The sequence below is a fragment of the Leopardus geoffroyi genome, chromosome D1 (assembly GCF_018350155.1).
Source record: "Leopardus geoffroyi isolate Oge1 chromosome D1, O.geoffroyi_Oge1_pat1.0, whole genome shotgun sequence".
NCBI lineage: Eukaryota > Metazoa > Chordata > Mammalia > Carnivora > Felidae > Leopardus > Leopardus geoffroyi.
In genome coordinates, this window is record NC_059329.1 from 89,112,609 (window position 1) to 89,250,752 (window position 138,144).

The window sequence follows — 138,144 nt, forward strand, 5'->3', positions numbered from 1 at the left end:
CAGGCGTCAGAGCAGTAACACGTGTCATCTACCTGCGAGCCTATTAGGCCTCACTGCCTACTCTCTCCCGTTCTCACAAGAGCCAACAGTGGTGTTTTTCCCCATGATCAGAGGCTTCAGGAAGGAATGCCCAGGGCAAGACCTGAGGAGGTGGCACCTCCCTGGACTAGTTCTCTTTTTTCTTAGGTAAGCCCTGCTGGTTACTGCTTTCCCTCTGTGAATGGCCTGGGAAGGTTGGTTGGCCTTATTACTGTCCCTTCTCGCTCTCCTGGGGCCTCCTTGGCCGTCAGTAGCCTGTCCACTGGGTTTAGGGTGGAGTCGCTCTGAAGAGCCCTTTGAGAAGCGAGGCCTGGCCTTGCCCCCCACACCCCACACCCCCACTTCCGCTTTCCCTTCATTCCCTCCCAGGAAGAAGGTTTCCCTCTTCCTGCCCAGTCCTGGCAGCCATGGCTTCAATGTCAGATGCCACAAGGAAATTTTATGCTTCCCCCATGGACCTACGCCTGGGTGCTAGGCTTGGTACCATGCTGGGTCCTCAAGGAGGCTCATGAAGGTGGCTGTGTGGACCGGGTGTTCTGGGCTGTGTCTTTCCACCAGTGTTTCTGCTGCCAGCAACGGTCTTTATGTCTTTTTCCTCTCTCCCCTTGACCATGAGATCCTTACGCCCTCCAGGTCTCAGACGGCACCTGGCACTCAGCAGGCCCTCAATAGGTATTGGGTGAATCAAGGACACATTATGGCGCAGAGGTTATAGAAGCGTGTGGAAAAAGCCTTTGCCACAATCTTGAGGTCACTTATGCTAAAGTAGCTGCCGGGTGGGAGAGAAATGGCCCATGGGTAGGTCACGTGTGTTGAGCACTTAACATACGCCAGGCACTATTCCAGGCTTCTCTGCGTGCGTTACCCCAGCGGGTGTTCACAATAACCCTAGGAGATAGGCGCTCGCCCCGGTTTGCTCATTAGGTAACAGAGGCGCAGAAAAGCGACATGCCCACGGCCCCACAGCCAGGAGGCGGTGGAGGGATTCTGGCGGTGGAGCTCGAGCCACTGACCCTTTACCACGCACGCTGCATCTTTAGGCGCCCGCTCGCGCCCTCCCTGCTGCACAAGAGCCTGTATGTAGCATGGGCAAGATATCCTCATGTGAATCAATCCGACAAAAAGGCAAGACACAGCCTGCCCCAGCCCTTCACACTCAATCCGTGTCCAAGTGCTAACGTGGGGTGAGAGGCGGGAAGAAGCACTGAGAAGTGGAGCAGGGGAAGGGCCTGGAAAGCCTTCCGCAGAAAAGGTGTGTCCTTATCCAGCCTGGGAGGGCCCAGGAGGGCAGGCCCAGCACTCCCAGCTGACGCACATGGGCGGTCCCTGAGCCATCTTTCCAAGACGTGGCAAGGAGCAGCGGCTGGTGGAGACCCAAAGCCAAGGTGGGAGAGTGGCCTCCAACTTCCAACCCCTGGAGGAGCAAGGTGATTCCTGTTCATCAATCAAGGGTCGACGGAGATCAGGTCTTAATAAGACACCGCTTTGCCTTTTGGAGCAGGGCGGTCGTTTGTCTCCTACTCCAAGAGAGCTAGGAAACAGGAACCGTCTACATAGGGCTTGCCGTCACCCGCAAATGTCACCCCTCCATTCCGGCACTGCCACGTGCTCTGACACCATCAGGGAGAGATCTGGAAATGTTATCCCTTCCTCTTCTTCAAGATTAAAAGAGTTGACACAGCCATAGAGCTTGACAGGCGGCTAAAAGCGTGTGAGGTCCCTCATCGCAAGTCAGAGCTCCCGGTCCGCCTGGGAAGCACGAGGGACCCTGTAAGTCGTTGTTCAAGTGCCTGAGTGATGAGGCTGTTGGAATCCCACCTCTGACCAGCTGTGAAGCCCTAGGCAACTCGACCTCCAGTTGCCTCAGCTTTATTTGCTCATAAGTGGGGTGATGACAGCACTCCTCTCATAGGACTGTTAGGATTGAAGACGTAACTAACGTGATTAGAACCATGCCTGGCCTGTAAGTGTTATGCTGATCCCATGTTACAGGGATCTGAGGGAAACTGAGGCTTGGAGAGAAGAAGGGCTCTTCCCCAGGCCCCACAGCCAGCTGGTGGCAGAATTGAAGATCTGATCTCTGTGACATGATCTTCCAGCTTTGAGGAGCCCGATGAGCCCCAGCGAGGAGGGACCCTCCTCCTTCCCCATCTTCCCCGAACAGTGATGCTCCTTGCCCTTTGGACAGGACAAACAGGTACCTGGAAGAGAGGAGAAAAAAGAAGATGATGCGAAAAGAGATCAAGGCTTGTTAACACTCTGGCATGCACCAGACTGTCAGACTGGGACTCGGCAAACATTTCTGTAAAGAGCCAGCTAGTAACAGTTGAGTCCTTGGGGGCCCTCTGGTCTCTGTCGCGACCACTCACCTCCACAGGGGCAGCCACAGGGAATATATAAATAAAAGGGCATGGCTGTGTTCCAATAAACTTTATTTCTGGACTCTGAAATTTGAATTTCGTATAATTTCCGTGTAATGTGAGATAGCACTCTTTTTATTTTTTACAGCCATTTAGAAATATTTTTTAAAAATCCTTTATAGCTGAAGGGCTGTATAAAGAAAAGCGGCAGGCCAGGCACCTGAGGGCAGTAGCCTGCTGACCCCAGATCTAGAGGTTAGAGTCAATCTACCCTGACCACAGCTTCGAGATTCATGTTACACACGAGGAAACTGAAGCCTGGAGGGGGATGGGGTGCAGGGGGTCACTGGCCCAGGTGACAGGGGAGTGGAGAGCAGAGCTGGGATTCAGGTCCTCTGCTCTGTCCCTCTGCTCCATGATGCCCTCGGAGGTGGTGGCTTGGGTTCCCTCTGCATTTTGTCACCACCATATGAAGACATTGTAAGACCCACCCTTCTGGGACATGAGAAGCTGTCCTAATGGAGGTGCCTATGTGATGGCCCTTTGGGGAAGCAGCATCTACCAGCCAATGTTTAGACAGGTTCAGCCAGGGCACCAGGCAGGTGCCATAGTCCTGACTTTGTATGTGGCATGGGACAATGCTTCTGTCTAAATAAACTCTCTCTGGGTGCTTGGGTGCCTCAGTCGGTTAAGTGTCCAGCTTCAGCTCAGGTCGTGATCTCTCAGTCCATGAGTTCAAGCCCCGTGTCGGGCTCTGTGCTGACAGCTCAGAGCTTGGAGCCTGCTTCGGATTCTGTGTCTCCCTCTCTCTCTCTCTCTCTCTCTCTCTCTGCCCCTCCTCTACTTGAGCTCTCTCTCCCTCTCTCAAAAATAAATAAACATTAAAAAAATTTTTTTAAACAAACCCTCTCTGAGCTCTGTGGCCCTGGTGATGAGGCTCACTGTTTCAGGGCTCACTGTTCTCACTGTACAAGAAAGACGGGAGGTCCACATTGTGGGTAGACATTATGGAATAATCCAGAAAAGTGGTTAGGGCTTCGGGACATCAGAGTGGGCAAGTGGCAGAGAACATGAGTGAGATGTGCGTGTCTAAAAGGTGAAAACTGAACCAGGAGGTTTCCTGGAGGGTGTGGCCCGGGACGGGGAGAGTCCCCAGAGGGCCACCTGGCCTTTGTCTTGCTCTTCCCCATTCTCCACATGGCAGACCCCAGGCTGGCCTCTGCCTCATACCTCCAGACACGCTCGGCTGAGCCAGCTGTGAGGCTGGGGTCAGGCGTCGCCCCCTCCCCTCGGGGCACACCGGAGACCCAGGAGTGCCCCGAACCCACACTGCTGCTCCCAGACTGCAGCAAAACCGCAGCTGGGACCGCCTGTCCTCAGGTCTGAGCTTGTCGAGGATTCACCGGAAAGGAAAATGCCACACCTTGTGCGATGGGTGCAGACTGTTTGGGAGCCTCTGCTAAGCCCGGCCGAGGGAGGGCGACCGGGGACCCCGGTGCCTGTCTGTTTATTTTATGTCTTTTTAAAATTGTTGTTACGGAAATAAACCCTCTCAAAGTGGAAAGTTTAGAAAATACAAGTAAGACCAAAGAAGGGACAAATGCAAACCACCCATAACCATGCCCTCCCAGAAGTTTGTTTTACTTCTCCTTCTGGTCTTTTCCGCGTACACATGTGTGTGCGAGCTCCTTATCCTGATGGTATCGTAGGAGAAATTCTGCTGGGAGACTCTGTTTCTTCTTCGTTTCATACTGTAGGGTGAGCACGTTTCCACGCAAATACATTTTTCGTTTTCGTCATTTTTGCCCGACGTCTGTTTTTGGCAACTCCCCTTTCGAAGGTGGATAAGCCCATGGATTGGGGTCGCAGGTCCCAACCGGATCACAAGATCCAGCCCTTTTTAGGGAAGAATGCTGGGGCTGGGCTCTGTGGTTTTGAGTAATGGAAAAGCCCCAGGCTCACGATTCACAGCAAGAGCTCCTGCCCCAGCCCCACCCTGACTCATAGAACTGTCTTCGACTAGTCACTTCACCCCTCTGGGCCTCAGTTTCTTTACCCATAAAACGGGACGGTTGGATTAAGGGCTTGGCCAGCTCTAATGCTCCATGACTAAGCACTTGTAGACTCACAGGATTCCAGAAGCCTCTGAAAAATGTTAGCTGCTGAGAGGAAGTTGCTTCTCCCCTAGCCCTCGGCTAGCCAAGTGGAGGGTCATGGCCCGGAAGATCTGAAAACCCCCTGTGGAGTAGCCAGGGACTACGGGTGCCAGGGTCTCCGGGGGCTGCTGGGCTCTGTCCACCTTCCTGCCTCCCCCTCCCCAGTGTGGAGAGGGCAGCGGCTGCTCCAGGGCCGGCACTGACCCCACAGCCCCACTGCTCCGAGGTCACGGTAGGAAAAGCCAGAACCAGTGGCGGCCAGCTGTCTGTTACATTTGGAAACACAAACGATGTGGCTGGGCAAAAAGCACGGCCAGAGCTGGAGCCACCCTTGGAGCTGGTGGGATCTGGGAAGAGCCTAGGAGAAGCCTCCTGGGGTGGGCAGCCCTTCTCCACCCCCTCGTCCTATCACCCACCCCCGCCCCCCTGGCCCTTCTCCTGGCCCTCCTCTGCTCCTGGAGCAGCCACTGGCTTTGGTCCATCTGGTTTGGAGAGAGCCTGCCGTGAAAGTTGGAAGTCAAGGCGGCGGCTATGTGGAGGCTTCAAAGGGGCAAGAACGTTATGAAATATAAGCGGCAGAATCCCTCCTCCCGGAGGCGCGGACTTGTTTCCTTCCACATTCTCTTGCAGAAGTCATCGTCCTAACAACAATCATAGCAACGCCGCTACGGGGTAATACGTATTGCTAGATGCTAGGCACTGAGCCCCATGTTTCACGAGCTTGCGTCCTCTTCAGTCCCCACGAGACAGCTCCCCGGGGTGAGGTCCAGCTATTATTGTCCCCATTTTACAGATGAGGACAGGGAAGCTCAGAGGTTAAGCACTTTGCCCAAGGCGCCCCCCCCCCCCCCCCCCAGGGGCCTAATGAGTTACAGGACTGCAACCAGACTCAGGACTCTCTGCACTTGAACTTGTTCGGTTAATAATACTCCACCCTTCCACCTCCTCCAATTTCCTGCCCCCGTTGGTCGGGCCCCTCCTGGAGCAATTTCAGCTTGTTCAATATGCAGCCATTCCCGGAGACCTCAAATTCTATTGGTCCCCGCATCACGTGCCAGGTCCCCACCAGGCGTGTGCCCCAAACGTGTCAGGCTTGGTCCCCAGGCCGGAAGTGTACCGTTTCCTCGATGAGACAAGGGATATAGATCCTGTGCTCCTAGGGTGCATGTGTCTTTCCCATGGAGTCCTGGAAAGAGTGCATGCTTTTGAGCTATGTGCCCACTGCAGTTTGAATGCTGCCTCTGCCATTTACCAGCTGTGTGACTCTGGGCAAGTCTCTTACCCTTTCTGTGCTTCGGGTTGCTCATCTGTACAACAGGGATAATACTATCCCTTTTATATGTTGACTCTTAAGGATTAAAGGGAATGTTTATAAAGTACTGTCACAAAGTATGATGCTTAATAAATGTTAGCTACTGATTTGATGACTGAAAGCACACGGTCCCGAGTTAGGTGGTCTGGGTCTGATCCCACCTTATCCCCTTATCAGTTATGTATGTGACCTTGGGTTGTTTAGTTTTACCGTTCCGAGCCTCAGTTTCCTCCTCTGCAAAATGGGGATAATTTGGGGATCATTGTAAGGAATAAGTGAATACACACATATATCAGAGCAACAAATACTAAATCTCTACTATGTGCCTGATATATATTAATTGTCCGATATATACTAAATTTACTATTAACTATCATCATTTTGTCACTATAAGCATCATTTTCTTACTATTATCATTGCTATTAGTCATGCATCTGATTTATGGATTCAAAATTATCTCACTGCCTCTCCTAGATGATCATATTTCTATTCATGGCACTACATGTTTAAGTCATTAATTCACAACGTCAGAATCATTTTTAATTTTTCTTTCCCCATCTACAATCATCCTGTCTTGTCTGGAATGTGTCTTCCATTAAAATTCTCTTTTCTGTTCCCACTGGCATCATACCTTATCAGTTATTTATACCTGATGTGAATGATTGTGGCAGCTTCATTCTTGGGAGTCATTTTTGATGTGTAGAGAAGGAAAAGATATGATGGCAGTGAACACCTTCTCTTCCACATCTGCTCTCCTCTGTTTTATTATTTCTGATAGAAACATCTAAATAATTTCACCTTGAACTCAGTTCTGTTTACTCCCCTGCAGAAAAACATTCAATAGCTCCCATGCCTTTTATTATGCACACAGATTTTTGAGGCCAAGATTCACGGCTTTTCAGTCTGACCCAAGCCTACTAGGGGAACCATCGTGGCTGACTTCCTCCTACCTTGCACTTGGCTCAAGCAATTATTTTTATTCCATTCATGGTAGTTCTCTTGTCACTGACTGGTTTCAGGAATGGGCAGTCCTAATCCATTTTACATCAATGAGATCTGAGAAGAGGTTTGCTCAGGTCAAACAATTTTTTTTTTCTTTCTGTCTTTCAACATGAACAACCTATGCCCTGGATGTTGCTGGCAGACATCTTGCAACCATGAGGATGGCCACCATGAGGGCAGCATGAACACAGAGCAAAGCAGACCCAAGAGAAGAACAGAGAAACAGACACGGAGCCCTGATCAAACGGCTCTTGGAGTTCCCCTGCCTCTCTGGACCTCCAGCTATGAAATATAGTTTCTTACTACCACACCTGTTTGAGACATACTTTTATTACTTGGCAGCTCAAAGAATCCTAACTGATTCTCACCTTTGCAGCTTTATCTCCAGCCATACAGAATAACCTGCCTGTTGTGAAATTTTCCAACACCTTGGTGACTTTGCCCATTCTTGTCTTCCCCTGGAACGCACTCCCAGACTCTACTTGTTAGGGTCTTTTGCACTCTTCAAAGTCCGAATTCAAATGCACCAGTGCATCCTCACTCACATTCAGGAAGACGGCTCTCCCATCTGAATCTCCAAGACGTTTTGTATTTGCCTGCAAGCTCCAGAACACTCAGATTTACAGAAAGTTCATTTGCCTTCTTCACTGGGCTGCAGATTCCAGGAAGGCTGTTTCCCTTTTATTATCTCCGAATCCTTTAGTCCGGAACCCGGTATGCTTAGTTGATAATTGTTGCACGAAGATGTGGAGTTCAATACAAATGACAACCAAATCTCAAATGATAGTAACAAAAAGAATCAGTGTTTTGTAAGGCAGAAAGGGATAGGATCTCTATGGGCTGAGTAGTAAGGAAAGGAATCTTAGGTCCTGAGATATGTGTGCCCCCAGTGGACGGGTAGAATTTGAACAGGCAGGGCTGGCAGGAATTCCTCCTTGGAAAGGGCCAAGCAGGTGCAAATGATCGGTTTTTCAGTTCCTCCAGTCACTGCAGTATGTTGTTGTTGTTTTTTAAATATAATTTACTGTATGGGGCGCCTGGGTGGCGCAGTCGGTTAAGCGTCCGACTTCAGCCAGGTCACGATCTCGCAGTCCGTGAGTTCGAGCCCCACGTCGGGCTCTGGGCTGATGGCTCAGAGCCTGGAGCCTGCTTCCCATTCTGTGTCTCCCTCTCTCTCTGCCCCTCCCCCGTTCATGCTCTGTCTCTCTCTGTCCCAAAAATAAATAAACGTTGAAAAAAAAATTTTTAAAAAAAATAAATAAATATAATTTACTGTCAAATTGGTTTCCATACAACACCCAGTGCTCATCCCAACAAGTGCCCTCCTCCATGCCCATCACCCACTCTCTCTTCTCCCCCACGCCCCCATCAACCCTCAGTCTGTTCTCAGTCCTTAAGAGTCTCTCATGATTTGACAGGCTCTCGGTACCTGTTGGGAAATGCGGTCTCAGTAATGAAATTCCTGTAGGTGGAAGAAGAGGAAAATAGGTTTTGTTCGAGTAGAAATGACATCTTCACTTTTTTATGATTAAAAGTGTCAGTTGGGAATGGGCTGCGAGTATCTTGAAATGGCTCTTTGGGGCGCCTGGGTGGCGCAGTCGGTTAAGCGTCCGACTTCAGCCAGGTCACGATCTCGCGGTCCGTGAGTTCGAGCCCCGCGTCGGGCTCTGGGCTGATGGCTCAGAGCCTGGAGCCTGTTTCCGATTCTGTGTGTCCCTCTCTCTCTGCCCCTCCCCTGTTCATGCTCTGTCTCTCTCTGTCCCAAAAATAAATAAACGTTGAAAAAAAAAAAAAAAAAAAAGAAATGGCTCTTTATTAGCGCAACCCAGTACGGGGGTGCTGGGAACAGCGAAGGGATGTTTCATCTATCACCAGCCTTCCTTCGGGTGTGCAGGCCCTCCCTCTGTTTCAGTGGGCTTAAGTGTTCTAGGCTGTTATAAGAGGGGTTGTCTTCATAAGGTACTATGACAGACACATTGGTGTGTATGTGCCAACTAGCTTGTTTTCTTTTCGGCCACACAAGACCATAGAGACCATCTGCGGACTTGTTGCATCCAAGTGTTGCCGTGTGACGGTGCCTTGCCAGTGGGACGCGGGTGGCGCTGATGGATGCCACTTCCAAGCCTGGATCCTAAAACAGCCCATGCCATTTCCCTGCTCTCTCTCCGCTTGCCATCTGGCCGAACGCAGAGCCCCCGCTCCAGGAGAAGACTCTGACGAGGGCTTAGGGCACGGCAAAGCCACCAGATGGAAGAAACCCAGATCCCTGAGTCACAGCTTGGAGGAGAACTGCACGGGGTTGCTGATCAGCCAAAAACACCCTCATTGAACCTTGTATAAAAAAAAAAAAAAAAAAAAGAGGGGCGCCTGGGTGGCGCAGTCGGTTAAGCGTCCGACTTCAGCCAGGTCACGATCTCGCGGTCCGTGAGTTCGAGCCCCGCGTCGGGCTCTGGGCTGATGGCTCAGAGCCTGGAGCCTGTTTCCGATTCTGTGTCTCCCTCTCTCTCTGCCCCTCCCCCGTTCATGCTCTGTCTCTCTCTGTCCCAAAAATAAATAACCGTTGAAAAAAAAAATTAAAAAAAAAAAGAAAGAAAGAAAGAAAGAAAGCTCTACTGTGTTAAGCCACTAAAATATTGGGGTTTTTTTTTTGCTGGTTCGCCAACCTCGCCTAACATGGATGGCGGAGAGAGGCGTTAGCGAAATCTCTGGGCATAGGCAATGGCAGTTCCACCAAGATGACCAGTAAGGAACCGGAAGGAGGCCTTTACCGGTGGCCAGGAGGAAGACAGCTAATAGAGGCCCTCACTACCAGAAAGGTTCAGTGTTCACTCAACTGGCAAGGGGTGGTTTGTCCAGCTTCCTAAGGTTGGCTGCAGATGGTCCTTGCTGGGCAGAGGCTGGGCAGTCTCTGGAGGCAGACTCAGCTCCTACTCTTGGGGTCCAGTTACATGATGACCCTTCATTCAGGCCCCATGAACCTCCTCCTTGATAATATCCCTCCCACTCTCCTCCCTCTTCTGCCTTTAACTGCGGTAGATATTACCAAACCGCCATCCACAAAAAATAAGGCCATTTGAAGTCCCATCAACTGTTTAAAAGGTGGGGGTAAGTGCTGATATCTCTATGTACTATTCAGCCCTGCATATTATCAACCCAGAGGAGGGCACTTGTTGGCATGAGCACTGGGTGTTGTATGGAAACCAATTTGACAATAAATTATATTTAAAACAATTTCTTTTTTCATTTTTTATTGGGGCGCCTGAGTGGCTCAGTCGGTTAAGCGTCTGACTTTGGTTCAGGTCATATTCTTGTGGTTCATGGGTTTGAGCCCCACACTGAGCTCTGTGCTGACAGCTCGGAGCCTGGAACCCGCTTCACATTCTGTGTCTCCCTCTCTCTGTCCCTCCCCTGCTCATGCTCTCTCTCTCTCTCAAAAATAAATAAACATTTAAAAAATGTGTTTAAATAGAAAAATTTTATTGTGGTAAAAAAATGCATAACACAAATTTTGCCATCTTAACCATTTCTAAGTATATGTGGTACAGGGGCATTAAACGCGTACACGTTGGCGTGCAACCGATCTCTAGAAGTTTTCTTTCTTGCAAAACTTAAATTCTTACCCACTGAACAACCCCCCATTTCTCCTACCCCACCAACCCCCATTGTCCTTTCTGTTTCTATGAATTTGACGAGTCTAGATACCTCACCTAGGTGGAATATTACAGTGCCTGTCTTCCTGTGACTAGCTTATTTCGCTTAGCATGATGTCCTCCAGGTTCATTCATGTTGTAGCATGTGTCAGCTTTCCTTTCTTTTGAGGACTGAATGATGCTACATTGTGCGCCTTCATCTATTTGTCCACGAAAATGTGTGTTGCTTCCGCCTTTTAGCTCTTGTAAATGATGCCGCTGTGAACGTGGGTGCGCAAATCTCTCTTCAAAATTCTGCTTTCAATTCTTTGGTCTAGACACGCACAAGTGAGATGGCTAGCTCAGGTGGCAATTCCATTTTGAATTTCTGGAGGAACCACCATACTGTTTTCCATAATGGCTGCACCGTTTCACCTTCCCACCCCCAGGGCACAAGGATTAGAGCGTCTCCACACCCTTGCAGGCGTTTGAGATAGTAGCCATCCTAAGGGGTGTGAGGTGACATTTCGCTGGAGTTTTTAATTTGTGTTTCCCTAATGATGAGTGGCATTGAGCATCTTTTCATGTTTGTTGGTTCAATCTGCTTTTTGGAGGTCAAAGAGGAACTCTTACCACCATGACGAGATGTTTCCACTCTCCAGGCTCGCAAGGACGAGATCCCAGCTTTGCAAACAACAGTTGAAGTCGGGAAGGAGTTGCACCCCAGGGGTGGTAGGAGAGACTCACGTTCCGCTCACCATGCTCGTCGCATGCCAGGTTTACACAGCACTCTCTAAAGTCGCACACGCCGTTTCAATCATCACAGCAGCCTTGCAAGGTGCAGAAGGCAGAGGAGGAAATTGAGGTTCAGACATGAGAACGCAGAAATAGAAGGAGACTGGTTCTTTAAAATCTCAACCACTGAAACAGATGCCTAGTGATGCGCAGTAGACATAGCTGGCTGCCCGCCTGACATCTGTTGTCCCCTTTCCCTTGTGTCAGAGCCCCGGGTTTCTCAGTGTGTCCACCCTCTCTAGCTATGAACAGGGCTAAGACAATAATGGGGGCTTCATCCTCTCGCGTAGAGATTGGTTTAGTAAGGGCCGGTGCAGTGTGAGGAGTATTTTAGGGAAGAGCTCCTCATTTAAAACGGTACAACAAAGATGGCATGGTCCCTTTTCTTTTTCTGGATGAGGTAATTCCTGGATGGGATGCCTAGGTACAGCATGTACCAGAGGACCACGAGCAGGACCAGTGTTAGGAGGAAGTCAAGGGGCAGCAGGCAGAGCAGAAAAAGGGAAAGAACCTGAGTTCGATATCACTGAGTAATATTGCTAACACCACCTTCTTGTGATGGGAAATAATAAATCTCTATTGCCTGAGCCAATGTGAACTGGGATTTTTGCTTTTTGTTTGGGAGTTTTTGTTGCTGCTGTTGTTGTTACTGACGTAATCCTATTACGTGATGGATGGAATTATAAATTGACAGAAAAGCAATGTGACAATATGATTCAAGAGCCATCAATGCCAGGGGCATGTGGATGGCTCAGTCGGTTAAGTGTCTGACTCTTGGTATAGGCTCAGGTCGTAGTCTCACGGTTCGTGGGTTTAAGCCCCAAGTCGGGCTCTGTGTCAATGGCGTGGAGCCTGCTTGGGAGTCTCTCTCTGTCTGCCCCTCCCCTGCTTGCACTCTCTGTCTCTCAAAACAAATAAATAAACATTAAAAAAAAAAAATTTAAAGAGCCGTCAAGGTCAGAGCTCCACCCCTATCTCGGGGGTGCCAGCTGTGGGTCAACACTGTCCTAGGGATAAAGACTATTCTGGGGGATCATGGGGAAGGTGAAGAGAGGAGTAGGGAAAGAGTGGGTGTAACTGTAGCTGTGAGAGGTCCAAATGGTAAGACTGGATCTGTCATCATCATGTGCCGCGAGCCAGTATGGGATCACATATTGGGTCCAAAAAGAAACCTACTGTTCCCTGGCCTGACATTTCCATGCCGAGACACTGCAGCTAAAAACACCCCTGGCCTCTCTGACCATCCTTTGCACTCTCTTTTCTGACAGTGAGTTTGGAAAAAGACCAAATGTTCTCCATGGGACTCCTCCCCCTCCATCATTTTCAGATGCACCTGCCTGCAGCGGGGTCCCTTCTAGGCCCATCAGCTCCCTGGCAAGTGCCAGAAGCCTGAAGGCTATTTTGAGGGGGGAAATGCTTCACGTTCATTTATGTGGCTGCCTATTTAGGCCTTATTCTTTTCTTTAGCTGCTCCTGCGAATAAAGCTGTTATCATCACCTCCATCTACCTGACTCCTGAGTGTACTTCCTCTTTGATTCTGAACTCAGGAAGGAAGGCGAAAGGCACCATTCATTGGACCCCTACACCTTGACCCCAAACACAAAATTAACAAGTAGTTAACTCAATACAAAAGCTCACATCACCTCTACTAGTCTCCTGCTCCCATATAATTATACGTCCTGCAGGATGGGGAAGGGGTCGTTTTAACATACCTGCGGTCATCTGGGACCAGGGTCCGAAAAAGGCTTTGGAAGAGCCTTGGAAGAGATCAAGTTAGGGCTGAGATTTGACCAAAGTCTCAGACTCAGGACGGACACATTTGTGAAGGGAGCAAGGGGCACATTGAGAGGTATCAGTAAAGCAAGAAGATCTGAAGTAGTTTGACCCGTCGGGTTATGGGGCAAACCGGTTTGAGTTTGCCTCTAGAAACATTTTCACTTTCAGCCACATGGGGTTGAGTCAGCTCAGTCTAAAGGAACAGAAAAACAGCGTGAGTGCGAGGATAGTAACAGCAGCCATGGGATGCGTCCTAGTAACAGCCCAAATGTACGGAATCTACGGTGTTTTATTTAATTCAGTCCTCACTGCGACCACACGGATTAGGGACTCTATTTGCCTTCTTTCACTTTGGAGGAAATTGAGACTTAGAAAGACAGTTGGTCCAAGGTTACACAGCTAGCAAGTGCCAAACCTGTGTTTTCAACCCTACGGGGACTCTATGCTTCATACTAACTCCATATTGCGATCAAACTATCCCAACCATTTTCATTTCTGATGACTTTTTGAGGCAATAATTCAAGAAAAGCAAAACATTACGTGCATAAACATTTCCACTAAAATGTTCTATAGAACTGTGACCAGAGGAAGCAACTGAAATGTATATCAGCAAGGAAATATTTTAATATATTACACTGTATCCAGTCAATGAAATGCTGGACATCATTTTATTTGCCTTTTTTTTTTTTTAAAGTTTATTTATTTTTGAAAGAGAGACCAGGGGAGGGGCAGAGAGAGAGAGAGAGAGAGAATCCCAAGCAGGCTCCTACATGGAGCTCAAACTCATGAACTGGGAGATTGCGACCTGAGCCGAAATCAAGAGCCAGACGCTTAACCGACGGAGCCACCCAGGCGTCCCTGGACATAATTTTAAAATAGTAATTCTGGAATTTACGTTGAAAAATGAGCATGACAGAATAAACAGTAAGGGAGCAAAGCAGGAGGGAAAAGCAGGAGGGAAAACGCTGCACCCACCATTCATGGCAATAGTTAGAAAAAAACTCAACCTGGCCATCCATGATCCAAAACTGAAAGGAAAACAGGCAAGAGCCAAATAACTTTTAATAGTGAGTGGAGTCTAGGTTGATTTCTCCCTCTTCTTTCTTCTTTCTTCTTTCTTCCTTCTTCCTACTTCCTTCTTCTTCTTCTTCTTCTTCTTCTTCTTCTTCTTCTTCTTCTTAGTATTTTCAACACTGTAGAGGCCCTACCATGTCAAGAAACACAGAACAGATCTGCATGGGACACTGTAGGTAGAAGCATGTGTTTGCATACCAGCTAGCTCGCTGGTGGGGAGAGGGGTTACTGGGCATACTGGCGGGAGCTTAATGTGTGGCTCGGCCTCCATCAACCTGCAGATATCTCTCTGACCTTGAGAAGACTGTATCTGGATTCTCCTCCTCTCCTGCCCTAGGTCCCCTTTACCTTGAAGCAGACCCTGAGGTCACGAGTGCAGGTTTCTATAAGCATCTCACAAGGGTAGGAAACTTTGGCCCTGACTCCAGACAGCTTGAATCCCGAAGCTCCACAGAGTGGGGAGGTTCTCTGGAATTTTCCCGCGGTGCTGGTGACGTCACCAAGACGTGGGCAGAGAAGTGTGCGGGCCGGGACAGGCGGGGAAGCGAAGGGGAGTACACCGTAAACTTTTCTAGAGGAAATGAGATGCAAATTAGTAGAGAGAGAAACAAATGCTGAGGTGCTAGATGATGGGGAGAGACCTTCTCAGATGGTTAAGACAGGAAAAAGCAGTCCATGGCAACCCTCTGTACAATAGAATGAACAAGGGCTTTGACATGAGGCCAGGCTCCATCGATGGCTCCACTGCTGTGTGACTGTGGGCAAACCACCTAACCTCTCTGATCCTCAGATTTTCTATCTGTAAGTGACTGTAGCCATTCCAAAAACACAGAGTTCTGGGAGAGGTCCTGAATGAGCCCTTCTCCTGATAACATAACTGGTACTTCCCTCGTTCTCTGTAGATATGGGGCTCTGTAACCACTGAGACAGCAAAACATGCCCTGTGCCCTCCACGCCCATCCCATGCAATAGCTTCTTGTCATTCTGTCTTTCTCTCAAATAAGGGACCAGAGAAGCCTGTCACTGCTTCGTTAGAGGAAGAGAAAGGGGTGTGAAACAAAGATGTCCTGGGGGCTGCACCCCAGAGCCCTCCTTCTGCTCTGAGGGTGAGTTTCCAGATTGCGTGTGATGAGAATGGAAACATGAGAGGTCTAAGTCAGGCCACTAGGGACTGACACTCCGTGGGTGGGGACGAAAGAGGGACAAACCCCGGCTAGAGGGGGTGGCAGATGGGCAGACCAACGTGAGGGGAGAGAGCGCAAAGTTGTAAGGAAGAGAGTATTTGTGGCTGGCGGGAGGGGAAGCCAGTCGAGAGACAGGGATGAGGGGAAGCTGGGGAGGCTGAGCCTTGTGAGGAGGGCAGGGGGGAAGAGAAAGGAGACACATCAGGAGGAAAACGTAAAGCAGGTAGAGGGGGTGCCTGGCTGGATCAGTTGGTCGAGCGACTGACTCTTGGTTTCAGCTCAGGTCATGATCTTGCAGTTTGTGGGATCTAGCCCCACATCTGGCTTTGCACTAACAGAGCTCTCTCTCTCTGCCCTTCCCTTACTTGCGCCTCTCTCACTCTCAAAATAAATAAACTCCAAAAAAAAAAAAAAAGGAAAGTATAGAGAATAGGAGCTGAGAGAGACCAAAAGCATCTGAGAAACTGATAGAATTCCCATCACCCCTCTGCATCCTGCCCACATCACCCCCCGCACCCCCGCACAGCACTGGTGACTCTGAACACAACCTTAAGGGGAGCAGCCATCAGCCACTGGACATGGGGCTATTTCTCCGCAAGATGAGGCAACAGAAGTGCCATTGTTGGCTGACTTATCTCTGGAGAAACATGACCTCCGTCTTGGGGGGGGTCCCTCTGCCCCACAAGCCTGGGCCAGAATAAATACAGTTCTCCATCCTTGAACAAGGCAAGCCATGGCTTGAACATGCCATCGCTGGTGTAGCCCCATCTGGGCTGGGAAAGGGGACTGCTTCTGAGAAGGCCAGCTTAGGTACAATTGGGATGAAAGCCAAATATGTCTTAGGTACATCCTCTCGTTCTGGGGTTTCCCTCTGGCCTTTCCGGAGTGCTCAGAGTTTCCATGCCTTTGCTTACATCTTTGGTCACTGGGCCAAACTCGCTGGTGAGGAATGGTCTTCTAGATATTGACCCAGGGGCTAAAGTGACCAAGAAGACTTCAACAGGAGCCTCAGCTGCGTGGCAGAAGGGGGGACTGATCGAAACTTCTCCGGATGATGTCGTATGGTAGCCCTGCCTCCTGCTGCCCAGATTTTGTCATCCTCCCCCACATCACTTTTCAGAGGCCACCTGACAGAGCCACTTATAGCACTTGTAAGACCAGGCCAGATCCCCCCTCAGTCCCATTTCCCACAGGACTGGGGTACGTGAGGGTGGGCGGGACTTCCTTTCCAATTCTACTGCAGGGAGAACGGGTCCACCCAGTGTGTGGTGGAGACTGCCCTCAGGACCAGGGTGTTTCTTTGGAGATGATGTCACAGCTACTCAGCATGCGTGTGTGTGTGCGTGCACGTGTGTGCACATGCACCTGAATACCCATTTATGTTTATTGCATCTTAATATATTTTTAAAATAAGATTATTTGGGGACGCCTGGGTGGCTCAGTAGGTTAAGCGGCCGACTTCGGCTCAGGTCATGATCTCGTGGTCCGTGAGTTCGAGCCCCGCATCAGGCTCTGTGCTGACAGCTCAGAGCCTGGAGCCTGTTTCAGATTCTGGGTCTCCCTCTCTCTGACCCTCTCCTGTTCATGCTCTGTCTCTCCCTGTCTCAAAAGTAAATAAAACGTTAAAAAAATTTTTTTAATATAATAAAATAAGATTATTTGATTCAAAAGTGTGAATATATATATATTATATATGTATGTGTTTTATATATATATCATTATTGCTGATTTTGAATTTTCTCCATTAGTGGTTTATATATATTAAAATTTTATAATATATAATATATTATAAAATATAGATATATTTTTTAATATATATAAACCACTAGTGGAGAAAATTCAAAATCACCAATAATGTAATGACAGTATTGTGGTTTATGTTATTTCAAAGAGCCCTTATCTTTTAGAGACACATAATGAGCGATCTACCGATAAAAAGAAACGATGTCTGGTATTTGTTTCAAAATAATCAGGTGGTGAGGAAGGAAGTAGGAGGTGCAGATAGGTAGAATGGGCCATGAGTTGGTAATTGTTGAAACCGGGTGATGGGTATGTGGGAATTTATCATACTCCTTTTTTTTTTTTTAAAAGGGAGGTGTCTGTGGTCAAATAGTATTGGGGAAAACTGCGTACTATGGCCCCCTCTTGGAAACTTACAGTGCATCTTGGTGCCATATTTTATATTGCTGGAGAATAGGGACCATATGAGTGTGTTGAGAACCCATCCACAGAGCCTCGCATGGTGTCTGATGCTACCAAACACTTAAGAAATGGTTGATGCGTGAAAAAAAAAACCAAGGAAGGGTGCTTAGAGTAGGGACACCTGTTCACCTCTTTTAACCTAGTGTTTCCCAAATGTATTTGTTTATGAAAAGTCTGTGATTGAAGAGCACCTTTATATTAAAATCCTTTGAAATTAGTATTTGGGGACATGATCTCAGAGCAGGTTATAAATAATATTAAAACTGGGCTCCCAAGGTTCCAGTGAGTTGGTAAAGAATGCCACCGGTTTATAGTCCAGGACTACATGGGCCATTTCCCACCCATAAACTGTGTTCAAGTTCCCAGATGGCTGGTCTTGGAATCAAACCCATGCTGGCAGTCCATTCTCTTTCTTTTTGCCCCAAACCTTCTCCCGATGTCTTCAATTGGACTAACCCAGTATTCAAGTGGAAAACAAGAAGAAAAGTGAACAGGACACTTGGAAGGTGTAGGAATGCTCAATGAGTGAAGCCAGTCTCCTTTCTCGTGGTTGTGGCATCGTAGGCGAAGTAAGCCCAGGGGAAAAGTGAAGAAACAGATAAAAACCTGGACATCTCCTTGAGGAGGTCTAAATCAGGAGAAGGAATGCAGGAAAGGATTCAGCAGCAGAGCCAGGGATGGATTCACCTCCACTTTCACCCCCTTTCCATTGGACTCACAGATGGACTCCATTGCCCAGGGATGGCTAGAACCCATTCAATGAGACATGGATGAAACTGATGGTCCCATACCAGGCCTGGCTCATAACCACCCCACCACTACCACCAGCAGACAGTGCTCCTACATGCTCCTTTTCCTTCCACTGATTGAAAGGGAATGGCCCCAGCAGCGTTGAGAAGTGCAGAGCCTCCATTAACATGAATCTTCCATCGTCCCCAACATCTTACCTATCCAAAAACCCTCGTAAGTGTTAGATGACTCAAAAATAAACCTCTATGTATTTGAGCCGTTATATATATTGCTGAGTTAATTCATCACTAGCTAAAATTAGGCCACAAAATATGGAAAGAGAAAGCCATCTGAAAGGTAGAATGAAAAATGGGCTAGGGCAGTACCTATAAAGCCAAGAAAGGACAGAATTTAAAGGAAAGGTATAATCGTAACTACATCTGGTAGAACTTGAGACATGAGGAGGTTGGCTGGGGGATGATGAGCTTTTGAGGATAATTTTTCTCCTTGATGAAAGGAGAGAACCATATGATGAAAGATCCTTTTCTTCTTGCCTACCTCCTTTCTTCATCTTTGGACACCGTCAAATGAGGACTTAATGCCGGGATCTTCAGTAACTATTTTGTGACACGAGGCAAACCGCATTGAGAATGGAAGCTGGCATGTTAACAGTGGTACAGAAAGATGGACAGATTTTATGTCTATCACACTATCGTTGAGCCACCGAACGAACTCTGGAACTACTTTTTTCTGTACTTTTTGTTAATAAAAAAATAATAAAGGCTTTCTTTTTAAAAAAAATAACGGTAACTACAATTTTTTGGACGCTGCTCTATGTTAAGCTAAATAGATGCATTGTTACACTGTGTGCTTTAATTTTCACAATAATAATATACAGCATTAAATGAGTAACTTAAGCTCTAAGAGGTTGAGTAAATTGTCCAAGGTTACATAGCAAATATGATATTGCGTCCAAAGTAATAAGTTAAACAAGCCAGACAAATGCAAAGACCCTATTGCAAACTGGTGGATGGGGTTGGACCAGGAAAAGAAAAGGATTTAGTGGGTTTGGAGAGGGTACAATGGAGCTGGAGGGTGACTTTCTAACAAGACCATCTATCAAGATCACTCAGGTACCCTTATCTATAGAGCTTTTTGGGAATATACCTGGTCAATGTCACTCCTTTCTGAAGTCCTTTTTTATTTACTACTCCTCAGCCAGTTCATTACAAAAATGCATCGGAGGGTGACTAGACTTTCTTTAAAGTGGACTTACATGTTAGATTTTTACTGCTTACTTAGATTCTCCTCCACATATAGGCACATGGGAGAATTACCCTCTCTCAGCTCGCTTACAATTAGATGGGGTCATGTGACTAGTTTTAGCCAATGGGGTGTAAGCAGAAACGGCATGAATTATTTCTGAGCCAAAGCATTTAGTCACTGGTAAGAGATCCTTTACGGTTCTGTTTCCCTGATGCAGCCATTCTGTTAAAATGCAGGTGCCATAAAATCAAACCACACAGAATCACTGAGCTACCGCATGGAAGACAGCCGCTTTGAAGAATTTTCTGGACCTACAGTAGACTTAGCATGACAAGAAGTCACTTGGGCGATCGCCTTAATCCACTGAGATTTTAGTGATGTGGCCACGGCAGCATAACCTGGGATGTAATCTGACTAATGCAACTTAATATTCCATCCTTCTCAGAGATGGTAAATATTGATCACGAGTGTTACCATTGCCTCATCTATTCTATATATTCTTAAGCTATCACTGAACTCTTCCCCACTGAGCTGTAAGGCTTCTGAATCTTTCTCATCACAGTGACCTAAGAAGTCACTACTAGTTCACCAGAGCTGGAGAGTCAAGGAAAACCCACCCAAATCCTTCTGAAATCAGCACAAAATCCTGACTTCCTACTGTGGCCTGCAAGGCCACCTAAGAGCTAAAGCTGACCCTCCTTCACTTTCTCGCTCGCTCGCTCAGCTCCAGCCCCACTGGCCTTTTCTGTTCTTCAAACATACCAAGAATATTCTCATCTCAAACCTTTACATTTGCTCTGCCTTCTTTTTCGGAAGTGCTTCTCTAATGTTTTATACGGCTCAAATGTTACCTCTTCAGACAGACTTTCCCTTCTACCTTGTTAAATTTACCCTGCACCCTCCCCCAACGTCCTCAATAATAACAAAACAGTGGTCTCTGTCTCTGTCTCTGTCTCTCTCTCTCTCTTTTCTGCTGTATTCCCAGTAATTAGAGTAGTACTTGATGCAAATAAGTGATTGGCCAACCCTGATCTAGACCATAATCATTTTGGGGAGAGAGGGTGGGTCTAGTTCCCCTTTGGTTTTTCCTTGGTGCTGAATCCATGTAATACGTACTGGAGATGTCCATTAAATTCCTGGCTGATGGTTAGAAGACTTTCATTTCCCTTCCTATCATGGTGGGCTCATGTCCGTGCCCTTTTGTCCTCCCTCTACCACTCACACACTCTCCTTCCCCTTCCCTCACCACAACCTCCCCCAATTAAGTACAAGTTTCTTTCTCACCCACACAACGTCCTCTACAGTCACAGTCTACTGTGGCTGAGAAACAGTATCCAGCAATAAAACGGGTTTTGGCCTGGCCTCACATCCAAGTTCACTACCTATAACCTTTTCTGCAGGAGTTAACACCGAGACCCATCCAGACTTGGCTAGAGTGTTAGGCCTGTGCATTGGAGCCCAGAAGTTTTACCCGCTGGGTGTTTTGAAGAGAAGCAGCTGTTACCATTTGCCAGCTGAAAGGTTTTGCTTTTGAAATAGTCTATGAGGCATGTTCAGGCAGAAAGGAGCGTTCTGGAGAAGGCCTGGGAAGGCCTGCCACTCATTTGGAGTGCCACACAACTGTGGGCAAACCATCAGGGATGTCTGGTTTCAGTAACAGTGCAGGAGAAAGCATTGCATTCTTTGGGTATAATTGGATGCTAAGGGGGAGGGTTTGTAGGTGAGCTTAGGTAGTGACAAAGAACATGGAATGCAGAATCACAGCACCTGAGATTAGAGCCAGAAGTCCTGAGTAAGAATGAGTAGTCTCTACCCTCCACCTTAGCAACCTTCCCTCCACCACCCCTACTCTAACAACAGTTTCTAAAGGCATCTTCCATCTAAAAAGACATTTATTGGAATAAAACTCAGTGAAAACGAGTTCAAACTCCAATTGGCTTAGCATTGTTGCTAGATCCAGAATCAGAAAGGGGTCGAGATTTTCTGTCCCTGCATCTTGTAATGGCAAGAAAGATCTCCCTCAAGTAAAATAAAGAGGCTTGGGACAAGTCACCCAACCTTTCCAAGCCTCAGTTACCTCATCGGTAAAGGAGGAGTGAACTTTCTATAGGGTCGTTGCAGTAATTAAATAACATTGGCATACGTACTAAGTGCTGGTGGTAGTGACCATGGTGGTAATTGTGGTGATGATGGCGGGGGTTCTGGCGGTGGTGGTGATGGTGGCAGTGACAATGGCATTGGGGGCGGTGACAATGGCATCGGTGGCATTGGTGGCGATAGCAACAGCAGAGGAGTGATGAGAATGAGTTATGACAGAACGAAGAATGTTTAAATTGTGCTCAGCACACAGTAGTCACATAGTGAAGGAATAAAGGGACCAATTTTCAGGCAACCCAGGGACATTAGTCACCGTTTATACGCCAACTATCAATACGGCCAGCACGAGTCATACTTAGATGTTCATCAATGCCATTCCCTTCCAGCCTTCCAGTAGACGTTTAGCTACCAATTCGTATGAAACGGAAAGAAAATGAATAAAGATTTTAGTTACCCTATGAACTTAAAAGGAATACAATTGCATTTCTCTTAAATAATAATAGCGCAGACAGTAGAGACTCTCTTACTTCTCTCACTTCAGTCTCTCACTTCCCCCCAGCTAGCCTTCCGCATAAAGCCACACACCATTAATTCAAATTTCACCTTCAAAAATTCACATTTCTAAATTAACTACCATTGAACTGTGGGCTTTGACCTATCGGCATACTGCTTTAACTTTCAAAGGTCTGCATCACAGCTGCAACTGACATGGATGTATCCGGAATCAAGAGGCATCCGGTCCCCTTGGCATTTCTAGGGCGCGGTGGCCACATCGGCTATTTTATTTACCGTCCTTTGAAAGCCTTAGTAATGCTAAAAGCTCAGCACTGTAATCATACTTGGTTAGCTCGAGACTAATTAGTCATTCGATGCCATTTATTTGTCATGAAGATTGCTTTCCAAATTACCAGTTTATTTAGCCTTCACTAATAATTATTTCACAAGGGCTTTTTCACCACTGTTCATTTGCATGTGTAGAATTTACTCATTGAGAATGAACTAAAGATGGAATTTTTTTTTTTTTTTTAGTTGAAGTTGAACTGGAATGGTGTTTGATTTACTCTGCCAGATCGCTCCTTCTGTGGTAAGCAGCCCCATGTAGGAATTCAATGTTGTCCCTTTAAAAGCGTCTGGTGGCCTGCTGTGTTTATAATCCTCAAATCCCATGATTCAGTCCCACCTCCCCGCCTTGCTCCACACACTCCTGCTCACATTTGGTTTAGATTTGACTTTTTCTTTGCTTAGGAAGAACAAGATTTTTTACTAGTCAGAAGCCAGCAGGCCCCCAAATTCAGGAAAAATAAACATACGAATCCTAGTCTGCTAGAGTGAACCACGCTCAAATTCCACCAGGTCTGAAAACGGTCACCCAGATCGGACGCCACGGCTTGCGTTTGTCTAGAAAGCGTCAGCTTGTCCAAATGCTGCTATCTATTGGCTCCTGTAATTCCCAAAGTCACCCTGTAAAGTGTCTCGGGAGGAAAAAGAACAAGCCATTCTTTATTGGGAAAGGTATATATGTCAGAGACAGGGAATAGTCAGGAACTGAGAGTCTCGTAATGGCAGCGTATAAGACAGACATGACGCCTGTCCTCAGGTAGCTTAGCGGTTGGTGGATCGCTGAGCCCTACCAGGCGGCCAGCCCCCCAGTAAAGAGTCCTGACGCCTTCTTTCACTTACTATTCACAACAGACTGTGAGAAAGGTCTTATGACCCTCATGTGGTAGATGAAATAACCCAAACTCCCAGAGGTTAAGTGACCCAAGTAAACTCACCGGGCTGATAAGGAGGTGAGCCACTGCTCAGACCTGGGCTTCCTCGGTCCAAGGCTGCCAGTCGTGTCCTGGCCCCTGACCTAGTAGTGTAACCTCATGTTAAGTCAGATCAATTCAAGCTCTCTCTTCCAGTTTCCCACATCCCCTGGTTTCACTTAGAAAGGCAATTGGTGCAACACACAACAGATACTGAACATCTAAAATCAGTAACTTTAAGGACCTAAGCGTTATACAGTCTCAAAAAAGAGCATGGGAATGTCTTTGTGAGACCGTGGTAGGGCCAGTGTAGGGGGGAGGGGCGGGGGGCGGGGAGCGTGGGGTGGAAAGACGGTGAGAGGGTTAGCGCACACAGAGGTGATCCAGGAATTCCCAAAGGTTGGTCCTGACTCAGTGAATTGTCAGGTCAGTTTGAAATGACTCACTTGTGGCATGGGGCAGACAACCTCAGTCAGTCCCTCACTAAACTGTCGGGAAGCAGGCAGGCAAAATATTTCCTTCTGGAAGAATTTGCATGGCCCCCTAACCTTTGTGAGGCACCTTCCCACTCGGTGCTTCACCTGCCGATTGTTACAACTCGCCCATATGCAGCAGGGAACCAGGCTTCGTTGGAGATGGCCTCGTTGAGCAGTTTTTATATAACTTTTTCAAAGTAAAATCCTTTGTGGAAATGAAGCCTCCCACAGTCCTCTAAGGTTATCAAACTGATAAGCTTGGAACTTTTGCGCTTGGAATGGGGTCAGGGTGGGGGGAGGCACAGCCCCCGCTTAAGCCTTTGCTTCGATCTCTGTGTCTGTCTCTGAGGGTCTCCAGGAACTTGCAAGTTCTATGAAACGCGGTAAGACAATGTAAACACATCGTTGCAGTGAATACCATCCCATTTCACTCCCCTCTTGCAACAAGGCCCTGGAAGTAATGGGAGATCTGCGAGGTCACTCCTGGGCCAGTGCCCTTTCCAGGGAACTCACTAGGCCTGGCTTCTCAGGTGATTAAAGTCTGAAGATCTTCTTGGGAGGGGGGGGGAGCAGCCTGCCCCCATGTGTTTCAGGAAGGCGGTGCCTCTTGGGGACAGACAACTCTGCCACTACGGGCAGCATTTTTCAAAGCGCCTGCTTTTCCGATAGGGGTCAGAGGCACCGTTCTCTTTCCAGCTGGCACCCCCCCCGCCCTCCCCCGCCCCCCTCCCCCCTGAATCTTGAAACTGGCCACTGGTGGCTGGGGAGCAGGTCCCTGAGAATGCAGGAGGAGCAGCCTACACTCAAGCAGGCTCTCCCCAACTCGAACCCTTACACTGAACTGGAAAGCCTTTGTTATTGGCTGCGTGTTTGTCTCCCCCAAATTCATATTTTGGACTCTTAACCCCCAGTGTGATGGTATTTGGGGGTGGGGACTTTGGGAGGTAATTAGGTCAGGAGGGTGGAGCCCTTATGAAAGGGATTAGTGCCTTGATAAGAAGGACCCACCAGCAAGCTTGGTCCCTCCCCCACCCCATCTCAGTCTCCCTCTCTGTTTCTCTCTCCCTCTCCCTGCCTCTCTCCCTCCCTTCTCCTCCCTCCCTCTCCCTCTCCTTTCCTTCTTCTCTCTCCCTTCCTCTCTCTCTGTCTGTCTCTCTCCCTCCCTATCTGTCTGCCTCCTTCTCTGTCTCTGTCTCTCTCCCCCCTTTCATGTAAGGATAGAAGACAGCCCTCTGCAAACCCAGAAGACTGTTCTCAGCAGAACCCAGCCATGCTGGCGCCCTGATGTGGGACTTCCCAGCCTCCTGAACTGTGACAAATAAATCTCTGCTGCGTAAGTCATCCAGCCTGTGATGCTCAGTTCTGGCAGCCCAAGCTGACCAAGACGGTGGTGATAGCCACACAATTCTGTGAATGTGCTGAGGGCCACTGTATGGCTGCAATGGTAAATGTTAGGATATGTGTATTTTAGCACAATAATAACAACAACAATAACAGCAGCAAGAACAACAATAATAATGAAAGTTCTATGGCTCACTATTTCCTAGGGGTCAAGTTCAAACTTCCGGGCGTAGTCTATGACCTGAGCTGGAGGGGGGCGGGGGAGGTTGGGAAGGGGGGTCCTGTTTACCTCTCTGGCCTCCCTTCTTGCTGTCCTCCCTCGATATCTTCATCTAATCGAACATGCAAGCCGCTCTATGACATTGCCTGAACAAGTCATGTGCTTTCACTTTTCCCTGCTTAGTCACAATTTTGCTTTTAGTCATGATAGCAAACACATTTACGGAGCTTACTATATGCATATATATATATATACATATAGTGCTTAATATATGCAGGACTTTTGAGTCATTTACTGCTCACCAATTCTACGGAAAGGACACTGATATTAACCCCATGTTAGATGTGAGAAAAACCGAGGCCTAGAGGCTAATTTACTTGCTTAAGGTTGCACAACGCAATGTACGAGGCCAGGCGTCCTGGTTCCTAAATCCTTGCAATTAATCACTACAGAGTAATGCTGTTGCTGGATGTCTTGTGCCCCTGCCCTTTCTTCTGAAGAATCCCTCCTCCTCCTTCAAGACCTCAAATATCACCTCCCTTGTGAAGGCCCCCTGGTCTGGTGTTCCCCAGGAAAGGGTGCAGTGCTCTGTGGGCTCTCTCCTCTCAGATGGATAGCAAGATGGCTATCCATAGCGATCTTCTGCCGTGGATATTGTCACACATATTTCACAGCACATTTCTTATTGTGTGGTGACAGCCGGCTTGTGAGTCTGATTCCCCGCCAGAGTGTGAGGCCCCTGAAGATAGATAGGGCAGATCCTTTCCATCTTGATACTCTTGAGCGCTCGCTACATGCTTGATGAATAAGGAAAGCTGCATGCACTTTCTCTCAATTTTTCAATTTCTTTCAATAAGTAACAAAATCAAAAGGGAATTCCTTTGGCTCGGGAATGCTGGCCTGGCGAGAATTCAGTCCCACGGTCCCGGACAGCCATTACCATTTTCTATGTACCCCACCAGGCAAGAAGCCCATTCAGATACACTTTCAGTGGTCCACATGAACAATAAACACTGCTTTTGCTTTTCAAATGTCAAATCACTGGATGTTACAGGTAGATATGAGATTATAATGCAAAGTATGATTTTTCTTTGTTTTTAATTTTTTAAATGTTTTATTTATTTTTGACACAGAGAGAGATAGAGCATGAGTGGGGGAGGGGCAGAGAAAGAGAGGGAGACCCAGAATCCGAAGCAGGCTCCAGGCTCTGAGCTGTCAGCGCAGAGCCCGACGCGGGGCTCGAACCCACGAACTGTGAGATCATGACCTGAGCCGAAGTCGGACGCTCAACCGACTGAGCCACCCAGGCGCCCCTCAAAGTATGATTTTTCTAACTCGAAATCCCTCCGGGGACCATCTTCCTCCCCTTTCTGAGATGTATTGGGGAGGACAGATAGGGGCAAGTGGATTAATGTTTGCTTAGCTAGGAGTATAAATAGGAGCAAGAGAGAGTGGGTGGGTATTTGGTGGATGAGAGGGTGGATAAAATGGCAAATGGAGATGTGGATGACGGACACTGGATAGATACACCGAAGAACAAATGTGGCTGGCTGGCTGGCTGGCTGGCTGGCTGGCTGGCGAGGAGGACAGTATACAGACGGATGGATGTAGGGTTATGAAGAGGTGTGGAAAAGTGTATGGGAAGGTGGAGGAGAAGTTGTATGGGAGGGTCGTTGGAAGAATAAGTGGGAGATGGATGGCTAGAAGAAAGGATGTGCCGTTGGACAAGTGGATGGAAGGGGGTGGGAAAGATGCAACAGCCCTGTAGGATGTGAGCAAAGATGGGTAGAAGATGAATGGGCAGGTGGAACGATGTTTGGGAGGATGAATGAATACAGGTGACTGGATGGATGAATGAGTGGATGGGTCCAGGTGCCAGCCTGGGACTGGAAGATGACACATGGGTTGGAGGAGGGAAAGAGCAGCCCCCTGGCTGGCCATCCGTAGCTTCCTCTGAGCCGCCCTGGTAAGAAGCAAAACTCCACTTCGCTTCTCTTTCAGGGGAACAAGAGTGCGCTCGTCCTCTTCCCCTGGGAAGAATCACAAGCTCCCCACCCCTCCTTGCCACCGTGACCGGGGGAGCACCACTACCCAGTGCCGGACCTCGCCCCCATCCCATCTCCCGTCCCAGAATATCCAGCCGCCGGCGAAATCCGAGAGATCACTCTCCAGCCCCATTCACAGAGAAACCTAGCGGAGAGGAGGGGTCGGAGGCTCAACCCAACCGGGCTAAGGTTTCAGGACGGGCCATCCCCTGGCCCGTCCAGAGGCCGCCCTTCCAGCGGGCCGGGAGAGGAAACCGGTGCGTCCCGGGGCTCACGGGCACCCCCGGGGCCCCCGCGGCGCCCGTTAAGGCCGCCCGCGTTTACGGTCTCTGCGCGGCTCGGGGCGCGGGGCGGGGGCGGAAGGGCCAGCGCAGGGGAGGGCTGCTGCGTCTTTAAACCTCTGCGGGCTGCTTAGTCACAGCCCCCTCGCTTGGGTGTGTCCTGCCCTCGCTCCCTCCCTCCCTCTTAGGTCACTCTTTCAGCCCTTGAATAAAAACTGCACCCAACTTCCCAGGCGCCCTCATTGCCCAGCCGGACCCCAGCCCCCGATAGGCTCGGGCCGCCCAGCTCGCCCCGTGCTCCGCCGGCCCCCGCCCAGCGCACCGGACCCCACCCCCGGCGCCCCGCGCTCGTCCCGTCGGTTCGCTCTCACCATGGACAAGTTTTGGTGGCGCCTAGCCTGGGGACTGTGCCTCTCGCAGTTGAGCCTGGCGCAGATCGGTGAGTGCCTCGGGGGCAGCGGGAGGGAGTGGCCCGGGCGGCCGGGACGGACCCTGCAGCCACCTGGCTGAGTGGGCCCCCGGGGACGGGAGGCCAGCGGGCGGCCAGCGGCGCGGACTTGGTGAAGGAGAGCGGGGCGAGGATTTGCGCTAAGCTCTCGGAGTGTGGGTTGGTGCGAAGCACCGTTTGGTTGAAAGGAAAAGAGAAAGAGCGAAGAAAGTTGGCCGGGCCGGCTGCCGGCGCGCAGTTTTGGGTGAGGTCGCGGGTGCCGGAGCACAAGGCAGAAAGTAACTGTACTCCAGGGTGCGCGCCGCCGGTGTCTGGACCAACGGGCTCCTGTGCCCAAGGGCGCTGGAAGCCTGGCTGGGCTGTCCCCGGGCAGGGCAGGGCTAGGCGGGGCAGGGGCCGGGGCTACTGACCAGGTGGCCACAGAGGTGTTGGTGTGAGAGCTGGTGGCAATGAGCCTTCCAGAAAGGGGTGCCGGCGCCCTGCGGCTCCCCACCCCGCCTGGGTTCCAAAGCTCTTACAGTTGGCTCCAGTCACTGACTAGCGCTTGTGGGAACTTGAACCAGCTCTGTGAGGTTCTGGGTTTCCACGAGGTGCCAGCCTGGGGCAGGGAGTGTGAGGTGGAAAAGCAATGACTGAACCAGCTACTCAAACCTCCTGCTCCTGCCAATCAGTTAGGGGAAATCCAGACAGTAAGGTGGCTCATATTCCCAGCCTGGCAGCCTCAGAGCAGGGAGGGGGGTGGGGGGGGAGGTGGGGGGAAGCCTGGGCATCAGGGTCGTGTTAGGGACCCTGGACCTGGGGCTGCTGATACCCCCATCCAAACAGGGGCTGTATCTTTCAGTGGCTGTGGAGTGGGTGTCGGCATGTGAGGTAGTCTGGTGAGACCGAACTCCAAGCGTTCCTTCCCTTTGTCTGTATATGTACAGATAATTACATGGCTGATTTGCTTATTGCTAGCAAAATTAATTCTTCTTTTAAGAAGTGCCAGCTGGGTCATTAAGACAGCTCAGCCTATGGTTAATTCTGCTCGGCAAGTATTTATTAAACCCAGTTCTGGGGGGTACCAAGAAAGTAAAGATACAGTCTTACCTGGATCCTGCAGACTGGGAATAAGTGGGGATCAAAGATCCAGATTCCTGAAACACAAAGAATAATAATGATAATAATCATAATAATAGAAGAAATGACAGCACCAGCCAGCATTTTACTGCACGCTTTCACTGTGCCGGGCACTGTGCTCAGTGTTTACAAGTGTTGCCTAATTTTGCCCTCACGGTGGCCCAGCGAGAAGCGTCCTGTTACTAGCCCGGCTTCAGGAGGGAAACAAACCGAGACTCAGAGAGGTTAAGTAACTTGCCAGTTCTCACACAGCCAGAAGGATTGGTGCGCATGTGAACCCAGGTCCATTAGTCTGTGTTTAGTGGGAGTACGTTAGACTGTATGTATGGCACGGGCATACTTGGAAAGAGTCTGGGGATGGAGAGTTGAGGTGGACCCGAGGCCATCGGAGACTTCCAAGGCGACCTGAGCTCCAACAAGTCACTGAAAGGCAAAAACACTTGGGACGCCAGAGAAGAGAAAATCTGGAGTGCAGGAAGAGCCCTGGCCTTCTCTGAGACCTCCAGGGAACTTTATTTGTACATTACCTTCTGGTGATGTCTTCTGCTTTGTTTCTGAGGATTCTGACTCTTGACTCCTTCCAACCTGCCTCCCTGATTCTTCTTAAGGGTCGCATCCCCAAATGTTTGACACCATCCTGACCCAGAGACCAGAGGGTTCACTCCTGCCCCACGTTTTCATGCTCCTTTTGGGAAGCGTCATTTGGAGGAAGCACAAAAAAGTGCCAGTGGCAGTAACTGCCTGGGCCTTGGCTTTCATGTGCTTGTAACGTTGTTTGGAAGGAACTGAGACTTGGAAGGGAGATGCGACTTCACAGCAGCTTGGCTGGGCAGGCAGAGAGGGGAAGGCGGCAGAGGAGGGGGAGGAGAGGCAGTGCTTTTGCCCCAGGATCCCAGTTGGGGGTGGGGGACCTCCAGAAGACAATGAGGAAACTTTGGAAAGGAGCAAGGCTTTGGGGAGGAAGAAAGGGTCCATCCTTCATATCCGGAAGCAAAAAGTAGAGAAATGGCCAGATGAACTTAAGCAACACTGGACAAGAAATTAAGTTGGAGGACACTGAATTAGGTGTCATATGCAGGAAGTAGAAAGTGGCCCTGGGTAGAGGACAAGTGGGATGAGCCCTCCCACGTCTCGTGTCTCTTTTCCCCTGTGGGCCAGAGGTCACTGCTGGGGAGTTGCGCCCCTGGTGTTGAGAAAGAGGGGTACATCAGAGAGCTCTTGGGGGTGACAAATGCCCTTCTGCTCCCTGGGAGTATTAGAGACCCCTCTTCCTGGGAGTTAGGGCTTTGGCTGTGTTTTCCCAGGTGGAGAAGCAAGAAATCCATCACTACTGAGGTTAGCATCAATTAATTCAGTTATTCCCCAGCTACACATTGGACATCTCATTTCCTGCCCAGGCGCCGTGCCAAGTAGGTGTGTGTGAGGCTGGCGGCCAGTAAGAAATGGTTCCATTTTCTTCCAAATTGCCCCACGCAGAAGCAGCATGGGCAGCATGGAATTCTTAAGTTATGACAGATCCCCATCCATTCATTCAACAAGTATTTCTTGACTCATTGTCATAGACTCACCAATGGGGACTCCAAGGACCATTTAGAAAAAACCCTTCTTTTTCCCATGGAGGAAGCAGACCCTGAATAGGAGGGAGGAGTGACTTTCTCTCTCGCAGCAGACTTAGGGCTGGACATCTTCCATCCACGGGGCTCTGAAATACCCCCATCACCAAGGACTCCACCTCTGTCGCCGGGGTGAGCCTAACACTGGTTTCACACCCTAAATGCTACCTTCCACATTCACTACAATTTTTTATTTTCCTCTATAATATACACGGTTTAAGCTTAAGATAAAGAATAATGGTATATATTTCTCACCACAAAACAAAAGTGCTTCTCGAGGAAGAGGCTCTGTACTGTCCTAGGGCCTCTAGAGCCTCCTTGGAGGATGGCTAAATCCCTCAGAGGTAAGAGCATCCCTGTTGTAAAAGCCTGATGCTCCTATTGCAAAGTAGGGTTCTAAGTCCCAGGAAATGCATTTACTGAGCACTGGCTTTGTGCTAGGCATTCCGCCAGGGGGGTTGAATAGATTATTCTATGGAAGCCTCATGACGTGCTAAATAGGTTTAGTTAACCCCATTTTCTAGATCAAGAAACTGAGACTCAGGGAGGTGTTATGACTTGCCCAAGGACACACAGCTAGTAAATGGTGGAGCTGGGATTTCCCATTGTCTAACACCCCCCCCCCCCATCCCCCGTGTTGGACTCCAATGCTAACGCCCCTTTGATTCACTGCTTTGGAAATTGCATGCGTATGTCGTTCCCACATCCTCCCCATCCCTTGTGACCAGCTAACGTGAAGCCTGGTGTGAATGGCTTTCTCGCTCCGCCTGGCAGGCTGTGGACTCCCGGCTGCTCTACCCTGCCCTACCCTGGACTGTCTCTCCCTAGGCTTGGCCACAGCTGTCAAGAGATGCCAACCTAGTTATTTGTTACTAAAATAAGTCAATTCCCTTATCAGCGTCCAGCTGCCCTTCTAGACATGCTCTCATTTGCAGGCTTGGAAAAAAGGGAGAGGCTGTTCCTTGTCTAAGAGACAAGTTAGGGCAATGTCCTCTGCCTGAAAATGAAGAAAGAGGGCCTGCCTGCGGAAGCCCTCACCCCAACTCTGCCAGCATTTTGGATGCGTTGACCCAGAAAGCCCCTCCTCACATGCTCACTGGAAACCTTCAGTGTTTGTTTAGCAGACTGTACGTGCCCCAGAGAAGGAAAGTCTTGAGGACCCGGGTGGCAGGCTGACATGGGTTTCTACAAAAGTCAAGGATCTTGAACTGAAAGGCAGAGTGGAGCAGTCTCCCAGGTGGGATTTGAGATCAGTCTGCCGTGTCCAGGCTGATGGTTCCAAGCTGGGGTTCCCTGACAGAGTGGAGGTGGGCTGGTGCTGTATCTCCCCATCACTAGGTCCTGGCTGGGGCTGGGCTGGGGCTGGGGCTGGGCTGGGGCTGGGGCTGGGGCTGGGGCTGGGGCTGAGGCTGGGCTGGGTCTGGGGCTAGGGCTGGGGCTGGGCTGGGTGGGCTGGGGTTGGGGCTGTGCTGAGGCTGAGGGCTGGGCTGGGGCTGAGGCTGGGCTGGGGCTGGGGCTGGGGCTGGGGCTGGGGCTACGGCTGGGTCTGGGCTGTGCTGGGGCTGAGTCTGGGTCTGGGCTGGGTCTGGGCTGGGGTTGGGGCTGTGCTGAGGCTGAGGGCTGGGCTGGGGCTGAAGCTGGATTGGGCCTGGGGCTCAGCTAGGGCTGAGCTGTGTTTCCCCAGCACCTCTGTTTCAGCCAACTCCACCCAGAGTCTAAAAAGGAAGTGACTCTTGTGAAAGAAGAGATGAAGCAGGTGGCAGATGCTGACAGACAAAGCCTGTTTCTCAAAGGGGATCTTTTTTGCTTCAGAAAGAAATTCTGGGGGATTGCACAGTGAGAAGCAGATGAGTCAATTTCCTTTGTGTCCCTGCTTGAATGGGAAGCACACTAGTGTTCTTTAGAATCATAAGGGTAGACTAGTGCCTCCTACCTTAAATTCAAACCCCACTTTTCACACGCTGAGCAAGTTGAGATATTTTCTTTAAAAAATGTGCTCCCCCAGGGGCACCTGGGTGGCTCATTCGACTAAGCGTCTGACTTCGGCTCAGGTCACGATCTCGCAGTTTGTGGGTTCAAGCCCTGCATCGGGCTCTGTGCTGACACCTCGGAGCCTGGAGCCTGCTTCGGATTCTGTGTCTCCCTCTCTCTCTGCCCCTCCCCTGCTCATGCTCTGACTCTGTCTTTCAATAATAAATAAACGTAAAATAATTTTTTTAAGTGTACTCCCCAAAAGCTGGCCATCAAGGGTTTGGGAAGCCAGACCAATCCGGCAGAGTTAGGAAGGGGTGTTTCCTAGTCTGTGGTTGTGGAATCTGGCTTGGCGTGGATAAAGTGATGGCGCATGCCAAATTTTCTAGGACAGTCAGAATTTCCAATGTGCAAATGTTCTACCAGTTAACGCATGGTATATATTTTGACGAAGTGTCTATATACTTTTCTACCAATAAATGTATAGCTTCATGTGATTAGAAGTCAAAAACTTCACAAGCATCTTACATAAATGAATTCACATCCTTACAACTTCTTAATCGAGTGCCTGATTACATTGATGTCTGTTTCCGAAAATGTGTGCTTTGGAGAGAAATATTTAATATTCCTCTGCTCTCCACTTCTTGATCTCTCCAATATGTGAAGTCCCAAGACGAGCTATGTATTTGACCCTTGCTTGCTAGATGTGGGCATGCATCCATTGTGGGTGTGCTTCTAAGTATGTATGTGTCGGAGCCCATGTGTCTACACGTAATGTGAATATTGCTGGTCAGTCCTTAAGAATTTATCAGGTGTCTTCTGTGGGCCCCACACTGTGCTGGGTACTACAGAGGAATTACGTGTCTGAGGTTAGCACTTACAGCCAAGAACCTTGGGGTGCTACAGAAAAAGCATGTAGCACTGATCGATAGCCGGGCCATTTTAGACTGTGAGGCTAACAGCATTTCTGAGCTGAGACAGAAATGCTGAGCTGAGCAAAGGAAACTGGAGGAATCCATGGAGGAGAGGAAGTGGCAATAGGGACAAGATAGGATTTGAATACGTGAAAAAAACAGAATGAAAAAGGTGTGTGTATTTCTGTTACCCTGCTGTTAATTTACCCGCTCTCTAATATGTTAGTCAACTAGACAGTGTATTCAACAAACATTTACCCCGTGCCTCCTCGGTGCATCAGGTAGTTTGGGCACTGGGGGGCCCATTGTCAGAAGGCCACAGTTCCTCACCCCTGACTAGCTAGCTCACGGTGTATGTAGTATTATATGGTTTCCTAGCTAATGGGCGACCATGTATCTCTGGCTTCCACATACTGGATTCTGGTAGTGCACCTGCCCTCCCGGAGTTGTGGCAACCAAAAATGCCTCCAGGCTTTGCCAGATCGGTGGTGGTGGTGGGTAAAGCCACCCCACATCGAGAATCTGGTATCATAAGATGGCGGCCATTCCAGTAACCTCACCTCTGACTAATGTGGTATCCGGTCCTCATAGGGCCCCAGTTAATTAGCCTTAAAACCCCACCGTAAAACCATGCAGGGAGGCCTTTTTATCTTTTGGGGCCACACTTCTAAAAAAGGGGAAAGCCCAAAACCATCATATCTTCTATTATCCGTCCCCTTCAGCACTGTGGGAGCCCTCTGACATCAGGGATTGTATAACATTCTTTTTCTTTCTTTCTTTCTTTCTTTCTTTCTTTCTTTCTTTCTTTCTTTCTTTCTTTCTTTCTTTCTTTCTTTCTTTCTTTCTTTCTTTCTTTCTTTCTTTCTTTCTTTCTTTCTTTCTCTTTCTTTCTTTCTTTCTTTCTTTCTTTCTTTCTTTCTTTCTTTTTTTTTGGTGGTCCCAGATCCGAGGGTTGGTCCTAGCTACTGGTAACTGTTGAACTGAAATGAATATCCACATATAGAAATAACTTTGTCTTGTGTACAGAAGCATGCTGGACAACATGCATAGGATGCAAATACATCTGTGTGTTTATGTTCACAGTGGAGATGGCTGTTTTGCTCAGGGCAGGGCGGAGAAGGGCACTTGGCCGGTCAGCTGCCCACCACGGGGTTCTTATTTGGTCTGCCCCAAACAGGGAGATCACCCGTCTGTTTGTGGTTTTGGTGGCTGCTTGCTGTGGCTGGGTACGTCTGTCTGAGGACAGGGTTACTAGCTTCTTGGGCCAAGAAGGGAGTGGGAGCCAGGCAGATGATGACTCCAACCCCTAAATTTAAGCCTCAAAATAAAACACTCCCCAGCAGCGGCCCACTTGGAGGTCCGGTTATTTTGGAGATGCTGCTCCGAGGTTGGATTCCTTGAGCACCCTCCTGACCCCCCTGCTTCTGGAAGGTGAAGGTGGTGGCAGCTGGGAGAGAAGCTGAAGAGCTTCACAGAAGATTCTTGCCTTCTCTGTGGGTCTCCTGCAGCCCCTGAAGGGGCAAGCCTTCTGATGGGGAAGCCCGATGTCTGATGGGAAAGCCACACTGGAAATAGCAAACCGTGCCTCCTCGCCATAGAGCTCGCCAAGTCTGGAGTTGCCCACACCTGGGACAGGTCCTGCCTACCCAGGGATCGTCTGCCCAGTGAGACTCAGACACGGGGGAGGCAAGCGAGGAACGAGGGGAGGGTGTCGTGGGAGAAAAGAACATCCCGAAGCCAGACCTTCCCGAGTGCTGTGCACTGGCTGCCTGGGTGTGTCCACCCAAGGCAAGTGGCCCTCCTAAGTGCAAGTGTGGGCAGACAGGTCCTAGGTGGGTGGGGAGGGCTGAGTCACCGAGGAGGTGATTTGCAAAACTCAGGCCCCAAAACTCTTCCTCGAATCTGCAGCTTTTGAGAGTATAGGTTAACTGCAAAACTCCAGCCGGGAGAGACTATTCCCATTTGCTCTGGTGTCATTGCCAGGGTCCTTTGGAGGTGCCTCTAAGTTCGTCTTTCTTCCCCACAACCTTTCTTGACAGTTAGAGAGAGCTCTTGTACCTTCTGCACGGGTTTCTTTGCAGTGCGTTGTATAGTTCTGAGATAACGATCACCACAGTTAGTAACAATAGTAAATACGAACTGAGCGCTAGCCATGTGCCCACACTGGGACCTTCTGTTTCCTATATACTCACCTCGTTTAATCCATACGCCAACCTTATGAAGTGGTGCTGGTATTATCCCTCTTTTAAGCCATAGGGAATTTGAGTAACGTGTCCAAGGCTACAGAGCTGGTAAGTGATGGAGCTCAGATTCGAACGTAGGGGGTCTGGCTACTGGGCCCAAGCTCTCAGTCGCTGCATTACTGCGCTTCTCTTAGTACATGAAAATGTCAGGGCCCCCAGAAACCCGGATGGCGATAACTGGTAGTACTCTGGTTGTTTTCATAAATTCCATTCGGGAGTCAGGTGTGGGTTGGGCCACAGCGTCCACACAGCTAGCTTTGCCCTCCCCTTTGTATACATGATATCGGAAGAAGGGGCTGCAATTGCAAATACGAAGGAGAAAGAAGTGGCCGTGGAAAGTTCTCCCCATTCGTACTCTGAGGGACTCGTTCATTCCAATTCCTGCATAGAAGTTCTTCTCTCCTCTATATGGTGGGGACTTAGGGAGGGGATAGGATTGACAGGGATGGTGGGTTGAGTTATTTGTTCATTATCACTTCATTACGTGTCCCCTGGATGAAAGGCAAAGGTTGCTTCTTGGTGCTTCTCCACCGTCTAGGACTTTGGCTCCCGAAGGGACAAAGCTGGTAAAGGAGTCAGTCGAATAACAGGAACGTGTTTGCCCTCAGTGCAAGGGTCCTGGGCCCGGGGCCTTCTCTCTACCAGCTAGCATTGATGAGGGAGGGAGGCAGCTCAGAGAGGAATCAGGAATCAGGCTGCACTCACCCTGGCATAAGGAAAGAAACAAGAACTAGAAGTAGATGCAGCCCTCCCTCCCAGCCCTAGCCTACACCTAAAAATGGCCTGGCTTCTGTGTGTCCCAGCAGGTGACCCTTGCATGGGGAGGTGGGGGAGAGGGGCAGGGTTTCCTCTGGGTGCTTCACCTGAGAAACAAGCCACCCAAAGAAAGCTGGAGGCAAAGCCCCCTGGGGACATCCGACGCGGTCTGTAAGAAGGGACCTGTGCGTTCGGCCTGAGCTCGGAGGTTCATCAGATTCCTTACTTGTTTGAATGTCACTTGAGCAGGTCTGCAATGCCTTCCATGACACCAGTCGTGGATCTGGGCAGCATCTTTTTCCACCTCCTCTCTCAGAGAGCACCTGCCGAGCCATCGGGGTGATGACAGTAAAGCGTCTTCCCCAGTGTTCATCATTGTGCAACTTGAGATGCCCGGGAGAAACCAACACTTCCATGTGACCAGTACCTGGTCTCCTGCCTCCGATCTAGAAGGTGGTTTCTGCCCAGGCCCCTGCCCCCAGTCTTCACACACTCCAAAAGTAATAAACGAGGAACTGCCATCTGCCAGTCACAAATGCTGGCATTGCTGAGCGTGAGGTTCGAGAAGCAGAGTCCAGAAGAGCTGCACACTATCTTACAGCCTGCAGGGGACCGGTGGATGTCACTGAGTCAGGCCCACAGCCACCGGCTTGCCGCACGGTCACGTTTTCCTGCAAAAGGAAGGCACGGGTTCGGGTACCTACAAGAGTGCCGTTCGCACAGAGGTAGACCAGACTTGAAGAGGGAATCGGCACTGCCATAGAAGTCTTTTGTCCAGAAGTTCATCTTTGAGTGGATCTTCTGTCGAGGACAAGTTGTCTTCCTAGCGTCAGCCTTGGAGGTCAGGTACATCCCTCCAGACTTCCCAGAGTGACTTTTACTCTTCTCTGTTGTCTTGTTCCTCCATGATAATTCACAAAAACCCCACAAGCGTTATCTCCATCTGAAAGACAGAAGTGTGAGGGATGCCTCTGAGCTGTGTATGGCCATCTGTTGTCTTTCACTGCTGAGCATATAAGCTCGTTACGGAAAAGCTCATGCTTTATGTACATTATATACATTTTTGTATTGCTGTTGTCCCCAGCTGTCGGTTCTGCAATTAATGTAGATGCTCAATAAATGTTCAATGGCTGGGGCACCTGGGTGGCTCAGTCGGTTGAGCGTCCGACTTTGGCTCAGGTCGTGATCTCGTGGTTCATTACTTTGAGCCTCGCATCGAGCTCTCTGCTGTCAGCTTGGAGCCCACTTTGGATCCTCTGCCCGTCGCCAACTCTGTACCTCCCCTGCTCACGCTTTCTCTCTCTCTCTCTCAAAAAAATATATATATATTGGATGACTGACTGAACGAATGAAATTTCTAGATTTGGCAAAGTAATCTTTCTCATTTACCTTCAGTGATTTGTATAGGTTGCGACTAATTCTTTTTCATCCTTTTTTTTTTTTTTCTTTCTGGTCTATAGAAAACTTTTCGTTTGACTTTTTCTAGTGTCCCTTGTAGTGATCCTCAAACCTCCTTGAAATTGTTTTTCTCTGCATTCTCCCTCATTTGAGTGTATCTTTCTTGAAGTCCAATATGTCAGGCAAGGCAGGGGAGGTTCCCAGCTCATTAGGTTTTGTACAGTAGGACAGGGATCTTGACTTCCTATACATCTGTCTGCTGCTATGCTCCAGCCCTCCCTTCCAAATCTGGTCTCAAGTATGAAAAACCCCAAGCCTCAAAATCGTGTTCTCGGTGACACTTAGGGAAAAGATGTTGGCTTTTGGCCACTCTGTTAAAAGAAAAAAGAGGGAGTTGTTTCTTTCAGTGGTTGAAAAGCCTTCCATTCCAAAGACCACTTGGGCCAGACCAGAGGTTTACTGTGGTGCAATGGAAATGGAGTTTGGCTTTGGAGGAGTCCCATGTAGAAGGAGTAAGAGCTGTGAAAAGAGACAGACCTCAGGTGGATTCCCCCCTTTGCCACTTTAGGGTGGCGTGAGCTCAGGCAGTGCACGTGTTAAGTGTCTAGAACAATGTTTAGCATGTGGTTTCTAGAGCTAAGTGTCTGGTGCATAGAGGTGCCTCGAAAATAAAAATGGCTATTATATTATTATGTTCCAGTTTGCTGAACAAATCATTTCACCCCTGTTTACCTTTAATTTTCCATGCCTAAAATGAGAGGGCTGGATTCGAGTTGATCTATAAAGTCCTTTGCAGGCCTCATGATCTATAAATCCACCTCTCCGTGGGCCATGAACACCTAAGCCTCATAAAACTTAATGGAAAGAATAACACGACTATAATGCAGTGCCAAAAAAAAAAATTAAAAGAAGTGATGCCTGGTTTGTATTAAATGTCAGAAGTGAATTATTAATCCATGCCAGCAACAAGTCTATTCATCCAGTGACACTCTGAACCTCAGGGGGCAAGCGTGACTCTCAGGAACAAGGTGCCTTGTTCAGAGGATTCCACTGGTTCCTCTCAGTCACTTGGGAATGGGCACGTGAAGAAGCTTGGGCCAGAGAAGTTAGGAACATGTCTTAGTCACACAGCTAAAGATACAGGAAGCCAGTCCTGGGATTACCTGCAGGATCTGAATGCAATACCCTTTACCTTAAACTGTAGTTAAAAAACAAAACAAAACAAAACAAAACAAAACAAAACAAACCATTGTGTCAAGTGACCAGAAAATCTCACTCATGAAGAAGAGGAAAGATTATGTCCTTCACTCTCTAAGTTCCATGAGTAACTTGGATTTCTCAGCCTTCCTCAAGGGAATGCTATAACGTGTTGGTGCAAAACAAACCATAATGTTCAGCCAAAGCAATGCGTAGAGGGTGAGCTATAGTAGCCTATGGAAAATAACTAGGGTGGCAATGGGGGTCTTAAAAAAAAGAGCAAACAAACATAATACACACACACACACACACACACACACACATATATATCTCCACACAAACATACACATACATACACACACAAGGCACGGGGCAAGGCAGACTTTTGAGATGGCAAGTTGCTGCTTCTACTGATAACTTTCCAGATTCCTGCTAAGATATTTATTTCTTTTTCATAAAGCCAGAGAAACCCTTTTTGCTTAGGAAAAGAAAAGGAAGGAAGGAAGGAAGGAAGGAAGGAAGGAAGGAAGGAAGGAGAAAAGAGGGAGGGGGGAAGGGAGGAAGGAAGGAAGCAGTGAAGAAAAGGAAAAAAGGAAGTCATAAAGATGGCACTACTTAGGAGTTTGCCAAAGTGGGTGAGACTAAATGCCCTGTCAGGGTTCTGACCTTCTGTCAGTCACTTAAAGTCCTTACTGAGATCACATCCATCCTGGGTGTGCCCATTTCACATCCATCTGGAATCCGCCCGCCAGAAGCTGAAATAAAATGCCAGATGGGTTCCGATCTCTTGTCATACGCAGTGCCCTCAATTATTGCTTGGTCATCTGTGGCCAAGATGCCATAGCCAATCCCATAGACACAATTCTAGGAGAAGTGACAACCGCACGCAGCCAGTGGAGGTTTGGCGTTTCTCCCTCTTAGTCACAGGACTGTGGGCACCACTTGCCTTACGGTTTGCCTGTGTCCCCAGTTGTAAAATGGTGATAAACTCGCTAAATCAATCCACTAAAACATGTGGTGTCATTGGCGCCATGAAAAGAAGTGAGGGGGGTGGAAGATCTAGTTTCTGTCCTCACAGAGCTTATTACAGTTTTGAGGGAGAAAAGCCAAACAGATGAAAGAACTCTACAAGACGATGTATCTTCAAGCGCTAGAAGATGACTCTCTGTGAGTGGTGAATGTGTAGGCTTCATGGAAGAAGTGGGATTTGATGATGAAGTGGATGAGTGTGTGAAAGCAAATGGACAGAGAGAGAGGAGGGAATAGGCAACCCACTGCAGTGCAAAGCTTGAGCTGAAAGTTTCAAGTGGGGGCAAATACATCTGGCTTGACGGGGTCAGGAGAGGGCTCAGCCTGCCAGAATAAGAGAGGCCAAGCTGAGGAACACCGAGGGATGACGCTGGACAGCTTCCAGGTGATCAAGTGTCAGTGGCACCATCTGCAAGATCCAATTCTGCCCCCCGGGGAAGTTCTCACGACGCCCTCTTCAGAGGCCGCTAGACAGAGTTCAGAAGTGGGGCAGTCCCAGCGCTACTTGGGATAAAACTTCAGCAGCTTTGGCTGTGTTGGAGAGTGGCAAGTGAAGAGAATCCTAAGCAAGCCCTACAGTACCAACAGCAAATAGATTTCAGCTCACATACCATTTCCCATTGGTTATTAGAGGCTACCTGGAGGGCTGTGCTCAAGAGCTAAAGCTTGACTCAGCCTCAGATGGTGCTGTGATCCATTAGTGATGTCTGCCACAGGGTACTGTGATCCATTAGTGATGTCTGCCACAGGCACGTTATGGAAGGCTCAGCCCCTGTCTCACAGGGATAACATTACAGTAGAGCAGCAGGCTTTTCTAGTTTTCCATTCTGATGGTTGCATATAACTGGGACTTTACCCACTCAAGTCTAGTCAGCAAGTCTTTCTGTAAACTCCACCTCCTTCCAGAAGAGTATAAATGCAGTCTCTTACCCAGAAGAGTTGAGTGATTTGCGCCTTCTCTCAAGATTCATTTGCACTGCTTTCCCGTCACCCCAAGTGAAGTTAGATGCTGAGAGCCAGGAATCTCCTCTGTTTGAACCAGAGCCAGACTCCTTGGCAAAAGGCCCCTTCTCCACATCAGCTTCTCCATCTGCAAACTGAGAAGACAAAAATGGTGCCTCACCCATGGGGGTGATAGGAGGAATAACTAGCTAATGTGAGTAAAGGCTTTGAAGATCAAAGGGTTGTAGGCACACGTTAATTACAACTTTTATCAGCCCTGGAGCCTCTGCATTCTCAGCTGCCACTTGGGGCTCTTCTGTGCCTCTTCTGTGCCTCCCAAATGCAAACAGCAACAGCATTCCACAGACTGGCCCCTCTGGGTCCTGCTTGTAAGATCCAAGTCAAGAAGGCTGGATTCTGAACTCCGGGCAGGCAAGCCCACCCTGGGCCACTCAAGTTTCCCACTACTCATGGCCAAGGGAGAAAGCAAGCTTACTGCCTGGGCAGGTACCATGAGATAGAACCAAGGTATAAACAAAAGGCTCCACCAAGAGTCACCTAGAAATAGCCCCCGGGTGAGATTAGGACACTCTGCTCTAATTCCCACCATGTCAAAGCCTAATTGTGTGACCTTGGGCTACTGGCTTTATCTGTCTAATGCTTCACTACACTGTGTGAACCACTGGGGGATAATAATCCCTCTGCCTCCCCTGGCCCTCTCCACCTTTGCCTGCTGGTGTGAAAGTGTTTTGTGCTGGTAGGCAGGAGCACGTGATATAGAACTACAAGGTCCTATTATTACCGGAGGTAACTTTCGCCTCTATCTCTGTCTCCCGTTGCTGGTTGACCCCAATCATTGAAATTGTATTCTTTGGAATGTTCACCAATCTCTTCAGAGCTGCTGTCCCCTCCTGGGCAGGGCTTATCTAGGAGGACGTGGTATGTGCTCAGGCTTCTCGGTTGCGCCATTTTCTGAGGCCTGCAGAGGCAGTCAAACTGGCAGGAGACGGGGCGGTGTCCTGTTAAGGTGAATCACAATGCTCCTGCTAGGATCACTTGGTAAAAGTACCAGAGGCAGGGGTAGGAGGGTTTTCAGATGCTTTGCTAGGGCTTAGAAAGTGCCAGCTGGCCTGGGCCCCCATAGCAGCAACAAAATACGGATCCAAAGAGGGAGACGAGGAGAAAGGGAGAAAGGACCCTACATTATCCTGCGCTAGTGACAAAAAGCCAAGGATGATGGCGTGTCAAAATGGGAAAGGATGCTGGACATTATGTGGCCCACTCATTTATTGGACAGATGAGGGAGAGACGTCACAAAGATTCTGCAAGTGACTTGCCCAAGGTCATGTAACTAGTTAGAATCAAATCCCTGGCCTTCTGATTCTCAGTCTAGTACCCTTTCCATTTCGTACTTTGAGATGATAGAGGAAAGGCACTAGACAAGAGGACGCTGGCTAACCAGGGCAAGCAGACTAGCAGGACACAGGAAGCGGAAAGGGTATTGGGTTTTTTAACACAATGGAACATAGTGTAGGTGTTTAGACTCCACCGGAGCCTTTATTGTTCTTGGACCTGGTTTCCTGTGCCATACCTTGTATACCCATATTTGGTGTTGATCTTAATCCTTTTTGACTTAATGAGCACTTGGAAACCAGAAAGCCCAGTGCAACCTGGCCTGGCTTTTGCCCAGCCTCTCTGAGCAATTCTGTGAGCTGAGTCAATAATCAGTGGTTTTCAAACGATTCATTTGTTCCCTCGACACATGTTTATTGAACCATACTATGTGCCAAGCGCTCTACCAGGCACTGGGGATACAGTTTTAAACAAGGGAGACACGGTTTCTACTCTCACGGAACTTACAGTCTGTTTCAGAAGACGGAGAGCAAACAAGTGGGTTTTCCCGCATTGAATGGCAGTTGTGGCGAATGCTGTGCTAGAGAAGCACGGGGTCGCTGAGAGCGTGTTACAGGGAGGCCTCCTCTGATCTGGAACATCAAGGGAGATCTCTGAAGCCCAGTAGTATGAATAGCAGTAACTATGCTCACAGGATGTCCCCAGTTCCTTGGAGGCCCTGTTTGTTGAGCTTCTCAACCCCAACCGTGCTCAGGACCAAGAAGCAGCCTGGCGGCTGGGTCCAAAACCCCTTCAGCCACCCCAGCCAAGGAAGCCCCTCCTCTGGCTGTCTCACACTTGGCTCACCGAGTAAGAGAGCAAGGAAAGGAAGTTCTACTCCTCAAAATTCTGAAAGCGACTGGTTTATCATGTCTGTCCTGAAATAGACAGTGGTAAAAAGAGAACCATGGCACTCTCCAAGCTGAGTGAGACTTCAATGATGATGATGATGATGATGATTATCTTAATGAATGAGACCTTTAGAAGTATGTGTTGGGGGAGCAAAGTAACCCAAACTCTGGGAACCAAAAAATGTCGTATGATGCCGGAGTTATTTTAAGCCACGGGAAAAAAATTCATAATTTACTTAGGAATCTTGAATGTTAAGCCTTGGTTTAGGGTCAGACCTCATTGATACTATTGCAAGTTTCTCGGGGGGGGGGAGTTGTTTGTTTGTTTTTGTTTTGTTCTGCTTTGTTTTTGAGTACCTTGTTGATCGGAGCTGGGGCCCGGGGTCTGGTTCGTGTGAGCACAGGAGGTCGTTTGCAGGATGGCTCCCAGCAGCCACACGGGTGCCTCTGTTGGGTCCAGGCAGCGGGAACAGGCAAGAACCCTGGGCGCAGATGTCCAACATCTGGCTGAAAGGCCCCGAACTCCTTTATCTCCTTTGTTGCTGGGAACTACTTGGAGATGATGTGTCCCCCGTGTAACTGCTGTCTGTCACACGTGTCTTGGTATACCCGTATCGGTGCGAGCCAGCCGAATATCTCTGTAACAGAACAATGAAACAGAAACCCTCGTAAAATGTTATCTTGCACCACAGAAATATGGAGGCCGGATGATTTTAGGAGCTCGGTGATGTTATCAAAGACCCAGTTTTCTTCCAACTTCCCACTCTGCCATGCCCATTGTCTGCCTGCAAGTTAGCCCTCTTCATAGTCTGAAACGGACTGCCAAAGTTCCAAGCATCCTGTGAGAAAAATAACAGTACCTAGCAGCAGCAGGAGGAATGCCTATTCACGAATGTCTCTCCCCCAAAGTTGGAGGAATGGCTTTTCCAGAAGTCCTCACTTCCCTTTCCTTTTCATTGGAAGAATGGGATCACATTCCATGGAATGCTGAGACAGAACCAGGCACTGGCCAGGAGAACTCTGACCACCCTGCTTCGCTTAGACCAGTCATGATTCGCCCACTGGAGCTGGGAGTTGGGGCCTCACACCCCCTGAAGCACGAGTTTGGGATTTTGAACAAAACCAAGATTCGATTAGGAGAACTTTGTTGCATTAATAACAATGTCTGTTAACAATGAGTAAGGCCCCGGAGGGCGTCCACCCACCTAGTAGAGTTGTGGTCAGAGACTGTATCTACAGTAAAGGAAAAAAAAGAAAGCTAAGTTCTTGTGTTCCTAAGACACACCCTCCATCTTTTCGTGAGAAGACACGCCTAATGGATAGAGTTCACGTGGGGGACACACTGCATTTTGAGACTTTGTGGCTTATACTCAATCATAAAGAGCTGGGACTTTATCCTGTTTTCTCTCCCCGCAAAAAGCGTATCAGGGAATAACCTTAAATCTGTCGTAACTTACGAGAAACAGTCAATCGTTTGTGCGCTTGAGCCCTTTATTATTAGAAACTCATTACTGCAACCTATCTCATCACTGCTGGAGCTGCATCATGCATGAGGACCACGAATCTGCAGTGATCCATTTAGAAAGAATTACTATGACCTTGAATGAATATCTCTTCCTGTAAATTATGAGATGATCATCCCCAAGGGAGATAGCTAGCTTCTCATTTCTGTAACTAGAGTGTTTTAATGTGTGTGAAGGGTCTTCAGCTCCATTATATAATCCAGCCCTTACATTAACTTCATGGTTAGCATTATTACCCTCCTGGACAGACGACAAGTGTAATGACTTTCTTAAGGTCATGCGGTTAATTAATGCAGCTTTGGGATTTGAACCCTAGTTTTCCAGTCCCGAAGATGATGTCCGTGTCACCGCACTGTGGTGGCTTCCAGTGGACCTGACTGACTTCCTTTCGAGGAATCTGGAATTGACTTTTTAATTTTATATTAATAATCACTCTTTCATAAGCAGGAAAGCACCTTCCTGATCATTTCTTTGAGTCTGAAGTTCAAGGGTCTAACATCTTAACATTTTAATAAGCCCAAAGATGAACGGGAGGGTTTTCTGGGACAGTACCCTGCAGCTACTGAATGCAGCTAGCTCATGAATCTAGTAAGTGGTATGTGGGGAGAAACTTTGGGATTTTGTTTTGTTTGTTTGTTTGTTTGTCTGCTTTCACCTAAATATCATTAAAGGATTTATGATGACTGCATCCAGGAAAGAGAAGCCCAAGAGATGTTTAATGCAGACCTTGAGGAGGGGTCTGCTTGTTTGGGGTATCTAATGACGAAAGAGCTGGAGGAAACAGATTCTATTAAACCAGAATGATTTGTGGTTTATTCCGAGGGTGAAGTTTCTGACCATGAGGCTTGCCGAACATTTGACTGGCTGGCTAGTTCCCAACCTACCTTCGGTTCTCAGCTGAAACGGCATTTCCTTAGAGAGACATCCCTTGGGGACAGCAAAGGCCTTGGGGAAGAAAGGCTTCCCATTGGACTAATTACTCAGCACCTCGTACTTCTGTTATAACATTTTTCGTGCTGTGCTGTTGACGTGTTTAATATCTGTCTTCTTCTATGAGCCATCACCTCCCCTGGGACAGTGACCTGGCCTACCTTACTCAATGCCCGGGTCCAAGGGCTCAGCACACAGGCGCTGAATGAAACCCTGTTGAATGAATGAAGCGGAGACTGGAATTCTCTTTCCTGAAGGCCTGTGTCCACTTCAGTGTTGGCGTGGTTCTGTGGGATCGTAGTTTACCATCGTGGATTCAGGCTGTGATCTCTAAATTCAACCAACAGCACTTTATCTGTCTGTCTGTCTGTCTATCTACCATCTATATACCTACCTATTATCTTTGTATCTATTTATCTATCTACCTATTTACCTACCTACCTATCTGTGTGTCTATCTATCCATTTATGTATGTGTCACTTTATCTATCTATCTATCTATCTATCTATCAATCATCTATTGAATCATCTTTCTATCAGAATAAGAGACAAGCGCTTAAAAGCAAAGGAGGGTCAGCAAGCAAGCCACATTTCTCATTCTCTCCTTCTTCATGGTGCACACCACCCAATTCCCACCTCCCCTCCTTATTAGTTGGCATCATCTAAGAAACAGCATCTCCCATGACTTTCTGCAAGGGCACCAAAGGGAAGCTGAAGAGGTGCAAGGTCTGACCACTCAAGACGGATGTGAAAGACAAGGAGGAAACATTTTCTGTTTCGGTAGAGGAAAAATGAGGCAAGGTTTGGGGGAAGCATGCCCTGGGTCCTCTACACTCTTCTTGCTGGGGGCACAAGGAGGGACGTCCCATGGCTCCCTCTGGGACATATTTGGGGCAGCTCTCTCTTCTTTCAAGCAAGTGTCCCCATATAAGTCCCCAGTGTTCCTTTAGGACTGTTTCTCAGGAAACAGGAAATGTACCCTATTATCTCTTTGGGCTTCCTGTTCTTTATGTTGTTTGGAAGGCAAAAGTCAACAATCACTTCTGCATTGTTTGCTTTGTTAGAAACTGGAGAATTAATTGGGTTTCTTCTCCAAAGGAGCTTCCCATACCCTCTGGAAGGCTTTCAGAAACCGGCCTCTCTTCCAATAAGCCAGTAGGGAACAGTGTCTCTTAAAGCCAGGTTTCCTACCTGCTTCTAAAGGGCTGGCTTTGATACAGTTCAGTGCCCAGGGCAAGCGCAGGCTGTCAGGGACGTACAAGGGGAATTTGAGTCTGGTGTCCGGAAACTCAGAAGGCAGTGTGGGTGCTAGAGTTAGGCCTCGGTTGGAATCCTACCATTCATCAATTATGTGGCCTTAAGCAATTTACATAACGTCCCTAAGCCTCAGGTTTCTCATCCCTAAATTAGAGTAATAATACCTACTTGTCCGGTGGTGTTAAGGACGAATGGGATCATTTGCATGAAGCCCTTGACAGAATGACTGGCGTGGAGGAAGCATTCATCAGTAATCATTGTGATCGTTGTGATTATTAGACCCGGGACCTCTCCCCCATTCAGCTCTGGCTTCATTTCTGCTGCACCTGAGAAATGCTTCCCACTGCCTTTCATTCCATTTCTGGGCAAAACATTAGCCAATGGACTAAGATTGAATTTGGTGAGGAGGGCGCCCCAGAGTGCTGACACCGGCATGTGCTTACTGGAACGATTGCTGCCAACCAGATAGAGAAGCCTGGGATGTTCCGGGAACCTTGGCCAGCGTGGTGGCTGGTGAAAGCGAATGGGGAAATGCACCGCAGGTCCTGTCTTGTCTTGCCAAATGACGGTCGGTCTCCTGGGCTGCTTGTCTCAGCAGGACCAGCCTCTTCCTGCCTTTGGTCCTGGGAGTTGGTGGTGGGGCCGGCGGAGGAGATGGTATTTTCCTCCCTCTCAGGTAGAAGTGTTTCTTTACAGCGCTGTTCTCCAGCCTCACGGTATGGAAGGGCCCTGAGGGACAGTTTAATGCGGTAGCTTCCTTCTCTTTCTGGAAATTTTGGAGATTCCCAGAGCCCACTTCCTCCCCAGAAGCCCAAGCTTGGAATTTCCTGGTCGTGGATGAGGGGCCAGCTTCTGAGTGCATAAAGGCCCAGCCATCAGTCACTGGGGGGGTTCAATTCTCTCATCTCCAAAAAGACCATTAATTGCCTTTACCTGCTTAATTCTGCTAGGTTCCAAAGAAGGGAAAATCTGGCCACTCCCAGCCACACGTCAGAAGTGACTAAGGATTTTGCACCTTTTAACGGGAGTGTTGGCACTTCTGTTGGATTCTAATTTTTGCTTTTAATTTCACAAGAGTGTGGCTGTGGACTGTTGTCCAGGCTGAAACAGAAGACTGTCGGAGCACAAATGGTTTTTCCTGGTGTAAAGACATCAGAAATGAGAACCTGGGGATGCCCGTGGTATCAGGGAGAGCTAAGGCCAGTCGTTCAAGATTTATCTCCCTGTGGGAGAAGGAAAAAGCTTGACATTTACTAAGCACCTATTAGGAAACAAACCCAATGCTGCCGCCTCATGTATATTTATGATCTAACTCCCATAAACTCCTCTTTGAGGTACATACACAGCCGGTATCCACCGAATAAATGATTGAATTTCATCAGAGCCATTTTACAGGCTGAGAAACTGAGGCTCATAAAAGTGAAGGAACTTGCCAAAAGATGGCTCGGCTCTCATGTGGTGGGGCTGGAATTCAATTCGGGGCTCCCGTCTCCCTTTTAACATCACACCGCGAGCTTCCATTCAGCTTTATAGGGCGTTAATCCTGTTCTTCCATCCCCAGAAGCAGAGGTCTTGAAAATTCAAAGCATCTCCTTTTCCTGAGAGTCTGGATTTTTTCTGGCTCCTTGCAAATGAAGGGCCTGGAAACAGTTCACAATTGCCGGGAGTTATCTTCGGGAAAGGAGGTGGTGGGAACTGCTCTCCCTTCCCTCTTGGTAGGGGCAGGGGGACCTCCAAGACCACAGAAGATGGGGGAGTCGGTTGCGGGCTGGGCGTCTCACTTCCTACTAGTGCAGGTGGAGGCGGCCGAGAGCAGTGTCTTACTTGAGGATTGTCTCACAACTGAAGAATGGTTTGACTTGGCCCGTGATGCTGAAATTCACTGTAGGGAGCACTGGGGCTGTTTGTAGTAATTTAGGAGGAGCGTCTCTAAGGAAATCAGTAATTCTGCCGTGTTTCCCTTAATTGAAACCATTCTTTCCCTCCAGCTTCGATGGGTCAGGTTCTAATCTCTGTGTGCTGGAAGGCGTTTATTTGGCGTAATCTGAGAGCGGGATGCCGGCAACACTCTCTTGTTGTGTCTATTGTCTCTTTCTGCTGGCCGTGCACTCTGCCTGCCGTATTGGTCACACCACCGCTGCCTGGATTCCAGAGCACGATGCCACAGTCGTGCAGGCAAGAGGGAGTCGCTTACGTTCCTGGGAGGTGCTTGGGGGAGCAAGTTAGAAAGAAGCGTAGACTTCTCCTCCTCGAGACAGGGGTTTGGGTCAGCTGGGGATCTAGAGGCCACCAAGCCCAGCTTCTTCCTGGTCTGATGCAGAAACTGAAGCCCAGGGAGATAAAGTGACTTCTCCAAGGAGACTGACAGCTTGTCGGGAAGAAGCCTGGCTCTAGGCCCCAGGTCACGGGACTCTTGGACTAATGCTTCTCCCCTTAAACCAAAGAAACGTTTATGGGACACCATGTCTATATGTCAGACACTGGGGATATGAAGATGAACAGGTGTCATCCCAATGGAACCCACTTTGATATCACTCGAGGCAGGCTCCTTCCTTGGATGATGTTTTACAAATAGACGATCTATCAGACAGCACGCAATTATGTAGAGTAAGAGCTACATCTCTGGATAATTAGGCTTCTGGCTCCTGATTAAGTGGAGGGCTTGAGTGGCTGTTACCAAGGACACGGTGGGCGGCTGGCCAGTTAATCAAGAATTCAGTCAGAGTACACGGCCCTTCATATTTGCGCTGTCTTAAATACACTTTAATCTTTGCGATGACTGGCTCACGTTGACCAAGTACCGGGTACTTGGCTCGGCGCCAGCTTCTTTGCTAAGTGTCTCAGAGACTTTTCTTCATTTAATCTTTTAAAGCCCCCCCCCCCCCACCATGAGGTAGGCATTGCCTTCACTCTACTAGCGAAGAAACGGAGGTTTACAGGTTAAGAAAACATGGCGGGCCTAACATTCCTCAAGAGCCCACGCTGGCTCTTGGAGCCAGGCCTTTCCGAGGTGAAAGGCTTTGAGCATGGCCACCATGCCATCGTACAGGACCGCGGGGTAAGGTGCCCCAGCACGGGTTCCCAGGAACTGTACAGGGAGGGATGCCCAAGATGCCGGCCGGCCAGGAGGTCTCAGCAGCGTCAGACGGCTTGTGGGTAGGCGTCTCACAGCTGCACCGGGACGGGCCGCACCATCATTTCGTTTGATTTGCCTCCATGAAGTTGAGGCCAGGCCCCGGGAGGGACAGGTGCAGTCCACTTCCAGCAGCTCTGTACCCCAACAGAGCTCTTATCCCAGAAACCAGAGCATTCGGTTGCCAACGCCTTTGCCTTCCAAGGTTCCCTTGTCTACCTGACTAAGGCCCAAATCCTGGGGATCCTGGAGGCGAAGACGAATTCCAAAGACGAATTTCATCTGGGTGAGGAGGGGGGACAATTTCCTTTTGCTGGGTATCTGGTCACACCGAAAGCCCCGTAACAAATGAGTAAAATATGTCCATAAGTTTACAGAAAAGCATCAGATGGCACAGACTTCCTGACAAAGCAGCCCCTGTCATTCTCTATCATAGAACCCCTTTTCGTTGCCTATGAACCTCTCTTCGTACCTGAAATCGCCTTGTGGCTATATTAATCATTTACCTGTATAGTGTCTGCCTCCCCACTCTAGAAGGTAAGCTCTTTGATAGGAGGAACCTTTTAGGTCTCCCTAGCTCCCAGGCGTCCTATCTGGTACATAACGCTTGTCTCTTCTAGAAGGTGTTTTGAAAGGACACCTTGCACCGTGGCCTGGGGATACTAATGGTGATGTGGGAGGCCGGGATTTCATAGGAAGAGGCTCAGTTGTCCTCACCCTGATGTTTTTAGAGCACTTCTCAAATGTCCCCCGTGAAAGGAACTCAGGCCTTCACCAGGTCTGGTCTCCTGCCGTGTCCGATGGCCATTTATTTTCAGGAAAATCAAGCCTTATTACCTTTGGCAACTTCCCAGAAGGGTCATTTGTTACTTCCTCCACTTTCAAGCCTCCTGCATCTGTGCATGGGCCATGTTCCTTAAAAGCAGGAAGTTGTGTTTGGCCCATCACAGTTGAACATGAAATGGTAAAGATTTTGGTCCAAACCCCCTGGCTTGAGTCAGATTTAAAAGCTTGTCAGAAGTAAGTTCTCTGGAGCCTGGCATTCAAGGCTGGCATCTGTTATCCCAGATGAGATTTCACAGATTGAAAGCCCAGGAAGGGATGTGAATTACAAGCCATTAACTCACAGGACAATCGCAACGGTACCGATCCTGGAAATCTTTTGGCCCAGATTTTAAAAAAATATGCCCACAGTCCAGCCTCTCCTGTCATAGGCCTTCTGCTTTGGAACATTTGAGTTACTCTTAAAACCATCTGAAGAATAAATAGTAGTAGGCTTCTTGGACTGGGAAGGAGAGTCTCCCTCTCGTGTGCACGCACATGCACACAGCCACCTACACGTCCCTCTTCTCTTCAGCACCTGAGAGACAGAGACAGAATGAGAAAAGAGAGAGTTTGAGTTATGAAAATGTGAACCGATGATTTCTGAGGCCTCCGAATTCGAAACCGGTGGAAATCATAACCGTCCTTAGCCACTCGCACGACTTGTGTTTGCAGATAAATACTTTTCTGGCTACATCTCTTCCCTGCTGATGTGCTTGAAGAATGAGGGTGATCGAGACACATGATTCTTGTTCTGTCTCAGTCCACCGTCGGTCAGGATTGGTTGTAAGTGAATTATAAGAACAGAGCTATTGGCAACCCAGTGCCACGGCCTACAGATACCTTTCCTTTCTCATAAATTACAGCGAACGCCTGGCTATTCCTGGAAAAACTTGCATGCTCACTCAGTTGCATTTGAGTAAGATTTTTCGAGTGACAGGGAAAGAGGCCACTGGAGACTGCAAGGTGCCTGGTGCCCATCGGAATATGATTGGCATCATCCCTCCTATGGATTGCAGTGGTGCCGTGGGGCTGCCGTGGGGCAAGGAGGTTAAAGCATATCAGTCTAAGGGGTATCTGGACCAGACGCCCTCCATCATGGGAAGGAATCCAATCTGTCCATCAAGCTTGTCCTCTGCCTGTGGCCCGGAGATGGTCAGCTCTGTCTAGGGCACAGGCTTCCTAAGTCCCAGGGCAGGACCGATTTTTCTGTGGAATTTCCCCCGTCCCATTTGGTCCGTTGGTAACCCTCTTGGAGGAGCCAGTAGCCCTCATCCACCAGCTCTATTTGCATGGCGCTAGCAAATATTAACCCAGTGGCGCTCAAACCCTCTGGCAAGAGGTATTATCCTGAAACTCGCCTGGAACTTCCTGAAGTTAAGCAGCGAGAGAGGCATTTGTGAGGCCGCTAGGAGAGAAGGGACCCGGCTACCTGGTCCTCTGCCCGTACGGCCGCGGACAGGTTTCTTAACCCCTCTGAACCTCAGCGGTCTCATCTGCAATATGGTTTGAGGCTAATAACAGCATGCGTCGCGTATATTTATTGCGGGGGTTAAATGGGACGATCAGTGTGAAGCTTCTAGCACAGATCCCAGCACACGGTAGGTGCTAAATTAGTGTTAATATTACTGGGTCGGCCAGCCAGAGGCTCCGCAGTGGGAGCTGTAGGATCTTGAGTGTCCCAGTCACACCCCAAAGTGCCCTTGCATTTCAAGCCCCTGGTGTGGCAATCTTTGTGCCCCAAGAAGAGAGGTGTGGCTTTGGTGAACGGCCTTGACTGACTCACGTCGGAGACCAGGTGTCATTCCCCGGGCTTGACTCCTGCCCTGCCACTTCCACGGTGGGATGTTGGGTCATTTGTGCTCTGAACCTCACTATTTCATCTGCAAACTGGGGGTGATAACTTGACCTCTCAAAGGTGCTCCGGGGGATCACGTGTGTAAAATCTCTTACGGCCCCTGGACTGGTGTCTGACTCAGAGTAGCAGCTCTATAAACTCCAGAGCCTTTCCTTTATCACTGGAGAAGATGCTAAAAGAGATAGGCCAGAGGAAGGAAAATCAAAGTTGAAGGTACACTGGCCTTGTGTGGTAATGTTGGACCCCGTGGGCCTAGCGGCGGCCTTGTTCCCCTCCATCTGGATGCTTCCATCTTGAAGGACAACCGTCTCACCTCAGCGTCTGACTCTATAAATCTTGCCAAGTGCACTGTTACCCAGCCCTGCCCCTCTAGAATAGGATTAGAAATTCAGACTTTGTTGCCTCCTCACCATAGGGGAGCACTAGGGACAGTCTTCATGGAGAATTTTAAATTGCAAGGTAATTTTATTCTTGAGACGGAGGGAGGAAATACAAAAATAATCACGCTAAGCCTGTATCCCTTGTAAAGCATTTTTACACATTTGCATTTCGCTTGGGCTGCAGCCTGTGAGCTGTGAGCCCTGTGCTAAGTACTTAACACCCCGACTCTGTTTCCATAGCTATCACGAGGAGCGACTAACCGTCTTAAGGCTCCAAATGCTTTGGAGCCCCTGGCACGTTGCAGGCCCTGCTAAGTGGTTATCATTGCCATGACTGGCCTGTACTGCGCTGGTTTCCAGAGTGTTCCACTGAGCCTCCTAGAAAGCACGGTGTGGGGTGTCAGGGCCATTGGTGGGGTGGGGTGGGGGCTGGGCAAGAACGAGGGCCTAGGGTCTGCCCCTCCTCTCTTCACTCCAGCTCCCACTGGGACACCTCTGCCGTCACCCGTCCTAAATATTGTGATTCTGCCTCAAACAGCGTGGTAGGGGGCGGTCTGAAAACCATCACTCTACTCCCCGAGCACTCACCTTTCCCCTTTGCTGGATGACAACCCAAGATGCAAAGGACAGCTCCACAGATAACAGGGGGCAGGGGGAACGAGGAGACCTTGGAAACCTGACCTGAAGTCTGGGTTTTATTCAAACTCTGTAGAACTTGGAGTCTCTGGATCTCTTGCTCCTTGGTTTCTTCATCTGTAAAATGGGTCCACGGTATCTACCCGCTGGGCCTCGCAGGGCTGCTTTGGGATGTGGAAATGCTTCGTAACGGGAGAAGGAAACCACCCACATGGCCAGATTACGGAGGCTTGCTTACGCTTTGATCTGTCTGCTCTGCCGGGCTTGCAGCCCAAATGTGGTCTTAATTAATATCGGATTTTTGAGAAGCTATCTGAGAGTTGAATACTCTCCCAGGTGTGCGTATCACTCCTCCCCCTCTCCTCCCACAAGCGCCAAGTATTCCCTAACTGTTTATTTCGTCCTGGGAGGTAAGAAGGCGAGGTGTGAAGCTGGGGGCTAGAGTGAATTGCTCAAGGTCACGCGGCTTATAATTAACAGAACTGAGGCTAGAACCAGTTCCTTCTCCCAGATGGGGGCCCTCCAGCATGTCAGTGACCGACTAACCACCCTGAAATGCAGCTGCCACCTGTGAGCGACAGCCTCAGTCTGTCTCGGCGTTCGTTGGAGTACTTCCCTCGGACTAAATAAGGTCAGCCCGTTCTTCAAAGTACAGGCGACAGACCTGAGCAAAATCTGTACGAGAATGAGGTGATGTCGCCGGAATTGTCACTGCACCAGGAAAAACCGATCTAGTTACCAAAGCGGGACCCCCCTTTTTTTCCTACTGGCAACAGGAAAAGCCCCATGTGGGCCCCTGAGATGCTTTTTCATTTCATTTACCACATCCTGGGTTTGTGCTAGTCAAATCTGCTAAACTGATACGATCAAAAAAGAAGAAAACACAGGTTTCACGGCCAGACCTGAGTGTTTCCTGATCGCCATGGCAACGCGCAGGTGTACACATTGTGGTTTCTTTCTTTCTCTCTTCCCGGAGACTCGCTCACCAAAAACCACTTGACCTTCCAGAGATGTATAGTGAGATGACGGTCCTGAGGCACACACTGTCCTTTGCTGGAAAGACTCTGTTGGATCCAGGGTTGGGTGGGAACGTAAACAGGCTTCCTCCACCACCCCCCCCACCCCCCCCCCGGCTTCCCCTGTTCCCATCACCCCACGAGGAGGCAGGGGTGGGGTCTTCCTTCAGACTGGGGAAACAACCCAAGAGCTCCATTGGGTCAGTCAGGGTGGTGGCTGAGAGATCCTTTTGGACTCTCCTCGGACAGAGCGGATGTAATGGGCCCCTGTCGGTTCAGTGTTGGCTGCCATGATGGGCTCGATGTTCCCATGGACAAGAGGCTGAAAGGTCAGGGGGTACAGCCAGGCGCCAAGAAGTTGGGGTGCGTTTCCTTTCTGAGTGCCAAGAGGTGCACAGCTCAGTTGAAAGCAACCCAGGACACATTCTGGAGGAAATTCTCTGGGTATGATGGTGTATGACTATTTTCTCTGCTCATTAAACCCTCACCCACCTCCGGGGCAATTCCGGGAGAGACTGAGTCACCCAAGACTCATGGTCTGCCCTGGGCGGCCAAAGGCGATTCGGCCACTGAGTGTGATTTTGGCCTCATTCAGAAATGGATCCTGAACAATAGATCCTTTCACCAGGCGCCCATCACATGGGCGTCAGGGGATGGGGGAGAGTGACGTGGGGGCAACAGGAAGTCTGCCAGCTTTCTGGCCTGGCGGGCCTGAGTGGCGGCAGGGGCTCTCACAGCTAGGAGAGTCCTGGATGGAAACTCGTGGGCTTTGAAGACATCAAACCGTCAAAGAAATGAAGAACAGAATGGTTTCTTCGTGTCCCATTAAGACAGTGGGTTGTGGCTTCATTGGGAACAGCTTGCTCAGGCCTCTTATAAAACCAATTCAGGAGTAAGAGCACTGGAGTAGGAGTCAGGAATCTAGCAGCTATGGACCCCGGGGGCCCGCTTTTCTCAAAGCTGGCTGGGAGACCCTGCTCAGCCATTCTGGATTTTGTTTGCTCTTTGTGTCTCAAGAGAATTTGGTGAGAAGCTGTCTGTTGCCCCACCTGGCTTTAAACATAGATGATCCAATGAGCCATAATGCTTTCCAAAAAAAATTGGCCTTTTCTAGCCCTGCTTCTATCAGAGTCAGTTCAGTTGGGTTTGTGAGTTGTGTCATCTTTTTTTTAGACACGAGCTCAGCCAATCAGAGGATAGAAACAGAATCCTGGCTCTTTCATGATAAACACTCTGAAAATGCAGCTGCCACTGCCCGGAGGCTTGCATGCCACTTATACTCCCAGGAGCTCCGTGGAAGTGGCCGCCATCGGCCTGCAGGGCCATGCTCCTGCTTGATTGGCCTGGCATTTTCGTTTGGTCGGTTGAGATTTCTGGGCTGGGCAGAAGACATCCTCAAAATGTTACCAGGACAGCCTGTGGTCCGGTGTCCCAGCCCTGGGCCAACCCTGAGTCCCAAGACCCTCTCTTCATTTGCCCCGCCTGGTGGGCCAGAGGCTGTAAAAGGCAAGGGAAGCCTGAGGCTATGGCTCGGGTTGGATTCTCAGCTCCCAGGGGTTTCATGGGGCAAGCACGGGTAGAATCAGAAAGAGGTGAGTGGCCCACTGTTGGGGAAATCCAGTGAACACGGAGACCTCCGAATCTTCTCCCCGGGGAGAGCGTGGACATTCCATTAGGGAGGGCTTTCCCGGAAGCTTTATCGGGTTCTTGAGCCAAGGGCCCTGAATCAAGGGACCTCTGATCTTATAATAATATTCCATAAGCTCAAATTCCTCTTTCCAGAGCTCTCTTTTAGGGCTCACCTCTCCGCACTTTAAAAACCACACAGAAGACAGGTGGCTTCCTGTAGTCAGAGCATCTGGCCCCTGCACAGGGTGCCAGTCACACCTCAGTGTAATCAACTGGACCGCCCAGTCTGAAACCAAGCCCCTGCTTATGAGCTCCGGTTACTCGCGTCTTCTCAATGGATCAGTTCCCTCCTGCCTAAAATGGGGATAATGATGGTGCCAACCACATAGGATTGTGGCGAGAATTACATGAATTCTGAGGTGCAAATGCTGAAAACCTCGCACGCCGGCCCGCTGCTGGCAGTTCTCTGCATGGCCGTGGGAACTGCACAAGGCATCGGGTCCCAGCAACTGGCCCTATTCCCGACTTCAAGAAAAAGCAACTTCCCCAGACACATAGCCAACTCTGGGACCAAATCAGTAGAAAAAAATCCTCTTCTGCCTTTGGTTTGTAGAACCAAGAGTCTCTGGGCGCAGGATGACTGTGTGTCGCCTTCACCTGGGACACAGAAGGGCCGTCACCCTCTCTCGGGAGACCTGACCTCAGAACTGGCCCTATGACAAGGATGCCCATTGTAGACAAAACTTAGACAGAGCCAGCTCCAAAACTGAAAGTCGGTCTCTTGAAACATTTGCTTCTGGGGAAAACAGCAAAGGTTCTCAGAAGCAGATGCTTCGGGTTAAAGACATTTTAAGTGTCCAACAGGGAATTCTCAACAGGGCCCAGCTGGTGAGTCTCGAGATGTCATGTGGGGGATGGACTTGAGAGCTCTTCGTTTTTGCACCTCACAAGTCTCCTTGTCCTGAGTGGTGTTGAGGGTAGGACAGAGTATCCACTCATTCATTCATTCATTCATTCATTTGTTCAACATGTGCCCACTCTGTGCGGTGTTGTGCTGGGTACTGGGGACACAGTGATGAGGGAGAGCTACAGTCCCTACTGTCATAAAGAAGTTCCAAAATTCCAGCATCTTGGAATCTCTCGTTACTGAAGGGACCCTGAAGATAATAGTTTCTTGTTATTCTTTACCTGTTGATGTCATATAGACTTCTCTGAGAAACTAATGGAACCTAGGGATGCTGTCCCACCCAAAACCCTCCATACACACACACACACACACACACACACACACACACACATGCACATACCTGCACACACAGATACATATACACACATAGGCTTGCACACGATTTCGCAGGTTTATAGACACTCCCCCCCCCCCCGCCCCCAAAGACCAGCTGGTGAATCTGGATGGAAAACCTCTTGTCACTCAGCTCTATCGCTGGTCAGCTGTGTGACCACCCCGATTCCCACTCGCCCCTCAGGAAGTGGATGTGTGGAGGACAGCAAGCTAGGGAAACATTATACAATGCTCGACTCAGCAGATGGGGTGATGTGTCTACCACTTGGGGAGAGACTGGGGCAAACCAAGAAGCTATTCGTCTCCAGCCTTGCCATTTCATTTGGCAAGGTTTTGTTTGACATGTGTTGGGCCGATTTTACTAGACAGACCTATTTTCCTTGATGTGTGGCTTAGTGGAAAATATAGGTAAGATTAATGGTGTTAGGGGTCAGCTAGGATTTATGCCAAGAATGGATGTATCCCAGAACCCTGCCTCATTGGCAGTATAGCACAGAGGTCGGATCCCTGCCTTTCTCACCTGGATGACCGGGGGCAAGTTATTGAACCTATTTGTGCCTCAGTTTCCTTGTCTCTAAAACGGGGTTAGCAATAGTGCCTCCTTCATAGCATTTTTGCGAGAATTAAATTGGCTGAAGTAGATAAGCCCTTAATAGGCATGACATACAATTGATTCTAATTAAGTCCAAACACCGTATCAAACCCTGAAGGGTTGGGATCTTCAACCCGTCAAGGAGAAGACTGAGTGTCAGAGAGGAGAAGGAACTACCTAGCCTTATAACCTGGAATGAGTGACCATGTCAGGATTTGAACCCAGCTGTGGGAGGGTCCTCAATAAGCTGAACTACCAACCCGCATGTGAGTCTGGTGCCAGGGAGTACGTTAGACAAGAAGGGCACTCCTACCTCTTCCCCTGTGGCAACGAGATCCCTCTCCATGACTCCGTGACCTCTCTGACCCTCCTATAGTAACGAGGGTTCTGACGGCCCGGGTGGCATTTCTCCCTCCAGAGAGACTCCTCCCTGAATCTGGAAGTGGCCTTGAACAGTAACCGTTGCCTGTTGGGTCTCTCAGAGGGAGGGACTTGGGACAGTTTACTTATTACATGACACAGGAAATTTATTGGAGACCAGAGGCCTCAACGGAAAACATTCTTGACTTATTTTCAGTTGGAAACGTTTGAGAGATAAAATTGGCCACTCAGTGTTAGCCTTTTGAGTCACAACAGATCCCTAATCACAGAAGTCTCTGTTTTTCGGGAGAGATGCACACACATCTGGGAAGGGCTGCTTCTCTGCAGGGGTTCGTGTTTCTGGTGTGGGTTAAATGCCACTGCCGCCGATGCTGGAGCCCCATCGGGTGACCTGTGGTCCATGGCTACTCACACCTCAGCCTTGCTCTTAACTTCACTTAAACCTTGGAAATATTCTCAGCTATGCACTGGGAGTCGTAGTTGGGAGGTCATAACAAGTTACCTAAATCAGGGTAGGGAGTAGTAGCCTGGTGATTAAGTCGATAGGTGCGCGGTACCAGACTAGTTGGATTTGAATCCCAGCTGCATCATCACTAGCTCTGTGAACCTGGCCATGTTTCCTCCCTTCTCTGTACCTCAGCTTCTGTATCTGGAAAGTGGGGATAATAATATCACCTACCTCGTAGGGTTGGGGGTTCTCTTTGTTTGTTTTTTTAATCTTTTTTAACATTCATTTATTATTGAGAGACAGAGCGTGAGCAGGGGAGGGGCAGAGGGAGAGGCCGACAACAGAATCTGAAGCAGGCTCCAGGCTCCGAGCAAGCGGTCAGCACAGAGCCCGACGCGGGGGCTCGAACCCACAAACCACGAGATCGTGACCTGAGCCGAAGTCGGACGCTCGACCGACGGAGCCACCCAGGCGCCCCTTGTAGGGCTGTTTTAAGGACAAAATGAGTTCGTGCTCGTAAAGTGTTTAGAGGAGCGTCTGGCATATGTCTAAGTGCACAATCCATGTTTGCTACTGTCCTTGCTGTCGGTATTATCAGTATCCTTTGGAGTTATAATTTGGGTTTGCATAAGTGTTAAGGAAGCCTGTCGGAAAGTCTTCATCAATCATTAAAGGATACACAGCCCTGACAGCTTAGTCCCTTTAAGGCAAGACGGACCCAGAGGGGAAGAACTATAAGCCCTCATGGGGATAGTTGGCTTGAAGTGAAGTTTCGGGCACCGTCTCTGCAATCCCTAGGTGGCTAAAATCCATCAGGATTAGCAGCTGGACCTTGTCTGTTAGATTAAGGTAAATGGAAGCCGTGGAACTTCCAGTCTGCACAGAATTTCTTCTCTCGGCAGCCCTTTGCTGATCCCTACTGTGTGGCAGGCCCGTGAACGCCTCCCAGTCAAGGACCACTGAAGGCTGAGTTTACCTGTTTCTTCCTGTCTTGGCTGGAAGGACAGACGCACAAAACCACCTGCACCTCCTGCGCTCCGCCGTGCGGACACACACAGCGCATGCGTGTGTTGTCTGGAAGGTCGGGTCGGCAGCCGCATGCGGAACTCAAGGCATTTTATTCAAAAGTCTCAGTTCCTTTTGCATTTGCATGTTCTGGATGCCAGGTGGCAAACTAGAATTAATTTTAATACAACAGAAACTGCCATTCAGCTCCAAACCACCGTCCTTGGTGGTTTATTTTTAACCCGGGAGTGACACGGGCCACCTGGCCAAGTGCTGCCAGGCAGTCGCCCCTCCTGCCGTCTGCTGAAGCCTCCCCCAGGAGCCTCACCTCCAAGGAGTCGGTTGGGAGGCTGTGTTTTACTTTTGTAGGCTGCCGGAAGGGCTGTCGCCCCAGCTTCCCCGGTGCGAACGTTGGCTGACAAAGGCCAAAGCTGAAAATGTCAGTGAGAACAAACAATATTTCAAAAGGGCCTTGTGCATTTCCCTCCTCTGTCTTGCCTCATCAGCCAAGTGTTGTGCGAGTGGCTCCAGAAGGACACCAGTCGACCCAGGAAGAAATTAATCACACAAAAACACATTTCTCCAGTCCACTTAGTTCTGATGCTATTAAGCAGCACCTACGTGCTAATGATACAGAGAGAGAGAGAGAGAGAGAGAGAGAGAAGCAATTGATATCGGTGGATGTCTTTTCAAAGCTCCATTTCTTGTTTCTTCTTTTAGTATTTTCAGGCTCAGGAAAGCTCATACAGAAATGTTATGGTTCCAGACACTGTTCGCCGGTGGTTAGCACCTGCTTCCTGCTCAGAAAGGAGAAAGCGCTTCCTGTCCATCCAGCTCAGTAACACTGATCTATCTTAGTCCTTACGTAGTCGTCGTTTAGGCGTGCCTCTCCCCCTTAGAGCGCAGATTCACTCTAGTGACACGAAGGAATCCCAGGGCACACAGCGAAGCGGTTTGGAGGGTGGGTTTGGGTGACACAGACCTGAGCTGGGACTCCGGCCCTGCCGTGTAATAGCTGGGCGACTTTGGGAAGGTGTTTCCATTTCCTGAGCTTCGGTTTCTTCGCCTATAAACACTACAGACATGCATACAATTCACCTCTCGGGGTCTGCGGAAGATAATGTAACACGGAACCCCAAAGGTGCTGGGGGCGCGGGGGGACTCTGCAGGAACAGGCCTCCCCGCCCCGCCCCCCACCCCGACCCCGGGCTACTGGCTCAGAACTGCAGACCAAAGCAACTGAGATTCAGGAAGTCAGCTACAGGCTCCAGACAGAAATGCCTGCTTCCTGGGGCCACTTACGTCTCTGAGCCTCAACTTTCTCATGAATGAACGTGCAGAATCTTCTGACCACCTCTGGAGCAGGCCAAGTGAGAGATGGCGTCTGAGTTAAAGTCAGTGTTGTCTGAAGCCACACCTGGCCCCTGACTAACGATGTGGTGCCTGGCCTGGCACGCGGGCCACCATGCAGTAGGCCCAGAGGAAGGTAAGCTTCCTCAGGAAAGGACAGCCCTCGAGGCTCAAGGAAGTACGCTTCACCAGGACAGCTACAATGACTTAACCTTTCCGCGTTGGAGTTTCCTAAAGTGCAGACCGGGGATAATAACAGTCCTAGAAAAATAATGAGTTTTCTCCTAAGGGGATAGAAGCCTTCTGAGATAGTTACACAGGATCGGGTAGAATCAGATAACTTTTCAACTCCTTCTTGAGATTTTAGGTTCACGTCTGCCAAATGCACAGAAGCTCTTGGGTTAAATAATTCTTTAAGCAGCTGGTAGCCATTGGGCCTCTATTTTGAATGCCACTGACTCTTGGGAGCCAGCAACTGATCTTGGCCTTATCTGTCAACATGTTGAAAGTGTGTTTCTTAGGAAATTTTAGTGAGTCATTTATTCATTCAGTAAATATTGGTTGAACATCTACTCTCTGGCACACCGTTGTGAGAATTAGAGAAACACTATAAACAGGGAAAAGGCCTTGCTTTTTTTGGAGCCTCCATCACAGGAAGGGTGGATGGATAATAATTAAATGCAAAAATAAATAAACAAGTTGCTGTGGAGGCACAAAAGCAGGGTGAGTGAGGGAGACACCGTGGGCTGGATGACAGTGTTGAGGGAAGTGAGGGGGTGACGTGAAGCCAAACCAAAAATGCCATGATCTAAGGACAGAACATTCCAGACAGAGGGGGTGGCAGATAAAAGTATTCTAAGGTGGGGCGCCTGGGTGGCGCAGTCGGTTAAGCGTCCGACTTCAGCCAGGTCACGATCTCGCGGTCCGGGAGTTCGAGCCCCGCGTCGGGCTCTGGGCTGACGGCTCAGAGCCTGGAGCCTGTTTCCGATTCTGTGTCTCCCTCTCTCTCTGCCCCTCCCCCGTTCATGCTCTGTCTCTCTCTGTCCCAAAAATAAATAAACGTTGAAAAAAAAAATTTAAAAAAAAAAAAAAAAAAAAAAAAGTATTCTAAGGTGGCAAAGGGCTCAGTTCCAAAGGAACTGAAGGCAAGCCTTATGGCTGGAGCAGAGTGAGCTACAAAAGGTTAGAGAGGGAGACAGGAGCCAGCTCGTGTAGGTCTTATCAGCCATGATAAGGACATTTATTCTGGGTACGACCAGAAGCCATCGAGGTTGTTAAGTTATGGGAACAATGAATATCACATGATTGGGGGGAAATGCTCATAGTATGAGATTAAGTGGAAAAAAAGACCATCAAATCAAAAACTGTATATTTAGTACCATTTTTACTATGTAAGTACATAAGTAGACACACCCACATGAGTGCACACACACACACACACACACACTCAGAAAACTGAAAGAAGATACAGCAAAATATTTAAAGTGTTGGCGATAGTTGGTGGCCTTGCTTTTCCTTCCTTACTTCCCTGAATTTTGTCGGGTTTCTACAAGTTATATGACTTTCATAATCAGAAATAAATCCTGTGCTTTTTAAAAACTTGGTTGTAAAGCAATTGATGGAGAGAAAGTAGAGTGACCCTGCTTTACTGTGTCTGATCTCAGCGTTGAGCTGAACGTGTGGGGCTTTGGAAGGCCATGTGAATGTGGAAGACTCTGGCCAGTAGAGGTTTTTTTTTTGTTGTTGTTTTTTTTTTCAACGTTTATTTATTTTTGGGACAGAGAGAGACAGAGCATGAACGGGGGAGGGGCAGAGAGAGAGGGAGACACAGAATCGGAAACAGGCTCCAGGCTCTGAGCCGTCAGCCCAGAGCCTGACGCGGGGCTCGAACTCACGGACCGCGAGATCGTGACCTGGCTGAAGTCGGACGCTTAACCGACTGCGCCACCCAGGCGCCCCCAGTAGAGGTTTTTTAAGTGAGTCTTTTTTTTAAAGTTTATTTATTTTGAGAGCGAGAGCGAGAGAGAGAGAGAGAGAGAGAGAGAGAGAACCCCAAGCAGGCTCCACACCTTCAGCGCAGAGCCCGACGTGGGGTTCAAAGCCACGAACCATGAGATCGTGACCTGAGCCAAAACCAAGAGTCGGATGCTTAACCGACTGAGCCACCCAGGCGCCCCTTAAATGAGTCTTTTTAACGAATCTACCCTAAAACAAACTTCTTACCCTTCGCAGTAATGTATGCAGAAGTATCTAACATTTCTGTTTCATCCACAGATTTGAATATAACCTGCCGATACGCGGGTGTGTTCCACGTGGAGAAAAACGGTCGCTACAGCATCTCGAAGACGGAGGCTGCTGACCTCTGCAAGGCTTTCAACAGCACCCTGCCCACCATGACCGAGATGGAGGCAGCCCTGAGCATCGGGTTTGAGACCTGCAGGTGAGAGGCGAGAGGGGGCGGGGCTTAGAACCCGGAGGCTCCTCCCTGACGGCTGATGGATGGTTGTCTGAAGGGTCGGCCCCACCCGTTAATTTGGGCAACTCAACCTGGAACCTGCAGGACAACTGGAATTGAAAGCAGGCTAAAGACACCTTTGTGAATCAGAGTAGGGTTGCCCGGAGGAGGCCATTAAAGGTCAAGGGTTGGAATCCTCTTGCCTAAAGTGCTTCCACAGCACTCTCCCGGCTTTGAAGAAGCGTGCAATATCATTGTCGGAACCACAAGAAAACGTAAACCAAATAACAGTGTTTAAAATAAATACGTGCCTGGTGGAGTCCTGGCTCTGCAGACGTGGCTCAAAGCAGAGTTTTTTTCCAAACAACTCCCTCTCTCTGTCTCTCTCTCTCTCTCTCTTTTTCTCTCTCTGTGTCTCTCTGTCTCCCATTTGTTTGTTTCTCTTCTGCGTTGCTCTGGTTTGAGACTGTAAACGAAAGAGCATGACGATTATTAAGATAGATTATTACACGTGATTGGGAAGTGGTCAGAGGGACCCAGAAGGCCTCCGGAGAGACCTTGTGCGGGACATCACCGCGCTCCATGGACCCTTCTGCTGCAGGACGGTCACAGCAGGCAGTGGCCTTCTGCTTCTGAGTTTCCAATGGCCCTGTGGCGAGTGGTACACATTGAAAGCTAGCAGCGGTGACAACCACGGTGAAGTGGTTTGGTCTGGTTTGTTTTCACTAGAAGAGTTCTGGGTAATCCGAACAACCGCTCTGAAGTCTCCACCCAGCCGGCAGCTTCCCCCTGTTTTTGCAATGTATGTCATTAGGTAACACGCTTCCTCTTTCTCATTATACACACACGTACAAACACAGGCTGCTTTTTAAAAGTCAAGCTGCAGGGGCGCCTGGGTGGCTTGGTCGGTTAAGCGTCCGACTTCGGCTCAGGTCATGATCTCACGGTCCGTGAGTTCGAGCCCCGCGTCGGGCTCTGTGCTGACCGCTCAGAGCCTGGAGCCTGTTTCAGATTCTGTGTCTCCCTTTCTCTCTGCCCCTCCCCTGTTCATGCTCTGTCTCTCTCTGTCTCAAAAATAAATAAATGTTTAAAAAAAATTACAAATAAATAAATAAAAGTCAAGCTGCAGACGTCTTTATCCAAGCCATGAGATGTGAGTTAAGTACGCCTGTCCGCGTCCTTGGCTACCGAGTAACGCCCACATTAGGAGTGGGAGCCCAGACTCTCCTGTTGAAAAGGAAAAGGAAAGTCTTGACTCCAAAACTGCACCGATAAGGTAGCCACTCACCACGTGTGGCAGGCTCACTGCAATTCAGTAACATTGAACCCTGGTGCTTCGGTGGCTCTGTCGACATTCAAGTGCTCAGCTAGGACGGATGACTGGGACCTGCTCTATTGGGCAACGCCAATGATAGAACATTTCCATTACCGCAGACAGTGCTACGGAGCAGTACTGCTCTGACAGAAAGGGCAGATGTGCGCAGACATCTGTGCGTGCTCTGAGCGAGGTCTGGGAGAATGGGAAAGCGGAGGAAGGAAGAAGCTTCGCTGACTCCCAAACCCCAGCTGTAGGCTGCAATGAAGGAAGGCCAATTAGCAGATCCATTTATTCTGTTCCCCCAGGCTAATTGTTTAAATACAGCCCTGGCTAGGCCAGTAGCCTAAAAAAGTAGACTTACGAAGCTGAATTTTGATTGTGAAATACAGGCAAGACATACTTAGGAAACACAGAGGGAGGTTCTTCCCACTCCCACTGGCGAACTGTTGCGCACTTAATGGTTGGGCGCCCTGCTCCCCACTCGCCCACGTCCCCTCAATGCTCAGACTGCACCCTGGGTCGATCCTATTACTCCAGTGTCTGGATGAAGCCACTGAGGCTCGGAGAAGTGCCGAGGCTCAAGAAGTGGCCCCAGGGCCACATTGTGTGCGTGGGGAGGAGTCCAGATCCCAGTCCTGCTTCTTCGCCTGAGCCCAGGGCCAGAATTTAATGACCCTCCCCAAGGGCGGACTGCAAGGGGGACGAAGCAAGGTGCACGGATTTGCTGAGCATTTCTTCCCTCCCTGTGAACAGCAACCTGCTGGGGCAGTATACACACATTTAAATTTTAACATCCCAGCTCATGTACGGTGGGATGCATAAAAGTGGCAGTTGGAATGATGTGGCAACAACTCAGGAATAACTTACAATGGGAATGCAGATTCTAGAATGTCAGTATTACACAGATCTCCTGGATGTGATGGGGTGGGGTGGGGAGCAGGCTCACCAAGGATATTGTTAATTAAATTAAAACAGAAAGAAAGAAAGAGAGAGAGAAAGAAAGAAAGAAAGAAAGAAAGAAAGAAAGAAAGAAAGGGAGAAGGAAAGAAACAGGGATGCCTGGGTGGCTCAGTCAGTGAAGCACCCGACCTCGTCTCAGGTCATCATCTGACAGTTGGTGAGTTCGAGCCCCGCATGGGGCTCTGCACTGTCAGAACAGAATCTGCTTGGGATCCTCTGTCTCCCTCTCTCTCTGCCCCTCCCCTGTGCGCGCTCTCTCTCTCAAAAATAAATAAATGCCCCCCCCCCAATTTTTTAATTAAAAATAAAAAAGAAAGAAAAAGAAAAACCAAAGGGGCCTAAGAAACCTATCCTTCCACCCGGAGCAGGTATTAAATGTTGCTAAACACATTTCCATAATTTCCCTCCGGTAGCTATGAATCAGATATCTGCCACAGCACAGGTGGCAAGTCTCATAGGCTCCCATAAAACCTTAGCAGCCGCTCTCTTCTGTGTGCCCCGCCCTGATTAGTAGCCTTTCCCAGATATATGGAAACTTGTTAACATTTAATTGCTCTCCCTCTGCCCACCAAGCTCAGGAGTCTGTGGAGAAACCAGTCTGTCCTTTCAGATGGGGAATTAGTCATGCGCTACAGTTGCAACATAGACCTAATGAGCTCTATGTGCTTAGACATTTCAAATTCATGGCCATTTCCGTGGGTCTTGCAGGGCTATGCGCTATGTGCTGTTGCCTCTGGCAGGAAAGATTAAAAGGATCTACGCTGCGCGTTTTAGCCAGCATTGCAGTTTCAGAAACTTGCTGGATTTAACTTCACCCTCTTTGTCCTACCTCCCCCGCCCCGCCGCCACCCTCTTCTCAGCCCACATCTCATTTTGAGGCATTTTCCCTTCCGGACAGATTGTGTAGTGAGTGTTCAGCTTCTGCGATGCAGATCCAAGAGGCCCGGGTGCTGTCTGTTGTATCCAAAGGGGCCTCCAGCTCTGACCTGCTCCCCTGCTCCTGGAAACATCCTGGTAGGGGCAGAGGGGCCTTATGCACTTCTCTGACTGTGCTGCCTCTGGAAAATTCCCGAGCTAAATGAGGCACCGCTATCTACTTACTTAATCACTCTTACTCCCATTTTAATGACAGTCAATTTACTTCCACTGGCAATGAAATTATGCCTGGGATGCTCGTGAGGCAAAATGTACTGTGTTCCTAGCATATAAACAGGGCTTTGTGTTTGCAGTAATGGAGTCTGGAGCAAGGGAATCACAGGAAAAGGTGAGGCGGGGATGGAAGGGGTGGGGGTGGGGGAAATAGGCAGTTTTGACATTCGCGGGCTGATGCGAAGAGCCACCTCGTCCCATCCTTTGGGGGCTGATGATTTGATGTGTTTCCTGGAAAATGGGAAGGTGATGGAGAGCCGGAGTGGAACTCACATCATATAAAGTGGTCGTTCTTCCCTCTTCGGCGACTCAGGCTTCCCTCCGCCTGTTCGAACGGACTTGCTGCTGCTGCCCACAGATTTTATCTGAAAACAGGTTTTTCCTTCCTGCCTCTTTCTTTTTTAAAGCTCTGTATAGAGCTCTAAATAAAATCAGCGGTGTCGATCCCCTCCATTCTCCCTCTGCTGTTGTTTTCGGATTTCGTACAACTCAGTTGTTGAAACGTCTGCCGTCCCCAGGGGTGAATTGAACGAGGCGGTGCAGCGTGTGAGATGTCACGTGATGGCGTGTTCTGAAACCCCCGCCGCCGCCTTGCAGGTGGATGACCTCTTGCTTGTCTCTTGCAGGTACGGGTTCATAGAAGGCCACGTGGTGATCCCCCGTATTCACCCCAACTCCATCTGTGCCGCGAACAACACCGGGGTGTACATCCTCACATCCAACACCTCCCAGTATGACACGTACTGCTTTAATGCTTCAGGTTGGTTCCGAGTGGATCGTCTCTGCGCTTGGGGTTGCTTCGGGCATGCGGGCCTTCGCCAGTGTAGCTGACAGTAATTCAGTCTTGGCTGAAGTGGTGGGGGGGGGGGGGTGGTTCATGTGGCTTCCCCTCACATAACAGATGCTCACTGAGTATCTCCACAGCAGAGACAAGATGCCTATCTCCAGGGTGCTGACTTTCTAGGCAGGGAGGCCAACAGGAAACAGAGAGATAGTAAATACCTTAAGTGATGGGAGAGACTGGCGAGTGCTCTAAAAAGGAAAGCAGAGCGGGAAGCTTCAGAGTGCTAGGGGAGCTTTGGTCTGAGAAGGTGGCCAGGGAAGGTGCCTATGAGGAGGTGCATTTGGGGGAGCCCCAGCTGGAGTCATGGAGGAAAGCCAGGGGCAGGGGGGACAGCCAATGCAAAGCCAGGTGTGGGGGAGCATGGTGGCTTATTCTGAGGACGCCAAGGTGGCCAGGGTGGATAAAGCCCCGCTAGCAGAAGCGAGAATGCCAAGGAATGAAGTCAGAAGGGTAGACAGGGGCCAGATCACACAGGGCCCTGTAGGCCATGATAGAGAATGTGGGTTTTACTAGGTTCACGTGATGGAAAGTCATTGCGGGGTTTTGAATAAAGAAGTGACATGAATCTAATGAGAGCGTTGGTGTATGAGCCAAATGGCTTAGCTCAGAGGTATTTATTATATGTTGGGGCTGTAGAGAAAGCTGGGAGGATATACTGTAAGCCTTTGACCTTCTTGAGTTTCCTTTCCCAACAATTGAGAGCCTGACAACTGGAGAATAAGAGCACCAAGCTACAACGTGCACGCTGGGCTGCTGGCCAGGCCCCTCTCCCTGTCTAAGGGACCTCCTTCCAACCACTGGCCTAGAAACATGCTCATAAGTCTAATTCAGGCTCCAGCAAAATTCAAAAATTCCATGCATCGTGTATTTTCAGCATCTTTTGAGAAGGGTCAAAAACATAAATGTCAAATTTTGAATGCCGACAATCAAACATTGATCGATTACTTACTTCTCAGGCTGGGCCTTCTGTCCCTTAGGAAGGTTTTAGATTGTGTGAAAGGAAAATGGAACCACAAGATAAACCCGATAAACACGTCTTCCTGGCATATCGGTTCTCCTTAAAGATGGGAAGGAGGGCTTAGTTAAATTAGCTGGACAGTGGTTAAAGACAGTATCTGTCGGAGACAAATACAGATTATTATACGATGACTGAAGACGTTGTTTGCATGAGACAAACACAGATGTCATATATGCTAGTAGAATATCAAATCTGCATGGATTTTTAAGGGCAAGTGGAAGCATCAAAATAATTGTGAGATTACGTCAGTAGCTTTCACTCTCCGGCCACCCACTGTGGCATGACCAGTCGGGATCCGAGTGGGAAGCCGAAGGAGAAGTCTAGACTTTAGGAGAAAGAGAAAGTTTCAGGGTTGAATAGTTGAAATGGAGTGTGTGAAGCCAGTAAAATTATGTCAAATACATGCAGGTCCCTAAGCCTGTGGGAGGGACACTCAAAACACAGAGGAGAAGACCGCAGAGTATTTTCTCTTCCCTGGTATATGAGCGAAGGGTGCGAATGAAGTTCAACCAAAAAGAGGAGAGTCCAAATGAGGCTAAACAGTACATGGCCCATACCCCGTTCCCACACTCAAACCCACACCGTCCGTCTGATGACACGATGGTGAGAAAACCCACGTGCAAATAAAGGAGAAATAGACACAAAGCCACATGTGGCCTAGCTAGCTTATTTTCTTGCCAGAGGTCAGAGGAGGGCTTTGGGAAGACGTTGTGTTTTATTTTTTTTTTTTTTAATTTTTTTTTTCAACGTTTATTTATTTTTGGGACAGAGAGAGACAGAGCGTAAACGGGGGAGGGGCAGAGAGAGAGGGAGACACAGAATCGGAAACAGGCTCCAGGCTCTGAGCCATCAGCCCAGAGCCCGACGCGGGGCTCGAACTCACGGATCGCGAGATCGTGACCTGGCTGAAGTCGGACGCTCAACCGACTGCGCCACCCAGGCGCCCCAAGACGTTGTGTTTTAGACGAAGGGGTTGGTCACATGGGACAGGGCTGGCATGGGACTGCATACTCCAGAGTCTCTGGGTCCTGCCTGTTTCTTCTCCCACCGAATCTTGTCAAGTGAGTGTATGCCATAGATTATGTTGTTGCGTATCCACACTGTCTCACCTGTTTGACGAGTTAGTATCGCTTGCTGGAAAGAACCTGAACTCAAAAGGCTAGAAGCTCGCACTGTTTTATTGCCTGGAATTGCAGCCATCTAGACAAGTTACTACGGAGACTTCTCTCCCTGCCCTTATTTGTGCCTGTAAGGATGGGCCTATCCTCAGAGAAGGGAGTGAACAGTACTAATCAACTTTCCTCTTCTTTGCGGGGGAGGCAGTAGCCCAGCTGAAAAGTTGGAGAAGTTCAGGGAGTGTGTGCATACGAAAATGGTTGTAGCAAAGTAGTCAAGGTTAAGGGGAAGATTTCCTCTTCTCTTATCCAAATTTACTTAATGTAGATAGGCTGCTTTTATACGTTTTTCTTTAAGTTTTTGGTTGTTGTTTTGTTTTTAAATGTTTATTTATTTTGAGAGAGAGAGAGAGAGGGCACGAGTTGGGGAGGGGCAGAGAGAGAGGGAGACAGACAATCTCAAGCAAGCTCCAAGCTGTCAGCACAGAGCCCGATGTGGGGCTCGATCCCACAAACGTTGAGATCATGACCTGAGCTGAAATCAAGAGTGGGACACTTCACCGAATGAGCTACCCAGGTGGCCCAGTTTTCCTTTAAATTTTAAAAAGAGTATTTATCGATCCACTATATGTACCCAGTACTCTGCTGGGCAAGTCGAGTGAGAAGGAACCAGTGGCCATATTGCTTGTCTTGGGAGGTTATTTCGTTGAAGCGATGAAACAAAAAAAAAAAAAAAAGAAAAAGAAAAGAAAAGAAGCTAGAGAAGATTGTTTATCTCAGGAGAAAGTCTAAATGTCTTGGTTTAGAGTCAGATGAAAGAGGGGCTAAGGGGACTATGGGTCTTGATAACCTTCTGTTCTATGCAGGGATCTCATTGGAAAGGTCCTTGAATCCAGCTTAGCTGGAGAGTTGCCAGCAGCTAGTCAAGACCCAATGATGTGATCCCCCACAAGACCCTTTTGGTCTACAGGGACCAAATCCAGCTCAATCTTAGCAGATCGCTTCTGTGTGCTTACAGTTTCAGCAGTAGTTTTTTTGTTTTGTTTTGTTTTGTTTTTAAATTTTTTTTTTTCAACGTTTATTTATTTTTGGGACAGAGAGAGACAGAGCATGAATGGGGGAGGGGCAGAGAGAGAGGGAGACACAGAATCGGAAACAGGCTCCAGGCTCTGAGCCATCAGCCCAGAGCCTGACGCGGGGCTCGAACTCACGGATCGCGAGATCGTGACCTGGCTGAAGTCGGACGCTTAACCGACTGCGCCACCCAGGCGCCCCTCAGCAGTAGTTTTGTAAAAGATGGCCTGTGGGTTACAAATGAAAATAAGGCAGACCCTGGGAAGGCTGCATGATTTTTATTTTTATTGCCTTCTCTCTCAGGAAGGCCCAGCACGAGCATGGTGACTTTTTTGTTAACAGCCCAGAGAACTGACTTGAGTTGGTCCATTTTTTAAGTTTGCCTCCAGTAAAACCCCCCATTCTTTTTTGAAGGAGGGATTTAGGAGAAGATTCTACATTCCTCTGTCTCTTCGCTCTTTCATCCATTCAACAAGTACTTACTGGATATCTAGAGTCTATCAGGCATTGAGGAAGATGTCTTTCTACCTGGCACTGAGTCATTGGCCGGATGGAATAATTAACATTTCTCTTGGCTGTTTTGCTGCAGTGGAGGCAAAGTTGAGAGAGGCAGCCCACCAGGAAGCCCACCCCAGAGTCTTTCTAACGACCCCTTGGGTTCAGGAAAGGCTCACCAGGCCTGATTCTCCCAGCAGTGCAGTGCTCATTAAACAGAATAAAAAACTGTCAGTGACGCTCTGCTGTCTGACAGGGGAGCGTGAAGGTATTAATTGCACATTTGGGTCACCATTCATCCTAGTGTGCTCGGCAGATTTGATATTCTTTATAAAAGTTAAGGTGAACTGGAGCATGAAGAGGCTCCGTTTGAACAAATGCTCTAATGATTTACAAAACTGTCTTGGTGTTTTTTTACATCGTGCCCCGGTCTATTACAACCCAACTCCTAGAAGTTCCTTCCCAGGGCAGTGCTGTTGTGTTTGAATTTGGGGAACGTCGTTCCATCCCTGTCATTAAGAGGTCATAATCCAAGGCTGTTTCCGGATTTGTGCAAGTGATAGTACCAGAAGCATCCGTGGGGCACCTGGGTGGCTCCTTCAGTGGACTGCCTGACTCTTGCTTTCGGCTCTGGTCATGATCCCAGAGTCATGGGATCGAGCCTCGTATCAGGCTCCATGCTGAGTGTGGAGCCTGCTTAAGCTTCTCTCTCTCTCTCTCTCTCTCTCTCTCTCTCCCTCTCTGTCTCTCTTTCTGCCCCCTCCCCCACTTGAGTGCTACCTCTCTCCCTCCCTCCCTCTCTCTCTCTAATAAAATAAATAAATAAATTTTTGAAAATTAAAAAGAAGAAACATCTCACAGGTCAGGCCAGTTTCTGGTGGCGTTACCACAACAGACAGGGTAGATACTCTTCAAGATCTCCCAGGTTGGCTATCTGTCCTGATTTTCAGATGAGGAAATCCTTGGGAAAATTATTTGAAAGCTGTAAAAATCTAAAGAAGTATTGTTATTGTCCCCCATGACCTTGTGAATTCCTCAAAAGCAGAGACAGGAACATGTTCATCTTTTTGCTCTTTTTAAAAAACCTGTCACATGAGTAATGTTTAAAATGAATAAATGAACTGATATTTCTAAAACTTTTTAAAAAATATTTCTTACAGCGTTGCCATTCAGGGTTTATCTAGACATTTCTTGACCTGTTTATAACGGCAGTCCATTTGGAGAGTTAACATCTTAGGTGTGTTTCCTGGAAGAATGGGCCTGTGAGAAATTACCTTGGTATTTCCTCTTTCGTTCATTCAACAAATATTTATCAAGTGCCTTTCTGACCGATCACACATAAATGTTCTGCCCAAGATAGCTAAGGTCACTACACATCGTGTAGAACTTACATATTTCTATGGAGCAGGGGTTAGGGGTTGGGAGATGTGCCCTGAACAACCATCAGGTAAAATGAACAAGATAATCTGAGAGAGAAGAATCCAGAAGAGCTGCAAGCAAATGTGTGATGGTGGTGTATGTAGGGGATTGGTAAAGGGCTGGCTGACATTGGACAGTGAGGAACAGCCTTACTGAGGAGGTGACTTTCTCTGAGACTCTCTTCTGAGAAATATTTTACTTAGCCTTTACAAGAATGGCTTTTCTAAAACCTGTTTTTTTTTTTTTTTTTTTTCCCAGTTGAACATACAAAGGCATCCCCTTCACCTGTAGGAAAAGATGCTTCTGGGGGTTGGGAAGCAACCAAACCTTGTTTTGTTCAACTTATGTTTCTGTTCAATGTTATGACTACCCATTAATTTATGGCAGAACACTTAAAATATTTATAACAGCCTTCCTAATGATAGCAGTCTTCCTACCTCCATCCATCCATCCATCCATCCATCCATTCATCCATCCACCCATCCCTTTCTTTCTTTGTCTTTTCTAAGAAACAACTCTAGGGACAAACCAACCTAACAAATAAGCTGCCATTTTGGGCACAGGTGCGTGTGTGCGCGCGCACACACACACACACACACACACACACACACACACACAAATACACATACACAGTATAAAAGCTATAATTCACAAATGGATCCAAACTTCCTACAATAGCACAGCCAGTTCAAAGTTCTCTGAGTTTTTAGAGCTCAATACAAAGTCTAGTTACCAAATAGAGCATTTGGGCATAAATGGAACAGCTGGTTAAGGCATTCTTCGATCTTGTTTTTTGAGGGCTTAGGTATGCAGGGTGGAATTTTCAGGGCATTTTCAGTGGGCTTTCCACAGTGTTCTCAGAGAGCTACTTAGTAATGTCTCTAGGTGGTTAGGAGTATCCAAGGTACAGTCAGAAATCTTTATTCCTGAAGAAGAGGGGAAAGTAGAAGATAAGATAGAGGACAAAGAAAAAGAAGCCACGGTGCCCGGGTGGGATATGGCAGCACACTGGTCTCAGGAAATAGTCTGGGCACCTAGACCAATGGTGGACAACCTAGCTCATTAGCTATATGTTAAGAAGAAGTCTAGACAGAGTAGGCACTTAAGGATCCAGCTAAGTTAATCAACACATCTGTGCATCAAGAAGCCACTGAAGATTCGTTTGTTTTGGAATTTTTTTTTTTTGTTTTAAAACTTTTTTTTAACTTATTTTTTATTTTTTTAAATTTACATCCAAATTAGTTAGCATATAGTGCAACAATGATTTCAGGAGTAGATTCTATCAAGTCAATTCTTGGTGCTTATTTTAATGTATGTATTCTCATACTGGTCACGTTGATAAACATTTGATTATATTGGTCTGTCCTGTGTTTCCATCATTTCTATAGAGTATTGGGATCGCATATGATTTTTTCATTATAGTTCACACTTCTTTATTAAAAAATGTTTTTACACTGTTCCCATATTACTTTTATTTATTTATATGTTTATTTAGTTTGAGAGAAAGTGCATGTGTGGGAGGGGCAGGGAGGGAGGGAGAGAGAGGATCCTAAGCAGGCTCCGTGCGTCAGTGCAGAGCCCGACACGGGACTCCATCTCACAAACTGTGAGATCGTGACCTGAGTTGAGATCAATGCTTAACCAACTGAGCCACCCCAGCAACCCTCCCCCCGACATTACTTCTATAATAACACACTTAAGAAGTAATTTCTAATCGATGCCTCATTCCAGAAGGACATGTCTATCTTATCTACCATAATATCCCCAGCCTTCCGCAACACTTGATGGAGAACATACATATATATGTGTTTGTTTAATGAATGAATCCGTTAGGGTGGAAAGAGGAACAAGTAAGCTTTCCGAAATGTATGAAGGTAAATAAAAATGGAAAATGCATCACAAAGGTCAGGGAAGTTCCTAGGGAACTTTAATCAAGTTTCAGAAAAAGAAAATTATTTAGTTGACTTATATGCGAAATCTAAAAACCAAACGAACACGCAAACAGAAACGGACTCGTAAATACAGAGAACAAATTGATGGTTGCCAGAGGGGAGAAGGGTGGGGGATGAGTGAAACAGGTGAAGGGGAATAAGAGGTACAAACTTCCGGTTCTAAAATAAGTAAGTCATGGTGATGAAAAGTATGGTATAGGGTATGGTACATTTCAATAATAAAAAAAAGAAAATTATTTCAGAAAATGTTTAATAAAACCCCATACTAACCAACAGAAATCAGTTCTGCTCGTAGTTTTTACTGTTCTCATGCCTTTTTTCTTTGCTACCCCACAGCTCCGCCTGGAGAAGATTGTACATCGGTCACACACCTGCCCAATGCCTTTGAAGGACCAATTACCATAAGTACGTATCTCTTCGAACCTTCATTGAGTTTCTCCATTCTTGGGAGAGGGGTCAGATGCATTTTCTGTGTTTCACATTTGAGCAGAATAGTTGTTTCCCTCGGCCAGGGACACTGGCTGTGATTCACTGGCCCTTCCCCTTCTCCTGCAGTGGCTTGAAACTACAACTTGGTTGACCCCAACACATTGTTCCTCAAACTGCAGTCATTCGAAAACCACTTTCACTCTTTTTGACGCCTCTGTGTACACAGAACAATCATTCCCTTGATATTTTGCGTTTAATTGGTCCATTCTTTTCTACTTAAACTATGTTCATTTAAAAAAAATGCCTGCAAATGGAAAACCCAATTCTTGGTCATAAGTAGAAGGTATCCTTAAACATATACTTAAAATGTGGGACAAATTAGGTCGCGTTCTTAAATTCTAGCTGCTGAAGGTTCTGAGTCTGAGCTGTGTTCTTTCTCATAGAAGGGGATTAGTAAGTCTTAGGGGGAGAGGTATTCTAGCCCCCTAAATTTTGTTTAATGGTAGTATTGAAAGATAATTATAAAGGGCATAGATTTCCTGATAGGGGTTTCAACATTATTTATACCACACCCACCTAAACTCATCTTGATCACCCCAAGAAGGAGGCGTCTGGCACTGTATGAGAACAGAAAATCTCAACCAAAATTTTCAGAGTGGTCAACTTATTAACCCTGACCTTCTGGCCTCTGAACCTCATTTTTGGGGGGAAGTGTCATAATGTTGAAGAGGCCTGGTTTCTGCCTCCTAAGGACCAGACCCCTCAGTGTACAAGGGAACAGTGGTGGCAGTGGCAGAGGGCTGAGAATTCTTCCTGGCCACGCCCATCCAGCCCCACACTGTTATATAAAAAATTGTCCCTAACCTGTGCCTCAGGGAAGAAAAGGGAGGCCCTCACGGTGAGATGTGCTGTCTCAGTCAGGCTTGGTCTAGTTCCTTACCACCTGGGTGATCTTAAAGGAAGGACTTACTGTCTCTGAGCCTCAGTCTTCTCATCTGGATAATGGAACAACAGGTGAGATTTGAAAAGAAAGTGAAGAAAGGTAACATGTCTAATGTGTGCTTGGCCCATAGTCACGTTCAATAAACGTCCCACTTCCTTGGTGCTCACCAATGCCTTTCAAAGTCCAGACCTATCCGAGTTGCGTCATATTTTCTGATCAAATCTTCATTTGCAGAGATTATCGGGCTGTTCGAGACTTTGGAATATTTTTTAATTTATGTTTTACTAATAGTTCCACTTGGGCAAGCCATATAGGTGGACAAAAGGAATATTTAGTCCAGTGCAATATAGCAGAAAATAATTTCAGCTAAATGCACACTTGTGCGGTGAGTGGGCCAGACTTGACAAAGGCAGCCAGTCTTTTTCAGGGGAACAATGAAGGAAATCATTCTTGCATTTTCTCCTCCTGTCTATTCTAGGCATCGCCTTGTTGAAATCAAAGATTTTGAGCTTTATATGCCTCTGTGCTACTCAAATTCAAGTTTGAATGTCACAGAGGACGGGCAAGGGCTCTGTCACTGTTGAGGCATGCTGATGTCTTAACCAGAGTAGGGGCTCGTGAAGACTGACAACATTCGCCCCTTAGAAAGAAGGGGGCATTGATTCTTCATGGATTTGCAAATATATATTCCCTGTTGGGACTGCTAACCTCTTTGCTCCTGCTTCCAATCCTTTCTAGAAACAGTTTGGAATCAATAGCAACAAATTTTACATGTCCTTGAGAAGGGAGAATAGGGACCAGTGGGGAAATTATCATTTTTTTTTTGAGACCAGCTAAATTTTGGATACTATGCTAAGCACTTTACATACAGTGCATCATATAGTGCTCATAACAGAAGGTAGTACTTTTCCCATTTTACAAATGACAGAAGTGAAATGAAGCCCGGTACCAGCTTTGTCGAGAGGCACACAAAGCTGGGATTCAAACATGGACACGTCCAAACACACCCTCTTTCTCCCGCCCCATTTCTAAGAGGCGGGGGTGGGCACGGGAGGGTACACTTTCTTAGTGCATCACCTACTCGCCCCACCCATCTAGCTAGGTAGTTAAGTATTGTTTTGCTTCATCACAAAGAAAAATAGCTTTGAAGTCACTGTCTTACATGACAATCCACAGTCTTGCTTAAACTCAGAAAATGTCGGCTGTCAAGTTCTGAGAGTGCCTTCTCTTTCTCCCAGCCATTGTTAACCGTGATGGCACCCGCTATACCCAGACGGGTGAATACAGAACTAACCCTGAAGACATCTACCCCAGCAACCCCACTGACGATGACGTGAGCAGTGGATCGTCCAGTGAAAGAAGCACTTCGGGAGGCTACAGCATTTTCCACACCCACCTTCCAACTGCCTACCCGACCCAGGACCAAGACAGTCCCGGGGTGTCCGACAACCCAGAGAATCCCCCCATTACCAGTAAGGAGAATGAATCACTGTGCTTTCCGATGGCAATTTGTTTGCAGAAACGTCTCTGGTCTTCCTGAGTGACGGGCCCTCGCTTGTGTGTCGACTGTCTCCTGTCTCTAGAAGTTGGTGACCTCATGTGGGGAGGTGGGCTATTACGGTTGTCAGTGCCCTGTATGCATTGGCTGCTACCGCCTGTAATTTTTGTCCATCTGCTTCTCTGTTTTGCTTACCTTGGGAGAAGTAGTGCCGTTTTGGAAGTCTTTTTAGAAGAGTTTTTCTTGTTCTCTTGTCTCAGGGACGTGGTGACAACTCAAGCATGACACGGAAGCTGTTATTACTTTCACATGTTTCTTTCTTGTTCTTATCCACCTTTGGATAAGATTGTTTTCATACAGCTGGGATCGTAATGCATGCATACCAGTCCATCCGCTTTTCTCAACCGAACCTTACATTTTTGCGTTTTAACGTGATTTATGCTGTTTTATTGATGGCGTGAGAGTCAGTCACCTTCATCACCCGTGATTTACTAAACAGTCCCTTTGTTTTGGGTTTAAGGAAGCATATCTGAAGGAGTTATCTGATCAAATTAAATCTGCTTAAAAGTTGTATATCCCAGCCTGTAGGGGAAGGCTGTTAATACTTGCTTGGATATGTGGGTAATTCATCACGTTAGGACTGCGAGAGTGGAAATATGTAAACATTGTGTTCGATCTCGTTGAGGTTTTTTTTTTTTTTTTTTTTTTGCCCTTTGTGCCCACTTTCACTGGAAAGTGTTTGCATCGCCCTCTCATCTCCTTCTTTGCTTCCCTCTTTGCTTTTTCCCTATGGTTTGTTTTAAAACAGGTTTTCAGATTGGCCGCGTTCCTTCTGTGGAGGATTACTCAAACTGAAACAGGGTCTCTGCCTCTTGGGCAGCTTTCCCAGTATGGTGTGGATTTTTCTTTCTTCCTGTCTATGGCTCTGGAGGGCTGGAACTCCGGTCTCCAAAGAGTGTGCCAGAAGTTCACTGCTTTGCCAATGCTCAAGATAGGGCCCTTTTCGGTGCCTCGTCCCCCCAGAAGCCAGGGCCACCTTCAGAGCACGGTGACTTCATGTAAGGTTACTTGCTCAACAGTGTTTTAAATTCCTGTGAGCAGCTGGCTGAGGGTGCGGAACAAATAGGCGTGAGGTCTGCTTGGGTTCTTTGCAGATCCTTTGCAGCCTTTCAGGAAGCGGACGTTTTCAACCTGCCCGTGCTTTCCCAGATTACTGGCTCTCTGAGGATTGTGTCTCCTCATTGTCTGTCATCCCATGGATGACCCTTCTTGGGAGGGGCTTCGGCAAACCAAGCAGGCAGTGCTATTGGCTGCTTGCTACTTCTTGAGCGCCCTGCCTTGGTAAAGTAACCCCGCTGAAGGTGCCTATCATCCGGACACGCGATTTTTGTCAGACGTCGGCAAACGTAACAATTAGTGGTCTCAGCAAGAGGCAAATCAAGTCTACTCTAAGGTACTATTTCCCACCGAAGAAGAAAATCATGACAAAATGTATCTTTTAGGAACTAGGTGAAATTCACACTCAAGCCATTATTAGCCTATGCAAAATAGTGAGTATTTCACGTGCGCTTTGGAAAGGCAACGGGGTCATTTTATGGACAGTCACAGCACATCTTTAAATTTTTATTTTTTTTACCGTTTATTTATTTTTGAGAGAGAGAGAGAGAGGGAGCGCACAACCAGGGGAGGGGCAGAGAGAAGGAGAGAGAGGACCCCAAGCAGGCTCTACACTGACAGTGTGGAGCCTGATGCGGAGCTCAAACCCACAAACCGGGAGATCACGACCTGAGCGGAAGTCGGATGCTCAATCGACCGAGCCACCCAGGCGGCCCGCACGCTGTTTAAAGGATTGCACATTTCCTGCTCAGGTTAGTTAGTCAGAAAACATATTTTGAGGACCTACTATGTACCAAGTCTGTGCTAATGCTTGGGATCCAGTGGTGAATACCATTAGAAAGTGATACTGAAGGGAGATAAGGATTAGTAAGCTAGTAACCAATATTTACTAAGTATTAAGCAATATTTGAGGTCTTCTCTGTGCCAAATGCTGCTCTAGTTACTTCGGACCCAGAGCTGAACTGACTTTCTTGGAGCCCCGCTACTGTTCAGAAATCAAGGAGAAGGAATGCTTTGAGACTTAACGAAAACATAGGATTTGCGTTGAGAAAAGAAGTGTTCTTCCCTCTTTTCAGAGCACTTAGCTAAGTTTTTCTTAGTAGTTCAGTAAGAGATAGATTCATTTATCCAACAGAATGACTCTCAGGTTAGAGTCACTGAAGTGCTACAGCATCCAAAAAGGCCAGTGGAAGCTCCAGATAAATCCATCTGTGCAAAGAAGGGTATCCAAGAAAACAATCGGGTAAAAACTTGAAAGCAGTCCACGTTAGAAAAAGTTACCAGTGGTAAGTTCTTGGATAGACCCCATTATGTGAGGCTAGTGAGGAGATTCCCAAAGCTTCATGACTATTGGACCAAAAAGGTAGAGCTTGGCGGGAGGGAGTGACAGCAAGTCCTCTGTAATGGGTACAGGAGGTCAGATGTCCAGAGGAGGTTGGGCTGAGGACAGAGAAGCACGTCTTTAGCTTGGCTGGCTCATTCCTTCCTTAAGGGTCCTTAGTGGGTGGCTGTAGGGAAAGCCAACCAGAACAACCATCTGGAGAGGTTTTGATTTCCATCAGGCTTTTTATTACAAATGTGATTTTTGGAAGAGCCTTCCTGGAGGCATGTTGTCAGCCTCTTTTCTATTGGCGGTCTGGCATTCTCTGGAATCCAGAAACCTAAACCAACTCAGGAAGCAGCCTCTTACCTTGGAACACTCGATTTCCTTGTCTTCTGGATGGCAAGGAAATATATACATACATATATATGTAAAAAAAAAATTTTTTTTTTGGTCTGGCATGGCCTACTTGGGTTGGGAAAATTGGAAACTCTGATGCTTCTGACTCCTTTCAGGAAATTAGAAGTATTCCTATTTCTATCTTGCTCTTGTATGTTTGCTTCCCGTTGGTCTCTTCTTGGTCTTCTATACGGTGAAAGTGGCAGAAGGTCTCCATATTTAAAAAGGTTTCTGAGGGCAGAATGAGGTGCCTGAGAATTTTTCAGGGGGATGCTCAGGTTTATCTGGTGAAATTGGCTCCCATTCTCTCTACTCTGTGCCAATGTGTCTTTTGTAGCACAGAGCATATTGCACAGGTTGTTGACGTTTTCTGAATACAGAGTCAAAGTTTTTTACCTGGAATTAATGGACTTCCCATAGGTTCAGTGATGGGTCATAAGGTGTTCAAGAGCTACCTGAAATAATACACAAAATTTTGAGAATGTGTATCTGTTGGATCACTTTTTTGAGGACAGGAGTCATAACTTATATCAGATTTTCAAAAGGGTATATAACTTGAAATGGCTTTTAAAGATCTCGAGTGGTTTAGCTGTTTATCCTGATAATCTTTGCTGTTCTTCTTCTACAGGGAAACATTCTCTTTTTTTATGTGTATTTTTTTTTGAAAGAGATTCAGAGTGTGAGCTGGGGAGGGGCAGAGAAAGGGAGACAGCATCTGAAGCAGGCTCCAGGCTCTGAGCTGTCCGCACAGAGCCCGACACAGGGCTCCAATTCAAACCATGAGATCATGACCTGAGCCGAAATTAAGAGATGCTCAACCAACTGAGCCACCCAGGTGCCCCTGCAGGGAAACATTCTAGACTCAAGGCCCACTTGAGAGTCAAATGGGAGATTTCAAATTGCACAATATTACTGATTGTCCTTTCTCTAATTTGAATAGAGTCCAGAATTTCTCTAACTTGGGAAGTCTTGTTTCTTTTCTGGGAACACATTCTGAATTAGAACTAAAAGTGACAGGAAGTGATAAATGGACACTCAACAAAGCTTCATCTGATTTCAACATTTTGAACACACACCCTTTGCAAAGCTCCTCCTGCTCAAGCATAAAGCTTGACTTGAAGTTAATGAGTGTGGGCGGAACTTTGAAATGGCAGTTGTCATCAGAAGCTACCTGCATAAAGTGATAGACCCAAGAGATTACAAACAAGCATCTCTAAAGACACTCCAAAAATAAATGAACAAAAGCAACTTTACGAAATGCTGCATCGAAGATCTTCAGTTCATGGCTGGGTCGCCCCATCAAGTAAAATAACATCTCTTTTCCTTCACCGGTTATTAAGTTCCTACTTGGTTTTGCTCTGAGCCTGTGTTCAGGGGGTTCCATTTGAGAAATGAGCACCACTGAATTGATACCCGTGCAGAATTTGCATTTCTGGGGGCTCCTGGGTGGCTCAGTTGGTTAAGCGTCCGACTTCGGCTCAGCTCATGATCTCACGGTTCGTGGGTCTGAGCCCCGCGTCGGGCTCTGGGCTGACAGCTCGGAGCCTGGAGCCTGCTTCGGATTCTGTGTCTCCCCCTCTCTCTGCCCCTCCCCTGCTTGCACTTCTCTCTCTCTCTCTCTCTCTCTCTCAAAACTAAATAAACGTTAAAAAAATTTTTTTAAAAAAAGAACTTGTATTTCTGATGTTGCTCTAAGATTCTAAGAGGCGTTAGAAGACTGGAGAGATAAAAGCAGGCCTTAATCTTTCTTTGGTAATCTCCGCTCTGTAATAGATACCGACTTTCTATGTATGTAGAACTGGGAGTAAAGGTTTTGTGGAAAGATCTCACTAAATGGTATTTTCATAATTGATCCAGTTACTTCAACTGTGCACTCAAACAGCCACGCAGCAGTTCAGGAGCAAACTAATTGGATGTGGTCCTGGTTGGGTAACTCACAGCCTAAGACTCAGGATCACACAGCAGCTGCGACAACAGGTAAACCGTTATGTCTTCTGTTTCTCCATTGCCCTCAATGCCAGGTTTTTCCAGGTCGAGGAGAAGGACACCCATTATCCTGGAGAAATTTCCCACCGTTGTTCCATCTCCTCCTTAGGGAGAACAGGATCTGGTACAGATCAGAGGGCCTGTGAATCTGGGGATACGAGTGGACACTCTTATGTGTTCTTTCTATTTGTTTTCCTTTTGGCCACATGCACATCGAATCAGAATTATTTTTCCTTCAGAAGCTTCAGTTAGGAGATTCATCCAGAACGTATCCTCTTGAAAAGAAGTCTATTACAGAGTGCACACTCCTACCTTCTGCCGATCTAATCACCACAGTCAGTGATAACAGAGGGAAATGCTGATTTATGGGTGCAAACTGTCACCCCTGTGCACTGGGGTGCACATCTAAATCCTCAGCTGTAAAGTGGAGGAAGTAACCTGTCGCTTTCTGTCGGAATCTAGGCCTCTAACCAGTTCCCTGGACGTTTGACTAAGTCTAAATCCTTGCAAAGTATTCTGAATTGAGAGCTTGTGTGGGAAGAGATTCCAAGTCTATAACAATGGGAGATTACAAGCATATCTTCCTTTATTAACTTTTGCTGATGGATGATATGACCGTATTTCAAAATCACTGGGCATTCTTTCTGCAGAAGGAGGGCAATAAAAATTGTCCTCTACCCTTGCTTGGCTTATAACACATAGAGTAAACCGTATTTTTTATCTTGGCAAATACTTCTGTAAGGAAAATAGTGTTGATGTTATGCTGTGATTACATGTCATAGTGGTTAAGGTAATGCTGGAGGGGGTGTGCAGAATAAAGCATATGCTGTTCTTAAATGTTGGCAATGTTTATCTTCATAGAACAAACATTGTGAAGGAAAAGGTCTTCCTTGTCAGTTCTTCATCTTGGGCCATTTCTGGGCTTTCTTAATAGCTGAAAAAAAAAAAAGATATCTCATCACCTTGCTTTTGTATTTGGGGATTTAATGATGGTTTCAGCCTCTCTGCCTGAGCCGTTTTTCAGCTTTTTATCTGAAGAATATGAAATATTCTTCCGGTGGACATTATGGTGGCAGAAATAGCAGTCTTGGGAAGTTTCAAACCAGGACTCTTATTTCTGATTTTGTTAGTGAGATCATTGGTTCACTTTGTTTGTGCCTGTCTTTCCTGATTGATTACCTTCCTTTCACAAATGGACTCAAAATGTCACGTTCTGCTTCGCAAAATACGATGGTGGCGTAAAAAGTGGCCATGGGCAAAATTGCTAGCAGATCTGGACACTAAATGGAAAAAGATGGAAAGGCATCTTTTTGCATTTTCCCCTTCATGTGGTATCCTTCTGTGCGTTGGGGATTGCTGGGGTTACGTGTCTAGGATTGCTGGTAGAAATATCATACCCTAAATTCAGGGAGAATGATATTGGTTGGCCAAGATAGAGTGTGTGGAAGATGATGGGCTCAGACTCTGGAGAGCTTGGTTTCGGAATCATAGACTCTCAGATTTGGAGAGGATCTTCAATAGTTTCACTCAAGCAACCTTCTTATCATTTGATCTGCACAATTTTCCTGCTAAGCGATCTTTCTGACCGTGGGGAACACAATACTTTATGAAGAAGTTCATCGTTGGATAGTTCAGATTGTAACCTTTTTAAATCCAACATTTGGAAGAAAAGTCGTCCCCTGCAATTCTTGCCACAGGTCCTCGTTTGGCCTTTTGGGACCACAGACAAAAATTTAACCCCTCTGTGATGTTAATAGTTTTTCAAAATTCAAAGACCGCTGTCACGCTCTTTTTGAGACCTCTCATTTGGCCTTTCTGACGCCACACAAGGCAAGGTCTGTCCAACAGTTTTTTCCTCTTTAAGATGAGGATCATTAACTGGATGATATTTAAGGTCTTTCCATTTCTGACATTCTATGACCTGCGGTATGGGCCTCTAAAATAAGTGGAACTCCTGCGCTTTTTCTGTTTCTTGCCGCCATGTATATTATGTATAGATGACTCTCTTGAGTAGTGAAAGAGTAAAAGCGTATTCAGGGCTACTTCTTAGGAACTGATAATTAACCTTTCAACCATCAATTCAATTATGGTTACAACAGCTTTGATGAGTTCTAGTGGCACAACTTCCAAAACAGCAACCAAGAGGCGAGAAGCCCAGGATTGGCTTTCATGGTGGTTTCAGCCATCAGAGTCCGAGAATCATCTTCACACAACAACGATAACGGCTGGTAATGAGTTGTTATTATCTCATTTCATAAGATCTCTTGACAGGCCTTGAAAGACAGATCTCTTTCTCTGAGACAGATCTCATTTCATAACTATCTCTTGATAGTTCATTGACCTCAGGGATACTAAGTCTAAAGTCCATTCTGGCTTCACAAATGTTTTGGATGACTTGTGAAGGATCATGAGCTCTGAGATCCGTGTTTGATTTTATAGCATTCATCAGCAGATTTCTTCCTTCTACTCTATAGAATTAATACAGCCCCGGAGGAGGCTAATAAGAGCACGGTGAAAGGGGATCAGGTCTCTCTTGATGACAGAACTGAATGTTGGCCCTGAAAGATATTCTAAAATGACAAAAGTCATTAAAACTTCTTGACTTTCCATGGGAAAATAAAATAGTGTAGCTAGAACTAGAAAAATATAGAAAATATCCATCAGTGGAACTATTCTTGGGGTAGACACTGATTGTAAGAAAACACAAATGTTCGCTCCAAAAGATAGCATGAATCTCATTCAAAATGTACGAAGCCCTTTTTCAGTAAAGAGACATCTTCTACAGCAACCAGTAAGAGGAGGCAGAGGGTTTGGTTTCCATCTTCTTTCCTGTGATGCATCCCAAAGGGAAAACATGAGAATTTCTCAAAATCTTGGCTCCAGTCCATTTTAGTCAACCCTTTTGGTTGACTAATAATTGCCAGGCATGATTTCTCTGTTAATTGATTCACTTTTTTTTTTTTTTTTTTTTTTTTTATGTATGCTGCAGTGTTGTTGGGAATGGTAGTTCAGCTTTCCTTTGCATTCAGAGCTAGGGTGATGTGATGCTCTACAAGGTCAAAAATGAATTAACAAATCGTGAATACAACTATGGGATTGTAAAAATGATTGACAAGTGTTTAGATTCCAAAATTCTTCTGCAGGTGGCTGGACAAAAGAAAGAGGCATGTGTGAAACCTTTCCATTCTATTCTTGACAACCTAGTTTTGATGGCACATGCTTGATTAATAAGTTAACAATCTGAAAGCAGGGAGGGGGGAGTGTTTACTGGCCTTTTTCTCTTTTGTGTCTTTGGTGGGATTATGTCCATATGTGTTCTTTGAACTTCCTTAAAGAGATCATTCAGTTGTAAAGGTCATAGCTGGTTGTTTTTAAACCTATGCATTAGCTTCAGAGACCAGGATGCAAGAATTTGGGGATACACACGTTAGATGTCTCACTCTGCTCTTACAATGTTGGGAATTCCATTATACATTCTGTGCCTGATTTTCTTCCTCTGTCAAATGGGTTGTTTGGCATCCAGTCCAGCCACTAACATAAGTCACCACAACAGGTACGGATTCAAATATCATCTCAGCAGGCTGGGAACCAACTGAAGAAAACGAAGATGAAAGAGACAAACACCCCAGTTATTCTGGATCAGGCATTGATGATGATGAAGATTTTATCTCCAGTACCAGTAAGGATAATCAATTACGGTAGAACCATTTATGCGAGGCTTACTGATTAACCCGAGTGGTGCCCAAGAGGGTCCATCTTGGAAAATAGTTAATGTGGAAAATGAGCATAAACCCGTGACTGATCACACTTTAGTTATACCTTGATAAGATTATGAAGGAAGAAAAATGATTTCTTCTAATGGAAGCCCAAACATATTTGGAAGAGCAATGGGGCAAATAGCTTTTATAAAATTCCTAATGCCTTGGGTTCTTTCTGTTTTGGTGTATCTATTTAGAATTAGAATTGATTCAATTCTAAATTGAAGACTTAGACGGCCCTAGAAAGGCTTAAACGTTGGGAACTGGCATTCAAGAATGGTAATCAAAACTTGGTTGAAATCAAGGGAGCACATCTGGTTTTAACAAATGAATAGGGCACCGATAGGAGAGAAAGGCATTGAAGGGAAGGACAAGTGTCAGCTGAGCTTTAACAAAGCAGCGCCCAACTGTTAAAAACAATTGTGTTTCAGTAGTGAAACCACTGCATAATAGTATCCACATTGGTGACAGTTGTAAAACTTTTTGAGACCAGAGATGGCAACTGAGCTGAAAAGCATCCTTAGAAAAAAACAGGCAACGATCAGTCTAATATTCCACCAGATGACGGGGTTTCCTCGACATATCTGTAATGATCTAAGATATTGCTGAACAGAGATGAGAATTCTGAACCTGTCCTTAGAGAAGGTGTACCTTTGCCATGAACTCTCCCAGGTCACTGAAGTTCTGTCTGTCCTATTGAAACCTGAGAGTACTATCCCCAAGTGGATAGCACCCAGGAAGGGAGGGGCCCAAACAATGGCTTGGGCCCTGAGGCATCTGAGTATATGGCATTGAAAGCCACAAATACTCAAGAGAAATAGAGAATACTCAAGAGAACGAGATGCTTGTAAGTGGTGTATTCTTTAGCCCGGACACCTCTGCAGAGCTTGGTCTATAAAACAAGGCAACTCTTTTTAATGACTTCAGAAAGAAAAGCAAATAACCAAGACCAGAAGAACTTTATTTACTATTACACTGTATTCTGGGTTCAGGAAGTGGGCCCTTCTTCCAGGTGGGGCCATCAGTAAAGATATGGACTTGATACTTGAGAAACTCAGCTTTCTTGGGTGGTAACCCAAACCGATCAACCAGAAAAATAAACTGTGTGATCAAGCTCCTGGGGAAAACTTGCCTGGGTATTTTTCATCTCTGTGGCGTATTTTCCAATTTCAGTTCCCCTTTCTACTTGGCACCTGTGCATACAATTCTGCAGGCTGCCTTCTTTCTACTGTAGGGGTGTGTCAGCTGCCACTTGTTTCATGCTTCTTGGGAATGTGGATAATGATTCGAAACCTGACGTGCTTAACTTGCGAAGTCAGGGCTGATAGCATTACAGGTCTGAAAAGAATTTTGTATCAGTGGAGTATCGAAATTAGGTTTCAAAGAGTTAGGGTGGATTTGCAAGTCGTATTTTCACAAAAGCAAGCGATCCCGATTTTGTCATGATCCTTCTGTCAGGTGCCGTCCCCTATCCCAGCTCTATCGTCGTGGGTGACAGTATGAGGCTGCTGGTGGAAGTTTGCCTTTTTTTTTTTCTTTTTCCGGGGAGCTGCTGTGATGGTGGTTGGTTGCCTCTGGTGCTTTTGTACTGAATGTGCGAATCTCGTTTTTCCTTCATTGGCTGGGAATGGCTTGCTCATGAAATGCTTTGCCTGTGATGAGAATACCGTAGGTGTTTGTAACTATTCAGAAATGGGTAGCTAAATCGTATGCTTGCTACAGGGAGACGTTCTTTCTTAGAATCGTCTGTAGGAAATCTGTGGCTGCTTACGGTGTTCCTTTCCCCACCAGAACTACTAATGAAATAAAGTGATCATCGTGGTATCATTTTCAGGTATCCCCCTCTTCAGCCTGAGGCTCTACATGTAATGCACTTGCCAGTGATACCAATTCCTTGGGCTTTCAAGTGCACAGGGCCGTTACGGACTGCATGGATGGGCAAAGCTCTGATGTTTTTGGGTCTCCTCGGTGGAGGGCTGGTGTTTGCAAAACTGTTCTTTCTTCTGCTGCAGCTTCTTTGGCTGCTTTCTCCGGAAAATCTCATGTTCTGACCCGAGCGTATTCTATGACAGAATGCAGAGGACACTGAGCTGCTTAACAGGGTGGCTGAATCAAGCTGAAGTGCCTGTCTGCTTTCCCTCCGTTTCCACTCAACCATCTATGCAACCTGCTATAGATGATTCACTGCATAGACTAAAGAAGGGAGACATGTACAGAACAAGTGGTGGAGGCTCGAGAAATAACATTTTCCTAATTGCTTCAATCATCATTATCACAGTTTCAACCACACCACGGCTTTTTAACCACCCAAAACAGAACCAGGATCGGACCCAATGGAGCCCAGGCGAATCGAATCCAGGAGTGTTACTTCAGACAACTGCGAGGATGACTGGTAATGGGTTATGCATACTTAATTAAGGACTTTTTTTTCCCTCAAAGTCCGTGATGCTGCAAAGGTCAATCATCAGGACACAGTGGGAAATGTAGTTAATATCTCATCACAGATTCTTAACTTTGGCGAGGATACTCCGTTTGACCTGGGAGCCACTTACCAATCATACCATCTGGGCTCGAGATGCTTTATTATACAAATGAACCCATTAAAATGGTTTATGACGCTGCCCTTGACAAAGTGGTTAGAGTAGAATAACAGGTAATCATTAAGAAATTTCATGCCCATCGATTTTCTCTTGGGAGAGACTGGTGGAGCCGCTCGACGGTACTGAGCATAGATGCTCAGAGATACTGTTGAGGCAGGGCGCTATTAGATAGCATGCATTTTAATGGAAGAACAGAACATCAAAGGTTGCTTGATAAAAAGTCACAGTGTATGTAACCATCGTCACGGCAGATGTGGACAGAAGCAGCACCATTGCTAATGGAGAAAGCTGGACCCGCGAACCACACTCTCCTCTCATTCACCACGAGCGTCATGATGAAGAGGAGACCCAGCATTCTACGAGCCCAAGTAAGGAGGATGGTGGTCAGCAGTCCTGATTTAGATGAGTTTGCGAAGTCATTTCGCAGAATAGGGAAGACTCTTTTGTTAGACATCAGCCACATCTTCTGTTTCCATGCAGTAATTTCTTTTAGCCACAGAGCATGAAAAGCCGTCAAATCTATACACAAGTTTTAGAAACTGGAAGAAAAATGCTGACTTGTCAGGTTGCCCGAAAGGCCAAAATGTTGAAAAAGTTAAAAATGGTTTTGAAATGTGCGTAACGTATCTGAGATAGGTTTTGTGTGTGTGTGTGTGTGTGTGTGTGTGTGTGTGTGTGTGTCTGTCAGGTTGCCCGAAAGGCCAAAATGTTGAAAAAGTTAAAAATGGTTTTGAAATGTGCGTAACGTATCTGAGATAGGTTTTGTGTGTGTGTGTGTGTGTGTGTGTGTGTGTGTGTGTGTCTGTGTGTGTGTGTGTTAGAGATTCCTAAAGGTTCCATTTGGTGATTTGTGTGTGTTTATGGAAATGTGTGATGAACAGTGTATCTTTCCGTGCTGAGCAGAGGGGTCTGTAAAGGAAGATTGACAGGTGCAGTGGTCTTTGGAATCCTTATCATCTGTGAAGATCTTTGATGAATCTGGTTTCTTTCTTTCTTTTTTTTTTTTTTTTTTTTTTTACATTTTGTTCCTCACCCCACTGTAGAAAGGCATCCCTTGTACCCTTGGAGGGAAGGTCAGTAGCTCATACAGACTGTATTTGAATGTCTGTGACTGCTCTTTTTCTGTTTTTAAGCCCAGAGTATCTTGGGGGGAAGCTTTGACACTGTTACTTCTATTTATGTGCAAACATCTCAGGTTTTCCAAAACAATCTCAAGCACCACTACTGGTCTGTGAGGATAAGACAAAAAAAAGTAAGAAGTATATCCTCTTCTTCCGTCTCTCTGTCTTGGAGCCATGCCTATCATGTTTGGAACAAAAGAAGCTTTAATTCAGGATAACAGCTGGTAGCATCTTGAAAACTGCGGTTCAACTGTCATTCTCTTAGCCTTGGATACTCCGAACACAAAAATGTAAGAAACAGCCGCTTAGAACCCAAAGGGCAAAGCTATAGTTTGAGGGATGTCTCCAGACAACACAAGAAACATTTCAGACACCCACTAGGACATAAGTTTTAAGTCCTGGCCATTGTACTGAACATGCCCAACAGGCCTGCCTCTCATTACTTTTCCCAGTGGATTTTATTTTCGTGTGAGGATTACGAGCCGAGTTAACAAGAGTCTTCTGATAGAAGAAGGAAATGAGAAGCAGACGTCTCTTCAGAATGGGATTCCATTCCAATCCCCTTTTGGAAGCGAAGAGTATATCTTAGAATTGAAGGCAGTTTGTACTTAAAAAGCAGAAAGCTACTTAAGAGGTTTGGAATTAATGAGACCATTGTCGAAAGGTGGTGATGGGGGGCCAAGGGAAGAGGGGACATCATGACTGGCGTGTAGTTGAAAAACCAGATGGAACAGAACCTAACAGAGGGAAAGGGAAAGCAGTAACCATGCTAGCAGTTCTCTTATCAGTACTTGCAAAACATAAAGAGATTCTGGTTGGTGACCTCGGGGCTTTATCAAAGAACATTACAACTTCTAGAAGAGAGTCAACCTTTGTATTTTATGATGGAAATCCTATGCTCTGCTAATCCGTATGTTGAAAACAGCAGGGGTTACTGGGTATTTAAAGGATCATTATGTTTATAAAGACAGTGCTAGAGTAGTGTGTGTGTGTGTGTGTGTGTGTGTGTGTGTGTGTGTGTGTATGTGTGTGTGCATGCATGCGTGCGTGTCCGTATGTGTGCACACAGGCGTACATTTTGCTTTTTCTTTCTTTTCTAAAACATTTTGAATGGGCGGTTTGTGTTTGGGTTGATGTTCCCATTTTTTGTAATTACGCTCCATGGTTTTCCTAACTTCATTATTTGTCAGGAGGCAGTGATTTAGTCAGTGGGAGGTAAAACCGAAGACTTGGGGCGTCTTTTTTCCTCCCTCTGGATAACGAGTTAGCCCCAGGAATGTTTTGGCCAACGCAAAGGTAAAATGAGGACACAAGTTTTAGTTTTTTAAAGGTTTTTCTTATTATCAAATCATACATATCATTTTCTAAAATTATGAAATACAACCAGTCTTGCCGGTTGCCAAATATACTTTGGCTTGGCGAGTTTATAGACTCTCATTTTCTTGAGGAATGAAACATTTGCTATTCGTTGCTATACATGAAAATGACAGTGGCTTTGGCACCCTGATACGTTTTATTCCATTCATTTTATTCTTTTTAAAACTGAACAATTACAACACTGAGAGGTTGGCATTTTTACCCTGTCACACATTGTTTATATAATGCCAAACACTGGCTAGAATAGTTTTCTTTCATTGACTTACTTTTGGTAAAAAGCAATTTTGGCAATCTTAGATGCCACGTAGACGTAACGTCGTAACGTGCCGGTGCAGCAGCACCCGGTCATTGTCAACATCTTTTGTGCTGGCAAATCCGCTCCTGGTGCATTTCCAGGGCATGTGATCGTGAGTTATGTGACCACCATTTGAGAAGTCCTCCCCCTAGGCTGATCTTGTCATCAGCTGGTATATAATATATTCCTCCTTCCAAAATCACTGCAGCAAAGAGGTTAATTCTTTGAACACACGGTTCTCTCCAAGGATATGTGAGGCTGTGGACAACAGTAAATTAAGAATCATACTGGGAATTCATGGACTGTGGTCTAGTCCTGACCTGGTGCAAATCTGGCTACAGGATTTTGAGCAAGACTACTTTGGGTCTTAGTTTTCCTATCTGAAAAATGGAAGGATTGCACCATTGATTTCTTTTTTTTTAAATATAATTTATCGTCAAATTGGCTTCCATACAACACCCAGTGCTCATTGATTCAATACCCCTTTCAGAATATGAGCGCTCTCACTCCTTGCTGCTTCCCTTTTCTATCTTTTCTCCCATGTGTATGTGGCCTGAAAGTAGAAAGCTGTGTGTTGGTAAGGAAACTGAACAATAAAGGCTCACAACTGACACCTTGTCACAGCCCAGGAAATCCCTAGTCGTACAATGGAAGAAACAGCTACCCAGAAAGAGCAGTGGGTTGAGAGCGGATGGCATGGGGCATATCTCCAATCACCCAAAAGAAGACTCTCATTCAGCAACAGGGACAGCTGGTAATGGATTGTTTAATAAGCAAACTTGGGTGGAAGTTTCCTTGTGGGTTAAATGCTGAGCGCTGAGGACACGGAACAGAAAGACATTGAAGGAATTGTCATAAGATGTTAAGATTCTTTAGTAAATTATGATGTGGTCAACACAGAGCCAATCCTTAGATGCTCATAACAAATCACCAAAGGAGTGGATATAGTGTACAAAGGAGACATAGAGAATATGCCCTTTTTGTATATCACTTTCAGATCCAGTTTTGGGCATCCCCTCGTGAGATTGGAGCAGAGACTCTGATCTTATCAAATGCTCCCTTTTGTTTTGTAAAGGAATCTACAACGTGGCTTTTTGAAACCCTGGGCATGTCAGAAAGCCCTTGGTCCGAACCCCAGTGTTGGAAGAAATGGAGCCAGATGGTTTGAGGAAAATACCTGTCTGATGTCATTTAGCACTTTTGTCATGTCTATCTGGAGCTTTCTCTTTGAATTTGCAGTGCTTTTTTCTGAGCTTTACCAAAAACGCACCTTCTCTAGTCCAGAATCGTGGGATCGTGGAGATCAGGCTCGAGTCGTGTCGTCATCTCTAAGTGATGGCCAGATAACTTGACTCCGCAGGCTCCTATGCACGATTCTTGGTGTGGCAGAAACATGGAATGCCAGTGTGTGAAAGCCTCTGAGTGCATACCTGGCTGAGCAGTGGATTCAGTGACTGCCTATGGCATGTGGTTGTCGCTGAGGGGCCACTGTTGTACTCTTCTCTACCCATATATCTCCGCTGGCTCAGAATGAAGCAGTGGCATGTGCTGAATTCTTATGTGTCGCTTGTGCTGTGGATCCCATTGTTAGAAGGTAACGCTTCTAACGGGTTCCATTCATGCTTTTGAGATGAATGGCATTTCCTTTCATGTTTATCTTGTGGGTGGCTGTTACCTGATTCCTTCTCTAAATCCCTACCAGCCTAATGTGCATTTCACCGGGATGTGGTTGTCTTGGAATGACATCATGTGCTGAGACTTCCTCCTTTAGGGGATGGGGGTAACAGGGCATGTGGTTCAAGAACTACTTCTTTGTCTTTGCTTGACATCTGTAAGTCATCCTGTATTCCCTGCAGGAGTCATTAACGATTTTGCGCCGTCTAGTTCACCTGCTGACTGCTGAGTACATGAACATGAACAAACCCATACCTGCCAAAACATTCTGTGCTTACACAACTTCTTTGCCCTCTATACCAGGAAGAGGAGTTCATTGTCTTGTCTAGAGACTAAAGTCTTTTTAAAATTATCGGTGTATCCCTGGCCCAATGTCAACTAACACTTTGACAATTGCTTGAACTACATGGTCACAACAGCCCCGGCCCATGACAGCCATCCAGACCAAAGAATGACAACGCAGAGTCAAGAGGACAGCTCCTGGACTTACTTCTTCGACCCAATCTCACATCCAATGGGACGAGGTCATCAAACAGAAAGATGGATGGGTAATAGCCTCTGAGCTTTTTTATATATATATTATGTTTTTGAAAGCCACCAAATGGCTATTTAACTAGAAATGTGCCCTTGATTTTAAAACAGTCTACTTCCTAAGGAACTTGAAGTTGCTTCAAAAGTTAGGTTTCTGCGTGGGCGTGATATGCACATTCATCTGAATGGGAATTCCTGGGCTGAGACTGAAGAATTCAAACAGAGGGGGTCAAAGATCCTAAGAGGGTGAGAGTGGAGGTTATTTTCTCTGAAGAAGGAGCAGTCTCAACATTTGTTTTCCATTTCCTTTTAAGTGCAGTGTTCTAAAAAGAGTGAAGTGATTGAATTCAGTGACTATTTTCCTTGTAGACCCAAAGATGTAACTTGTCTTTGGGAGAGAAATCTTAGAGGTCAAAAATTGGTGAGTACTCATTTCAAAAAAGTAACTAAAAAGTTCAGAAAACTTTCTTATTCATTCTTGCCACATTTAGAGAGAAATACGGTACCCAGTGACTTAGGCTTTGGACCACTCTTGGCTCTCAATAAATGTTTACAAATTTAACAAGTAGGCAACTTTTAGACAGGATGGAATCCCTGTTTTCTTAAATACCATTTTTTATTTACCTGTAAGTGGTTAAAAACAGAAATGAGAGAGAGAGAGAGAGAGTAAAAAAGATACGAATTGCAGTTCTGCAAGAATGGAAGACTATGATTTTATTTGACCAATTTTTATATTCAAAAAGAATTCTTTCTTTATCAGAACAGATGACAGTTTTCCTGAGAGAATCTGCAGGACTTGGCTGCAGGTGGTATCCCTTTTTTCTCAGTCATTACTAAGCTGAAGATTCCATGTTCCTTACCGTACCCATGAGTTGAGCTACTCAATTTTTTAAAAATTATTCAGTAAGATATCTTGATCCCAGGGATGTAACATTCCGAAAAGAGAGACAGACAGGAAGACTCAATAAAGGAATGTGAATTTTTGGTCATAGCATGGAATATATTATCTGGATCCAAACTGCCAAAGGCATACATAACACAAACTATTGAAATGGGGACTAAGAACATGATGATGATGTCTCTTGATATTGAGTTGAACAAAATTATCTCTAAAATGAATTCCACAGTCTCCGTGGCTTCATTTCTTTAAAACATCCTATACTGTACCCAAATATTAATGATCAGATATCCCTTAAGCTATAATTGTATTACATTTCTGCTGATGTGCAATGCAATATAGACACCCAGTGATGCCTGGGTCCATGCTCTTAAAGAACTTAAAATGTAGCTAGGGAAGGAAAACACTTGTCACCAAAATATATCTAACAATACTAGACAATAAGCAAATAGATGCCAAATGAATGTTGCCAACAATAAACACAAAAATCCAGAGGACCCTCTAGAGAGTGTCAGAGAAATGTAGATCAGACTTAGTTTTTCAAAGATGGAAACATGGATAGGCAGAGAAAGGAAGTCAGGGAAAGTTGTTTTGTTTTGTTTTGCTTTGTTTTGTATTGTTTTGTTTTGTTTTTTAGGAAGGATACTCATGTAAGGAGAAACATAAAGAAAGGAAAACCAAGGAATGAGTTTCTCAGAGTTACTGGGTCCATTTGTCATAAAGGAAGATGAGTTTGAATGGCTAGGTTGTGGCCGTTGGGTTGAGTTGGTCAAGGTTACATGCAAACCCAGCACACATATTTATGCACGTGGCAGCTGGAGGCTCTGGTCTATCCACGGTGGGAACCAAGCCAGTAAAGCAGCTTCAGAATCAATTATCCACTGATGAATAGAAAGAAAGTCCATTGAGTTAGACATGCAAAGGGCAATACAATTGGCTTCAACCATAGAACGGTGCGATACATCTTGAACAATGCTACTTACAGAAGGGGAAGACGATGAACAAGTGTGTCTAGAGACTTTCAACAGACAGGACTCTTTCTGGGAAAATATCCATTTGGGATTTCAATTTGGGTTAGCTCGCCTTTCCTCTTTTTGGAGACCTGGGATAGTACAGTTAGCCTCGTCTTGTCCTACAAAGATCTTGATTCTCTTTTCTTGTAGTAAAGGCCGCAGGGTGAATGTGAAGGCCCAGTATTCCAGTGTTTCCCACTGGAGTCATCTGGACCTGGTCAAATCTCTCCAGATGCAGCGGTGTGGGGGTACTTTGAGCCGGAGAGCCAGCAACAGTGATGGTGCTTGTGGGTCGATTGGTGACTCTTTCACTTAGGACTTACCATTTCAGCAGCACTTTGCAACGATTACTAGAAATGGGATATATCAATATGTCGGTGACATTTCTGTACCACTCAACGTTGTACATGTTAAGTGCCAAGGACACCTCATACTTGTGTTTACAGGGAGAATGATTCACTGACGTGTGCTTCTTTTTTCTTGCCCCTGAATACCTCCTGTGGCCTTCATGGAGGTAGTATTGGATGATAATTTTATGTGTTATATGCCCATTCACTTTGTGGCGCAAAAGAGGGCCAAAAGAGGGAAGAGGGCTGTAAGAAAAAAACAAAACAACAACAACAAGCTTTTGACCCAAGTGAGGGAGATGTGGTAAAATGGTGTCCAAACCAGTGCGTTTTGTCTTTTCTCTACGATCCAGATCACGTGCATCTATAAGGAAGACAATGTGTAGGGAACGGGACCAGTCACACCTGGGCTATGTTTCTGCCTTTTTGCGAGGCTTGGGAGGCACATCGTGTTCTCATTTAGAGCCCTGCCAGACCCAGCAAAAGCAAACAAAAATTGTACCTTTCATACACTCAATCTTTAAGTGAAAGCCACCTGCTTCTTACGATTCTCTTTTGAAGAAGCAATCGTTTGTCCCAGTTCTGCAGGCATCAATGAGTATGAACGTTTTTTCCTTTTTGTCCAGGTTTGAATATAAAAATGGTTTGTCTGTAGACCCTAAACCACCCTCAGGAGGTGGGGTAGTAAATCAGGCAATAACACCGATTTAATTCCCTCAGATATGGACTCCAGCCATAGTACAACACTTCAACCTTCTGCAGATCCAAACACACATTCGGTGGAAGAGTTGGACAGGACAGGACCTCTTTCCGTGACGACTCGTAAGGACATAACAGCCCCTTTATTGGCCTGTGATCCTGCTTCAGCTCTGGCCCACACTGGCCTGGATACAGAGCTTGGTGATACAATGATGCAGTTAGTGCTATGTGGCTTGGCTCAGCCCAGAGGATAAAAGGGTCTCCATTGCCGATATTTTCCTGGCGGGTTCTTTAAATCTGATTTTTCCTTCATTCTTGGTGATTTCCCTACTCAACGGCCTTATCTTAAGGAAAATAAAAAGGTTGGGGGATTCTGCTCAAGTTGATTTTCTTTCTCTAAATAGTTATGCCAGTGACACCCAAGACCACGGCTAGGACGGTGGTTTCTCTATGTTTCAACCATGTCCTTTGGTTCCCATCTTTCCTCCAGTCAAGGCAGGAGAGGGGTAGGGTTGCTTTCATAGCTGCGAAAAGATCATTTGGGCCTGGCTAATCAGAGAGAGTAGGGAAATCACCACAGCCCACGGAAGAGGGGCAAGGCATGTTGTTGACAATTGACAAAGGTGACAGGGCCTGGGAACAGAAGAGGAATGTTTGCCAGGACCTCTTCCTACTGGTAAACATCCGGTAGAAGCAATGCTAAACTCCTCAGGAGACTGAATTTCCACTATATGGGCAAGGCTATCTTAGAGATCAGCCTGAAATCATTCGCAATTTCTTCACAGAATATGAAAGAAATCCAGAATTAAGAAACTCATTTCACTGCTTGCTACACATAATGGACAGAGTCCTTTTAGGCAAAGGAAAACATCAGCATGCATGTGCTGATCACCAAGAACATATGTAGCACAGTGTTACGTATCAGAGGAGATGGAGATAAGCCTAAGAATGGGCCCCTCCAACGGAGGGTCTTGTATTTCCACTTTATGGCCCTGATGTCTTGTATTCTGATACTGGGATTGGGATTTGGGTGAATGTCTTTCTCCTGGTTGTGATGTGTGCTTGGTGGTGGACGTGGCTTATGGATGTGGTTTATAGAATGCCTGCACCTGTAACTCAGAGGTCAGTACCTTTCCTAGAAGGACCCAAAAGAAATCAACTCAAAACAGTCCCAAGTGATTTCAGATATGGGCAGTGGTTCAACCTCAAATTGATATATGTCAGTGAAGGTCCTGTGTTTGCCCAGGCAAGCGTTTCCTGGCATTTTAGTGCGGTGATGAGAATCCTCATTCACGGGCGAGATCAAAAACCTAATAATAGATGAAAAATGGTAACTTTAATTTAATATTCTTTAGAAGGTACTGAAGTATTTCTTTGTGTAAATTTGATCCGAGTTACTCGAGCAGGTTATTCTAGATTCTAGAACTTCTTCCTTTTTTTGTCATTAGGGGTAGACTACCTGCTGCTGTCGTATTTATCGCCCTACAGTTGTGCTTCTTGACCCGCAGCTAGGTACTCTTGATCATTTATAGGAGCACTGGAATTCAACCATTCCTTTTCCCCTGTCTCTATGTTCTCTGGTTTTCCCGAGTGACTTGGGCCAGGATGTTCCAGGGTGGACAAAGTCTTGGTTCAGGCTTCACCTTGTCACTTTGCCTTTGTTGATGACACTGAAAAAGAAGTTCTGAGGAGCCAGTTAAGGGACAAAACAGAATTCCGTTACGCATTCCTATCAATCAGAAGAGAGTGGTGTGCACAAACTACAGTATTCCTATGCACCTGCCCATCGGACACTGCGATAGTTAGACCCCTCCTGTCAGCAGATAACAGAGGATGTGTTTCACGGCTCCAAATTAATGCTGGATTCATCCCTCCTTGAAACAGAGCAGAGTAATACTCAGAGCTTCTCTACATCACATGGAGACTGGGAAGAAGATAAAGACCATCCAGTGACTTCTACTCCAACATCTAGCAGTAAGGATGGTAAAGCCCAGTTGGCTCCAGCTCTTGATAAAAATCGATAAATTATGGATGTCTTTGCAGTGTCTTTGGTGGAGGCACATCAGTTGACTGCTGCTATGCTGTCACTTCTGATCAGAAGGTGTGGCTGGTGATGGCTCTTTGATTTTTCTGCTTTGTAGACCTCTTAGAAGCTACTGTCTGTACCTTGAGTGCAAACCGTATTTCTTTCTTAGTCTTAAAGGTCAGGCTTCTTAAGCTGTGGAATTAGTGGCGTGGTCTTAAAATAACATATTGCTCATATATGGTTTGCAATCGGTGTAAAGGTCTGAATGCTATCACTTTCTATTTCCCTTTCATTGATGACATTATTTTGCCGTTCATCATCTGGACATAAATCCACGGTGCTGGCGACTGAGGAGCAGTGCCCTTATGGCAAAGGAAAGAATAATCAAAGCGTCGGGTCTTTGAAACCTTGCATTTGCTACTCCATTTGTGGGCAGCATGATTTTGCTTTTCAGTTCAGTGATGTGTTTTTTCCACTTCACCTGTGGTGGGTCTAATTGAGTAAGAGCTCAAGATTATCTAGTCCCTGAATTGACTTGAAGGCCACAGTTAGTTGTAGTGGCATAAACCTAACTTTGATCATCCGGGCAGGTGTTGCAACACATGCCCCTTCTGGGTATGGGGATCACCAAAATCTCTTCCATCGATGTCCAGGTGGTGCCAATTGCAAAATATTGCTTCCCTTCAATAGTATAAGGAAGTACACGGTCTTTTGCTCCGTACTCGTGAATAACGAATGGAAAGCTTTTGTAGCATCTGACTGTTCTGAAGACAGGCATCTGCTGGGTGGTGGCCTCACAAATGTGGGTTTACCATTGATTCCGCCTCCACACAGATAGGACTGATGGCAAAGGTGGAAGAAGAAGTGGACATCTTCCTGAAGACTCAGCCACTTCAGTGGAAAGTTATACTTCTCGGTCCCCAGCCACAAAGGAACTCAGGACCCTCATCCCAGTGACCCCTGCTAAGACGGGGGTCCCTGAAGTTACTGAAGTTAATATTGCTGGAGATTCCGACTCTAATGTTGATCGTTTCTTTTCAGGTAACTTGGCCATTTGTTATCTGGTTTGATTTTTCTACAGAGAGAAACAACGCGTGCTTGAATACTGCGGGGGACATTTTCTGTGTAGGCTGTGATTAGGCTGATTTGTGACATGGGAATGGCTTTTATTACAGGTCATGATTCTAATGCAAATAAAGTTAGATTTAGGTTAGATAAATAATGCTTTTATTTGTCAGAGTAACCTCCATTTATTTTTGTGACTTGGTTGTTATGGTAGAATTTCTTTCTTTGCTCCTAATCTCGTGATATACTAATCTGAACCATACAAAATCAATGTTGTTGTAGGTCCAAGTCGTTAAATATTAGCAATTTCATTTGATTCAACTAAGATATGCTACCTGTTTAGTAAGGGTTTACCCAACATGTGAATAATGTCCATATGCTAATGTCTTTGCTCTGAAATTATTATCTTTACTGGTGATGGATTGGCAAATTTTGCTTTCGGTGACGGGCTTGTAGCCAAACCTACTTATGATTCACACCTCAAACTTTATGAGTTAATCTACTAATTATGAATAGGCACGATTTCTCTTGTTGTAATGGCAAAGAGAGGACTAAAGATGACTTATTCAATTAAGTTGGACCCAGACCCGAAAGGAGCGTGAGACTTCTTTTCTCAAATAACAGTCTCCCCTGCTTCTCCCTTGCTTTGTTCCCCCATTTGCATTAAGAAACTTACACTGAAGAAAAGAGAACTAGAAATACCACCTCTGGTTAACAGACGAGAATTGGAATTGTTCCTCCTTGTGCCCTTCCCACTCAACCATTGAATTATACTAAATATTTGTGATTAAAAAAACATATATATATATATATATATATATATGTATATATATATATATACATATACACACACAAATAAATATATAAATTTATTTATTTATAGCAAGATCTTTCTCTCCTTCCCCTCAAAAAGAATAAATCTTATGAGAACCCAATATAGGAAACAGATGGTATCTATGAGGCTCTGACTGATATGGGGACAGAAGACTCGGAATACCACCTGCTTGGATTCTTTCCTCTGGGCTGCTCACCATAGAGGTTCTGGAAAAACAAAAAAACAACAACAGTTTTTAAAAATACTGACTTTGGGGATATTGGTATGACAAAGCTCCTTACACCCTTTGGTTCTTTTTTTCACCATGGTTCTGCGCTCAGTTATGAAAACAATCCAAGTAGCACTGTCAGTTTTCTTCCAGAGAAATGAATCTTAGAGCGCTGCCTGGTTTCTCCCGGCAAAATAAGGCCTGTTGGGCAATTGAATGCATTTAAATTTAACATGGCAGTTTTAACGGCAATGGTATCATAGAAGGGCTAAATAGCCTATTTGTGAGTAAATAAAACTCTTTCTGCAAAATGGATATTCACATACGCTGAGTCCTTCTGTATTCCGTGGTCAAACAGAGTTTTCATGGTTCTCCATGGATTAAATGATTAGTAAGTGATCTGTCATCCTTGGTTTTCTTCCAAACCACTCAGATACAGCTTATTTCTTCCCATACATTTTTCTCAGTCTTTATGCTTAATATTAAGAACTAAAACATTTGCACTTGTGGTAGTGGTGGCGGTGGTGATGGCGGAGATGATGATGGTGGTGGCATTGGGGCTGCTCGTATTGGCGTTTCAGCGAATGCTATTTTCAGGTATTCTAACCAAGAAACAAAGCAATCTGATTTCTCCGTACAATTATACAAGAGATTACAGGTCGCCTATTTCTGCCTTCTCAAATCAAAGACATGGTGATGATCAGATTACCTTAATCTTCATAATGGGTGACTACAGCCACTTTATGAAACCATTGTCCCTTTTGTTATTGCTGTTTGTCTTCTTTTTGCTTTGTTGTTGCTTTGCTTTTTTTTTTTTTTTTAAAGATTCCAGTGTAGTGTTGGAAATGTGTGGGGAAGAGGGAGAAGAGCAGGGGTTCCCATATGCTGAATCCAAGATTTGACCTGTGGATCCAGATTGTAGCAACTCAAAAGCTCGCTTCAATCTAAAGGCCTTTTGCCGATGGATGATTGAGGGGATAGAATTATATTAACTCTTGGTGTTGAAAACTGCAGATTTCATTTTTGAAAAATATTGGGTTTTTTTGAAACATACTCTAATAACCAGGTCCATATTTTTCACAGGTTAGCTATCTTCTTATTCCTTTTTCATTTGTCTTCTGACTTTTTTCTCTAAATAAGCAGTTGAGCTTTCCCTCTGAATCTTTACATAATTCAACGCCAAGATCCTTTACTCACCAAAACCATTGTCTATTTCCTGCCTCAGAGAAAGCTCTTTAAATGGCTCATGCTCTGAGCCAGAGAGTACATCCGTACCCAGTGATCACATTTGTGTAATTCAAAGCGTATCATCTTCATTTCAAAAACACAGTATCAGGTTCCAACCTCAGACCTGAGAAGACATCATAATATTTTTGTTAGAGTATTATGGTTATTAGATTTCTATCCAAACCGCACTTCCCGTGGTCATCCTGGATGGTGTGTGCTGTCCCAGTTTCTTTACTGTTGATCAAAGCTCTAGCCTCCTCACCAGGGGGTCAAGCGATGAACAGTAATTAGTACCAATGAAGCCGTTCAAGGCTTCTTTGCCATTGCTTTTTGGTGACTCTTAAAAGCCTGAACTTGGTGAGGGGCTGTCCGACAACGCAAAAGTGAGGAAGGGCAGATTCCCTGGCTCCTGGAACGTATCCCCTGTTACTGGAACAGATTCCCTGTAACAGGAACACCTTTTCTAATTGCTCCTTACAGAAGACCAAGACTCGCCAGTTCACCCCAGTGGGAGGTCCCATACGACTCATGGATCAGAATCAGCTGGTGAGTTTGAGCTGCTTGAGTAATTTACTGTTATCATCATTTGAGCCTACTTAATAAAGTATGAGTCAGTGTCTCAAGAAGAGCGGTTCTCAGACTTCCTTATGCATCACTATCACAGAGGGTGCTTATTAAATCACACTGCTGATGAAAATATTATGGTGTTAGCTACAGTACCCTGTGCGGAGGGTTATGCTGAATGCTTTCCACAGGTTTCATCATTTAGTCTTGAAAACAATGCCCTGCGACAATTGTGGTTATCCCAGTTTTAATCGTTATGAAATTGAGTCTCGAATCCCTTAAGCAGCATCCTCAGTATATGGAGAAGCTGGGATCAAGCCCAGACCGTTGTTCCTCCCAAACCCACGCTCTTATTAATCTGGTGTAGTGCAATGTTAAATTGAGACCCTACTTGTATTCTTCCTGATCCTTCCACACAGAAGACTCTCCTCTGGCGCCGTAGTTCTCAAAGTGCAGTCCCCATCCCTGTGGCATCAGCATCACCAGGGAACTTACTAGAAAGACAAATGCTCAGGCTCTACCTCAGACCTGCTGCATCGGAAACCTTAAGGATGCGTAAAGCAGTTAGCGTAACCCCCAGAACAGGGTACCTAGCATTTACTGAGAACGTACTGTGTGCTAGGGACATTGTTCTAAACACTTCACATGTGCTAGGTTGGACCATAGGAAACTGCCCTTTTTTTAGGTCAACAGCCAAAGAGCCACAGTTTTGTGTGGTTCATCTAATATTACCATATTTCATCATCCTACAAACCCTGTGACTTATGTAAGTACTGTTATCATCCCGTGTTACAGACAAGGACACTAAGACCCAGAGAGGGCAAGTACCATGGCTGGGGTGACATGACTGGTGAGTTGAGCGGTGGAGCCAGCTTTCAAGCCCTGGGGGTCTCATAATGCCTCTATAAGCCCGTTCTGGAGAAAGCACTCCGTAATGACCATAATTACGGCCAGGCGTGTATGATTAAGTGGATACACATTTGCCGTGACTCAGATTCCCACCCATGGAAATATTACTCCAGGCAACAGAAGTCTGACATGAGGCAGGTTTACCTGTGACCAGAAATGGTGGGGTCACTGAGAGGTTGTGTGTCCCTGGTATCATCAGTCCAGGTGATCCATGAAAACCAGGTAAATCCATATGAACCACGGTCTGTCCTTCACACCTAAGTCGGGGCCATGGTTGCCTCCAGGCCTAAAGGTTCACACACTTAAAGCAGATATGAAGGTGGGTATTTACATGGTGCCTTGGTAATAAGCTTTTATGTAACAGCACAGGATATAGGGGTTCATTAGAAATGTTTCTAAAATAAAGACAGAAGTCGCAAGGTCTCTAGGTTCCGTGGTTGGGGCATTTAGCAAATTAGCCTTTTTACGTTTCCTTTAAGTTTCCTTCTTAGTAAAAAGGGGACCAGGATACCTGCCTCAGTTACCTCCCAGAGTTCTCGTGAAGAACGTGAGGTATCAGGAAAATGACAAAATCTTGGAAATGATAGGGAGTTATTATTAAAACACATGCTCTCTAAAATTAAGAGGCCCCAGTTACTCCAAGTGTGGCCCTTGGACCAGCCACTGGGACATCAACCTAGGAGCTGGCTGGAAATGCAGAATCCCCAGCCATCCCAGGCCTGCTGCGTCAAGGTCTGCGTTTTAACCAGACCTCCCCCCATACCGGGTGTGCACTGAAGTTTGAGAAGCTCCGTCCTGGACTGTTTTTCTCACAGTTGAGGCCAGTTGAATGATCTCTGTGCACACATCTCAGGTTAGCTCTCATCTCCAAATTACAGTGTCAAATGTCCCTCTTTGCAGAACTGGCTTTCCTAGCTAGCCCTACCCCGGCTGGGTTTGCAGACCTCTAGGGTGCAAGGTGAGGCCTGCTGCATCTCGTCCATCTTCTTTGGCTTTTGCTTGAAGTGAGAATCAGGTGGGCGGGAGCGGTCTCTTTTGTTTGAGTCCTGCGCCGGTGTCTATTGTTCAAGTAGGAGGTTTCATCTTGTTGCACACACACCCCGATCTTTCCTTGCTGGGAGCGCTTTTTTTGAAAACCGAAATCAAGAGATTAAGATCCATTAGTGGCCTCCTTTTCAAATATCAAAGGCTGCTGTGAGTCCGAGAAAGACCAGTGAGAGTGTCTGCACCACTTAGATGGTTTTCAAGCCCAAAGATCTCCAGGGTGCATGGCCCACATCCAGTCACCTGCACAGGTGAAAACCTGCCAGTGACCACGGACTCTGGGAGGCGGCCGGAAAAAGCACCTTGGACTCCTTCTCAAGTTTGTAAAGTAAGAGGCCACTCTCAAAGTGACATGAGGTATGTTGAGTGGCCAGAGGTCTAGTCAGAATTTGTTTTGTTCCATTTCAAGGTTAACAAAAACATGAGATTGTATAAACAGGAGTCGGCTGCTCTAAAATAACCACCAACATCGAGATTTCACTGTCCACCCTGCATAGTCTAAAGTTTGACTGTCCTTGGAAATCTTCATGTACTTCAAGCCTGGCCATCTTCATGCGTTGCTTAGCCAAACAGACCGCCCTGATTACTTTTTTGTCTTCCCTCGGTGGACTTTTAGAATTTTGCAGTGGGTTCTCCATTGGTAGGGGGAAATAGTTCATTTTCGTGGGATGTTTTCAAATTTTGTTCTGAAGCAGTGGAGGAGGCATAAAAAACACAAGCAAAAAAAAAAAACAAAAAAACAAAAAAAAACAAGGCATTAACTCAGGTGAGTCTCTTCACAGATGTCTTAGAAGTTTCCTTTAAAACATGATGACTCCCTCATTTTGATGAGCCTCCCGTTCGGACTTGTGGATGCTTTGTCTTGCAACACTCCCTTCCAGTTTGAGCTGTTTTGTTTGTTTCCTTGTTGTGTTTTGTAGTGGTAGAAAATATTCATTCTTCTGAAAAGGCATGTTCCAATAACATAATAGCGGGGACTCTACCTAGGGTGAATTTTTTCTAGACAGAAAGGGTCATTATCCCCTAAACCCTTATTTTTTAATATTTATGCTTGCGTCCAGGAAGACACTCACTGCAATTGTTAGATATGCTTCGGAGTTTCTGGAGCATATGAATTAAGATGAAGATTCTAGTTCAGTAGGGGTGAGGCCTGCGATTCTGTATTCCTAGCAAGCTCCCACATGGGACACCTCAGCAGCTGGTCCAGGGACCCCACTTTGAGTAGCAAGGTCCTGAATCAGAACGGAGCTGCTTCACACAATTCCCATCTTTGCGTCCCTCTTTAAACCTCTGTAAATGACGGTGAAGTGGATTTTATTCTCATCCCCATTCTCCGAATGAGAAAACTGAGACTTGGAGAGGGTAGCTTGACTCAGCAGACGTTGCTGGCAAGAGGTGGAGGCAGGACTCGAACCCAGGACTGCCCTGCCCTGGAGCCCAAGCTCTGAAACACTGTGCCGCACCACTGGTGAGAATTGTCCTGTTCTTGATGAAAATAACACTTCCAGACCTCAGCCTTAACCAAACCAAGTTTTCTGGGGAGACGTCTTTCGTGTAACACTTTTTTTTTTTTTTTTAATATTTTTTTTTCAACGTTTATTTATTTTTGGGACAGAGAGAGACAGAGCATGAACGGGGGAGGGGCAGAGAGAGAGAGGGAGACACAGAATCGGAAACAGGCTCCAGGCTCTGAGCCATCAGCCCAGAGCCCGACGCGGGGCTCGAACTCACGGACCGCGAGATCGTGACCTGGCTGAAGTCGGACGCTTAACCGACTGCGCCACCCAGGCGCCCCTCGTGTAACACTTTTTAAATGTCTGTGTCTTGAATCTATAAATAGCTGCGCAGTGGACAGAACGTAGAGAGGTTGGCCCTGTGTACTGCTCTGTAAGGAGCTCGTGGTCACGCATTCCAAACTGGGGTTGAGAGGTGTTGTTTCTTCCTCTCAGGACACACAAGTGGAAGTCAAGAAGGTGGGGCGAACACGACCTCCGGTCCTACGCGGAAACCTCAAATCCCAGGTAAGTTTCAATCTGTGAAGCCAAAAAAAAGGGGGGGGGGGAATAAAACACATTCTTGGGGCACCTGGGTGGCGCAGTCAGCCGAGCGTCCAACTCTAGATTTCTGCTAGGTCATGATCCCAGGGTCGTAGGGTCGAGCCCCGAGGGCTCCACGCTCAGCATAAGCCTAAGGTTCTCTCTTCTCTCTCTCCCTCTGACCTTCCTTCACTCACATGTGCACTCTCTCTCTCTAAAAAAAAAATAGAAAAGCATATTCTTTGCAAGCTAAAGGGTGAACGAGAGCACTTGGTAGGAAAGAATGAAACTCTCTTTTCTCTGGGACCCGTAGATTGAATGAGCTAACATTCAGACCTGTTCCTGGCCTATCCCAAAGAAGTGACACGTTAGTTACTAGTGCTTCCTTCCCAAATGACTGACTCTATGGACTTTATGCCGTACCCAGGTCCTTCCTATCCCCGCCCAGTTTCCCCCTAATTTCTGGGTTTGGGGTGAAGCGCGCGACTTTCCTCTCACACTGCAGACGGTGAGGAGATGTAAAGGCCGTGTGTGTGGAGTGGAGTAAAAACATTCTTCTGATCCCCAAACTGCTTTTTCTCGAGGGACAGCCTTTACTGATCCAGACAGAAGAAAGTGTCTAAATGAGTCACATTGCGGGGTGAGGAGGCTGGGACCCCTGGCTCTCCTGCCCATCAAGATTCAAGGCACTTAAGGCAAATTCTCGATCTGATTGACTTGGGCTCAAAACCGAGCATTTGGTGGGATGGGGATGGGGGGATTACAAAGAAGGAACGGTTTTCCTAGGGTTGTAAATTCTCTTTTTAACCTTCCCCTCTTCAGAGGCCTCCAAGCTGAGCCTCCCTCGGGGGAAGGGGAGAATGTAGGAATCACTTCATCCCCCTGCCTCGGCTTGCCAGAGCCCTCTCTCTGAGCTGGGAGAGGAGCAAATGGAGAGACGTGGCGGGCTGCTGGGGATGTGGGGGTGGCGGACGTGCAATTTGCAATATTCTTCCCTGCTCTAGCGAGGGTGAATGTGAGGCATCTCAGAGGAAAGACCAGAGAAAAGAACAGAAATGGTATCTGCTGTTGGCCTCCCCACCTCCTGACTCCACCTCCCTCCCCAAAGTCACCTAACCAGGTGGAGGTCCGGCAGAGGCAGTCCTGCCCTGGACATGGGAGGAAAACCAAGACTCTCAAAGACGAATGGATGACCTATGACTTCGCACTCTTCTTGGTTCTTGAGCTCTAGCTCATTGCACAGACACACAACCCACTTGGCAAGGGAATTGATTCAAGTTGTCAAGTCATGTTTTTATCCATTAAAGCTTGATTTTAAGACCTGTATATAACACGTTAGTGGTCCACAAGTAATACATGATTACTGGAGACATTTTAGAGAATTCACACCAAAGGACAAAAATATAAATCATTTCTTATCTACCTCACCACCCAGAAATATGGTTACCATTTTCATATACGTCCCTCCCATCATTTAAAAATGTAATTTCTATACAAAAATGTAATTACGTCATGCATGCTGTGTAGTAAGTCACCACTCCCAACTGGTTGCTCGTTACGTTTCCAACGTCATTAAATATCCTTCTCCTGTTATCAGAGCCCATACTATAGTGAGTATACCCTAATTTATGTAACTGATCCCGTACTATTATTTTAGGTCATTTTCAACTTTCACTAATATAAATAACACAGCAGTGAACATCTTCATAACTAATTCTGAGGCGCTGTAAATTCCCGGAAGTGTAACTGTTGGCTCGAAAGTATGCACATTTGGAAGGATGAGTTTTGCCTAATGACCACCACCCCGCCCTGTTGAATGTGCATAAGTTCAGACCTCTGCAGGAGTGCCCTTTACCTATCCACTAAGTACATGGTCCCCTTTTGTGTTTCTTCATAAAACGTAAGGTTCTTATATAGGAGAAGAATGTTCCTTTCAAGGGAAACATAAATGTCCTTTAGTCTGCTTAATAATATTGCACCAAAAGCTTTTACAAGTTTCTGCAGGTGATTCTCTGATTTTCTGGAGACACGCCTCTTCTGGAGGAACTTGAAAATTCTGACTGGTGATAAGAGTTTAAAACAAGAGGCCTGTTGGGCAGACGCCTATAGCAGAATTGTTCTAGTATTATCTGCCAGTTGGCGAGGCCGTTTGGCCAGACTCAACCTGTGGTGCTGAGTGTAGTTCTTGTTTGGACCAGGTCAATTTATAAAGTGCATTTTTGTTTTTACAAAGTGTATTTCCCAAGCTCACAGGTGTCTTTTGGTTCACTCTCACCAGAATGGCTCATCATCTTGGCCTCCCTCCTGGCCTTGGCTTTGATTCTTGCCGTCTGCATTGCCGTCAATAGTCGAAGAAGGTAAGGGGATGCACCTTGGGGCCTCTGCTTTGAAAGGACGTCACTTAAATGTGGGCTTTGCGTGCTTGCTATTCAGAGTGTAGCCCCTGGAACCAGTGGCCTCGACACTCTGGGATCTTGCTAGAAATGCAGAATCTGGGGCCCCACCCAGATGTGTTGTGTCAGAATCTGTGTCTTGACAAGATTCCAGGGATTTGGGTGCAGTTCAAGAAGCCCTGCTTTTGCACATTCTCTAGATAAAACAGACACTGTGATTATTTGGAACATCACTTTTAAACAGTGTGGAATCTTTTGAGGTTCTTAATTTTTCAGGGTTGAACCCTTGGAGATTCCATCTGATGAAAGTTATAAAATATCTCACTGGGAAGCCATAGGAGTATGTACTCATTCATTGATTGATTAAACAATATTTAGTAAATGCCTCCACATTGCAAAAATCGCTGTATAAAGATCTAGGAATTGGCCATCTTCTTTAGTCTGTCTGAAGCCCACAGAACCTTCTAGAACCCTTACCTAAAATAGGCATTGGATTTCTATGGGTTTCTTATTGTCTTCGTTCGTTGTTGTTGTTGTTTGTAACGATACCGTTCTCTCTTTTCTGGGAACTATAGTTGAAAGGATTTGGGTTATTGCTTAGGAAGAGCTCCCCAACAGTCTATGACATGATGAAGAATTTTCCTTAAAAAAGTCTGAATAAAGACTGTCAAACAGCATGTGGGCCGTTTGTATAGCCTCAAAGGTCCCTCTCTCTCCCTGCCTCAACCAAGGCCTATCACGCTGGAAGTTGTTTAAATAATACATATACCTGATTTAGCTGTGACCAGGCTCAAGAAGTAACACCACCCAAAGTGAAATGAATGGAAATAGTCATTCTGGCAACAGAGGACATGAATTTTGACAGGGTACATAGTATAATACAAGTCTAAATTTCCTGCTCAAAATGCTCTAAAGATGCATTATTTTCCCCTGAGCATATGTAGAGGAACATTAAACCTTCTGTAAATGTCCCTTGAGATTGCTTCTTACACGGTATAAGAATCTTATTTCCAAGTCGGGCTACCTTTATTGTGTCACTAGATCATCTAACAGGCCAGCAAATGCCCCTAGCTTGGGGAGAAGATCTGGAGAAAATGCTAGAATGTTTCTTGTTGGCTTTTGTAAAGCCACAAACAGCTAATTCTATTGCCATGTGCAGCCCATGCAGTATCTCTCTCTGAGGAAATCAAATAATGTCACTTTACCCTGGTACGAGTTCATAAAAGTGCTGTATTAAAGTCAATAACTGTTGCTCTCTGTACCTTTGAGAGAATAATAAAAAAATTACTCATGATAGCCAATTGTATAAGGAACAAACACTAGGAAAAGAAATCCGAAAGACCTCCTAGAAGCCTCTCCTGACTAAATGGAAAGAGATTTTGTTTGCTGAATTTGAATAATGTGACTTGAGGGAGCCCTTACAAAGCGTCTTTATACTCTCCCTCAGCCTTCTTGTTTTCTCTTAGATTACTTTTGCTCAATTAAAGATGAATTTCCCATTGTTGAAAATGCGTCCTTTTGTTCCAGGGCCTAGACTGTACCCCTTCTGCTCGCATAGACACATATACAGCTTTGCGCATGTCGCCATAGAAACGCTGGCCCCAGATGCCGTCCATGTGGGAAATTCTTCAGAGAAACATCTCAGCTGTCTCTGAGAGCAGCTGGAGCCCGTACAGAGGGGCTGGTTAGCTCATACGTCACTCCCCATCATGTCAGCTGCAAAAAGGGGCCTCACGGCTGCCCTCCCCCTCGTCCCAAGACCAGTAGTCACCCTAGCAACAGGCAAACAGGGACACGCGGGATCCGGCACAGCGAGTATCTCACCGGGAAAGTAGCTGCTTGGACGCCGTAAATTACTATGTCCTGATTAGATAATCTAAACCAGATTTGCCACGCAGCTAAGAGGGTGGTTAACGGCTGCACGGGCCCCTTCATGTGCACTGCGTTTCTAAAGCCGCAAGCCCATTCCTAATCCTCTTAAAAGGCTGGGGCCTTTCTGCTTTGAACGTTACATTTGAGAGAGATCCAGAATCCTATTTTCATCAAAGAAAGTTTGGTGGAAAGTAAAGACCTGTGACAGGCTTCCATGTATTTAGCAGACATCTTTCGAGTAGCTCCTCTGACTCCGTGCTGGCGAGGAAGAAGAGAAGACTGAAAGTGGAAAGGGTGCCGTCTCGTCCCAGAGAACCTTAAGGTTTCGCAGCAGTGTTGACTTATTGGATCTGAGTCAGCTGATTGAGAACATACTGTGTGCCAGGCACTGGTGTATGAATTTTGGTTAAAAGACGGAAGTGGAAAAGCAGTTCGTGACGTCGGCCTGCCAGGGTTGACCGCGGGCCTCCGCGACGAAGCGATCTGTGAGTCACGCCTGCTAAAGATGCCGATTTAGGGGTCCTATTATTGCTGTAGCTTTTCCCACCTCCACATCCTCTTTCCTTGCTGTTGCTCGTGTAACCAGACTCCTTGAATTTCAGCTTTCCAATGGAAATCCTACTTCATTCCATTCCCTTAAGAGCAAACGGTTGTGTTAGGAGTCAGTTGGGTTGGTAGATAGCGGATGGGGCCCAACAGAAGTTAGGTGTCTTTCCCCTGAAGAATTGATTTGACGTGTATGAAGAGGAGAAAAAAAAAAAAAAATGAGAGGACCTTATGAGACAAGGTCTCACAAAACAGAAATGATTCGAGGATGTTTGTCTACTGACTGTGCAGAAAAGGCCTTCACCAGCTGTCTGCGTCAGGGGAATAATCATCTTTTCTGTAAACAGCCATCTGCCCTCTGCTTAGTAGGTCCCCTCTAGAAAGCTCCATGGTTTAGAAACGCCTTCCTTCTCTCAAGCTACAGGCAAGCTCATTGCAGGATGTGTCCATCCAATCTCATCCTGTCCTCTGTAACAAAGCTGTCCACTAGAACTTTAGTAGTGATGGAAATGTTCTACATCCGCCCTAACTCACGACCACCAACCACTTGTGGCTCCTAAGCCTTTGATGTGTGGCTAGTTTGACTGAAGAGATGAATTTTTAACTTTGTTTACTTTTAATTGGTTTTGCATTTCAATAGCCGCGTGTGGCTAGTGGCCACCGTACCGAATGGCACAGCTCTAACACAATGCAAAACAAATCTCTAAATATCTTTAAGGTTTCTCAGGTGGAAGAGACCTAAGAGCAGGTGTGAAGTTACTCCCCTGTAATCTTTCAGGATACATTCTGTGCCCTAAATGTGTGCTACCTGGTTTCCCACCCCGCCCTCTCCTGGTAAGGCCCCAGTATGGCTCCTTCCGTATCTCGTGGTCACTGTTTGCTCAGCGGACCGATGCCTGAGATTTAAGGAGAGAGAAGGTGAAGAGGGATGCGATTCTGTAGAGATCTCTGACCTTTGGAGGCAGAAAATCTAAGTTGCAGATACTCTGTTTCCTGCCGTAACTAGTCGTGTAGCCTCGGACGGTACCCTTGACTTCTTGGACTCTGTCTCTGGTTTTACATAATGAAGAGGTTGGGCCGGGTGACCTCTGAAGTCTCCTCAGCTCTAGTGTTCTTTCTGAAATAACGAAGAAGAAGGAAAAAATTAGAGCTTGTCTTTTTAAAGTACTTATTAATGCTTCTGAGTTGGTGAACCGTGAAGATTTTGAGAGCGTGGTGCTCTCAGAGAGGCATAGACTCTCCCACCCTTTCCCCATACCTCGTCCTGTGCACCTCTCTCATTGGCCGCTTCTGAGTTCTATCCTCTTGTGATAAACTGGTGATGTAGTAAGTTTTAAAAAAGGGACTTATTGATGCCTAGAGCCCCGGATATTGGACTAGTTATTTATGAGAAGCATCCTGTCCTCCTGGAAGAACCCAGATAACAGAGACACATAAATCCAAAGGGAAATGGGGGGCAGGACAGACCCAAGCACAATATTTCTGCGCCCTACAGGTCCAGTGTTACCCACTTTTAAAATCAGCTTTGTTTAGTGGCGCCTGGGTGGCTCAGTCGGTTGAGCATCCGACTTCAGCTCAAGTCATGATCTCACAGTTTATGAGTTTGAGTCCCACGTCAGGCTCTGTGCTGCCAGTAGAAAGCCTGCTTTGGAGTCTACGTCCTCTGCCCCTCCCCGGTTCGTTCTCGCTCTCTCTCTCTCTCTCTCATACACACACACACATACACAAATAAACATAAAAAATAAATAAATAAAATCAGCTTTGTTTAGACTAAATAATATGAATCCCAAACTCCTGCCTGTGCACCATTTTTTACAATTATTAATCACTTTCCTACAATGTTTCATTCAACTTCGAAATCACCCATTAGGTCAGCAAATGGGATTTGGTTTAATGAGACACCTTCCCTCCAAAGAACACCTGAGGTACCATTTGAGAATTTAAAATAATGCAAGCAGAGTTCCACCTTCAGCCTTCTGAGCCGTCTTCATAGTAAATACAGTGACCAGGTGGAGGCAGCCAGAAGAAACAAGCAAGACCCAAATTCATGTGGCTCTGGTTATATGAACAGCGACAGCCAGTGCTTCTCGAAAATTTCCTGTGTTCCAGATTCTGTCCTAAGTGCTTATCCGAGGCCTTGGCTTTGTCACCCCATTTAGTAAGAGCAACAAATAATAGCAATAATGGACTCATGTATCAGTGCTGGGCTTTGTTTCAAGGGCTTTCCACAATCCTATGAGATTGGTACCCTTAATAGCCTGATGTTACTGTTAAGAAAACTGAGGCTCAGAGAGGTTAAATGAACTGTCCCAGGTCACACAGCAATAAGGTCTCAAAATCAAGTCCCTACCCTTGTCTATGTGGACCGCACAAGGCGCAGCCCCACAGATTTGCTCCAAAGTCCAAGCAACCCTCCCTCCGCCCCTCATCAAGCACGCATCGTGCCAGAGGAGACAGGATCTACCTCCTGTTGAGGAGGTATAATTTCTATTTCCCCAAATAAGAGATTAAAGTTTATGGCCTTGGCAGTTCTAGAGGGAATGGCCCATGGTCATGAATAATAGACGCTTTGTCTCTACAACTCCAAACATCCAGCGGCAAAGTGAACAATTCCGACTTCATACTGTTTCCAAATCTCCAGATGGTTGGCAGCATGAATAGAGCTGGGCAGAGCCCAGGCTTCTGGTCATAAAGGCGCAGATTTGAATATTGACTCTGTCTGTCTGACTAGCTATGTGACCTCAGGCTAGTTATTAAACGTCCCTGGACCTCAGTTTCCACTGCTGTGTGACTAGAATAACAGCTGCATTGCGGGATTGTGGTGAGGATTTCATGAAATTACATGTAAACCGCCTGGCATTCAGGAGGTGTCCGATAAATGCTAGCCCATTTCGCCTCTTGCCGGCCCCACTTGTAGTTGTGAGGCTCTGCAACTTGGCTTCTGTCAAGCAATCTGACTTCTAGATGTGCGGCAGGGATCCTGTTACAGGAAAGAGGAAGTATTGCATCAGGCTGGGCGGGGGAGGCAATGCTACAACGCCACGACCCGGGGACACGATCAAGGTCATGCTCTTCCACAGAAGACCTCCTTACCTCCTTGCATTCGAATCTTAAGTAATGTTACTGAGAACCCTGGCGGCCACGGTGAACAGCTTGCCTTATATCGTTAAACCTGTGTCCAGGGTTATGGGAAGTTACCCAGTGTTAACCAGTGAAAATCAACGCGGCCTTCCCCTTGTAGAAAAATGTTGCATTTTTCTCAGTCCGTGCAGTAAGAACCCTGGTAAGCAGTGTCGCCGGGGAGAGGAAGTAATGGACTTGGTTGAATACCCAAATCAGAATGATGTGTAGTCATCATGTTTGTGGTGCACCGAAGTCTGCAGAAGTTGCTAAAGTGCCTAGAAAAAGGCAAATGTTGCCGTCGCGTAGGAGGGGGAAGGAGAATTAGAACTCAGGAGTCAGACACAGAAGGGCGGGAATCGCGATTCTTCTATGGCGGAATAACTGGGGCAAGTTAGTGCGTTTTCTGAGCCTAAGGAGCTCTTCACTTGCAATAGGGGAACAATGCAAAAGGGGAACAATGCCGTGACCGCGGATCCTCAAACTGAGGGGTGCATCAGACCCCCTGGAGGGCTTATTAAACCACAGACCTTAAACCCACTCCTGGAGTTCTCTGATTCAGTGCATCCGGGGTCGGGATGAGCATTTGCATTTCTAACAAGCTCCCAGGGGACGCTTTTGCTGCTGGTTTGGGGACTCGCTTTGAGAAGCACGGGACGGTGAAGAGTCAGTAAGACGAAACCCACTGTGACCGTCGAAAATTGTCGTGATGGTGATAGTGGTGACAACGACGATGGTGGCGTGTGTCATAGCACCTTCTCACGTGATTTTTTAAATTACTAGGTGCGGGCAGAAGAAAAAGCTGGTCATCAACAACGGTAATGGAGCGGTGGAGGAGAGAAAGGCAAGTGGGCTCAACGGAGAGGCCAGCAAGTCTCAGGAGATGGTGCACTTGGTGAACAAGGAGTCCTCAGTGACCTGCGATCAGTATATGACAGCCGATGAGACGCGGAACCTGCAGAATGTGGACATGAAGATTGGGGTGTAGCGCCTACACCGTGGTGACCTGGGAAAGAAATGGCAGTGGGAGACACAACCAATTCGAGGAGCTGGGACACTTCACAGATGCAATGTGCTACTGATTGTTTCATTGGGGGATATTTTTTTTAGTATAAAATTTTCTACTCCTTTTTGTTTTTGTGTTTTTTTTTTTAAGTCAGGTTCAAATTATACAAACAGCATTGCTTTCTGAAATGAGGGCCAAATTAATAAGCCACAAAAATTTAACTGTTCCAGTTCCCACCTAGAAGCCTCCATCCCCTAGGATATGCTATGCATGGCTTCTAACAAAAGCCACCAATCCATCTTTCTGATCCCCAGCCTCCACTCCCCCACCTAGGCAACAGCCACCTGCCAGGGACATCCCACAGGACTAAGAGGGATTTGTCCCTGGGAGGAAATTTGGATGGGCCCTTATCCCCTCTCCTGCAGTCCATTCCCTGGGAATTTCTTTCCAGCGGGGTAGGGGGTCAGAATGTACTGGTTACACATCCCCTTCTACAGACCTGGAAATTTTTCAGATGCTTCTGGGGAAATACCCAAAAGGTGAAGCTATTTATCTGTAGGAAGCTATTTATCTGTGTTTTTGAAATATTAAACCCTGGAGGTCCTTTGATCAGTATGATTCTTTTTTTTTTTTTTGGTTACTTTGTCAGAGGCATAAAGGGTTTAAGCTGTTCCTAATAAACATGTGTACTTTTTCCACCATAACCCTTTGTGCTGTGATCCTTCGGTTTTTTTAACCAGCAAGATCTGGTTCCCAAAAACTCATCAGGAAGATGCGAGAAGGTCCTCCTTGAAAGTCTTCATCTCAGAGCCACTAAGCCCCCATTCAGGTTCACTCAACCCAATCTCAAAGAACATCAAGGAAGAGAGCGCTATTTTATTTCTGAGGCTGCAAAGACTTTCTCCTGTCCTAGCATTAGAATGAGGAAAGGAGAAGCTTCAGCTGCCTTTATGTGTTAATGGCCATTGTTTTTCTGCCCTGAAAAGGCTGTGAAAAGTGACCTTATGGTGCATGACCTACCATTCGTGGCACCCCATTTCATAGACACCCAAGTGATGTCCAAAACCAATATGGAAGTACCTTTTGATCTCTTGTAGTTAAAAAAGAAGTCAATGGATATGAAAGAGAGTCCAACAGAGGGTAGCCAACTGATTGGCACAGGTTGGGGAAGAGGGGAGAGAGCTGTGTAGATCCTGTTTGAGTATTTTTATGGCTGTATTTGTTGATACTCTAACAAGCCAGTTGTCTTCCCCTGATGCAGTTGCTACTCAGGGTAAGTCAGGTGCCTGGGAAGTTGCTCAGAAGGTTACAGGTCTTCCTACCATTGGAATCTTAGCACTAGATAGGCAGGTGTCTGACCAAATAAGAGGATAATGGCTTTATCCCTCGCTTGGTGGTCTTTATTCATAAGTTCAGAAAGTCCCATTGGTCCTGGAACTTCCAAAGGTGACTTGTAATAGAAGCAATTGAATCTATAAAGAACTCCTATAAAATGGGACCTCTTACCTTATGCTTCCATAGAAAGTCATCTGTTGCCTAAACTGATGTTTAACTGGCAATGTTTCTAAGACAGAAAGGGAGAGAGAGAGAGAGAGAGAGAAAAGAAGAAGAAGAAGAAGAAGAAGAAGAAGAAGAAAAGAAGAGGAAGAAGAGGAGGAGGAAGGAGGAGGAAGAGGGAGAGGAAGGAGAAGAAAATAGCTCCCACATAAGTCAGGGCTGGACTTCTACATGGCGTGATTATGAAGTATCTAATTTTAAAAGAGATGCCCACTTTGTGCACATTTCCAATTTCTGTTCTCCCTTATCCACCCCCATAACCTCTTCCCAATCATGATCTTTGAAAAGTCCCTTCTTCTATGTGAACATAATTGGTCAGTTCCATATCCAGCTGTCTGGTTTTCTTTTTATTTTCAAGTTGGAAGGAAGGAAATAGACATACAGCCACTCTGTTGTCACAGCCACTAGTGTCCGAGTGCTCCCTGCTTTCCAAGAGCAGAGGCTTCTGACAGGTTCACGCCAGCTCTTTAGCCACTCCGGGATCCGGTTCAGGAGAGCTATAGCAGGCTCTTGTCTGTCCCCAGATTCTCTTTGGGGCCACGGATAGTGTGAAAAGGCTCACAGCTAGGGATGATTTTCCTTTTCCAGACATTGCCAACAAATAGGCTAAGATAAGTCATTGTTTTCTATTTCATTTTAGAATCAAATATGACTTTTCCTTTTCTTATTGTTGTATTTCTTATTGGATATACTTCTGTGTTTTCAAGATAGGAACTGGATAGATAGGTCTAGAGCTTGCGTCCCTTGGCTGCAGTTCCCCTGCGATATTGCCTGAAGTTCGTGGAATAAGAGATAATCTCTCCCATTAAGCTGAGAGCTTAAGATGCAATTTGGCCTACAATTGTAAATCTATTGTGTCTCCCGGGCCGGGAGCTGCTCTTAACACTGAGTGAAAAATAAAATGGGGCAAAAGACACCTTCACATCCACATTTTGCACATCCTAGCCTGGCAGAATGGATTCCTCCAGCAGACTCTCTCAAAGTTTTACATTGAGACCATGATGCCACAAATTGATTCCATAGCCAATGTTTAGTCAATGCTGGTACCGCAGAGGAGTGGGAGAAAGGAGTCTCTGGCTTTTCTAGAAATGTCGAGTATACTTAAGAATAAGAATGACGTGGTCCATGCGACTTCATGTAATGGGTATGCCCTTTTATAAATCATTTGTGTTGCGTTTTTAAAGGCTAGCTCATTGTTCATGCATGTACAGTGACCATTGTTACTTTGATTTTTCACAGCACATCCTTCCTCTGACTTTTATTGATGGACAAGTGGTAATGAGGAAAGCATGATATGTATATTGTCCAGTTGAAAGCACTTATTGGAAAATACTAAAAGGCTACTATTAAAAGGCTAAAGGAAATGGACTCAGGAGTCTCTGATTTAAAGGGAATGGACATCTGGGAGGGGCAAAGGTATGATTATCTGGCTGTCTGGGTAATTGAGAACCACGAGGTTGAAAGTTGTGAAGTGCCTGAAGCTGTACACTCATCTGATGGTTTCTAAAAATAAAAATCGGTCACGTGGACTTCTAGCACGTGAGGGTCTTCTTTTGGAGAAAGTTTAATTTTCTATAGCAAGTGTGTGGTTCGCATAGCTCACACGAAAGATATCGTGAAGTGTTCTTTAAAAAGCTGAGATCTACTCCTGGATTTCCAGATAGACTAGTGAACACACGCACCTCCATTCTCTCATGCAGGCCTCTGAAAAGACAATGAAGAGATATCCCAAAGTAAGCCAGTGGGATCAAAGAGAGTGGAAGAAGAGACCATAGGGGAAAACAATCTGAAGCTGGAAAGTGATAGCTCATTAGTAACTGCGCAAATTTGGAGAAGGCGAATCCTAAGCCAGCAGTGGGGAAGTTAAGAGATGAGATTTGTGAAGCAGAACTCCTCTCCCCGGACAAAGTCTCAGAAAGTAGCAGCATTAGCTACCTCTGGAATGTGCTAGAGAAGATGGGGCTAAAATTAGGAGGATGGGTTTAAAGTCTCTTCAAGAATGCAGTTAGGACCCCAGGTCTCCCTCTTCACTCGAAGGGCCTGAGTGACGATTTTTTCCCAATCCCAACCGATGACCGGAAGGCTATTCTCTGAAGAGAGCAAAGTAGAGTCTCTGAGGGGACACAAAGCATATCCAGTTGACATTAGAATACCACACTGAGATGCGAAAACACATAGAAAGAATGTTGAGACCCCCCAGCCTTCTCTCCCAGCTTGGCTTCCAGAATGCCAGCAGACAATCATGGATCCATCAGACAGAAGTTCAGTCTTCCTGGAGAATCCGATAAGCCTGAGAGAAAACTCTACAGATGCCACCATGAGGGTTCCCACAAGGCAATGGCTCAGCAAAGCAAGCTACACTGAAGAGCACATCTGAAGCCACGCCAGGCACATAGGGCTTTTAGCTTCCTATGGCTTCTTGTACAACAGAAGTAGAGAGAATTCACGGAGAAGAAAACTTTAAGAAACGTCATTAATAACCTCCTTAAGGTAAGAGTAGAGAGTGTCTCAAGAACACAATGCTAGGGTAAAAAGAAACATTGAGGGAACACCTACAAAAAAGGAGCTTTTTAAATTTAAACTCAAAAGTACAAATTAAGAACTAACCTCAAGAGAAGGTTTGGAAAATAACATTGAAAAAAATATCCCAGAAAACAGAAAGGCAAAGCAAAGGAAATAGGAGAAAAGATAAAAATAGAGAACCATTCTAGGAAATCTAATATGCAAATAATAGGAGTGGCAGAAAGAGAAAACAGAAGATGAAGAGGAAGAATTGGGGTTTTTTAAAGTTTTATTTATTTATTTATTTATTTATTTTTTCAACGTTTATTTTTTTTGGGGGACAGAGACAGAGCATGAACGGGGGAGGGGCAGAGAGAGAGGGAGACACAGAATCGGAAACAGGCTCCAGGCTCTGAGCCATCAGCCCAGAGCCCGACGCGGGGCTCGAACTCACGGACCGCGAGATCGTGACCTGGCTGAAGTCAGACACTTAACCGACTGCGCCACCCAGGCGCCCCAAGTTTTATGTATTTATTTTGAGAGAGAGAGAGCGAGCACAAGCGAGGGAGGGGCAGAGAGAGAGGGAGCAAGAGAATCCCAAGCAGGCTCTGCACCGGCAGCACAGAGCCCGATGCGGGGCTTGAACCCACAAACTCTGAGCCAAAACCAAGAGTCGGATGCACCGACTGAGCCACCCAGGTGCCCCGAAGAGGAGAAATTCATTCAAGAATAAATCAAGGTTTCCCAGAGTTAAAAACACATGAATATCTAGATTCAAAGGACCAAGTGCTCGGCACAATGGATGAAAACAGACCCACACTAAAGCACATCATCTTAAAAATTCATCACAGTTGGGGCAAAGAGATTATTCTACAAGCTTCTAGAGAGGGAAAATTGAGAATACAGAGGATTAAGAAGCAGAATAGAATCAGGCTTCTCAACAGCCCCATAGAAGACTGGAAACAGTCAAAATTCTGAGAGAAATATTCCCCAGCTAGAACTGTAATTTAGATAAACCACAAATTAAGTGAAAGGGTAGAATGAAGGCGTTTCAAATATGCATTGTCTCCAAACCAGTTCACCCATTTTCAGGCAACTCCCACAGGATGGACTCCATCAAAACAAGGGACTTACCAAGAAAGAGGAAGGCATGCGATTCAGAAAGCAAAGCAAAGGGAATTTTTTCCCAAAATGATGAAAAAGGGAGATCCCAATGGAAGGGAACAGTCCGTTCAAAGCAAAGTACTGACAATGAATGAAACAACAGAGGCTTCATGGACCTGTATGTAATTAAGAAGAAAATCACATTTTTGGTTATAGCGGTTAGCGACTGGGGCGTTAAAAACCACTCCAAAATGCAGTAACTTAAAATAGCAAACATTCGTCGTTTCTCATGAGTCTGTTCCTTGACTGGGTGCTTCTTGCTGACCCGGGAAGAGCTCAGGTGAGCACGATTGTACTCACACACGTGTCTGGCGTTAACAAACAGGTCAGCTGGCATCTTTGATGGCTTCATCTGGGATGGCTGGGAAGATGGGGTGAGTCTCTTCCTCACATGGCCCCAGTTGCCTCATCCAGGCTCAGCAGGGATCCAAGTGATGGTAGCTGCCCACAAGTCTTCTTGAGGCCTAGGCCCAGAACTGGCCATCATTCCGCCATATACTATTGACCAAACAGATCACAAGAGCGACCCACACTTAAAGGATGGGAAATAGATCTTCCCCCTTACGGGGAGGCGTTGCAAAGTCACACTGCAAAAAGCGTGGTTACCAGCAGGCCAATGATCGGGGTCATTCGTGTAATCCATCTATGACTGATAGGTTGAAAGGTTCTTGTGCTTGAGGGCACCTCTTATGTTGTTTATGCTTAAGTACACACACCATTTTGGCCATGTTGGCAACAGCATTAATTTAGAAAACCATAAACAACTTCATAAATGCCATGGCTATTGGAAGAAGAAGGAGCAGCATCCTGGGGAGATACATGTTCCAGAGATTGCCTGCTACGGTAGAAACAGCGTGAGCTTTGGAATCAGAAGAACCTAGATTTTAAGACTGACTCTACCACTTAACTGTGCAACCCTGTTCACGCCTCTTAAATAATTTGAGTCCTAGGGGCACCTGGGTGGCTCAGTCAGTTAAGCATCTGCCTCTTGATGTTGGCTCACACCGTGATCTAGCGGTTCGTGAGTTCAAGCCCCGAGTCAGGCTCTGCGATGACAGTGTGGAACCTGCTTGGGATGCTCTCTCTCCCTCTCTCTCTGCCCCTCCTCTGCTTGGGCTCGCTCTCTCTTTCTCTCTCTCAAAAATAAATACACATTAAATAATTCGAGTTTTGATTTGCTTATCTGTAAAAGAAGGACAACAAAACCTTCATAGCGCCACAATAAGGATTAAATGAGGTAATAATATTGGCAACGTCTGTTAGATATCAGGTCCTCGAAACTATTAATTCTTAGGTGAATATAAATTCATATCCCTCATGCATGCAGTAGTTACTTAACTTCTCTCTTCACCTTCCCCTCCAGTTTCCAGAATGCTAATCAGCTTTTAAGCTATTAACTTAGGGTGCCTGGAACCAGAATATATCGGAATCCAAGGCTCTTTGATTTTAACAGAAAGATATTTTTTGCTTTCAGGGCAAGACTAAAGAGCAAGGGATCCAGGAAGCAGATTAGCTGGCACCCCTGGATGAAATCTTGGCCATTTGAGCTGTGGCTGTGGATTGACCAAAGTTGTGGCTCCACCCACGACTTTGATCAAGATTTCCAGAAAGTTGCCTCACCACACCCCTACCCAGGCTGAGTCCACTCCCCCTCCCCCTGCCATCTGTTTACCTTGTCCACATGTCATCGAAGCAGGTCTTCCTCTGCCACTTAATTAATTGGCCCATGGGCCTGTCTTTTCCACAAGACAGTGAGCCTGAGGGCAGGATTTGGGTTCTGTATCTCCAGTGCACTGCAGAAGGCCCAGATCAATAATGGCCTCAAAAGTTACCCTCTAGTGAACACTTACAGATACCTACAGACATCTTTGGGTCTTTCCTATAACCCATAAAGGAGAATTATCCTATTTTTAATAGATGAGGCACCTGGGGATACAGAGAAGTTCATTACTGTCCCTAAGATATACAAGTCGAAAGTCGTAAAGCCTGGAATGGGGCTCAGCTCTGTCCAGAACCTCTGACGTAACATGCTTCGGTGCCTGTAATCAGAAGTTTGGTAAATCGAGCGTCAGTGTTAAGAGGTTGTCTCCACATACTGTAAACCAGGTCAGCATGCCCTCGTTCTCTGTGCCTGGTGGGACTGACCGAGGCTTCCAGAAACCACAGGAAGGGCTGGGGAATGAGTAAGTGTGGATACATTCACTACTCAGGCCATATTGGTGATATAATTCATTCAGGAAACTGTAAACAACCTCAGAGATGCTGCCATGTTTATTGGAAGAAGAAGCAGGCCACCTGTAGATATGATTTTTGCCATGCTGCCTGGACAAGGGGTCAGGGGAGTAGGAAGTCTGGCTGCTTTTTTCTCCATAACCAGCACCCTGGCCTCCAGCCCCGTTCCTTGCCTGTGTTGACATCTGGTCTTCAACACCGGTAGTATGCCCATCAGGGCTCCCCATAACTCGCCTCCTCAATCCACCCCCTCAGGCTTCCAGACTGCTTGCCTCATCATGTGATGACTACTGTTTTCCAGAAATCCAGTCCAAACCACTTCCTCTTTCCTCACTCCTTACAGAAGAATGGCAAGAACCTCAGGAAAGGCAGCTAAAGTTTAGCTAGCAAATGGTGGTCTCTAAAATAAAATTCTGAGTACAAATTTAACCCTGCCACATACTCCCTATAGGACCTTGCATAAGTTTTTGAATGGCTCTGTGCCTCAGTTTCCTTACCTGTAAAATGGGAATTATAATTACTACCAGAAAGACTGATGAGCGATTAAATGAGACGATGTGCGTAAAAATGCGTGGATACAGGTATACACAGGTTTTCTCCCTCCTTCTTGCCACCTTCAACCTTTTCCTTGTGTGAATACAGAGGAGGGACCTAGAGAGAATGCAAACCATGGTGTGGGGGCAGTCAGGGTATTCTGAGAATTTCTGAGCCCTTCTCACCCTTCCAAGAATTGGGGTCCTAAAAACCCTCCCACTCTGAGATTCCCAAACAGCTATCGGAAAGAAAAGAAGTTCCCCCCTCCTGTTGCCTGGGAAACACGCAGGTTTATTATTGCCAACATCTCACTACACAAAGACCCTGATGGGGCGGGGCTTCTGAGTGGCTTCTGGATGAGGAGAGAGAGGAGATGGGGTTGGAATTCTAGGGGCCTGGCTCCAGAGAGCCCAGGCCCACGCCTTGGGAACCCTTCCATGGAGAAGTGGAGAGGCAGGTTTTCATCACTAAAGACTTACGGGCAATCACACACTTCAGGCGAGGTTAGTAGAGTTCAAAAAGAGCTGTGCTCTTTATTTTCTCCTCCTCCAAAGATTCTTTAAATCTCATTAAGAAATGAAGAAAGAAGTATCAGGAAAAGCTATCGGAAGGATACAAATAGAGTTAAAGATAAAAAATTACAAGGAAGAGCAAGCAAATGTAGTGGAAGAAAGTTCTTAGGCCTTTCTGCATACAGCAAATAGAGGGATCCTGATAGGTATGAAGTCATCCCAAACGAATCTCAACGTTTATTTATTTTTGGGACAGAGAGACAGAGCATGAACGGGTGAGGGGCAGAGAGAGAGGGAGACACAGAATTGGAAACAGGTTCCAGGCTCTGAGCCATCAGCCCAGAGCCTGACGCGGGGCTCGAACTCACGGACCGTGAGATCGTGACCTGGCTGAAGTCGGACGCTTAACCGACTGCGCCACCCAGGCGCCCCCCAAACGAATCTCAAGGAGAGCACCTCTCCTCTCAGTCCCGGGGAGGTTTGCAGGGCAGGTAGGATTGGCCACAATTGGCCTCCCTTCTCTTTCACCCTCTGAAGCCAGTTTCACTGGGTGCTGGGACACGGCACCTTCAGAACCACAAGGTCTGGCCTGGGCTACAGAGCCACTGGAAACGCTGGGCTCTGTCTTAGGGCGGCACCAGGCTGGGACCTCTCTCAACGGGCACAGACTCCCTGACCCTCTGTTGTAGATCACTTTCTCCTTCAGCAAAATGTAGAGCTTTGTGTAAAAGCTAACCAAGAAAAGTCCTGTGTGTTCGTTTGGTGAGCCAAAGGTGGGATCAATGGGAATCTTCCCATTTAGGTTCACGTCCTTTCAGAAATTATTTTCCCTGTTAACCATCTTGTTGGCCTTCTCTGGCCTGTTGATAATGCGCCCCCTTGTGGACTTTCCAGAACATTCCATGTGGAAATTGGGTCCTGCCCCTGACTTCCGTCCTTGACTCCTCAGAATAAAACCAGAAAGAAGAGGGTGAAGGTGGGTGTCCTCGCACTAAAGGCTTAGGTAGGGCAGAGTGGGAGAGAAAGTGGGTTGCCTGTATGGTGTGACAAAGGATCAGGGTACAACTGATGGTCCCCATACGCCTTTTAGTCCCTGTCTTGTGTTTTGAAAAGGATTCAAAGATCATAAAGAGAAGGAACCATTACTTGGTTGCCATTTAATCATGATCCCGAATACCTCCTGCACGCTGGACACCGTGCTGTGTACCGAAACATACACCCTTGTCCGAGAGACACAAACAGTGTCTTGGAAAACGCCATGGCGGGCGTGCAGAGGAGGGTCTCTGTGATGGCTGACACTGTTTGCTGTCTCCCAGACACCATTTAAAACATGCTGTGCATCGTAACCCAATTAAGTTATTTAACCTCCCTGTGCTTAAATAGACCATGGTCCACAGCCAGTAGACTTACCCAAACCAACAGAATTAACAGCTTAGGTTTTAGAGCAGTGCCTGGCACCGAGCACTCCAGAAGCATGTGCTGCAATAGGAAAACTGAAATAAGATTCAGGATAACCCTATGGAACAAAGCACTTTCTTACCTTTATTTTACAGATGGGAAGACTAAGGCACAGGGAGCATAGTCCCTCAGTAAGTGGCAGAGACAGGATGCCAACGTGAACAGCGTACATCTGTCCCACTGGTCTCTTAACCCCTCCATCACGCTGCTTCCGCTCCAACATACCCATCCTTGTACGGGAAACAAGTTTCATTACAGCTCCTAGAGAAGGCTGGCTGGCATTAGCACCGATGAGCCATTAACTGACTTTCAAAATCATCCGGGGCTTTAAAACGGTTTATGCCTATTTGTTGGTTCTAAACACAGCACATATTAAGTTGTCTGGTGTTTGGGGAAAAGTTCAGTCCTATGCCAGCTTTTGGCTCTCGATGTGATTTGGAATTATTCCTTTGGCTAAAGAAATTTGCTGAAAAAATCTAGGGTTACTCAGAGAAGACACTGGCTTATTTGGTGTCTTTTATTGTTCCTTAAAAGGAATTTAACATTAAAAATACACAAGTAATAGTCTACTCCTTTTCTATAGAAAGGTAAACAGACAACCAAACGTCTGTTTTTTGCAAAATTCTTTATTCCCAGAAGTTTTATGCTGGAAATATTTTCTCTTCCAAAAAATAGCCTCTAAGCTTGTTGACCAGTTACACAAATGAGTTAAATTTCAAATCGTATCAGCCTGATGGATAAACTGATTTTCTTCTGCCTCCAGAAATTAGGGAAACGTGATTTGAACAAGATACGCTTTATTGTCCAATAAAAGTAAGGTGTCTGGTAAATTACCTCAGCGGCAAGGTGGGTGTGAATGCTCTTCGGGCATATTAAGCCCAGGGTCTTCCTTCTGCTAGAACTGTGAAGATGAGTGGAAGAAAATGGTATTTGTTATTTAGGTCAGGGCAGGGGTTTCTGAAAGAAATTCATTCCGGAAATGATGAGATATGTTTGATTTTAAGTAATCGAGGGGAAACCCAGCCACCACCCAGGGTGGCAATTTCTCACCAAGATTTTCCTCCCATCCCTCCCGTTCTCAGAGACAAGGGCTCACTTCTGAGGAATCCAAAGGGCATGGTGACAGAGCCCATCATTCTCTGTGGAACAACTGTAACTTGAAAGAGGAGAAAAGTAATTGACATCCAACACGGAAGGTTGGGAAAGCTGAGGGAGGTAGAAGGAGCCAAAAGGGGCAGAGATTTGACTATTTCTGTGGGCAGGGCTGGTGGGTACTGAGAGAAAGTGCCGTAGGGATATCAGAAATAGATGGGGTTCAGATGGGATTCGTGGAGGAGAGATAAGGAACAGGAATGAAAAGGAGGTAAAGAGAAAAATCTTGGAAAGGCATATCTTTCATTGCCCACCCCAGAAGGAAACCTCTCTCTCTCTCACACACACACACACACACACACGCACACATGAACACCAGCCTATATGCTTGTATGGTTGTACGGTTTGGGGATAAGGTAGGTAGATCAGGTCCACAATGCCTGGTCTCCCTCTCCCCACTTCATTCTTATAATTTTGTAAGATTTTGGGGGGGGGGGCACCTGGGTGGCTCAGTCGGTTGAGCATCCGACTCTTGACTTTGGCTCAGGTCATGATCCCAGGGTTGTGGGATGCAGCCCCATGTCTGACTCTGCACTGAGCGTGGAGCCTGCTTAAGTTTCCCTCTCTCCCTCTGCGCCCCTTCCCCCAACTCTCGCTTTCTAAACGAGCAAACAAAACCCACAATTATGTAGGGCTTTCAAATAATCAGTAGCGGGATATGACGCCTTCATAATAAACGTCATGTCTCCTGCAGTGTCCTCGGCACCTAGAAGAATGCCTGGTGCCTAATAGCTGCTCAAGGATATACGCTGAATAAAGGCACAGATGAACCATAGGAAGAGGCACATCTTGGACGACAGAAGAGGAACCTGATTCACTGGTTACATTTTGGAGGCTTTTCCAGAGTATCTGAACGAGGACATGATGTCTCATTACTTCCAAGTCACAACCTAGAATTGAGCTGGGAATATATTCCCCAGGCCAGCTGCTAAGGAGTTAGAAAAATGTTACCAAGATGTCAGAGTGGACCTAGCCAGTTAGCAGAGCAACGGTATCACATATGAGAGTTTGTTTTTTTTTTTTTTTCAACGTTTATTTATTTTTGGGACAGAGAGAGACAGAGCATGAACGGGGGAGGGGCAGAGAGAGAGGGAGACACAGAATCGGAAACAGGCTCCAGGCTCTGAGCCATCAGCCCAGAGCCCGACGCGGGGCTCGAACTCACGGACCGCGAGATCGTGACCTGGCTGAAGTCGGACGCTTAACCGACTGCGCCACCCAGGCGCCCCACATATGAGAGTTTCTTATGCAACGGCCTATTTAAGTGAGGGATGTATACAAGGCAGCCTCATGCTGGCTTGACTCTGCCCCTTGGGAAGGGGTGTAAGTGTCGTTGCTCCATTCGAGAACGGATATTCCGTCTCAGACTTTCAGTTAAAGTCAACAGATTGAATATACTCCTTTGTTTTCCTTCCTAAGACTTGCTCAAATGGTAGCAGGTGTAGTGAAAGAGTATAGACCTACGGGAGCGCCCGGGTGGCTCGGTCGGTTGAGCGTCTCGACCTCGGCTCAGGTCACAATCTCACCGCTCCTGAGTTCGAGCCCCACTTCAGGCTCTGTGCTGCCAGTGCAAAGCCTGCTTCAGATCCTCTTTCCCCCTCGCTCTCTGCCCCTTCCCTGCCTGCATTCTCTCTCTCTCAAAAATAAACAAACATGAAAAAAAGACTAGAGACCTGTAAATACAGAAAGAATGGAGGAAGAAGGCACATGAGCAGAGAAAGAGATTTCAGTAGGTTTTGGAAGACAGAAAGTAAACGACAGAGGGGTGACTGGGAGGCTCTGTCGGTTAAATGTCTGACTCTTGCTCTCAGCTCAGGCCACGATCCCAAGGTTCCTGAGATGGAGCGTCGCTTAGGGCTCTGAGCTGTCAGTGCGGATCCTGCCTGGGATTCTTTCCCTCTCTCCCTGCCCCTCCCCCGCCCTCTCAAAACAAATGTACTTTAAAAAAGAGAGAGAGAGAGAGAAATAAGTGGCAGAGGGATTCCTGGTTTAGCCGGTGTGGAAAGCTAGAACCCAGTGTGCGTGCAGAGTGAGGATCTCTGAGAGGCGCTCCCGCAGAACCCATCTTCCGTAGGAGACGCCTGTGTCCTGGGTCAGCGAGTGAGTGGACAGAGTGGAGGTTAGAAGCAAAAACGCATGACTGAAGCTGGAACTAGACAAGCTGGGTCCAAAGGACCCTCTTGCCCGGGACTTTGAATCTTGAGACAATGGCACTCAGATGGGTGAGAGGCGGGGAGAGATTCTCAGTGGTGGGAACGTGGCAGCTATGTCCGGGGACAGAGCTGGTGAAGAGAAGCTATGGGGCAGCGTCCTTGCCAAATTAATCTGCCTCCCAGCCTCCAAGTGTCCAAGAGACAAATAGAGGACGGATGTCTTTTCCTCCCTGATTTTTAATAGCTGAATAGACATTATGCCTGTGGGCATCTTACTCAACATATTTGGGCCTCAGTTTCCTCATCTGTGAAATGGGTTTATTGCACCCCCACTAAGCTGCATAAGCATTTCCCCACAGCAAGACCCCGGCTGGACAAAGGAAAGTCCAATTACCTGACTCATCTCTTCAGAGGACAACTAGAGTCCCATTCCTTGGGGGCAAAAATAAAATTAGAACATCAGTTTGGGGTTATTTTTTTAATCAATCAATTCAACATTTTAGCTTTCAATGACACAACTGTTTAGGGGAAAAAAAAATCTCACTTCTAATTTGAAACTGGTGCAGAAAAAAATAATTTTTTTTGTCCTTCTAAACTGTCCAGCGTCAATCTTAGAAAAACAACTCTTAGAGTGTATCGGCTGAGACTCCCTTGATCTATGCTGTCTTTTCCTCCACCCTGTCTTCAGAAGCCTCTGGTGATTGAGTTCCCTTTCTTCAGGACAGGTAAAACATATATCGTTCCCATAGGCATCATTGGACAGATACCGGCTCGTAAGATGTGTTTCATTTTGCTTCCAAATGAGGCTACGACAAAGAGGAAACATCTAAGCTGAGACCCCAGAGTAGGAGATAAATTTCCCTAGTGTAGCAGGTGGTTGTTTGCAGTAAAAACGCCTGCAAATTCTCTATGGCCCCAGATGGCAAAGTCTCTTGCTTACTCGTGCTATATGCCCATGTGAGTCCCAACAGGCTCTGTCATCACAGCCACTCAGAGACCACGACTGATGGTGCGGTCACCACATCGGGCATTTTCATTACTTGCCAGAAGGAAAGAGAGATTCTAGAAATGTGAGCACTTGTCGAGCTGGAAGAGGCAACTACTTCTCAACCCCAAACAGGGAAAGATAAAGTACAGATGTACTGTGTGCACTATCTGTCTCAGAAGCAAAATCAATTTGAGTATATGGTCATCGTACCTATTGCTAAAACCTCTGCAGGAACTAATATGGCATCCGGCATATTCTTTCATTAAAAAAAAAAAAAAAAGAAAGAAAGTGACTCAGAGAAAAAGAAATCTAAGGCTATGGCTCTCTGCCTCAAGCCTGATTGGCTCAAGGTACCCACAATTATGAGAAAGGGATGTGTTTCTAGAAGGGCTGAGGGTGTGGCTGTTGGCATCAGAGGCTGATTAGAGTCAAACTTATGAAAGCCGGGGAAGATGTTAAGAGTCATGATGCCAAAGACACTACAGACCTCAACTAGAACAACTCTGTGACTGAGGAAGACTTGAAGGAGCCCTGAAGCCTAACTTTCTATGAGCAAAAAGCAGATGATGTTGCTAGAGGAGAGATTACTCCTATATGCTCTCTTCACATGCAGCAACAGAGCATAATGGAAAAGCAGGGGCTTCCTAGGAGGTGGGATGAAACACCATGGGGGAAAATGGACTGGGGAAGCCCTTTCAGGGAGCCTGATTAGGACATAATCAAGAAATTTTCCTTATTCAGAGTGTAGGGGGCCCTCTAATGTCTGCCCACCGGGATTTCTGACATGCTACGGCTCAATGACTGAAGCCTTCCATCTGTCCCCTTTCCAGATCGGATATTATGGCGATGAATCGGTCCTTATTCTGCCATTGGAGCATGTGTATGTGAGGAGGGAGGGGAAGGGGAGGGGATGCAGTGAATTGCATTTCGTTTCCACCACTTTCTGGGCCAACAGGAGCCACGTCGGAACCATATATAGAAACTCCCACGTGGTACTCTGAGATCCTGAGTGGTACTCTGAGACTTTGAGTCTGATGCCGTGAATGAAGGAGACTTTGTGGAGTTCCCCTTGGGGAGGAGGTCGGAGTCCATTTTGCATTTGTCAAACAGCGGTTTGTTAGCACACGTGTTTCTGGGTCTCGTCCATCCTGAGTATGGAGGTGGGATTCCATTTCGTTCTCCCTTGAGGCCACAGGGGACCACGTGACTACGTCCGATCAATGAGTTGTAAGCTGAGGTGGCATTTGACTGCTTGCGTGGAGGACCTCCCTAGAGCTCTCTTTCCCTCTGGCATGGCAACCAACCTTTTTAAGGTAGTAGCTGCTTTAGCATCTCGGGTTCCTGGGGAGGTACAATGAGCAGAATGATCACTGCAGACCAGAGGTAGAACTATGCTATAAGCCAACTATGCTATGAGCCACTGAGAGCGCCTCACTCTTGACTGATCAGCCTTGACGCTCGAGATGACACCCATTGTCCTGCTGACTTAGCAAATATTTTAAGGAAGAGAATAATCTGTTCTGACTAGCTGGGCCAACTATTATAGGTGCATTTTGGGGGCTCCAGGTATCCATGGAGATCTTCTCTTTACCAAACATGGTTTTCATGACTCCGAAGGGCACCTAAGTAGGTGATACAGGACCATATGGGATGACAAGCATGACCAATTTTTATTGAATGCCCTGAAGTCTCATGCATGATTAGGCTTCAGGATTAGACATCAAGGAGTATTATACCAAGCATAGGGGTTCAAATGCCGTTAAACATTGATAACATAGCAATATACTCTGCTGGGTTATTCGGGAAAACAGAGCCAGTATATTACAAAGACCTCCAGACCAGCTTTTCCTTTGGTGTATGTGTTTCTGAATATGAATTGCATTATCTGCAAAATTAAGGAAGGGGGCGTAGTGGTGATAATACCTACCTCACAGAATTCTCGTGAGTACAATACGACCTCATGTACATAAGAGCCTGCCGCATGGTAGGCGTGTGTGGAACAAAAGCTTCAGTTGTTGCTGTTGGTTCTTTGCCCAGATCCCCTTCTTGGGTTGGCACATCCATCCCCTAACTGTGCTCTTGACTTGACAGCTAACAACTCACAGCTGCCCTCCTTCTCTAGAGAATCGTTTTCGGTAGATGGGAGCTGCCTTATCCTGGAGATTATAACTCTCTCCCATCAGTAGCCTACAACCAAAGACTGACAGGTGTGGGTGCTCAAAGACAGGTTTCCTTTCTTCAAGGATAACTCACGCTCAGACTTTCCCCGAGACTACCTTCTTGCTCAGCTTTCTCTTCCCTATCCTGTTTCCCTCAATTCTTTATAAGGTTTTATAATAAGGTTTTTTCAAAAAAAAATCATGTGAACTCGGATCCTGTCTCAGGTTCTGCTTCTAGGGATCCCACCTAAGACCGTAGCTACTATTAGTCATAAATAGAAGGCTCCTAAGATTATGGCTATGTCCCAAAGTTGCTGAAAAGTGTAGGAAAAGTGTAGGAGGGCACCATTTTGAGATGATTCGAGCTCCCGAAACCATAAAGCTCCAAAAAGTTTTTCCCAAGTTCTATTCTTGAAACTGTTGAGGGAGAGAACAAATGTCATTTGTGAAAGAAGACAAGGCAAAGGAGAAAGGGATGATGGGAAGGAAAGCTGCTGAGAATAGACCAGCCAAGGGAGTTCTGTAGGGTTGGGCACATTCCACAGAAATGGCCTTTCTCATGACACTAAGCTCTACTAGTATATGCAATTCTGTGAGCTAGGGACTCCCCAGGGGGCTTCTCCAGTGAAGAAGGAAATGATTTGTTCTTGGATGTCCTGTTTCCCATTTGGAAGAGCCAACTCGGCCTCCCATCATGGTGAGAGGCCACTTTAGCCAGGCTGAGACTCACTTCCTTTCCCTGAAGAAATCTAGTGTGTTTCCCCATGGCCAAGAATCACAGCTTTGGTAAGTAATAGAAGAAAGTATTAGAGGGCCATCTGGAACATAAGATAGGACAGGCTCGTGATGTGCACAAAGCTTCTCTAGGAGTAGATAGAGAATAATCTCTTGCATTTGTCAAACAGGGTGCACCAAATATTGGATGAGCAGAGACGTGGACGATGGTAATTTATTAGCGCGCATGCTTCTGGATCTCGTCCATCCTGAGAAAGGAAGTGGGATTGCATTTCGTTCTCCCTTGAAGCCGCAGGGGGACCACGTGGCTACTTCGGATCAATGAGTTGCAAGCTGAGGTGACATTGGACTGCTTGTGTGGAGGACCTCCCTAGAGCTCTCTTTCCCTCTGGCAGAAAAGGCTGAAGAAAGGAGTAACGGCTGGGGTCAGAGAGGACGTGGTCTATGAAAAAAGCTCCGATTTGTGGAAGACCAGCTCTGAGTTCTGGGTTATACGCTTATGCCCATATGACATGGTTGGGAAAGAGGCCAGACTGGGAAAGAGGAAGCATCAACTTTGTATAGCTTAGTCACTAAGAAGTTGTCATTGATAATGTTAAGGGTGGCCATCCTGATGATGATGATGATGGTGAGTGATGGTGATAGCTTTCATTGACTGAACCCTTACAATCCATTGGTCCATAGCTAGAAGAGATACAGAACCAGGGTTTGACTTCGGTTTGCCATTGTGTCACCCCTAGTTCATTTTCCGTCAGGGTGTCGTTTCCCTCATCTGCAAAAAGGCAGGACTATACTTCCAATAGTCCCCCTCCGAGGACCTTTCTGGCCTTATAGTCTGGCACGATCTCTATCCTCTTCGCCAAGATGAGAGGAAGGTTTGGGATGAGCAGAGGAGCAACCGAAGGAGGGACACTGTTCCAGCTGAACTTTTCACTCAGATGAAGGCAGTGTGGAAATTCTGGGGCCCCGTCCTCAGTGAGCAGTATGTTACCCAGGCCTGGAACGCGTCTGAGAAGTGACAGAGGCCGTCGGAGAATTCCGGGAGAACCAGGTCGTGCAACAAAAAGAGTCTACCACAGACGACTGCAGTTCCGTATTTGCCCTTTTTTTCCTTAACTGGAGGCCCCTAGATTTTTCCAGACAATATTTGGGAGGCTAACAGCTGATTGCCCCAAGTCACCAACAAAAATAGATTTCAGGGTTTTGTGTATTCATTCTGACCTGATAAAGAGGGAGCGGGGGCGGGGGAGAGGTCACAATAATGATTTATATGTCTGATTTCTGGAATTCGTAAGCATTTAAAGTTGTTGCTTTTCAGTGTTTGAGAGCGAGACCAGTATTCACATTGGATGATTTTCCTCTCTTTATACGGTTTTTGGGCAAGTGGGTGGACCCAACCAATGCTCCTGAATTTAAGGCTGACTCCCAGATTCAGTCTTTCTTACAACGACACGGGACTTAAATATGGCCTCTCACTGCCTCGGTGGGTGGGTGAATGAACTGAACTTTAAAAAATACCAGGAAGAAAAGTATGAAGCTGCAAAATTTGCATTTTTTCCAGGGACCCCACATTCTTCTATTCTTGCACAGCCCATGTCAAATGTGTGGGCATCTCCACCCATGCCTTCCTGTCCTCACGAAAGCTTCCCTGGAGGTGCTTGAACCCTCTGTCACCTGTGAATCTTTGAAACACAGGGTCCTGGCTTCCTGTTTATGTCTCTGTGCCTGGAAGAAGAGGTGCCCCGGGGGTTCGGTGCCTCTCGGTGCCTCAGGTGACAGCCACACAGCTCATCCTTTTCAGAGCCACTGCCCTTTACGGTACTGTAATCCTCCTTTAGTAGCTAAAGGGGCTGCTAGTGGTTCTGGGAGTAGGTGGAGAGTTTTCTTGTGACTTCCTGGAACGTCTTTTGTCAGACAACTGTCCGCATCATAGCACACGGCCTGCTGGGTGGAGGGAGAGGGGCCTAGAGCCTTATGCGTCAGGAAGAGACAAGACTCAGTGGGTCCCGTCTGGCTGCCATCGGAGCCGTGTTCAGAGGCCGTGTGGTGTGAGTCTGAGGAAAGAACGCCTCAGCTTTCAATTGAAATTCCCTTCCGAAAAATGCTCTGGTTTCATTTGCCTCAGTCTTCCCGCTAGAGAGATGGGCTTCACTAAACAGCCAGTGGTGTGCGGATTATCAGGGGTTTCAGTAGTGGTCCACGTGAGGGCCCACTGAAGGAGCCATGGACAAAGAAAAGATACGAATGGGTACTTTCCAATCACACGCACACGCACACACACACACACACACACTTTTTTTTTTTTATTGTATCTAGGAGCATATATGTCAAAACGTCAGGGGTGCCTGGGTGGCTCAGTTGGTTAAACAGCCAACTTCAGCTCAGGTTGTGATCTCACAGTGCGTGGGTTTGATCCCCGCATCGGGCTCTGTGCTGGCAGCTCAGAGCCTGGAGCCTGCTTCAGATTCTGTGTCTCCGTCTCTCTGCCCCTCCCGCACTCATGTTCTCTCTCTCTCCCTCTCAAAAATAAACATTAAAAAAAAATTTTAAATGTCAAAGCCTCCTAGGTTATGCACCCAGGAGATATATACAAGAATGTTCATAGCAGCCCTGTGTGACACAGAAACAAAACTGGAAATGAGGCAAATGTCCACTGGCAGGAAAGTGAATAAACCAAAATGTGGCGTATTTTACATACTGTATTGTTCTACAGCAGTGACGATGAATGAACCATCGCTACTTGTAACAACACATTAGGAATACATTAGGTAACAAAGAGACATGTTCAAAAAGCCTACGTGTAGTCCTTTTAATAAAGCTCAAAATAAGCAAAGCTTGCTTAGGCACGCATACCTGTGAGATAAAACCATTTTCTAAAAGCAGGGGAATGATAAACAAAATTCCTAGGAGCATTTCCTCTGGGAAGCAAAGCAGATGACTGGGGTAAGAAGGAGCACCAAGGCCAAGGGCAATTATTGGTGATGTTCTTGCACGGGGTAATGGCTTTGTGTGCTTCGATGCAGGTGGCGTTATAACTCCGGTATAAGTTACATACATGATGACTTACCTGGATGATAGGTAAATTTCAGAGTTCAGAAGTTTAGAAATTGCCTAATCCAACGCCCTAATTTTACATATGCCAAAATTACTTCCAAACTGCAAAGGGACTTGGCCACATCTAATCAACACTTTAGTGACTATATGGAGATCAGAACTCATGTCTTGTAACCCTCAGTCCATAATTCCTCCTTTCATTCTTACCCCTAAAAGAATAATAGCTATTATTATTGTAATTATAATAATTATTAATTATAATTACATATAATATGCGATTTGTACATAATATATGATAATTATATATGGGGGTTTTTTTTGTTGTTGTTTGTTTGGTTTTTTTTTTTTTTTTTTTTTGCCGTGGTAAGTAAAAGCAACTGGCTTTCACAATGTCAATGGATGGATTAAACACCTCTGCTCCAGAAGAAAGGGTAAGAAATCAGAACATAAGCAAAGTCAAGTTTCTCTCTGGCTGTGTCCTTTTTTGGAAGGACCAGCCAAATTGTATCCATACTAAAGTGTTATGTGTACTTCAGCTGTGTTTTGTGGCTGTTTGCTATCTTACAACAAAATGGCAGCCCAGGAATTTACTGACCAGCATACATTCTGGAGATAAGATTTTAATACAATTTTGAATATGGATGTGATGTGATATATACTTGACTCCCAGGGAAGAAGGAAAAGTGGATGTTGAAATGTCCATTTTTACCAGGTGTTTAAACAAACTGCTGACATTCATAAAAAGAATTGTGGTGTATCAATATCTATTTTACTTATTCAAAATAAAATATTTGCTTCCTTTCATCCCCAGAAAGAATGAGAGAGGGTAATTCTTCTAAGCCATTTTATTCAGTATGTGGGTGCCCTGGGGTGTCAAAAGAGAACCTGCCATTCTGTTGGTGGGTCTCCATTCCTGTACACATACCTTTTCCTGGGTGAGAATCTCATCACGCTGAGTGTGATCCTACTTTTGAAGACCATACATTTAATTTCTACAGTCTGCCTGTCAAATGCTTGCTACTTACCTCCATAGCTATGGTTTCTCCAATGCTAGAGAAAAACTTGCAGTGTTGACTTATTGAAAGACTGTATGCTTGTATACTATCCTTTCTGCATGATGTAAGGATTCTTTATGGCTATTCACCAAGCATTTCCAGTTTTCTTCCTGGGCGCCTGGTAAGCCTGCACTTCCCTGCCCCCTTGAAGTTAGGCAGAGCCATATGACTTGCTTGGGCCTTTGAAATACGAACAGAAGTGGGGTACGTAACATTTGGGAAGAAGCTTTAAGACGCAGGGTAACATCGGCCATGTTCCCTTTCTCCTGCGTTGGCAACTGCAGAAGCCTGGAGATCAAGTCGTTCTCAGGCTCCCTCAGTGATGATGGTGCACAGTGGAGTCCCCTAGACAACTTGTGATGGGCA

General features: G+C 46.6%; 1 protein-coding gene and 5 long non-coding RNA genes across 36 annotated transcripts; 4 read left to right on the forward strand and 2 right to left on the reverse strand.

The window, feature by feature from the left end:
- Positions 1-8,675: 8,675 nt before the first annotated feature.
- Positions 8,676-15,586, reverse strand: LOC123601586. The gene is made up of 3 exons (XR_006714176.1): positions 14,493-15,586; positions 11,132-11,328; positions 8,676-9,200 (listed from the first exon to the last, which is right to left on the reverse strand). It is a non-coding gene; the product is annotated as an uncharacterized LOC123601586 (long non-coding RNA).
- A 6,239-nt stretch (positions 15,587-21,825) lies between these two features.
- On the forward strand, positions 21,826-25,187 carry LOC123601590. The gene is made up of 2 exons (XR_006714180.1): positions 21,826-22,706; positions 25,071-25,187. It is a non-coding gene; the product is annotated as an uncharacterized LOC123601590 (long non-coding RNA).
- Positions 25,188-27,484: 2,297 nt separating this feature from the next.
- On the forward strand, positions 27,485-119,448 carry CD44 (CD44 molecule (Indian blood group)). 31 transcript variants are annotated; one of them, XM_045484938.1, is made up of 18 exons: positions 27,485-28,175; positions 64,143-64,308; positions 68,377-68,510; positions 76,004-76,072; positions 78,278-78,511; positions 83,231-83,350; positions 85,459-85,587; positions 86,913-87,038; positions 89,396-89,509; positions 89,969-90,085; positions 94,604-94,732; positions 97,694-97,795; positions 99,557-99,655; positions 100,533-100,739; positions 103,514-103,579; positions 107,500-107,571; positions 109,865-109,943; positions 116,301-119,448. In XM_045484938.1, exons 1-18 carry the CDS (start codon positions 28,109-28,111, stop codon positions 116,503-116,505), a joined length of 2,235 nt encoding a protein of 744 aa, XP_045340894.1. In that variant the 5' UTR covers positions 27,485-28,108; the 3' UTR covers positions 116,506-119,448. The 31 variants fall into 31 exon arrangements, with proteins under 31 accessions (XP_045340894.1, XP_045340895.1, XP_045340900.1 ...); XM_045484939.1 differs by having other exon boundaries at positions 99,557-99,646; XM_045484944.1 differs by lacking the exon at positions 100,533-100,739 and having other exon boundaries at positions 99,557-99,646.
- Positions 29,202-29,939, reverse strand: LOC123601589. The gene is made up of 2 exons (XR_006714179.1): positions 29,831-29,939; positions 29,202-29,320 (listed from the first exon to the last, which is right to left on the reverse strand). It is a non-coding gene; the product is annotated as an uncharacterized LOC123601589 (long non-coding RNA).
- On the forward strand, positions 54,034-63,942 carry LOC123601587. Its single transcript, XR_006714177.1, has 3 exons — positions 54,034-62,728; positions 62,981-63,596; positions 63,836-63,942. It is a non-coding gene; the product is annotated as an uncharacterized LOC123601587 (long non-coding RNA).
- LOC123601588 lies at positions 90,092-90,973 on the forward strand. Its single transcript, XR_006714178.1, has 2 exons — positions 90,092-90,282; positions 90,406-90,973. It is a non-coding gene; the product is annotated as an uncharacterized LOC123601588 (long non-coding RNA).
- Positions 119,449-138,144: the final 18,696 nt, after the last annotated feature.

Coding starts and splice junctions, on each gene's coding strand:
- CD44 (XM_045484938.1), top strand. CDS start 28,109: ATGGACAAGTTTTGGTGGCGCCTAGCCTGGGGACTGTGCCTCTCGCAG. Junction 28,176..64,142: donor GTTGAGCCTGGCGCAGATCG/GTGAGTGCCTCG, acceptor TTTCATCCACAG/ATTTGAATATAACCTGCCGA. Junction 64,309..68,376: donor ATCGGGTTTGAGACCTGCAG/GTGAGAGGCGAG, acceptor TGTCTCTTGCAG/GTACGGGTTCATAGAAGGCC.